The sequence below is a fragment of the Salvelinus alpinus genome, chromosome 8 (assembly GCF_045679555.1).
Source record: "Salvelinus alpinus chromosome 8, SLU_Salpinus.1, whole genome shotgun sequence".
In the NCBI taxonomy this organism is placed as follows: domain Eukaryota; kingdom Metazoa; phylum Chordata; class Actinopteri; order Salmoniformes; family Salmonidae; genus Salvelinus; species Salvelinus alpinus.
This window is the reverse complement of record NC_092093.1, coordinates 74,386,450-74,508,297: the sequence shown is the minus strand read 5'-3', so window position 1 is coordinate 74,508,297 and position 121,848 is coordinate 74,386,450. Positions and strand designations below refer to the sequence as shown.

Sequence of the window (121,848 nt, the reverse complement as noted above, 5' to 3'; positions counted from 1 at the left end):
ATACAGTATCTTCTTCTACAGTATAGACTGTATCCGACGCATCATTGACTGTATCGGATAGTCTACATTGTAAAAATTACATGAACGCTCGCATAGACATTAATAAGCAATAATCAACATGTTACTGATTTGAACAGGTTTAGGGTTAAACTAAATTGTGATAATCTGTGATAATGAACAGTTTATAATCAGTGTATATAATCAGTGTATATGTATATATATATATATATATATATATATATTATTTTTGCTAAATGTTAATTGGACTGTTAACTCCTCAACCAAATAAATAAAAAACGACTTATTTTATTTAATTTTTTATTTCTGAATTATTATATTGCTATTATTATAAAAACTACAGGTTATTATAAAACAATATATCTAACAAATCTGTTTAATCTATTTGCGTTTTTCCCAATTTATAAATACTTATTCTATGTTCATTGCTGTGCCGTAGGGTTGTCAGTAGTTGCCACAGACACCAAGTCAAAATTCGCTGTCATAAGAATTTATGAAAACAACAATTAGCTATGGTCTTAATTTAACGTCAGGGTTCGGCATGAGGTTAGCAGTGTGGTTAAGGTTAGGGTTAAAGTTAGGGTTAGGTTTAAAATTATACTTTAACTTTGACTTTCTGGCTGTGGTCACTAGTGACGACCCATATGTAGGCTATCTATTGGATTGAGGGTTAAACAATAGGCAATTTAATCATTCATTAATAAATCATTTTTGAAAACAACCAAAACTGGGCATAACAGTGTACAAAGAATGTTTCTTTCCTTCAAATAACTTTTCTCTTTCTTTCACATGATGATAAACAGAGTTTAAGAATACATCACACAATAGTAGTAGAATTCCTGGGCAGGTGCAAGTCAGTCCAGTCCATAGCAGCTGCTGTCTCCTAGTATCAGCTCTCAAGCCTCCTAGTTTGGCTCACTACAGTAGTAATACCTTCCTAACATTACCTTGCATGGGAGACACATTCTCTGGCCTGGCTCCTAGTGTCCTGGCTCAGACACGGCACCATAACACAATACACTGCAACCTGAGCTTCCTCCCCGTCCTCCTCCTGCTCTTCCTCCAGCGTAGAACACCTAGACAGGCATGAACAGGAGGAGGTAAACCTAGAGGGCTCCCCTGGCTGAGTGCTACTTTCTTCGTGCTTGGCTGTGTTGGGTTGACGAGCCTCCATACAACACTCCCTGAGTCGTGTTTCTCTCTCTCACTCCTTCCCACCCTTTCTCTTTCTTCCTTTCACTCTTTCCCTCTCATTTTATGTGCTCTTGTTCTTCAGGGTAGGCTGGGGCTGGTGATTTCTACAGCAAAACAGAGGCCTCTATATATAGACTGATTACATTTGGCAGACGGTGAGTGGCAACAGATGCTTGCAGCACAGATTAACTTTGCCTTCACTGTGTGCCGGGGAGAAACCTGGGATTCAGGGCCACTCTCTGTTTGCACTGTAAAATATTTAACTTTACTCAATTCACATCTAAAAGAGGAGAGAGAAAAAAACATGAGATGAAAAGTGTGTGCTTGTGTATGTGTGCGCATAAGGGAGACAACGATATTAGCTATTGGGAGGCACAAGGGACAGGGGACAGGGCTGTGAGTGCCGGGTGCCTATGGGTCCTGCTAGGGAGAATGCAGTCATTCATGCAGTACCAGTCAAAAGTTTGGACATACCTACTCAATCAAGGATTTTTCTTTATTTTTACTATTTTCTACATTGTAGAATAATAGTGAAGACATCACAACTACGAAATAACACATATAGAATCATGTAGTAACCAAAAAAGTGTTAAACAAATACAAATATATTTAATATTTGAGATTCTTCAGAGTAGCCACCATTGCCTTGATGACAGCTTTGCACACTCTTGGCATTCTCTCAACCAGAATGCATTTCAGTGAACAGGTGTATCTTGTTAAAAGTTCATTTGTGGAATTTCTTTCCTTCTTAATGCGTTTGAGCCAGTCAGTTGTGTTGTGACAAGGTAGGGGTGGTATACAGAAGATTGCCCTATTTGGTAAAATACCTAGTCCATTTTATGGCAAAAACAGCTCAAATACATTTCAAGAACATTAAAAGTTTCTTCAAGTGCAGTTGCAAAAACCATCAAGTGCTAAAATTAAATTGCCTAGTTAAATAAAGGTTAAAGGTTAAATAAAAAATATTAAAAACTGGCTCTCATGAGGACCGCCGCAGGAAAGGAAGACCCAGAGTTACCTCTGATGCAGAGGATAAGTTCATTAGATTTACCAGCCTCAGAAATTGCAGACCAAATAAATGCTTCACGGAGTTCAAGTAACAGACACATCTCAACATCAACTGTTCAGAGGAGACTGTGTGAATCAGGCCTTCATGGTCGAAGTGCTGCAAAGAAACCACTACTGAAGGACACCAATAAGAAGAAGAGACTTGCTTGGGCCAAGAAACGCGAGCAATGGACATTAGACCGGTGGAAATCTGTACTTTGGTCTGATGAGTTCAAATTGGAGATTTTTGGTTCCAACTGCCGTGTCTTTGTGAGACGCAGAGTAGGTGAACAGATGATGTCTGCATGCGTGGTTCCCACCATGAAGCATGGAGGAGGAGGTGTGATGGTATGGGAGTGCTTTCTGGTGACACTGTTAGTGATTTATTTAGAATTCTAGACAACTTAACCAGCATGACTACCACAGCATTCTGCAGCGATACGCCATCCCATCTGGTTTGCCACTTAGTTGGGAGACAACTATATTCGCTTCAGGGTAGGCTGGGGCTGGTGATTTCTGCAGCAAAACAGCAAAACAGCAAAACAGAGGCCTCTATATATAGACTGATTATATTATTTGATTTGCAACAGGACAATGACCCAACACAAAAAAGGAAGTAGTTTGTTGTTGTTATTTGACAATCTCTAATCATTCGTTATTCTGTCTTTCACAGCCCTTATGCTGGGATCATCTGTAAATGTAACTTTCCTTTATATTTTTTGAATACTTTCATGTCGTTGTTTAGCCGTTTATATAACTCACAGCTGAAGATATAAACATTTTCTATTCATCCAATGTCTGTCAAGTGTTTAGATGACGGGATGACGTCATCGCTGCTCCCATGTGCGATGTTGGTCCATATAAACCGGCCTGCCTCAAGGAGTTAATAGAGCGCAATGAGCCAAGTAAAAGCCTCACCGGCCAAACCCTCCCCTAACCCGGACGACGCTGGGCCAATTGTGCGCCGTCCTTTGGGACTCCCGGCCACGGGCGGTTGTGGCACAGCCAGAAATGAACCCGGGTCTGTAGTAACGCCTTAGACCGCTGTGCCACTCGAGAGGCCCTGTCTGTGTTATCTTATGTGACCTCTGTTAGCAGATTATTGGTAATGGCATAAGTTATAATTGGTTGTCTCTTGTTCTTGTCTGTATTTTCTAAAAGGTTACGTGGTGGAGAAATGTGGCTCCTACAAAAAAGAGGATCTGAAGACAGTTTAGTCAAAGCTGAACGAAGACAAGGCTTCAAATGGATTAAAAGTGTTGTAATTAAGGAATTTAAGAAATGTAATCAATGTTAATTAATTTAATAAAAAGAAAAATGCAATTAAGTTTGTATAAGATTATTTCTTGTTTGATGAACATGGAGGAATTGTTTAGGAATGTGGAGGTTTTAAGTAGTGGATACAAATATATTTGATTAGGGAATATGAAGTGTTCACCAGTAGACATACTGTTCGTCCTTATTTACCACCCATTACTACTTAAATTACTTCATAAATCACTACTGGTTTACTACACAGATGGCAGTAGTAATTCAATAGGGATTGAGTAGGCATACAGCAGTAACCTGTAGGCATTGTATAGTAATTCAATAGTGAATATGTAGGAATTGCTTAGGACTGTGTAGGTTTTAAGTAGTAGATACCCAAACGCTCAATAGTTCCTCAGTATTGTAGTGAATGATGCACTGATTTGAGTAGGAAATATGTAGTGTTCACCAGCAGACATACAGTGGCCTTTGGGAAAGTATTCAGACCCCTTGACTTTTTCCACATTTTGTTACGTTACAGCCCCTGGCTATTCGTAAATTAAAAAAACAAGTAAATGGTTTGTTTAATATAAGGAATTTGAAATTATTTATACTTTTACTTTTGATACTTAAGTATATTTTAAACCAAATACTTTTAGACAAGTAGAATTTGACTGGATGACTTTTACTTAAGTTATTTTCTATTAAGGTATTTTTACTTTTACTCAAGTATGGGTACTTTTTCCACCTCTGCCAGTAGGTTTGGTGTAGTAGTGATGAGTAGTAATTCAGTAGTACTTTGTCATGAGGGACTACCCCTGTTTAGTTTCCTCATTGATTTATGAGGTGTTCTTCCAAAACCCTGTTCACAGGATGGCCATTTAAATACATACTTTTGTAGATCAAGTGTCACACTAGTGGGGCCACAATCTCATAAAAAGGTTAGTGGGTCTGTATTAGGCTCATAATGAAATATTAGCCTCAAGTATGTCAGTTATTAGCATGCTGTATGAGTTATTGCAAGGTAACACAACTTTATTATTAGATAAGTTAGCTTGCTAATCAGACATAAATCACTTGTTTTAAGAGTAAACACATGCGCACTACACACACACACGGAACTCACACACGCATACGCATACGCACACGCGCACTCACACACGCACACCACACACTTGTTGTTATTCTTGACCTTTTCCCAAGGTCATCACCATACTCTTTTCCAACACACTGCTACAATTGTTCAGTTCCCATGAACTGCGACTTTTCTAAAGTCAAGGAAAACAGAGGCAGGTTTCTTCCAACCCCTGTGAAAACCCTCACCAAACCCTGCCATTGGTGGCTTATGCCTAGAAATGGCCTCCTTGCCTTTACAGACAAGTCAACTCCTTGAAACCAGAAGAAAAGGGATCCTCCAACACACGCACACACACATGCATGCCCGCACACACACACACACACACACACACACACACACACACACACACACACACACACACACACACACACACACACACACACACACACACACACACACACACACACACACACACACACACACACACAGCTTTATTTTCGTGAAATTCAGGACTTTTTGGGGAGTAAAAATGTTTTACCATTAAAAATCTAATTTTCCATAAACCCTAACCCTACCCCTTAACCCTACCTTAACCCTAACCCCAAAATCCCTAACCCTTTTAAACCTGCTATGCGTAACTATGTGTGTACACGTGTTTTTGGAGACCCCTCTGGCAAGAAAGCAGTATGTTTTCTAGATTTGAAGACGATTTCCCAGAATCCCCAGCTCTCATTGGTAGTCGAGGCTGGGATTGCGTTGCATCAACATCCACTTTGAGACACTGTGTTATCTAGTGGAAACCCAGTGTAGCCAATTTTGACTTTGTGGCTGTGGTAACTAATGACAACTCAACAGAGTGGTGAAATTTGAGACTGTGGTGCCGATGTGATCAAGGGGCCAGGTTTCCAGTTTGGATGCATGCTTTTGACTGCACGTACAGTATTGCGTCAGTACTGCAATTTAACTGAATCACGGCCGAGAGAGACAACTTCCATTAACGGCCCCATTGAGAAATCAAATAAGAAAATTCCTAATAAGACACTTTAGTCTTTGTGCACAAAACATCCAATGAATTATTCAAGTTATTGTCGCTAGGCTGACAATATTATTAACATTTTATATTCATGCTCTTAGGTTATGACACCAGCTAGCCAGGGGAAGTGCCAATTTTATCTTGATTATTGTCAAGTCATATGGTCAAGTGCTGCAAAGAAAGACCTAGTTAAGCTGCAGCTGGCCCAGAACAGAGCAGCGCGTATTGCTCTTCATTGTAATCAGAGGGATAATATTAATACTATGCATGTCGGACTGTCTTGGCTATGAGTTGAGGAAAGACTGACTGCGTCACTTCTTGCTTTTATAAGAAACTTTAATGTTTTGGACATTCTAAATTGTTTGCATAGTCAACTTACACACAGCACTGACACACACTTACCCCACCAACATGCCACCAGAGGTCTTTTCACAGTCCCCAGGTCCAGAACAAATTCAAGGAAATGTACAGTATTATACGGAGCTATGAGTGCATGGAACTCCCATCTTATGTAGTGCAAGTGAACAGCAAATTTGGGTTCAAAAACAAATAAAGCAACACCTCATGACACAACGCCTCTCCCCCATGTGACCTACTTATTGTGTGTATGTACTGACATGTATGTGTAACTGATAGATGCACACACACAATACAAGTTCATGTTTTTAGATGTATGTAGATTGTAAAGTATTGCCACGTTCGTCATAATAACTGGACCAAGACGCAGCGTGGTATGTTTCCATCCTTTTATTTGGAAAAATTTTGTTCTATAAGAGAAACTTATAGAACAAAAACAATAACGCGAATAAACAAAACGTGACGCTCAGCGTCGTGCTCGCAGGCAACTAGACAAGATCCCACAAAGCACAATGGGGAAATGGCTACCTAAATATGATCCCCAATCAGAGACAACGATAAACAGCTGCCTCTATTTGGGAACCATACCAGGCCAACATAAACATATAATTCCCCTAGATAAACCACCCTTAATCACACCCCGACCTAACCAACATAGAGAATAAACAGCTCTCTATGGTCAGGGCGTGACGAGTATTTTGTCTGTAATGTCTTTTCGTGATACAGTATCAGTCAAAAGTTTGTTTCTTTATTCTTTCTTAATTTGTACAATTTTCTACATTATAGAATAATAGTGAAGACATCAAAACTATTAAATAACACATATGGAATCATGTAGTAACCAACAAAGTGTTGATCATCCGTTCACCTGTGTCTCACAAAGACATGGTGGTTGGAACCAAAAATCTCACATTTGGACTCATCAGACCAAAGGACAGATTTTCACCGGCCTAATGTCCATTGCTCATGTTTCTTGGCCCAAGCAAGTCTTTTCTTCTTATTGGTGTCCTTTAGTAGTGGATTCTTGGCAGGAATTCGACCATGAATGCCTGATTCACGCAGTCTCCTCTGAACATTTGATGTTGAGATGTGTCTGTTATTTGAACTCGTCCTCTGCAGCAGAGGTAACTCTGGGTCTTCCTTTCCTGTGGCGGTCCTCATGAGAGCCAGTTCCATCATAGCGCTTGATGGTTTTTGCGACTGCACCTGAAGAAATGTTTTAAATTCTTGACATTTTCCAGATTGACTGACCTTCATGTCTTAAAGTAATGATGGACTGTCATTTCTCTTTGCTTATTTGAGCTGTTCTTGCCATAATATGGACTTGGTCTTTTACCAAATAGGGCTATCTTCTGTATACCACTCCTACCTTGTCACAACATAACTGATTGGCTCAAACGCATTAAGAAGGAAAGAAATTCCACAAATTTACTTTTAACAAGGCACACCTGTTAATTGAAATGCATTCCAGGTGACTACCTCATGAAGCTGGTTGAGAGAATGACAAGAGTGTGCAAAGCTGTCATCAAGGCAAAGGGTGGCTACTTTGAAGAATCTCAAATCTCAAATATATTTTTATTTGTTTAACACTTTTTTGGTTACTACATGATTCCATATGTGTTATGTCATTGTTGTGATGTCCTCACTATTATTCTACAATGTAGAAAATAGTTAAAATAAAGAAAAGCCCTTGAATTAGTAGGTATGTCCAAACTTTTGACTGGTACTGTATGTCGGACCCCAGTAAGACTAGCTATTTGTGTCAGCTAATGGGGATCCTAATAAATCAAATCTAAATCAAAAATCAAAAATACACAATGTCAGCCATATTGGATTTTCTATCTGGTCATGTCCCCGGAACCGGGATCGCGTTATACCTCACGAAACAGAGTATGCGAACTTGCCGTACATAGATTACAATGAAAACGATGGTCGGCCATCTTGGAGGCAGTCTCTAGTTCTTATTACTGTATACCTCAGTGGATGTGATTTGCAGGAACGCATGGAGGATGGTTGGAAATGTCAGCGAGTAGTGCGGACGAAGTGGAGGAAATGGAGAAAACGTTCGAGAAGCAGCAGCTGTGCTGGAATGTGATCAATACGGGAAACAGTTCTGATCATTTTTTATTTTATTATTTTTTATTTATTTTATTTAACCTTTATTTAACTAGGCAAGTCAGTTAATTAAGAACAAATTCTTATTTACAATGATGGCCTATCGAAAGGCAAAAGACCTACGGGGACAGGGGCTGGGATTAAAAATAAAAAAATATAAAAAATAACATATAAATATAGGACAAAACACACATCACGACAAGAGAGAACACAACACTACATAAAGAGAGACCTAAGACAACAATATAGCAAGGCAGCAACACATGACAACACAGAATGGTAGCAACACAACATGACAACAACATGGTAGCAACATTACTGGGCACAGACAACAGCACAAAGGGCAAGAAGGTAGAGACAACAATACATCACGCAAAGCAGCCACAACTGTCAGTAAGAGTGTCCATGATTGAGTCTTTAAATGAAGAGATTTGGATTTGATATGGAGCGGGAGGATGAGGGTCAAGGATCTGAATGGTCTGTAGTGAAAAGACATAGAAAGAAAAGAGATCATGATACTGAAAGCAGTGGACCGTCTATTAAAGAAAGCATGGAGAGGGCCAAGGTAAGAAGCAAGGGTAATAATGTGTCAGAGTGGAAAGTTGTGATGGTGTTTGATGAGACCACATGGCCTCATTTACACACTATACGATTAACCAATGCCGTAGAGAAAGAGATAGGTGAAGTCAATCTAGCCTGGTTCATTAGAAATGGTAGAATGCTAATATTTTGTGGTACTCAGACTCAGCAATGGAAGCCTGGTTGCAAATGGAAAAGCTTAATGGGTAGAAGGTTAAAAGCTGTGTCCATGGTGCTTATGCTAGGTTGAGGGGAGTCATCACTGGGGTCCCAATACCCAATATGTCCATAGATTACATTAAAGAAAATATGGAAGGAGTGTCGTGGAATTATTGTAATCAAAAGGAGAGACTTTTAGATTTCTTCAAAACAATCAAACTTTATAATTTAATTACTGCAGTAATGGAGCTTGTCAACGAACCCCCACTAGGTGATTCGTTGAGAGTCCAATGACAAAAGATACCATGGCCTTTTATAGCAGAGATACACACCCTTCAGTCTACATGACAAACAACAGATGTATAGATTGGGTCACAAGGTTAAGATTTCTATGAAAGCTACTTATAATTCACAGCAGACAGTATCTATAGTAAAAACTGTTCTCAATGTGTAGAGACCAGGGTCCGGCCCCGGAGTCATCTCTGTGGTGGATGGGGGCATGGGGGCATGCCCAGCCTGGTTCCTCCTGAAGTCCATAATCAGCTCCTTTATTTGGCTGACATTGCGGGAGAGGTTGTTAACCTGGTACTACACCGTTAGAGTGCCTAGGGAGGGCGTAGGTAATTAGACCTACTACTGTCGTGTCGTCAGCAAACTTGATGATGGAGTTGGAACTGTGTTAGGCCACGCAGTTATGGGTATACAGAGAATACAGGAAGGGACTGAGGACACACTCTTGTGGGTTCCCTGTTGAGGATCAGTGTGGAGGAGGTCATTTTGCTTACCTTCACCACCTGGGGGCAGCCCGTCAGGAAGTTCAGGACCCAGTGTAGCGAAGAGTTCAGTCCCAGGGCCGTGAGCTTTGTGGTGAGCTTAGAGGGCACTATGGTATTGAAGGCCGAGCTGCAGTCGATGAACAGCATCCTCACATATGCATTCCTTTTGTCCAGGTGGGTGAGGGCAGTGTGCAGTGCAATGGCGATTGCGTCATCTGTGGATCTGTCGGGGCGCTAGGCGAATTGGAGAGGAGTGACTGTGTCGGGGAGGGAGGAGTTGATGTGGTCTTGGACTAGCCTCTCGAAGCACTTCATGGTGGAAATGAGTGCTACGGGTTGGTAGTTAGTTAGTTCAGTTACTTTCCCTTTCTTGGGCACAGGGATGATAGTGGAGATCTATCTGAAGCAGGTGGGGATAACAGCCTGAGCTAGAGAGAGATTGAAAATGTTAGAAAACACAACAGCTAGCTGGTCTGCACATTGGGGTCATCCTGATAAGGTAGGAAAACAAGTACACACACGCTATAAAAGGAGACCACAAACAAAAAGCCATTGAAGACCCACCTAAAATCAGAACTGATCAGAATACCTCATCCCTTTTTAACCTTTCTCATGGAGGATGGGGAGGGTTAAAGCTACAGTCTACGATTCGTACATCACTTTATAAATTAATGACAAAGCCACTGATTCTTGAATATAACCAGTGGTGTAAAGTACTACTTTAGTGGGTCGGCAGGTAGCCTAGTGGTTAGAGTGTTGGCCTAGTAACCAAAAGTTGCAAGATCAAATCCCCAAGCTGACAAGGTAAAAATCTGTCATTCCGCCCCTGAACAAGGCCTTTAACCCACTGTTCCTAGACCGTCATTGAAAATAAGAATTTGTTCTTAACTGACCTGCTTAGTAGTTTTTTGTGGTGTCTGTACTTTACTTGACTATTTATATTTTTCACAACTTTTACTTTTACTTCACTACATTCCTAAAGAAAATAATGAACTTTTTATTCCATACATTTTCCCTGACACACAAATGACTCGTTACATGTCGTGTGCTTAGCAGGACAGGAAAATTGTCTAATTCACGCACTTATCAAGAGAACACATGGTCATCCCTACTGCCTCTGATCTGGCAGACTCACTAAACACAAATGTAAATGATGTCTAAGTGTTGGAGTGTACCCCTGGCTATCTGCACATTTTAAAACCAAGAAAATGGTGCCATCCGCTTTGCATAATAAGGAATTAGAAATTATTTATATTTTTACTTTTGGTAATTTACTTTATTTTACCAATTCCATTTATGTTTGATATTTAAGTATATTTAGAACCAAATACTTTTAGACTTTTACTCAAGTAGTAATTTACTGGGTGACTTTCACTTTTACTTTAGAAACTTTCTATTAATTACTTTTACTCAAGTATGACAATTGGGTACTTTTTCCACCACTGAATATAACAATACTTTTGTGGTGGATATGATGTCCACACTCTATAGTTTCAGTTTGATATTGACACATTTTGTTGTGCAACAAGATTTTGTTGGAATCGTGTTGCTTCCTCTTACTCTACCCTTTGTATCTTAATTACCCATGGTCAGAATTCCAGCTTTATATTCAGATACAATAACTGTGGAACCATATGTGCAAGGCATGGACCTATGAACCTGTAACCTCATAGCTGTCAAAAATAAATCAATAGTTTTTTTCCTCCTCACTATTTTCAGACCTATTTTAATTTTCTTTAGACTTCTTCTTCTAATCCTCCTCATCCTCCAAACATCTGGTTTGTGGTATCATCAGGGCTCTCTTGGGGCTGGGCAGCCTTTTCATCAATGGCCTTCTCATCAAAGATTGATGACATCTTCTCATTAACGGCCTTCTGTAGCGCTGAGTTAAACCTGTTGATGCAGTAGGTGTCCATGCCGGATGGATTCACGAAGATAACAGTCGTTACCCATGCCTTGAAATGTTTTGGAGAGTGCATAATAACTCCTCATCACTTTTCAACCCACGTTATCTTTTGTTGGTGTGTTTAATTTTCAAAAATATGTTTTGGGGGATGTTTTTAATGTTATAAACTAGTCTATGGGATTAGGCCTATTTTCAGGGCTGAAATAAATTAATGTATAATTAGACTAAATTAAAATGTTTCTCTGACTTTAAGCTATGCATTGGATTGCGCTCATTATAGAACATCTAGCACGCACATTTCTACAACCAAGTCCTACTGTAACGGTTTTCGTCGTCTGAAGAAGAGCAGTCGGACCAAAGCGCAGCGTGGTAAGTGTTCATGTTTTTTATTTACACTGAACACTAAACAAAATAACAAGAGAATAAATGAAACAGAAACAGGTGCAAAACACTAAACAGAAAAGAACTACCCACAAAAACCATGTGGGAAAAAGCTACCTAAGTATGGTTCCCAATCAGAGACAACGATAGACAGCTGTCCCTGATTGAGAACCATACCCGGCCAAAACAAAGAAATACAAAACATAGAAAAAAGAACATAGAATGCCCACCCAAATCACACCCTGACCAAACCAAAATAGAGACATAAAAAGCTCTCTACGGTCAGGGCGTGACACCTACACTTGTCCAATTGGCAATCATGTCAGTGAAAGTTCTGAAGCACTTTGAGAAAGACGATTCGAACCATCGAAGGCATTGACCAATTCAGAGGACAACAACCCAAATTATGAAGAGGAGACAAATATGAAGGAAAGAAAAAAGAATGAAAGAAAAAATAAGCATTTACATTGTCAGCTCACTTTCAGACGTTCTTCTAGCTCCAGTGCTGTGAAAACATACAGTTGAAGTCGGAAGTTTACATACACTTAGGTTGGAGTCATCATAACTCGTTTTTCAACCACTCCACACATTTCTTGTTCACAAACCTTAGTTTTGACAAGTCGGTTAGGACATCTACTTTCATGACACAAGTAATTTTTCCAAAAATTGTTTACAAACATATTATTTCACTTATAATTCACTGTATCACAATTCCAGTGGGTCAGAAGTTTACATACACTAAGTTTACTGTGCCTTTAAACAGCTTGGAAAATTCCATAAAAAGATGCCATGGCTTTAGAAACTTCTGATAGGCTAATTGACATAATTTGAGTCAATTGGAGGTGTACCTGTGAATGTATTTCAAGGCCTACCTTCAAACTCAGTGCCTCTTTGCTTGACATTATGGGAAAATCCGCTCAGCAAGGCTGCTCAGCCCCTGCTCCAAAACCGCCATAAAAAAGCCAGACTACGTTTTGCAACTGCACATGGGGACAAAGATCGTACTTTTTGGAGGAATGATGAAACAAAAATAGAACTGTTTGGCCATAACGACCATCGTTATGTTTGGAGGAAAAAGGGGGAGGCTTGCAAGCCGAAGAACACCATCCCAACCGTGAAGCACGGGGGTGGCAGCATCATGTTGTGGGGGTGCTTTGCTGCAGGAGGGACTGCTGCACTTCACAAAATAGATGGCATCATGAGGGTGGAAAATTATGTGGATATATTGAAGTAACATCTCAAGACATCAGTCAGGAAGTTAAAGCTTGCTCGCAAATGGGTCTTCCAAATGGACGATGACCCCAAGCATACTTCCAAAGTTGTGGCAAAATGGCTTAAGGACAACAAAGTCAAGGTATTGGAGTGGCCATCACAAAGCCCTGACCTCAATCCTATAGAAAATTTGTGGTCAGAACTGAAAAATCGTGTGCAAGCAAGGAGGCCTACAAACCTGACTCAGTTACACCAGCTCTGTCAGGAGGAATGGGCCACAATTCACCCAACTTACTGTGGGAAGCTTGTGGAAGGCTTCCCGACACGATTGACCGAAGTCAAAGGCAATGCTACCAAATACTTTAAAGGCAATGCTACCAAATACTAATTGAGTGTATGTAAAACTGGGAATGTGATGAAAGAAATAAAAGCTGAAATAAATCATTCTCTCTACTATTACTCTGACATTTCACATTCTTAAAATCAAGTGGTGATCCTAACTGACCTAAAACAGGGATTTTTACTTGGATTAAATTTCAGGAATTGTGAAAAACTGAGTTTAAATGTATTTGGCTAAGGTGTATGTAAACTGTTTCTGATTTTCTCTGCTTTTGCATATTTTTTGACACTGAATGTGTAACGATCTGGGTGTAGTGGGTGCAAAGTCAGGCGCAGGAAGCAGAGAGTTCAGTGGTAGTGCTAATTTAATGCACAAAACGGTGAACATAAACCACTCCACAAAACACAAGGCGCACACAAAACAAATGCCCCAAAACCGGGGACTGCAACAGTCCAGCAAAACCCACAAAACACGAAACACGTATACCTCAAACGTGCACCCTAGTTACACAAACAATCCCGCACAAATAGCAGGCGGGCCTGCTGGATAATATAGCTCAACTAATCAGCCTACACACAAAACAGGTGAAACCAATAAACAGAAAAGGGGAAAAAAGGATCAGTGGCAGCTAGTAGGCCGGTGACGACGACCGCCGAGCGCCACCCGAACAGGAAGGGGAGCCACCTTCATTAGGAATCGTGACAGAATGTTGTCAGATCTTCAATCAAAATGTAATTTAGAGACAGTAACCTGAGTGAACAAGTAACACACAATGTGGTTACTTATTTCATTTATTTTATAAACAAAGTTATGCAACACCCAATGTCCCTGTGTGAAAAAGTAATTGTCCTCTTACACTTAATAACCTTTAGCTGCAATGACTGCAACCAAACACTTCCTGTAGTTGTTGATCAGTCTCTCACATCGATGTGGAGGAATTTTGTCCCACTCTTCCATGCAAAACTGCTTTAATTCAGCAACATTTGTGGGGGTTCGAGCATGAACTGCTCGTTTCAGGTCCTGCCACAACATCTCAAATCGGGTTTAGGTCTGGACTTCTAAAACATGAAATGTGTTGCTTTTCAGCCACTCTGATGTAGACTTGATAGTGTGATTTGGATCATTGTCTTGCTGCATGACGCAGCTGCGATTCAGCTTCAGCTCACAGATGGATAGCCTGACATCCTCCTGAAGAATTCTCTGATACAGAGTGGAATTCATGGTTCCTTCAATGGCAAGTCTTCCTGGTCCTGAGGCAGCAAAGCATCCCACACCATCACACTACCACCACCGTGCTTGACCGTTAATACAATGTTCTTACTGCGGAATGCAGCGCTTGGTTTTGGCCAGACATAACAGGGCCCATGCCATCCAAAAAGTCGACTCAAATTTGCGAAAAAGCACCTGGATGATTGTCAAGACTACTGGAAGAATGTTCTATGGACAGAGTCAAATGTGGAACTTTTTGGACGACACGGGTCCCGTTATGTCTAGCATTAATCAAACACTGCATTCCACAGTAAGAACCTCATACAAATTGTCAAGCACGGTGGTGGTAGTGTGATGCTTTGGGGATGCTTTGCTGCAATCATTGTAGCTACAGGTGAAACATCAAGTTATTGAGTGTAAGAGGGCACCTCACACTTCCCCAATCTCTCTCACTCTCTAGTCATTGCATTTACTGTTGCCTACAACCAGAACAAGCAGCTGATCGGAGAGTGAGGCCTCATGCTGTGTTGCAAAGACTACCTGATCAGTATGAAGCGCTATGTGGGGGGCAAGATCAACCTCTGCCTTGGCGTAGACCCCCTCCATCCTGTGGTTCCCGGACTGGACACCATGGATGCTAACCTGGATGGCATTGTCCTGGTGGGGATGGCGCCGTCAGGCTTTGTGTTGGTGACTATAACTGCAATGCTTGCTGTTTGGGGTTTTAGGCTGGGTTTCTGTATAAACACTTTGTGACATCTGCTGATGTAAAAAGGGCATTATGAATACAGGTGATTGTTTGATTGTAAGTCGCTCTGGATAAGAGCGTCTTGAATGACTAAAATGTAAATGTGGGAGGCTTCACCCGAACACGCTAAGTGAGATACTCTGCATTTCTGATGTCCCTTTATTGGTTCCTGAAGAATAATACCGCTTAAGTCCCTCAGACCATTCTTACTCCCCTGAGAGCACTAGCCTTCCTGATCCTTTTCTCCCATAGCCAAGAGCTGTCAGAACAATATTAGCACTGTCTGTGTAAGTCTGGTTCTGACAGCATTTACTCTGATCCCTCTCTCCCTGCTATCAATCTGTCTCTCTCCCTCTCCGCTATCCATCGCTCTCCTTTTCCCTCTCCTCCCTCCCTCTCTACTTTCTCTCTCAGCCTCTCATTGCCCCCTCTTTCTTGCTCTCTGCTACCCCCTCTCTCCTATCTCTCTTTACTATCCCCCCTTTCCTTCCCTCTTACTGTCCGTTTGATCAGGGCTGTCAGAGGTGTCATGTCAGTTGAGGCGTGTCCAGGGGCACTAGCAGAGCCAGAGGGTTTGAAACTCCACTCAAATTAGACAGTCCAATAACTGATGGAATTAGACACACTCACTGACAGGGAGCTTGTGTAGAAGGTGTGTGTGTGTTTGCGGAGTATGCATGTGTGTGTTTAGGGGGAAACAAAATGGGAGCGAAAAGAGCCAGCCAAATTGTTCCTGTTGAATTAACATCATAGAAGTGTACAAAACATGAACACCTGTTTTTCCAAGACAGACTGACCAGTTGGACACAGTTGAAAGCTATGATCCCTTATTGATGTCACCTGTTAAATCCACTAAAATCAGTGTGGATGGGGTGGAGACAGATTAAAGAAGGATTTTTAAGCCTTGAGATATGGATTGTGTATGTGTGCCTTTCAGAGGGTGAAAGAGCAAGAAACAAAATATTAAAGTGCCTTTGAACAGGGTATGGTAGTAGGTGCCAGGCGCACCGGTTTGAGTGTATCAAGAATGGGTTTTTCACGCTCAACAGTTTCCTGTGTTTATCAAGAATGATCCACCACCCATAGGACATCCAGCCAACTTGACAACTGTGGGAAGCATTAGAGTCAACATGGGCCAGCATCCCTGTGGAACGCGTTTGACACCTTATAGTGTCTATTCCCCCGATGTTCTGAGGGCAACTCAATATTAGCAAGTTTTTCCTAATATTTTGTACACTCAGTGTATGTAGCAACAACGGGCCATTGAAGAGTACAAAGACGCTACAGAATGCATATTCGGACTGTCACTGCATATTTATAGCTGAGGTTATCATATCCTCATCTATGCTCCTAATGTCCCTAATGTTTTGTACACTCAGTGTATACCAACAACATCTTTTGATTAAGAGATGCAAGTATTTTAAGAGAGATCCCTACCAATGAAAAAGGAGCTTGTTTCATGTTTTGCACGACTGTTGCTTCTCAATACATTCCACTAATAATATGTGTATGTGGAAGGTCAGTCTGGTCATAAAGTTGTCTCCTGATGTAATACATGCATTTACAATTCAATACAACTGCTGCCCTGTAAGATAGATACCCCCATAATACGTTTAAAACATAACTTTTATTAAAAGGTTGCTATGTCGGCTGGCACATCAAAGATCTTATATGAAAAAATACATTCATTTATTACCCAATTGCAACTCCATAAAATACATATTTGCCATTCTTTCGAAAATTATCTACAAACAGATGATTCAAACATTCTACGGTCCAATTTTAGAGCTTTTTCATTATTTACATTTAATTGGTCTGCTAAGATCTCATGGCAGATGTCCAGTTTCACTGGCATGATTAGAGAATCTGTAAACAAGCATGTGGTTAGTGTGTGAGTGTGTGTCCTATCAGCTGCTCCATGTAAGCCTGAACCCAGAAGGCAGGACAGAGTACTGGGCGTTGAACACGACGTAGACGTGGTGTGAGGATGCTGTGAACGGAGCGATATTCGTCTCCTGTGAACGACAAGAAAGAAGGGAGGGCTAGAGGAGAATAACGGGGTACCACATACATAACCCTTGCCCTTATATGACAACAATCATTCATTCTATGTTATAATCTGTATATTAACTGTATAATAAACGCTATTGATAAATTGTACAAATGCCACATAATCCAGATATGCTCTTTTGTTCCTCAATAAAATGTTAATTATTTTTGTTTGCCTGCTGAAAAGCAAAGAAAAAAAAGGGGTCTATTTTTTAGTGCGAATCACCGTTCATTTTCTGAACTTAATTGTTTATTGGTTCATCGCACCAAAACAAGACCATTTGAGGTTGAGTACGATGATACCTACGTTCCCCACAATAAAATGGAAACAAATCAACAAAGTAAACTAAAGCCCAATATGAATTCCTATGTGACGTACCGCTCCACAGTAGGGGCCAATAGGAGGAGTGCTAGCATCTTTCCCGTCAAACAGCTTCAGGTAGTTGTTCTGGCAGTCTCCTGGGTCATCAATGCTGATCTGGGCGAAGGTGACAGTCACCACACGCCCATTAGGAGCCTTAATGCCCCACTCACAGTGGGTACCGTTGGCATAGGTGCCAGGGTAGTTAGGACTGGTCACAGAGCCGTGGTCTCCGTATAACCGCCCTCCACAACCTGGGGAGAAAACACACAGACACACACATGAAAATACACATACTGCACAGACACACACCTTCAATATAAAAGCGAGCAACTTCTCGGTTGATATCCCCTTATACAATTGTGTACTACAGATACACTGTTAGAACCTTTTGGTCCTTTTTTAATAAACCAAACAGCTATTTTGTCATTCAAATGGATAGATCTTGACCATTGTCTCGGTTGCATCATACGGTAAACTACAGAAGGAGGAGATGGTTTAGGACTAGGAATGTGTCTCTCTTGTCTTTCAGGATGGGGACACCCTACAGGGTTCAATCACTCACCCTCTGGAGAAGAGGTCCAGGTGATCTCAAAGCCGTCCTTGGCACCAGAGAAGTCACTCTTGAAGCGCATGTAAAGCTGGTTGGTGCCCGGGAATATAGGATTGGGAAGTGTGGACCCGCAGTACTTTCCTAACAGTGGGGCAGATTCTGTACTGCCATTCCGGACCTGAGGAACAGGGACGAGACGTTGCCTTTTATAAACATACAACACCAAGGAATGACTGACTGGGATACACAGAATTCATAAAGCAGCTAAATAATATTTTATGTGTCATCCAAATGCCATTAAAATGTAACATTCCAAGATATGAAAATGAGCATAAAAAACAAACTTAGAACAGACTGTCAGGAGAGAATTTCAACCAGGCCCTTGTATGGTATAAAATGGCCATGCATCAAGTAAAGTGGCAGACTGAGCCAGGGTGTCCTCAGACTGTCTGTGTCCTCACCTCTAGGTAATCATAACTACAGGTGGAGTGGGACTCCAGGTTGAAGCTGTTGAAGAACAGAGAGATGGAGTTGTTCTGGGGGGCCATGAGGATGATGGTACAGTCGACATCGTGGGGGTACATGTTAGGCCAGTCGGGGCTCTTCAGGTAGCCGTAGGCCTGCTCATAGGTCCTGCTGCAACCTGGAGGAGCACACAGGACAGACGAATAATCAGACAAGGGAGAAAACACCAGACAAATACATTCAAGATAAAGACATGGGACAAACACAGATGTTTAAAATAAGTCACTAGTAAAAGGAGAATTTGGTAAGAGGGAGCCTCTCCCTCTTAACGGTTGGAAGTCTGCCATCACCATACCTGCCACCTGATAGGTCAGACTCATTCCGTTGCCGGTGATGAAGGCGTCAGACTTGAAGACGATGTGCATGGTCCTCCCGTAGCTGTAGAAGTCTGGGATGTGGTCCGCAGCACAGAACTTGTGTGCCTGTCCGTAGTCTCCCTGTGAAACACACAATACAGAAAGATTAAGGGCATTAGAGTAAGTCTTTTTTGGAGACTCACAGAGTAAGTGAAGACAGACTTTCTAAAATAATATTCCCAGTCCTGACATGACAGCTTCACAAGGAGGTGCAAGTATGCCTGTCAGTACAGTAACGGTTATGGCTATTGTCACAGTTACGGTTAACAGTTTAAAAGAGCTGACATCTAGAGTAGTAGTATCCTACAAATGTAAGTATATAATACAATGTTTAATTGTAGGTGACTTTCAAGTGACCCAAGAACACTCTGTACAAATAAACACATAGAAAAGCAACAACAAAAAATTGGCTAGCCTGTCTCACCACAGGCCAGTCACTCATGTGCAGGAAGTTGGTGTTACAGCTCTGGCTGGGCTGCAGGTTGAACTGCTGTACGGCTACTTTAACGCTCTCCTGAGGAGGGGCATCCAGGACCCAGCGACACGAGATGAACGGGGGATAGGCGTTGGGGTACATAGGAGATGTTATGGTCTGGGCCGCATTTGTAGCATTCAGAGTGCCTCCACAGAGTCCTGGATAACGCACACACACACACACACACACACACACACACACACACACACACACACACACACACACACACACACACACACACACACACACACACACACACACACACACACACACACACACACACACACACGTCTTTTGAATCGCAATACCCACACGCCAATTAATATACAGTACCAGTTAAATGTTTGGACACACCTACTCATTCAAGGGTTTTTCTTTATTTTTACTAATTTCTACATTGTAGAATAATAGTGAAGACATCAGCACTATGAAATAACACATATGGAATCATGTAGTAACCAAAACAAGTGTTAAACAAATCAAAATATATTTTAGATCCTTCAAAGTATCGACCCTTTGCCTTGATGAAAGCTTTGTACACTTTTGGCATTCTCTCAACCAGCTTCATGAGGAATGCTTTTCCAACAGTCTTGAAGGAGTTCCCACATATGCTGAGCACTTGTTGGCTGCTTTTCCTTCACTCTGCGGTCCAACTCATCCAAAACCATCTCAATTGGGTTGAGGTTGGTGATTGTGGAGGCCAGGTCATCTGATGCAGCACTCCATCACTCTCCTCCTTGGTCAAATAGCCCTTACACAGCCTGGAGGTGTGTTTTGGGTCATTGTCCTGTTGAAAAACAAATGATAGTCCCACTAAGCGCAAACCAGAAGGGATGGCGTAGCGCTGCAGAATGCTGTGGTAGCCATGCTGTTTAAGTGTGCCTTGAATTCTAAATAAATCACAGTGTCACCAGCAAAGCACCCCGACACCATCACATCTCCATGCTTCACGGTGGGAACCACACATGCAGAGATCATCTGTTTACCTACTCTGCATCTCACAAAGACACAGCGATTGGAACCAAAAATCTCAAATTTGGACACATCAGACCAAAGGACAGATTTCCACCGTGATTGGCCCAAGCAACTCTCTTCTTCTTTTTGGTGACCTTTAGTAGTGGTTTCTTTGCAGCAATTCAACAATGAAGGCCAGATTCACGCAGTCTCCTCTGAACAGTTGATGTTGAGATGTGTCTGTTACTTGAATTCCGTGAAGCATTTATTTGGGTTGCAATCTGAGGTGCAGTTAACTCTAATGAACTTATCCTCTGCAGCAGAGGTAACTCTGGGTCTTCCTTTCCTGTGGCGATCCTCATGAGAGACAGTTTCAACATAGTGCTTGATGGTTTTTGTGACTGCACTTGAAGAAACTTTCAAAGTTCTTGAAATTTCCAGACTGACTGATCTTCATGTCTTAAAGTAATGATGGACTGTTGTTTCTCTTTGCTTATTTGAGCTGTTCTTGCCATAATAGGGACTTGGTCTTTTACCAAATAGGGCTATCTTCTGTATACCACCCCTACCTTGTCACAACACAACTGATTGGCTCAAACGCATTAAGGAAGGAAGGAAATTCCACAAATGAACTTTTAACAAGGCATATCTGTTAATTGAAATGCATTCCACCTCATGAAGCTGGTTGAGAGTTTTCAAAGAGTGTGAAAAGCTGTCATGAAGGCAAAGGGTGAATACTTGGAAGAATTTAACACGTTTTTGGTTACGACATGATTCCATATGTGATATTTCATAGTTTTGATGTCTTCACTATTATTCTAAATTGTAGAAAATAGTAACAAATAAAGAAAAACCCTGGAATGAGTAGGTTTGTCCAAACTTTTGACTGGTACTGTAAATATGTGTTCAATGTTTGTATTTATAATAGTGTGATGGATTAGCCAATGAGTGCAGGGCAGGTGAACTTTAATAGAAAGAAAGGGAGGGAATAGATCATAAGGGTGTCTTACTGTCCTGTGCCCTGTAGGTGGCGTTGAAGCCCCTGTAGCTGACAGAGCTGTCAGTGACGAAGTGTACAGTCAGGAAGTTACTAACAGACACAAAGGGTCCTGGGATTACATCACGTCCACAGTACGTCCCCACCAGAGGGAAGTTCATATTGTCTCCGTCAAAGATCTGATAGTGAAGGGTAGAAGGGGGAAGAAAGAAAGAAAGAAAGAAAGAAAGAAAGAAAGAAAGAGAGAGAGAGCAGATTAATGAGTGAAAGAACGAACAAACGAGAGAGCAAATAAACGAATGAGTGAACAAATGAATGGAAGGAATGCTAGATCTCCTAACCTTGACGTAGTCGTAATGGCAGGTAGATGTAGAAGCTCCCTCCAGTTCAAACGAGGAGAAGGTGAGGTTAATGACTTTGTTGATGGGCATGGTGATAGTCCACAGGCAGTCCATATTGTACTCATAGTTCCCATCACCGTTAGAGTCCGGAGAGCCAAACATGCCTATAGGTGTAGAGAGATAACCCCCACAACCTTGTGCCGGGCCTGGAGAGAGAGACAGGGGAGGAAGAGAAAAGTGGAAGAGGGTAGAGGAAGACATGAGTTATGATATACCGTGGGCTTTGGGAGTTCTCATGCAGGCTTCCATAAGTGAACAGCAGATAGCTCTAAATATCCATGAATTCTCAAAGAAGATTGCATGGCTGTTATTACACATGTATAGGCCTACATGATCAAACAAGGGTGGTACACATTCAAAACAGTACTTGTTGAGTATCCACCCATCAAGTGATATTTAATATCACATCAAGATATCACATGTCCCCATATACTCAGTTGTCCCTCCTGCTGTTGCTGCGCTGTATGCATCAAAACTAACTGAGGGACTGGATGTCTGAGCTCTGAGGGGGTACGCTGTGAACAGTGAACATAATGTGTTAAAACCTATAGAACTCCCAACATTCCCAGAGACAGAGGAGTGTTTGTGTGCGCCGTCATAAATCTTCCCCCTCTGCCCAGTCTGTTCTGCTGCTCACATCCCTCGGAGGGCCTTCTGCTCCATGGGAAACAGGGGCAACCACAGCTGGAGATTGATTTAAGTGTAACACAGAGTGGGGTGATTCACCATGGCTCTCTTCTATGACAATGATGGAATCTTGGATTCTTTCTCAGCCCTCTCTATACTTTATAGAGCCTTTTGTATCTAGACTATCAAACACTAATCAACTAGATTAAATGCATAAAAATAAATGGCAAAAGAGATTAAAAAAAAACATTCTCACATTCACGCCCTGTATTCACTAGCTTGATGCATGCATAATGCCTCTCTCTCTCTCTCTCTTTTGTCCTGGTCTGAGTACACTAATATGGCTGGCTGGCCCCCTGCCCATCGGATGGACAAAAGGCTGTTTATGCGCAGCGGGGCAGTCATTGGGAATGTACAGCCCCCCCACACCCCACATAGCGATTTAAGACATGTGGGTTAATATTGGAGAGAGTAGAACAACAATCCTGGCCTCTCACTTCTCTAGAGTGAGTGTAAAACAAACTATGTTAACTTAACGTCGACAGTAGCTTGAGGCCTGAATAAGTATAGGACAATGTAAGATATGTAACCATCTTTTATATAGATACAGTCCGTTGTTTTCAAATAGCCCATATAGTGTCTGGGACACTTAGATAAGAAAAATGTAACACCATCCACTGTTTTTTAATAGACCAATAGAGAAGCCAGGTGTAAGATGACCTACCCAGAGTCTCAATGTAGGTGGCCCGCCAGCCAATCCCAGACACGGATGAGTCGGTCGTGAAGGCGATAAACATCTGATTGGTTGTGGACTGGAGGTTGGGCGGGAGTTCCGTGCCACAGAACTGCCCCATTATAGGAGCCATGGCGTTGGGCCCGTCGTACACGATCACATAGTCATAGCGACAGGACGACGACGCCTCCAGATGGAAGGTGTTCCACCTGATTGGTGGATGGAGAGGCAGAGGGTTATGGGACATCTGAGGAGATGTGGGTGTCACTTAAAGCCTGACATGACTATCTGGAAAAGGTGTCAACCTGTTCATGTGGGTTTGTTTAAGCACTGTCAAGCACAGAAAGTCCCTTAGGAGGAAAGTAATTGTTTTGAGTTAGGAGGTGCCTGGTCCATAGAGGAAATCTTTCCTCATACACCGGGACACACACACACACTCTCTCTCTCTATCTCTATCTCTCTCTCTCTCTCTCTGTGTGGGGGTTATGGTGTGACACAAAGGCATTAACACCTGCAGGTGGAAACGGGGGACATGAGACAGTCTGTTCTCAGAATCAGAATGATCGTACTACACTACAGACATGAGGTACTTATTGTTAGCTCAGAATGCAGTCTGTATGTGCTTTAGACTAAGTCAACACTTCAACTTAAGCCTTGCATTTGCTCCCTGTTCTTATTTTTAATGATGATGGATCGTGTTGGTTTTCTGATCATTATTAGACCTTCTCTGGGTTAGTAGACAAAGCAGCATGTCCCTTGGACTCACTTGAGGTTGATGATCTTGTTTTCAGTGACCACGATGTGGTAGGTACAGTTCATGTTGTGGTGGTAGTTATCGATGCCAGCCGGGCTGCTGACCGTACCAGAAGTGCTGTTGAACACACCTCCACATGCTAACAGTAAAAAACACTGATTAATACCATTCTGACCATACCAGAAACACAAATCCCTTTATTAGTCTCCTTCCTCCCCCTTTTTTCTGCTACTTGATTTAAATATACTTGAATGAATCCTACTTAATTTAATTGTGTTTATTTTCAGACTGTATTTTGTTGTGTGTCTTGGCTCTGAGAGAAGAGCTGTTTTCATCATGAAGCATACAAAAAATAAAGAAATAAGGCTTTTTGTTTTTGACTACTCTGAGTTTTCAATGTGCAGCCAGTCACGCTTACCCTGCCACTCTAGACATGAATCATCTAAAAAGCTTGATGGAGAGTGGTGTCTCCCCCATTATAGAGGCTATAATGGCTGCCCTGTCTGAAGTGTGTGGGTGCCCGTCTGAGTCATTTAGCTACTGATGATAATACATATTTACTGTTCTGTCTGACAGGCTGCATGTCTGAATATTACAGAGGTCAGAGTTAAATCCTTATGAATTGAAGGGTGTGTGTGTGTGCGTGCCTGCGTGTGTGTGCGCGCGTGTGTGCATGCTTTCAGAAAAGTATTCATACCCCTTGACTTATTCCACATTTTGCTGTGTTACAGCCTGAATTCAAAATAGATAACAAAAAAAGAATTGCACCCATTTACCACAATACCCTGTAATGACAAAGTCAAAACATGTTTTTAGAAATGTTATACAATTTGTTGAAAATTAAAGTAGATTTAAGTCAAAACTGTAAATCAGCCACTCGGGAACATTCACGGTCTTCTTGGTAAGCAACTGCAGCGCAGATTTGCCCTTGTGTTTTAGGTTATTGTCCTGCTGAAAGGTGAACCCATCTCCCAGTGTCTGGGGGAAAGCAGACTGAACCAGATTTTCTTCTAGGATTTTGCCTGCGCTTAGCTCCATTACATAATTTTTTTTATCCTGAAAAACTCCCCAGTCCTTAATGTTTTAAAGCACACCCATAACATAGCCATCACCATGCTTGAAAATATGTAGAGTGCTACTCAGTAATGTGTTGTATTGGATTTGCCCCAAAACATAACACATGTATTCAGGATAAAAAGTGAATTGTCTCCCCACATTATTTGCCATATTACTTTAGCGCCTTGTTGCAAACAAGATGCATGTTTTGGAATATATATATTTATAAATCAATTATGTTAGTACTGTGGAGTAACTACAATGTTGTTGAGCCATCCTCAGTTTTATCCTATTATTAACTGTTTTAAAGTCGCAACTGGCCTCATGGTGAAATCCATGAGCGGTTTCCTTCCTCTCCGGCAACTGAGTTAGGAAGGACGCCTGTATCTTTGTAGTGACTGGATGTATTGATACACCATCCAAAAGAGAAATTCATAAGTGCACCCTGCTCAAAGGGATAGTCAATGTCTGCCTTTCATGTCATTTTTTATCCATCTACCAATAGGTGCCCTTCTTTGTGGTTGAATCAGTGTTTAAAATTCACTGCTCGACTGATGGACCTTACAGATAATTGTATGTGTGGGGTACAGAGATTTAAAAAAAAATCATGTTAAACACTATTATTGCACACAGAGTGAGTCCATGCTACTTATTATGTGACTTGTTAAATACATTTTTACTAGGGGACTTATTTAGGCTTGCCATAACAAAGAGGTTGAATCCTTATTGACTCAAGACATTTCAGCTTACATTATTTTATTAATTTGTAAAAAAATAAAAAAGATTTTAAAAAACATAATTCTGTTTTGACATTATGGGGTATTATTGTGTGTAGGCTAGTGACCAAAAAAATGCAATTTAATCCATTTTAAAGTCAGACTGTAACACAACAACATTTGGAAAAAGTAAAATGGGTGTGAATACTTTCTGAAGGCACTGTATGTGTGTGTGGGTCTATTGTGTGTATGTGTTGTCCCTGGCCTGGTATCCATCTGCTGTGGCCTTGTATCCAGAGCCCTCTCTCCTCACAAATCCCCTCTAATTGTTAGAAAGCGCAGCCTCTCTCCATTCCTCACATTCTCCACTGGGCTGAATGGAGCGCCAGAACAACGGCAGCATTCCCCTCTTAATGGTAAACAACCCCAGAACTATGAGGCCCAAAGCCCAAAACTCTGAGCCCAGAGGCTCAGACAGATCCAGTCAGGGCCAGAACGCACTAATACTCAATATGGTAATAGCTCCCCCTTGCCTTTTGTAGGCTAGGTGGACGTTTCACCACATTTGCTAACACAAATAAAATCTTCTCAGATCTTTTCAAGTGCATACAGCAAATGTGTCAAACTCCAGTCCTCTGAAGGTAGTTGGGAACTCTCCTCACCTTGTTGTCTAGGTCTAAATTGGAAATGAAAGGAAATAACAAAAACCAGCAGAGGCACGGCCAGGAATTGAGTTGGACACCTCTGGTAGATGGCTTAGGGTCCAAGGGTTGATTTAGAATTGGGCCTCAGACTTGAAACATGATACTCACGTATAGCTCTGTACTCAGCCAGGAAGCCGTTGTCGTTGATGATGGAGTCGGAGTAGAAGTTGACCAGCATGGGTCCCAGGGTGCTGAAGGGCCCAGGGATGGAGCTGCCACACACTGTGGCCATAGGGGTCCCCGTAGGGTGGGTACCACTGTACACCTTCACCCCATCAAACATACACGTGGAGTGGGCTAGGACAGGACACAAAGGACACAGGCTAGGACAACATGGGGGGAAAATAACTGTAAAAATAATCATAGTATTATGAATGTGATTTGAAGGTAGAATAAGCGACACGCATTTCGGAAGCAGCATATCGGGCTGACTTTCTCAACAGCAAAGAGCAAGAGACAAATCTCTTGTGCAGTTGTTGTTACACAGCTATCATGTTGCAGGAGAGCCAAGATGACCATTTAGATGGTCCTTCTTCTTACCTTCTACCTGGAAGGTGCGGAACTCCAGGATGACAACAGTCTGGGGTCCAACGTCTATGAGGTAACTACAGTCGGAGAATAAGGGGTAGTCGGCTGGGTAGTTGGGCGACACCACCCGGCCGGTGGGGGCAGTGAAGTTAGCCCCACACCCTGAGAGAAGACGCCAACAGAGAGAACTTTATAGTAGTTCAAATACACTGATATATTACGACTGTAAATGTGTACCTAACAGACACTAGTAGTACTCTACTCACGTGTGATGTAGTTGGCTGAGAAGCCTCTTCCTGGAGTCCCAGTGGACTGGAACCTAGTGGTGATGGTGTTGTAGGGAGCGATGATGGGGGCTGGGGCAGTGGTACCACAACCTGTAGCTAGCAGTCCATCAGCGGTCTCACTATCACCTGACCACACCTACAGGTAATACCACACAGATAGTAACAAACAGACGTTATGTTCAGTATGTACTGTACAGTAGGGAGTGATGATGTCGACTGGATCAGTGCTGTCACACCCTGCAGCTAGCAGAACACAGAACCAGTGGCGTACCACACACCCCTGCACAGAACAAGTATACAAAATAATTCCCACTCCTTGGGTTCAATATTTTAGTCATATGATGTCAGCGGAGCATCAACCTTGCAATACCAAAGGCTATTTTAATAGAGGGCGCAATCTTATCAAGCAAGTGTAGGAGATAGGAGGTTCAATAGTGTGTGTTCACCTTGATGTAGCTGCTCTGACACTGCCCGTTGGCATCAGGGATCTGGAAGTCAGAGTTGAAGTTCATCTCCAGGTGGCTACCCTCGGAGGCGATGATGGTCCAGGAACACTCGATGTTGGCAGGGAAGTTCTGGGGGTAGTTGGGAGACTTGATGACGCCAGTGTCAGCGTGTATCACTCCTCCACAGCCTGTAGGGATACAACAGTACATCATGTTTCACAACATATCACACAACTATCACAGAACAATCCCAAGACCAGGGCTGGGGTGAATTCCATATAAATTCAGTTAATCCAGAAAGTAAACTGAAATTCCAAGTCCAATTTCCATCCTTGCTTAACCCTTGCCAAGACGACATCCTGGTCACTCATCGGCCCATAGCCTACCTGAGGAGTCAGTTGACCAGGTGGCCACAAACCCTCCTCTGGACACTGAGTGATCGGCCAGGAAAACCACCACCAGCTTGTTGGACCCTGATTGGATGGTTCCCGGGGAGGTGGTTCCACAGTACTGGCCAATCACAGGAGACCCTGGGGAGCCCCCGTTGAAGATGGTGACAGAGTCCCAGCCACAGGTATTGTGAGGCTCCAGGTTGAAGTAGCTGAAGGTGAGCTGAGGGGGACAACAGGGGGTAAATGGAGGGGTGGTTTGAATGTTTTTTAAGGTAAATCTGTATGGTATGTGATGGCTGTTTGTGTTGCACAAGTTGAGTTTATATTATACCATCCAATTTATAGCACCAGCTCTGCATAAATACCATACACTACATCAATGTTACTATTAATGTCACTATTACCTAAGAAATTGACCATCCAGGTAAACAAATATAACAATCACACCATCTACCAGAAGACATTAGAGAAACGCATCACAAAACCTCTTCACTTCCCAATATGGCTAGCTAGCTAGTTCACATGCTGATTGATATTGGTCTTACAGTGTTAGCTATGTAGCTAAATTTAGCTACCAAACCACACACACAAGATTTAACCCAGCTCCAGGACGTGCTGCTGAGGGATTCTCTACTACTCACAGTGATGGTGTGGCCCTCAGGGGCCTCCAGTAACCAAGCACAGCGACTGGGGCTGGGGTAGAGGTTAGGGTAGGCAGGGCTGGAGATTACGCCTCCCTGTCCGGTCTGCCAACCACCACATTCTATAGGGAGGTAAGGAGACAGAGGTAGAGGTTAGGAGCTAGACACAATGGCTGAGTAAAAAGGTAAATGTTTGGGAAGGCAGGATTATACCTCCCCAGTCTACCAACCACCCCGCTATATAGGGAGATGGAGAGGTTATGAAGATTGTAATGCTACATTTCATATCTTGATGCCTTAGTGGAGCATTGATCTGTGTCTGATATCCCTCCGAATAAAACTAGTGGTGCTTGGACCACATGATGTTGAGTTTAGAGATATTGAGGAACTGTACGTGAGAGATGGGGCTAAGCTCACCTGAGAATAAGTACTTGGCCTTGAAGCCCAGGTCTCCTATAGCTTGGTTGGTCTGGAAGTGGACCCAGAGTTCAGGGGTGGACACCACCAGGGGAATCATAGGAGTGGTCTGGCCACAGAACTGGGCCAGCAGCTCCCCGCTAGAGTCACCTAGGAAAGGAAGATGCACAACATCCACACAGTTACACAGCCGGTTTCTGGGGATCAGTTACAGAAAGGTTAGGCACATAATCACTTGTCTTTATCACTTCGGGGAAATTTCCCAGACACAGATTACGATTAGTCCTGGAATAAAAAGCAAGCTCACTGCATCGCAGTGCTAGAGGAGTTACTACAGACCCGGATTCATTCCCGGGCTGTGCCACAACCGGCCGTGGCCGGGAGTCCCATAGGACGGCACACAATTGGCCCAGCGTCATCCGGGTTAGGGGAGGGTTTGGCAGGTGGGGCTTTACTTGGCTCATCGCGCTCTAGCGACTCCTTGTGGCGGGTCGGGTGCCTGCAGGCTGACCCCGGTTGCCAGTTGAACGGTGTTTCCTCCTACACATTGGTGCGGCTGGCTTCTAGGTTAAGCTGGTGGGTGTTAAGGAGTGCAGTTAGGTGGGTCATGTTTTGGAGGACGCATGACTCCACCTTCGCCTCTACCGAGCCCGTTGGGGAGTTGCAGCGATGAGACAAGATTGAAAATTGTGGAGAAAAAAAGGGGTAAAATTTAAATGCAAAAAATATATATATATATTTTTTCTACGGCTATGCTTAAATCTGTGTCTGTGAAACCACCCCAATGAGTAGTTACTTTGGATACGAACGTAAACATTCTTCGATTAGCAAAACGACACATCCAGCGTTGTGACTCACCGAGGCGGAACTCTATGTAGTCGGACTCGCAGGTCTGATGGTTCTCCAGGTGTAGGTCTTCTAGGATTACCACGATGGACGAGTTGATTTGTGTAGGGTTCTGGATCAGCCACTCACAGTTCAGGTTGTTGCTGTAGTTAGAGGCGAGGTAGCCCGGGGAGGTGAAGTTACCTCCAGCTGGGTCACTGAGGATGCCACCACACACTATGGAGAAGGACAGAGGTTTAGAACAAGAAAGCACTGAAGGGTATTTTAAATGTATGATATTTCACTTAAGAGCAGTTCTGATAATTCAAATCCAAATGTTAACATCCCTATGAGGATGGCAACACACTTTACACATTAAAGACATACTTTGCATAAAAAGTGTCTTTAAATGTCTTTGAAAGAGGTAAAAACTGCAATGGCCACCTTTATTATTAACCCTTATTAACCCTGAGAACACATGATCTTATACTAACATCCTGGGGAAAGTTGCTAGGAAAAGGAGAGTAAAGCTGTACTCACATGCATCTTCATTGGAGGAGTAGGTAGCTGTAAAGCCTCCATTGGAGACAGAGGAGTCGGTACGGAACACTACAGTCATGGTGTTGCCTGACGACTTAACCTGGTAGCCTGTTGGCACGGTGCCACACAACCGCTCGATATGAGGGGCGGTTACCGCCACGCCGTTTAACACCTGAGGGAGGAGAACCACGCCATCAGAACCAGTTAGAACCATTAGAACTGCATTAGAACCAATAAAGTCAAACTGGAAGCATGGAAAGAACCATGGATGTGACCTGGCTGATTATGTGCTAGAAGAATTGAGTAGAATTGAATCTTAGATGATATGACTACACAGCAAGTGGAAGCAAATGAGAAAATAAAACAACACACCGACTTAAATGATGAAAAAGTGAACCTAAAAGAAGAGAAGCTGAAAGATAAGTGGGACCCACATCCACATAGTCGGCGTAGCAGCTGCTGCTGCTGGTGCCCTCCAGCCGAAGGTCGTTGATGGTGAGAGTGACCCTCCTGCCCGGGACCACAGTGATCTCCCAACGACACGTACGGCTGTGAGGGTACAGGTTGGGATAGTTAGGGGACGAGATGGTCCCCGAGGGAGCGTTCAGCTCACCTCCACACACTGTAGGGGGACAGGACGGAAAGAATGAGAAAGAAAGAACGGGTTGTTAACATCAACACAGCTTATTAACTTTTACTGTCAGCTAGTCATTTTCACTGCTAATACCAATACTACACAAAGCTATGACACAAAAATCACACACACAGCTCATTTGGAAAGTTTTCAGACCTTCCCCTTTTCTACATTTTGATATGTTACAGCCTTATTCTAAAACTGATAAAATCTTGTTTTTCCTTATCAATCTACACACACTACCCCATAATGACAAAGCAAAAATAGGTTTTCAGAAACGTTTGCTAATTTATAAAAAAAGATAAAATAAGATACTTTATTTCAGACCCTTTGCTATGAGACACCTAAATTGAGCTCAGGTACATTCTGTTTCCGTTGATCATCCTTGAGATGTCTCTACAACTTGATTAGAGTCCACCTGTGGTCAATTCAATTGATTGACATGATTTGGAAAGGCACACACCGTTGACAGTGCATGTCAGAGCAAAAACCAAGCCATGAGGTCGACGGAATTGTACGTAGAGCTCCGAGACAGGATTGTGTCGAGGCACATATCTGGGGAAGGGTATAAAAACATTCTGCAGCATTGAAGGTCCACAAGAACACAGTGGCCTCCATCATTCTTAAATGGAAGACGTTTGGAACCACCAACACTCTTCCTAGAGCTAGCAGACCCAGCCAAACTGAGCAATCGGAGGAGAAGGGCCTTGGTCAGGGAGGTGACCAAGAACCCGATGGTCACTCTGACAGAGCTCTAGAGTTCCTCTGTGGAGATGGGAGAACCTTCCAGAAGGAAAACCATCTCTCAGCACTCCACCAATCAGGCCTTTATGGTAGAGCGGGCAGGCGGAAGCCACTCCTCAGTAAAAGGCACATGACAGCCCGCTTGGAGTTTGCCAAAAGGCATCTAAAGACTATCAGACCATGAGAAACAAGATTCTCTGGTCTGATGATTTCAAGATTGAACTCTTTGCCCTGAATGCCAAGCGTCACGTCTGGAGGAAACCTAGCACCATCCCTACGGTGAAGCATGTTGGTAGCAGCATCATGCTGTGTTTTTGTTTTCAGCGGCAGGGACTGGGAGACCAGTCGGGATCGAGGGAAAGATGAACGGAGCAAAGTACAGAGAGATCCTTTATGAAAACCTGCACCAGAGCACTCAGGACCTCAGCCTGGCTGAAGGTTCACCTTCCAAAAGGACAATGACCCTAAGCACACAGCCAAGACAACGCAGGAGTGGCTTTGGGACAAGTCTCTGAAGAATGTGAGAAACTCCCCAAATACAGGTGTGCCAAGCTTGTACCCAAGAAGACTCAAGGCTGTAATCGCTGCCAAAAGGTGCTTCAACAAAGTACTGAGTAAAGGGTCTGAATACTATGTGTGATATCAGTTTTTTTTATTTGTAATACATTTGCAAAAATTTCTAAAAATCAGTTTTTGCTTTGTCATTATGGGGTATTGTGTGTACATTTAAGAATAAGGCTGTAACGTTACCAAATTTGGAAAAAGTAAAGGGGTCTGAATACTTTCCGAATGCACTGTAATTGACTTGTACCTTCCACACTGCCCACAAAGGACAGAGTGAATCCTGGGGCGTTTCCACTGCTGTCGCTGACAAACTTGACATAAGCAAAGCTGTCTCCTGTTTCCACAGGGCTAGGTATGCTGTTCCCACAATGCTTTCCCAGGAAGCGCCCTGGAACAGGACATACCGGCAACACATTCCTCAACTTATATTTCATCACATTAGACAAAATGAATTACACAAATTGACAAACTGAATTAGACTTCTTAGAAAAGAGATATAACACCGCTGTCATTTTTAGGCAGAACATTTCTAGAAACATGTCAAGAATCCGTAAACATAGAACAGGTTACCTGAGGCATTGTACTCTCGTATCTCGACATAGTCACCGCTGCAGTCTACTGTGCTCTGCAGGCTGAAGTTGTTGAAGCTGATGGTGAGGTAGTGTCCTGTAGGGCCCTCCAGGTACCACGCACAGGATAAGCTGTCTGGGTAGTTCGCAGGGAAACCTGGGCTCTTGAGGTTAACACTCTGGCCCGTGTATGTGCCTCCACACGTGGCTGTGTTGGATTGAAAAGACAAAAAAAACTGAGATTGAGATCCGGGTCATTCCAAGTATCTCCTGCATCTTGTAGAAGAGGCAGCGAAATCCATCTGCGTTCTGAGATATGTTTGATACTGTAACATGCCCACTGAAAGGGTTCATGGTCTATGTAGGTGGTAAAGTGTATTTGAGTGAGTGTGTGAGCGTGTGCGAGACTGTACTAGGGAGTGTGGCGGAGTGGGTTGATTCTGTTCGAGTTACACACACTCACCGATGGAGTACTTGGCCTTGAAGCCCTTGTGTGTGATGCTGGAGTCTGTGCGGAAGCGCAGGTACATGGTGGAGCCAGTGGAATGCTCGGTAGAGGGCCTGGTGTTGCCACACAGTTTTGCGAGGGAGTTGGCATCAGAGGTGGCACCATCACGGACCTCAACGTAGTCATATAAACAGCTGATGACAAAACATTGGGGGTAAATCTCATGAAATTGTTTTCTTCAAAAAATGTAACAACAACAGAATGGTACAATATATAGCTCTTGGATCCATTCTATTGGAAACACTGTCATACTCTGTGCTCATATATAAGAAACATATGGCGTTCTGTACTCATATATAAGAAACATGACATAAGAACTTATAACAAGTACAAGTAAAAAGAAACATGATGAAGAATTACAACATGACGATGATATCAAATGGGACATTTTCATACTTGGACGTAGGCTCGATGTCGAAGTCATCGTCAAAGTCGATCTGGACAGACTCCCCGTTGGGCACGGTGATGACCCAGATACAGTCCATGTTCTGGGGGTAGTTCTGGGGGTAGTTGGGTGACGTGATATAGCCTGGAGGGTCTGAGTCACTTAACACAATGCTTCCTCCACAAGCTACAGGAGGAGAGGAAATACATGTGATAAGGAAAATCTAGAAATCAGAAAGTATTTTCTCACATACACTTTGACTTCTATGCTCTTAAGCCCAAAATACAGTGATGTCTCAATCATGTAAAAACATACATTACAGTGTTTCTATCTAAACCTTTGATTGTCTGTGTTATAAACATGTTATAACAATTTACTGTTATTACAGTCTCACCCTGGCTGTGGGCCTCAAAGATCAGTTTGAAGCCACTGCCCTCGTTGGTGGCGTCTGAGATGAATCGTATGTGGAGGTTGTTGTCTGTTGTCTGGGTGATGGAAGGGGGGCTGGTGCCACACAGACGACCCCCCAGAGAGGGGGCTGAGGCATCCGGACCGTTCCTCAACTAAGACAGACAGGCGGCGGGTTGAACACACACGCGCACACACACACACAGTAACAATCACAGTAACGCACGCACACACACAGAGGGGTAAGGGTCATGTTACAATCCATATCACTCCCTGGGTAAATTGAATCTGTCAGAGCAAATCACTCTTCCTTGCTATAACAAGGTGTAGTATATTATGTGTAGTGTAGTATATAACTGTGACTTTCAAAATTATTTAGGAGACTGGTTCATTCACTATATAAACTCAGCAAAAAAAGAAACGTCCTCTCACTGTCAACTGCGTTCATTTTCAGCAAACTTAGCGTAAATATTTGTATGAACATAAGATTCAACAACTGAGACATAAACTGAACAAGTTCCACAGACATGTGACTAACAGAAATGGAATAATGTGTCCCTGAACAAAGGGGGGGGGTTCAAAATCAAAAGTAACAGTCAGTATCTGGTGTGGCCACCAGCTGCATTAAGTACTGCAGTGCATCTCCTCCTCATGGACTGCACCAGATTTGCCAGTTCTTGCTGTGAGGTGTTACCCCACTTTTCCACCAAGGCACCTGCAAGTTCCCGGACATTTCTGTGGGGAATGGCCCTAGCCCTCACTCTCCGATCCAACAGGTCCCAGACGTGCTCAATGGGATTGAGATCCGGGCTCTTCGGCTGGCCATGGCAGAACACTGACATTCCTGTCTTGCAGGAAATCACACACAGAACGAGCAGTATGGCTGGTGGCATTGTCATGCTGGAGGGTCATGTCAGGATGAGCCTGCAGGAAGGGTACCACATGAGGGAGGAGGATGTCTTCCCTGTAATGCACAGCGTTGAGATTGCCTGCAATGACAACAAGCTCAGTCCGATGATGCTGTGACATACCGCCCCAGACCATGACGGACCCTCCACCTCCAAATCGATCCCGCTCCAGACTACAGGCCTCGGTGTAACACTCATTCTTTCGACGATAAACGCGAATCCGACCATCACCCCTGGTGAGACAAAACCACGACTCGTCAGTGAAGAGCACTTTTTGCCAGTCCTGTCTGGTTCAGCGACGGTGGGTTTGTGCCCATAGGCGACGTTGTTGCCGGTGATGTCTGGTGAGGACCTGCCTTACAACAGGTCTACAATCCCTCAGTCCAGCCTCTCTCAGCCTATTGCGGACAGTCTGAGTACTGATGGAGGGATTGTGCGTTCCTGGTGTAACTCGGGCAGTTGATGTTGTCATCCTGTACCTGTCCCGCAGGTGTGATGTCGGGCTGTACCGATCCTGTGCAGGTGTTGTTACACGTGGTCTGCCACTGTGAGGACGATCAGCTGTCTGTCCTGTCTCCCTGTAGCACTGTCTTAGGCGTCTCACTGTACGGACATTGCAATTTTTTGCCCTGGCCACATCTGCAGTCCTCATGCCTCCTTGCAGCATGCCTAAGGCACATTCACGAAGATGAGCAGGGACCCTGGGCATCGTTCTTTTGGTGTTTTTCGGAGTCAGTAGAAAGGCCTCTTTAGTGTCCTAAGTTTTCATAACTGTGACCTTAATTGCCTACCGTCTGTAAGCTGTTAGTGTCTTAACGACCGTTCCACAGGTGCATGTTCATTAATTGTTTATGGTTCATTGAACAAGCATGGGAAACAGTGTTTAAACCCTTTACAATGAAGATCTGTGAAGATATTTGGATTTTTACAAATTATCTTTTAAAGACAGGGTCCTGAAAAAGGGATGTTTATTTTTTTCCTTAGTTTATAATCAACCTGATCATGCTTCAAATAACTATTTGTCTAAGCAGCATCCATTGGTGATATACAACTATACAAGTTATATAAAATATTATAAACATGTCACAATGCATTTGATGTTAGTAAATATCTGAATACTTCCCAAATGCACTGTATCTCACCTCTAGGTAGTCTCCAGAGCTGCAGGCAGTGCCGAAGCCCTGGACCTGGAACGGGCTCTGGATGTTAACAGACACTCTGAAGCCTGGGGTCACCATCACGTGCCAGCTACAGTCCAGATTGGACGGGTAGTTCTCGGGGTACCACGGGGTGGAGATTACACCCCTGTCCACGTGCAGCAGACCACCACAACCTAGAAGGAGAATTAGAAAACAATAACTTCATTGTCACTTGTCAAAGAGATACTGAGAGTTTTCTTTTTCCTTTAGATAAATACAGTCAATGATATCAACCTCTATGAAATCAGAATGATCTGCATTGTCAAAGTCATAGAGAAACAGAATCCAGGAAGAATTAAAACCTATGATACAAACCAATATAAAATCAACAGCCTGGGATTTTAACCAATAAGACACGAGCAAGATTAAGAGAATGAGATGTGAACCGATGACACATTAGCAGGGTAAACGACATGACATGTCAACCAAGTTAGCAGGGTCAACAACCTCCAGTGATTGGATTGCTTCAGAGAAGGGTTGTGAGTGAGCTCACCCTTGGAGTAGGAAGCGTTGAAGCCCTTCCCGGAGACGCTGCTATCTGAGGTGAAGCGGAGGAACATGGAATCCCCTGTAGAGTGGATGGGACCAGGCAGCTCACGGCCACACACAGTGTTCAGCAGGGGGGACAGGTTGGTTTCACCTGGGGGAGGAGAACACACACTGGGGTAAACATTAGGAACACAAAGGAAAGGACATGCAGTGTTCACTGAGGAGACGTGTCCATTTGCTTAGCTAAAACATAAAACACACTGCACAGTGTTGTGGTAGTGACATACTGTCTCCCAGACACTAGAAAGTAAACCTCAGTGTTTTACGCTTCACACAAAGCTGATTAACCAGTAGTCTAGTATAAAGGTGTTACTAAACCATGGTCATGTTCAGTTTGCACAAAACAGAAGAACACACAGTGAAACAAACAGGCACTATCTGAGAAATACTAGATTTTTTGCTACAGTGTGGTCTAATGAACAGGATCCAGGCCTCTCTCTCACTCACCATCCCTGATGACCAGGCTGTCGAAGTAGCAGGTGGAGTAGTCCTCCATGTCCAGAGACAGCAGGTTGAACTCCACAATAGAGTTAGGGGAACGAATGACCCAGGTACACTCCAGGTTAGCGTCATAGCTGTCTGGCCAGCCGGGGGAGAAGAGGAACCTGGGGCTGGCGCCTGGCATCAGAGCCCCCCCACAGGCACCTACATACAGAGAGAGAGAGAGATAGAAATCAGTATAGTAACACACATGGATGGGTGCACGGACAGGTGCACAAACACCCACTGGCTTAAACACACACCTGGTGCTATGGTGGGCAGGGGTCCAGAGCTCTGTATGGCTGACCATTCAATGAGGAAGCCTCTTCCCCCCACCACAGTGTCCGACTGGAACTCTAGAGTCACGGTGCTGCCAGAGCTACTGACCGAGGCGGGCAGGGATAGACCGCAGAACTTCCCCAGGGAGTAGGCGTGGATGTTGGGCCCGTCAAATATCTGACCACACACAGAGAGAGAGGTTAGAAGTTATGAACAAGACTGGGCAAATGGTTTATGGTTCCCGATATGATGTTCTTATATAACATTCGTATTATATTATTCATGTTCACAGTGAGTTTTTCAAGGATGATAGTGATCTAACATTTCCTAATATCAAAACGAAGATGACTTTTAGGGACTTTGAATTCTACGGAAGGAAGAGGTTGTCATTTCAAAAGGATCAGTCGCCTCGACGACGCACACCTTAAGCTGGTCATAGTAGCAGTCGTACAGGTCCTCGATGTCCATGTCTAGGAAGTGGATCTGTATGTAGTCGTCTCCGGGTACAGTGATGGTCCAGCGGTAGTCTGCGTTGTTGGGGTATGTCCGGGGGTACAGTGGAGACGCTATCTGTCCTGACGTACCTGTGATGTCATTCCCATACACTGGAGAAGGAGAGACCACATGTCCTGTGTTTAGCATACCGAGTATGGCTGGACGCATCTAAAGCTAAAGTACTGTATCTTGTCATTGAAAGCGTTTGTGCATCAGTAGAAGAAGATAGATCACCGACAGAGATGTGATGCTGGGCATGGAGTCAACAGAACGGATAAGCATCTGAAGAGATGCATTGTGTCATCGAGAGAGTGGGTTGTACAGTAAGACACTACGGCCCTCAGCAGAACACACGCATGCACGCGCCCACAAAAACCCAACACACACTCACAGTGGGAGAAGGTAGCTCTGAATCCAGCTCCGCTGAGAGAGGAGTCTGAGCGGAACTTGACCCACAGGATGTGGCCAATCAGAGACGTGTAGTTGGAGGGGAGGGAGACCCCACAGAACCGACCAACCAGAGCGCCTGTAGAGTTTCCCTCCCGGATCTCCAGGTAATCGTTGTTACAGTCAGAACTCTGCTGCAGCTGGAACATACTGGCACAGGAGAGGTAAATAATAACTTTTAGCTTAGTCATTGATGTGTAACGACCTATGTAATAACACTGTTATAACCACTGCATTTTGAACTTATTCCAGGGTGAAAGAACATATTATTTAATGATCTTCCCTGAGGCAATGTCTTACAGTATAATAAATATTCAGAATACGTAGAAGATGCAATATGGAGGCATTTGATCATGTAATAACCCATGTAATAACCCGTGTAATAACCCGTGCAATAAGTATAGGAGACTCACATGAAGGAGAGCTGGAGGCGGTTGCCGGGGGAGCTGGTGATGGTCCAGACACACTCCACGTTGGGAGGGTAGGCATCAGGGTAGTTAGGACTGTTAAAGGCCCCTGTCTCCATGAGCAAGTCCCCTCCACAGCCTAGGAGAGGAAGACGGGGTTAGGATTAGTGAGAGGAGGGTTAGAGTTAGTCGCTGTCAGAACTGATCACTTACAGATGATATGGAGATTTCCAAAAAGATAGGCAATAGGCAGCAGTAGACATGTGGAATCAAACCCAATTTCTGAAGGTACTTTAAGACCTTATGTGACACAACCATTGGGTCCCACTAATAGATTTAGCATTACTTGAGGTGGAGCCAGTGTAGGTTGCTCTGAAGCCCTTCATGGCGACAGAGGAGTCAGAGACAAAGTTGACGACCAGGGCGTTGCTGAACGATGTGACTGGGTGAGGGATCTCAGTGCCACAGTAACGACCTGAGGGGAAAATAAATATCACCACAACTAACATGGAAAACATCATCTATCATTGTGTTGGAGTAGTAATCAGTAATACTTCGGCACAGTATTTTTTCATGTTAAAGGCCATGTGCTGCAACAATGACATTACCCTTCACACTCGTGGGAATTTGCTTATATGAGCATGTTACGGTACAGCCACAGCGTACCAATGTAGGAGGTGATCAGTGCTCAAATCGGCCATTTTCAACCGTATACGGTTACGAGTGTAAAGGGTTACACAGTCTCTGTTATATCCCGTTCTTGTTTATATTCTTCTATAGTATGTAGCCTCAGAGGACCAGTATCCACTGTGTAGCACTGATCTGTATTATTTTATATTATTTATTTTCTGTAACATGACCTTACCAATGACTGGTGCCATGTAGTTATCTCCATCTAGGATCTCCACAGCGTCGTGGGAACAGTTGGAGTTGAGACTCTCCAGCTCAAAGTCCGTAAACGACAGGGTCACATGGTTGACTGTGCATTGGGTAGAGTGTGGAAAGAGAAAACAAGACACAGCATCACTTCAGTTTGTTACCGATAACTATCAATTACATTGCAATATAAAAACAAAGTATCATTGGTTAATACAAATACCAAAGCTGGCAGGCCATTGAAATGAATGGGAGTTGTAGTGCAGTGGATAGAGTGGTGTGTATCTGTGATGTGATTGGCTAACTCACATGGCAACTGAGCCTTGATGATCCAGCTGCAGTTCTGATTGGCTGGGTAAACAGCAGGGTACCGTGGCGATGCGATGGCCCCACCCACGTCATCTGTCAAGAAGGTGGCTCCACAAGCTGAGAGAAATAAAAGTTTCTTACCAATAAGAATCCAAACCAAAATCTACACTTTTATAACAAAATGTGTTTTATAAACATTTGTTTTTCAATGTTGGAACAGACTTCGTCCACATAAATATTTTTTTATAATAAACCAGAATGTGTTCAATGTCTCAATAATGGCTAAGAGAGGTAAAGTATATGTATCAATATTTGTATCTATTGCCGTGCGAGCTGTGCTGATGACCCACCCTCGGAGAAGGTGGCGGCAAAGCCCCGGTGGTTGAGGCTGGCATCAGATCTGAACCGCACAAAAATGGTGTTCTGGGTGGAGGTGATGGGGGCGGGCCGTGTCTGACCACACACTTGACCCAGCAGCGGAGCAGATATACTGGGTCCATCATAGATCTACACACACACGGAACGTAAAGATGAGAAGTTGATATTCAGAATGGAAAATATGGAATACTTTCTGTTTCCTGTAGTTCGTGTCTCACAATGAAGTGAAAAAATGACATATGATCGGTCATTCACCAGCTCTTTATTTTTATTTTTAAAATGTTATTTAACTAGGCAAGTCAGTTAAGAACCAATTCTTATTTACAATGACGGCCTAGGAACAGTGGGTTAACTGCCTTGTTCAGGGGCAGAACAACAGATTTTTACCTTGTCAGCTCGGGGATTCGATCTAGCAACCTTTCGGTTACTGCCCAACGCTCTAACCACTAGGCTACCTGCCTGACTCATACAGGGGCTTTTCAAAGGATAACTATTCTGTTGGCTACCTCAACGCAGTATTTCATAGCAGCTGTATCTTACACACTGAATGCTCTTTCGCATAGACTGAATGTTACTTGTTTCCCTGAACAGAATCTGTAGCACTAGCTTTTGTCACGGACCACTAGGGCACTTGACCAGTGGGACATCAGGGTGTTAGCATTCACATAATTTCAGTGGTACTGTCTGCCCTTCACTGTGTTAACAATTGGCCCTGGAAGATGACAAGAAGACGGCCAAACCACAGAGAGACAAAGAGCTCTGCTCTGTTCGCGTTTTGTCTCTCTGTGATGGGGGGGATGGGAGGATGGTAACAAAGGCCACTTAGAACGGCAGAGGCAGTGGGAGGGACAGATTGGAAACTGCCCTCAGAACAGCGGTTGATATTTCAATAGAATGTCTCAGTGTTCAGATGCCAAGTTTCTTTCAGAGGACCTTGACATCTGTTAGTGTGGACTTGCCAATACCGTGACATTGAGAGAGATAGTGGCATAAAGACACGAGAACCACAACCACATTCCTCATTTCCTCCTCATCCCAGGAGTAATAATACCATACACACGTTATCATTCAGAAAGTAAGTCACTCACAGCTACATGGTCCCACTGGCACGTGGAGTGGAGCTCTATGTCCAGGTCAGTGAAGTTGAAGAGGACCCGGTGGCCTACATCCACTGAGATGGTCCAGGAACAGTCCACCATGTTGGGGTAGTTGGCGGGGTAGTTGGGGGAGTGGATCTCTCCACTGGGGGCCTTGATCGGACCTCCACATCCTGGGGAGGAAGAGAGGAGGGGGGGGGGATGAAGCGGGATTTAGTGAAAACCTGTGTATTTGTGTGTATGTGCAGTACAGTATGTGTCTACAGCCCACTGTCACCCACCTCCCTGGACCTCGACCCAGCTGGCATTGAACCCTCGGCCACTGACGTAGGGGTCAGACTTGAAGCGGACTGTGACCATGTTCCCTGTGCTGGAGACCTGGAGGGGGCTGGAGGTGGTGGTGCAGAGCTGGGCCAGCCTCGGGGCTGAAAGGTCAGGGCCTCCGTATACCTGTGGAAAGACAGGGGTTAGAGATGAAGGGTTAGAGGTTGGGGTTAAGAGGTATGGAAGATAGTTAAATGGTGGTGGTGGACAGAGAGCTGACAGGTCTGGACCTAGTGAAATGCTTGTGTTCCAAGCTCCAACAGCGCAGTAATATCTAACAATACACACTAATCTAAAAGTAAAATTCTGGAATGAAGAATTATTGAAATATTAGCAGGAGCAATGTGCTAATGTTATGGGATGTATAGATATTATAGACAGTATGTCGATATAATATGTAGTATATCTGAAGAATACTTGGATAGAACAGTATATATACAGCAAAAGTTGAACTATAAATATATATATATATATGAAATAGGTAAAACAGTATGTAAACATTAAAGTGACCAGTGTTCCATTCAATACGTGTAGATGAAGGGGAGGAGACAGATTAAAGAGGGATTTTAATTTTGCCTTTGTAAGGGGTATGGTTGTAGGTGCCAGGCGCCCCGGTTTGAGTGTGTCAAGAACTGCAACACTGCTGGGTTTTTCACGCTCAACAGTTTCCTGTGTGTATCAAGAATGGTCCAGCACCCATAAGACATCCAGCCAATTTGACACAACTGTGGAAAGCATTGGAGTCAACATGGGCCAGCATCCCTGTGGAACGCTTTCGACACCTTGTAGATTCCATGCCCCGACGAATTAAGGCTTTTCTGTGGGCAAAAGGGGATGCAACACAATGTTAGGAAGTTGTTCCTAATGTTTTGTACACTCAGTGTACATACAACCTAATGTAGCAACAACGGGCCATTGAAGGGAACAAAGACCCTACAGAATGCATATTCGGACTGTCACTGCATATTTAGAGCTGAGGTTATCACTTAACTATGTTGATATCCTTATCTATGCTCATTTGTCTGGTTTAAAAATAGGACATATGGGAATCAAATTAGCTAATTGTCAGACCATCCTTTAAATGTGTTGCTGGACTACAGACGGTTTCCTCAACAACAAACATCTTTGGTCAGTTACAGGACAGGAAGAAGCAGCTGATAACCACATGATGATGAAGTGACATTTGTGGGACGTTAGGTTGTGGCACCAGCCTTTGGGATTGTGGGTAGTTTGGCAGTGGTCGGGGCTAGTCCAGCATTGGAGGCAGTTGGACCAGATAAAGGCCAGCTAGCTAGCTCCCTAAGCTGTGATTTCCAGGTCATTTCTGCCCCACTGGCTCCATTCACTGTTCTGTCTAGTGGAAGTCAGCATTCCACTGGCATGAGCTACTCTGCGCTAGGCCCTCTGGGTACAGCTAGCACAGGAGGGAGCACAACACAACTCTGGCATACACCACGCAGAATCAAACACACACTCCCTAAGACCCACACCAACACACACATTGACACACCACACACATTACCTCCAGTACGTCATAGTTGCAGTCAGGGTGGTACTCCACATCAAACTCATAGATGGTAATGGTGATGCTGCTTCCTGTGGCAGTCTGAATGTACCAGAAACACTCTCTGTTGTCGGGGTATCTGTTGGGGTATCCTGGGCTGTTGAAGGAACCCGTGGGACCAGACAGCTCCCCACCACAACCTGTAGGGGGCCACACTGAGTCAGTGAGACTGATGGAGACAAGGGGTGGGTCCCACTAATCTCTCCTTTAACCTGAAGTGTATACTTGCTCACCACTTCCCACATATCTAAAAGCATTGGATTGTTGAAGCTATGGGCCAGTTGGCGTTTCCACCATATTTGCTATACCAGTCCTTTCAAATCATTGAAGGGAAGTGAACAAGTGCAAGATGGGAGGAAAGAGGTAATTGGGACACAGTGATAGAAAAGATGAAAGAGATGCTGGTTAGTGTTGGTCACAGAGACTAATCATGACAAAAATCCACCTGTCATTAAGGTGTGTAATTTCAGTGTTTATACAGTTTATACAGTTGAACTGTATAAACACATACAGTGTTTATACAGTTGATTACCAACTAAACAGATCCTGTCCATACTGTATGAGGTGTTACCATACTACACCAATGTAATTATACAGAACAATTGACCTCTGGTAGGGGGCAACAAACTAGATCATCGACATGTTCCTGCAAAAGTCATGCTGCTGTCACAATATTAAACATGAACAAGATTAACCATGATGATAACAACGCAACATTAACCAAACAGATGCATATTCCCCAAAACCTTGACTGCCAGAGCATGTCCTATTTTTCCATAAAGACACATGGACCTCACTAAACACTTCACACGGATGTGTGTATACAGGGCTTGGAAGATCCTAGTGGGCTCAACATAGGAGGCTAACGACGTTGGGAGTCCAGGTAAAGAATGAGGGGTGTTGCAGCTCTGTTGGTGTTATTGTGTGGCGGTCGGACTGGGGCAGAGATAGAGGGCATATTCACAGAGAATGAGATCAGTTCTGAGATACATGTGGAGGGAGAGAGGGCAGAAAGTCAGGAAGCTAATAGTCAAATTCTAGGAGACTCAGGGAGAAGCTGCCAGCCTGACATTTTTTACTGGTAAAGATAGAAGGAACGGAGGCCAGGCTGAAAGCTACTGAGGAGGAGCTAAGCAGCTAGGAGTCTACAGTGCATGTCCTACAGACTGAGATCAAAATAGACTATTTAACCTGTTAGACATGTTATTTTTTTCTTTAAAAAATAAATTATGGATTCAAAATTGGCTGATTCATAAACTGAGCTCACCTTAACTCTCTGCTGTCTTGTCAATTATTGTTAAGGTCTGTCATTTCTCAAACGATGGCCCTTAAAACACTTCTACTTACAATACAATAGCTCAAGCATTGGAGTTGAGTGCCAGCGTGAGGCAGGTGGAGCCTAGTTGAGTCTGAAAGGGTGCTAAAGCTTACATCCCAACTGAGCACCACAGTGGTTGAGCTCAGGGACTTGAAGGCCAGACTGACAGGGGCTGAGTCTACAGTGGCTACCCTATAGACAGTGAATGAAGATAATACGAAGTTCATAGATTTACACTACGCCCTTTCAATAATCTGTCTTGAGAGCTTTTCATTCTGAAAGCTTGCTAATCATATTTCTCCAGGTCTTACATCCCAACTGGGCATCACAGTGGCTGAGCTCAGGGACATGGAGAGCCAGGTGGGGGAGCTGAAGCAGAATGCAGGTAACATTGTTACCTGCATTCTACAATCTCATTTACAGAGTCGGTGGTCATGACAGTTATTTTATCTAAAGATTGTGAGTATCATTTCCATTCCAAATCGTACAGTATTATCCTGAGCATACGGTATACACAAGCTGTCAAATTATGATTTAGGAATGTTATTAATTATCTGTATATTATCAATATGTTCATTAATTTCATCAAATAATTTTAATGTTGAATGGGTAAGCCTAACTTCCTTTCCCAATGTTTGGATGAAATATGCTAATACTGTAACTGTTCACTATAGTTTGTTACAGCATTTAACACGAGTGATAATATCACTCAAGTTCAAACACTCTGCATGTACCCTGGCCAAACCAAAGGCGGCATTCTTAGCTGGACGAGGTGTCGGGTACTTAGGACACCACCCTGATCTACAGCAAGATCTTCACCAACAACGGTGACGCTTACAGCCCAAATACAGGTAATATTCACATAGTGATGAATGAAGACAACTGCATTATGGTCTATTGCATTACTTGTCTACATTAATCTCCATCACTTCACATAATATCATATCTACAATGCAGGCCGATCTTTTACGTTGCTGATGAAAAATGGTCAATTACTTGTAGGGAAACAGAGCTGGCGACTGGCCTAGTGTATCTAATGGGATCACTGTGCAGTTGGAGGAAGGGAATGAGATCTATGTTCGTCTATGGGAATCTAGATGGGTCTATGACGATCAAGATCATTTCAGCAACATCAATGGCATCCTGCTATTCACTCAGTAAATCTCAGTGTTGTGGAATATAAATAAAAGCAGGGGACCGAATGGCTAGTGAACAATTTGTAAAAATGATACTGTATGTACACTGTATGTGTTGCAAATGTGAATGCAAATGTCCGTAATTGTGCAATGAAGAGCACAAACAACAAATCTGTAAACGACTGCGAGCTAATTACAACTCCTTCAATATTAACCAAATTGGAGTGTAATACTTGATGAAAAATCAACAGGAATGTTGGCCTCTAAACTTTGTGGCATCTCTCATCTTCCATAAGCCTCTTACAGCTTTCCAGGTAGTCTTGATCTAACTTTTCCTTTGGTGAAAAACATGACTAAGAACAATAGGGGGGGTATTTTCCCAGACTAGCTCTGTGATGCAAATCATTGAATATCCCTGAAACATGGATTACTTTAAATTAGGTTGCCAAAGTACCAATCCAACACTTTGGTAAATAAGGATGCAGCTGGAGCAGTGAGAAAAAAGGATGAAATTGAACAAAATTAGGAATGTATTTTATGACAAATGCATATTCTTCCACAAGCAGTCACATTTGACAATTTCTCTTGCCAATTCCCTCCATTCAGTCTTATACTAAATCATTCAACACAGAGCACTTTGGCTGTACTTTAGGCCTATTTACAATGAATCGTCCAGTAACACTGGGTGTTTGGGCCAGGCCCTTTCCTATGTGGGAGTGAGGGCAGGGGGAGTTCCCAGAGTTGTTTGGGAAAAAAGTGAAAAGTAGGAACAGATGACATCATAATGGAACACAGCAGTAAGAGGAAGGGGGGGGGGGCGTGGTATTTGTAGTCCCTCTCTGATCTAGCTAGTAAAACGTGATATTCATACTAACAGTCAGACCTGGTTTTAAATACTATTCGAAATATTTGCTCTAGCTTACCTGCAGTGACAGATGGGCGTGTTTTGCTGGTCAAAAGTACTGCACTATGAAGGGAATAAGGTGCCATTTTGGACACAGCCAGTTTGTTGTGTAAGGTTATTATGGTTCTATTACTTATAGTCGTATTGTGATTGTGTTGTGGTACAAGAGTTAGGTGTGGTTGTGTTTGTGGTCTCACCGTTCTGGTACCAGAGCATCTGGAAGCCCGTCATGGCAATTGAGGAGTCAGTGTGGAACACCATATGAAGGGAGGAGCTAGTGGTGGTGTTAGCCGGAGGGGGCGTGTTCCCACAGTACGAGCCAATCAGAGGGGCTTGATCGTTGGGACCATTGTACAGCTGGGGGAAATATCAAGACAGGTTAGGAACTGTTAGCTATTCTGAGAAAACTGAATAAATATTAGAATAATGCTACAAATACAAGCAATACACATATTTGGCTAGCTTCACGGGACTTCAGAGCTACAGGAAATGTATATAAATTCACATATTTACTAATAACCTGAAAAATGGCTTCCTATTGAAAACATGTTGTATTAGTATAGGGTGAGGTGGTGACAATGCAACAATAAGCTCCATTGTCTTGGCATAGTGTATTCTTATGTAACAGACCAGAACAGAGAGAGGGGAGGAGAGAGAAGATGAGATGAATGAATCCTGACATATTCTGAGGCCTGAAAGGGAGGTGGAAACTGGGGGGAGGGTCTAATCTAAGAAGGTCAGTGCCTTCAGAAAGTATTCACACTCCATGAATTTCTCCACATTTTGTTGTGTTACAGCCTGAATTTAAAATGGATTAAATAGAGATTTTGTGTCACTCACTTACAAACAATGCCCCTAATGTCAGTGGAATTATTCATTAAAAATGAAAAACAAAATATTCAACCCCTTTGTTATTGCAAGCCTAAATACGTTCAGCAGTAAAAAAAGTTCTTAACAAGTCACATAATAAGTTGCATGGACTCACTCTGTGTGCAATAATCAAATCAAAGTGTATTTGTCACGTGCGCCGAATACAAGTAGACCTTACAGTGAAATGCTTACTTACAGGCCAGGCCCTAACCAACAGTGCAATTTTTAAGTAAAAAATAGGTATTAGGTGAACAATAGATAAGTAAGGAATTAAAAAACAACAGTAAAAAGACAGTGAATAGTAACAGTAGCGAGGCTATATACAGTAGCGAGGCTATATACAGGCACCGGTTAGTCGGGCTAATTGAGGTAGTATGTACATGTAGGTATGGTTAAAGTGACTATGCATATATGATAAATAGAGAGTAGCAGTAGCGTAAAAGAGGGGTTGGCGGGTGGTGGGTGGCGGGTGGCGGGACACAATGCAGATAGTCCGGGTAGCCAACGTGCGGGGGCACCGGCAGTCGGGCTAATTGAGGTAGTAATGATGTACTGGGCCATACGCACCACCCTCTCAAGTGCCTTGAGGTCGGAGGCCTAGCAGTTTCCGTACCAGGCAGTGATGCAACCAGTCACGATGCTCTCGATGTTGCAGCTGTAGAACCTTTTGAGGATCTGAGGACCCATGCCAAATCTTTTTAGTTTCCTGAAGGGGAATAAGTTTTGTCGTGCCCTCTTTACGACTGTCTTGGTGTGTTTGGACCATTCTAGTTTGTTGGCGATGTGGACACAAAGGAACTTGAAGCTCTCAACCTGCTCCACTACAGCCCTGTCGATGAGAATTGGGGCGTGCTCAGTCCTCCTTTTCCTGTAGTCCACAATCATCTCCTTAGTCTTGGTTACGTTGAGGGATAGGTTGTTATTCTGGCACCACCCGGCCAGGTCTCTGACCTCCTCCCTATAGGCTGTCTCGTCGTTGTCGGTGATCAGGCCTACCACTGTTGTGTCGTCTGCAAACTTAATGATGGTGTTGGAGTAGTACCTGGCCAAGCAGTCGTGTAATAGTGTATAATAGAGTATAATAATACGTGTTTAACATTCTTTTTTAATGACTACCTCATCTCTATAACCCGAACATACAGTTATTTGTAAGGTCTCTCAGTCGAGCGATACATTTCAAACACAGATTCAACCACAAAGACCAGGGAGGTTTTCCTACAGCTCGCAAAGGGCACCTCCTGGTAGATGGGTAAAAGCAGACACTGAATATCCCTTTGAGCATGGTGAAGTTATTCATTACACTTTGGATGGTGTATCAATACCCCCAGTCACTACAAAGATACAGGCGTCCTTCCTAACTCAGTTGCCAGAGAGGAAGGAAAGCGCTCAGGGATTTCACCATGAGGCCAATGGTAACTTTAAAACAGTTACAGAGTTTAATGGTTGTGGTAGGAGAAAACTGGACAATAACCTAAAACACAAGGCCAAACATACACTGGAGTTTCTTACCAAGACGACATTGAATGTTCCTGAGTGGCCTAGTTGCAGTTTGACTTAAATCTATGGAAACAATTGAAAATGTTTGTCTAGCAATGATCAACAACCAACATGACAAAGCTTGAAGAACTGAGACAGATGTCTCAAGTTTTGAGGGAGCGTGCAACTGGCACACTGACTGCAAAAATGTTCACCAAAGCTGTTGCCAGAGAATTGAATGTTCCTTTCTCAGCCATAAGCCACCTCCAATGTCATTTTAGAGAATTTGGCAGTACGTCCGACAGGCCTCACAACTGCAGACCACGTGTATGGTGACGTGTGGGTGAGCGATTTGTTGATGTCAACGTTGTGAAAATGATTGGATCGATGTGTGCGACAGCATGTTCCAGTTCCCGCCAATATCCAGCAACTTCGCACAGCGATTGAAGAGTGGGACAACATTCCACAGGTCACAATCAACAGCCTGATTAACTCTATGCGAAGGAGATGTGTTCTGTGACTACTATGCGCCTAAAAACTCACCAAATTCACTGAGAATACATTACATAGGATGAAGAAACAATACTCCGAGCCGCAGCTCCATACTACTTGTCAGACATCCTCTTTCTTGTGCTTTTTGAGGTGAAACGAGCCAATAGCTATCACAGACTCCGGACTTGTGGTTAGAATTGAAGAGGCAGTCCATAAGCGCAGACAAAGGATATCAAGGATCTGGAAAGATTCTGTATGGAGGAATGTTCTAAGATCCCTCCCAATGTATTCTCCAATCTCATATTTTTTTAAATAAAAAGGCTCATTGTCATAATCCTCGCAATTGGTGATTTGCAACAAGGTTATTGTTCCCTCAGTTACAATCAACATTATTTGAGAGCACAATGTCATGACAATCTTCATGAGACATTTCTGTTTTGTACACTGAAAATTATGAAATGTTTGGCATTCCTTTTGACCAGGGCCCATAGGGGTGTCATTTGGGCCACACAGTGCACTATGAGTTAAATACTTAGACTGGCACCATAAAGTTGCAGGTCTGTGGAATAGAGTATAGGCAACAAAAACAGTGGTGAGGTCAGCCTAGCCAAATAGAGGGGCAGCAGGAGGAGGTGAATTACCAGTCTCCAGGAAATCTAGACCCACACAGAGTCTATTTAACTACAGGAGCCCATGATGTCATCCATGTGTGCTGGGGTTGTCATGGTGACCAGGGGGCCAGTTGAAAACAGAACTATTTTGTTTCCACAAAGACATTTATTTCCAGTGAGTGAGTTAGATGAAGAGCCATAGAACTCACTTGTATTATTTAAGCCATGAAAGGCCAGCCTTGTAGCATGTTCTAAGAAATTAGGTCTTCCTTGAAAATCATGTCAAAAGGAACCCCTGAAGAAAACCTGTGAGAACTTGTGCAGATCACAGGAAACTGTCTATCAACTACTTTCCATGCAGGCTTCAACCACATTCTATGTCAGCTCAGTCGAGGACACTAGTAACTATCGTACAGAGGAGAGAGAGCTGAAATCCAACTTCTCACTAAGAAATACATTTAAAAAATTGCATCAAAACTCACACTCACACTCAGGTAATGTCAAAAGTGTTGATGCATGTAGTGAGAACCAGTCACTGTGTACACTATCTCCAGAGTATAAGCAGAGTCAGAGGTCCATCTGTCTCCTGCTCCCTGTCCATGTGGTGAGTCAGTAGAGCACAGCAGAGGAAACTGATACTTCCTCCCAGAATTGAATAGGCCAACCCATCACTGCACTGAGGCTAGGTAACACGGTCACCACTGATAAGTCCGTGATAATCGAAAACTTCAACAAACATTTCTCAATGGCTGGCCATGCCTTCCTCCTGGCGACTCCAACCTTGGCCAACAGCCCCGCTCCTCCCGCTGCTACTCGCCCAAGCCTCCCCAGCTTCTCATTTACCCATATCCAGATAGCAGATGTTCTGAAAGAGCTGGAAAACCTGGACCCATACAAATCAGCTGGGCTTGACAATCTGGACCCCCTATTTCTGAAACTGTCCGCCGCCATTGTCGCACCCCCTATTACCAGCCCGTTCAACCTCTCCTTCGTATCATCTGAGATCCCCAAGGATTGGAAAGCTGCCGCGGTCATCCCCCTCTTCAAAGGGGGAGACACCCTGGACCCAAACTGTTACAGACCTATATCCATCCTGCCCTGCCTATCTAAGGTCTTCGAAAGCCAAGTCAACAAACAGATCACTGACCATCTCGAATCCCACCGTACCTTCTCCGCTGTGCAATCCGGTTTCCGAGCCGGTCACGGGTGCACCTCAGCCACGCTCAAGGTACTAAACGATATCATAACCGCCATCGATAAAAGACATTACTGTGCAGCCGTCTTCATCGACCTGGCCAAGGCTTTCGACTCTGTCAATCACCATATTCTTATCGGCAGACTCAGTAGCCTCGGTTTTTCTAATGACTGCCTTGCCTGGTTCACCAACTACTTTGCAGACAGAATTCAGTGTGTCAAATCGGAGGGCATGTTGTCCGGTCCTCTGGCAGTCTCTATGGGGGTACCACAGGGTTCAATTCTCGGGCCGACTCTCTTCTCTGTATACATCAATGATGTTGCTCTTGCTGTGGGCGATTCCCTGATCCACCTCTACGCAGACGACACCATTCTATATACTTCCGGCCCTTCCTTGGACACTGTGCTATCTAACCTCCAAACGAGCTTCAATGCCATACAACACTCCTTCCGTGGCCTCCAACTGCTCTTAAACGCTAGTAAAACCAAATGCATGCTTTTCAACCGTTCGCTGCCTGCACCCGCACGCCCGACTAGCATCACCACCCTGGACGGTTCTGACCTAGAATATGTGGACATCTATAAGTACCTAGGTGTCTGGCTAGACTGCAAACTCTCCTTCCAGACTCATATCAAACATCTCCAATCCAAAATCAAATCAAGAATCGGCTTTCTATTCCGCAACAAAGCCTCCTTCACTCACGCCGCCAAACTTACCCTAGTAAAACTGACTATCCTACCGATCCTCGACTTCGGCGATGTCATCTACAAAATAGCTTCCAATACTCTACTCAGCAAACTGGATGCAGTTTATCACAGTGCCATTCGTTTTGTTACTAAAGCACCTTATACGACCCACCACTGCGACCTGTATGCCCTAGTCGGCTGGCCCTCGCTACATGTTCGTCGTCAGACCCACTGGCTCCAGGTCATCTACAAGGCTATGCTAGGTAAAGTGCCGCCTTATCTCAGTTCACTGGTCACGATGGCTACACCCACCCGCAGCACGCGCTCCAGCAGGTGTATCTCACTGATCATCCCTAAAGCCAAAACCTAATTTGGACGCCTTTCCTTCCAGTTCTCTGCTGCCTGCGACTGGAACGAATTGCAAAAATCTCTGAAGTTGGAGACTTTTATCTCCCTCAACAACTTTAAAAATCTGCTATCCGAGCAGCTAACCGATCGCTGCAGCTGTACATAGTCCATCTGTAAACTACCCACCCAATTTACCTACCTCACCCCCCATACTGCTTTTATTTATTTACTTTTCTGCTCTTTTGCACACCAGTATCTCTTCTTGCACATAATCATCTGATGATTTATCACTCCAGTGTTAATCTGCTAAATTGTAATTATTCGATTTATTGCCTACCTCATGCCGTTTGCACACATTGTATATAGATTCTCTTTTTTTTCTACCATGTTATTGACTTGTTTATTGTTTACTCCATGTGTAACTCTGTGTTGTCTGTTCACACTGCTATGCTTTATCTTGGCCAGGTCGCAGTTGCAAATGAGAACTTGTTCTCAACTAGCCTACCTGGTTAAATAAAGGTGAAAAAAAAAAAAAAAAAAAAAAAAACCCATGACTACTAACACGCAACACTAATCACATGAAGGGGGTTCTGACCTGACGATGCCTTTCCTGGAGTGGTCATCTGGGAGAACAGAAAACTCAGGCCAGGTCAACAGGGATCAGTTTCTCAGTTTCAACCTCTATCATTTAGATCCATTCAGTTTCCAAATGTTATGATGGTACTCTGATTAAAGTTCATTAAACCACACTAGCATCACATTATCTTGCACTGTTTCCCAAAGGGCGCCACCCACCTTGACGTAGTCAAAACTACAGACGCTGGTCCCCTCCAGGTCAAAGGTCATGAAGGTGTAGTTGATGGTGTTGCCCATGGAGGCCTGGATGGTCCAGCTACACAGGGAGTTGTGGGGGTAGGTGTTGGGGTAGTTCAGAGACTCTATCTGCCCACGCGCCTGGTTGGCGATCAGCACACCTTGACAGTCTAAGGAAGACAGAGAGTGAGTCAATTTAGCAGTATTCAATTTACTAGATTTCATGGTGATATATTTGCTTGTTACCTAAATATATTACAATATTAAATGGGAAATGAACTAAATGCACATTGTGTTTTTGGACAGAAAATGTCAAGCTTAAGCATGAGAGCCAACAAAAAGGCAGACATTGTACTTTTCAACTGAGAGTCAAACTGAAACAGATTTTTCCAGGAATAACTAAATAAAGTTTCAGAGCAGAGCTGACCTCTCTGTATAAACCTAAGTGACAATTAGTGTTCAAGGGACAGAATGAGAACATGAGTCCAGGGCCAAATTGCAAAGCGGTGTTACAGAAACAAAACAAGATAGAGTTCACTAAGAGTGACCTTTTGTCCATTCAGCATGACTTCCAGAAAGCCCATTTGACAAGACTGACAATAAGAACAAAAGCCAGTCCCCACTCTGACATTCTTTTGTAGTGCGAGTACCTCTGGCAACTCAGTCTCCTCACCTCTCGAACCTCAAGAGTGCGTTCCCTAACCCCATTTCCATGGAAACCAAACAAAAGGCACCCTGGGATACCACTGTAAGCCACTTAGGCATGGTACGGCATGAACTGCAGTAAGGTTCACTGTATCTCAAGATTCAAACGTAACTATGTCAAAGTAAACGTGTACAAATTGGATAACAAGAAAGTAAAATGGAACCTACAAAATGATAACAAAATCAACATGAGCGTACCAGCTCAAGCAGCAAACAGAGATGGCTGAATGTCTTTGGAAAGCCAGATGGCTTATAATCACCCAACAGCTCCATTAGGACACATTGACACATCATTTACATGGAGTGGCTACTGGGGAGGTATATTTGTGTAAAGCTAGACTCGTGTGTGTGTGTGTGTGTGTGTGTGATAGATGCTCACTGGTTGTATACATGGCCACGAAGCCTCCAGCTGCGACGACACTGTCTGTGCGTAGTTTCACATAGAGCTCACTCCTACTGGAGTTGATTGGGGCAGGCAACTGAGACCCACACAGGTTGGCCAGCTGTGGAGCATTAGTGCTGTTCCCATCGTACACCTACGGACAGACGGGCGGACAGATGGGCAGGCAGGCAGGCAGACAGACATTTTGTTAGATATCGAAAGGGGCAAGGGATATGCTTTTCTTTCAGCAACGTCATGAACACATATTGTCTCTCGTGTTCAATTTCAGTTTGTACTGACTGACTGTTATGTGGGTGTGATAACCTTGAACAGTGCTCTGTACTCACGGCCAGGTAGTCATATGTACAGCCGGTGCTGGACTCCAGATCGAAGTCACCAAAGCTGAGAGTGATCAGGCTCCCAGCGCCGGCCTTGATCAGCCAGTAGCACTCAGCGTTAGTGTGGTAGGGTAGGGGGTAGTTAGGAGAGGAGAACCCTCCTGAACTGGTGGTCAGAGTACCTCCACAGCCTAGGTTGGGAAAGGGCAGGAACAAAAGGAGAGGAATAGGAGGAGAGAGGTACAAACAGAGGGATGGAGTTAAGATTCTGAGTAGTTAAAGTATAGTACATTTTATGGTATGTATCACAATACCTGTTGAAGATGATGCTAATGAAATAGACATTTCTCCCACACACCCACCTGTCTGCGTGCCATCCCAGTGTGCCCTGAAGCCAGGGAAGGTGACAGAGGAGTCAGAACGGAACATGAGCCACAGGCGGTTGCTATGTGACACCATCATTGGAGGCCTCTGGTTGGAGCAGAACTTGCCAATCAGAGGAGAGGTTTCATAACCGCCATCTCTGTGGGACAGAGAGAACCGTGGGAGATACAAATAGTGGCATTTAAGTTGCTGGCTATATTAACAGCTTTCGTCTCGTCACGCTTGCTGACATAGTTCTCATTTGATTCTAATCACATTATTGTACATTGGTTTCACAGTCACTCACTTTGGCCTGGGTTTTCTTGCCTGGCTAGCTACTAATTACACCAAAATGACTGCTCAAGTGAAATTGAATCATACAACTGACAAACATCCTCCTGTAACAGCTGAATAAGATCAGACTCATTATGACTGGGTGCTCACCTGATCTCTACATAGTCGAAAGCACAGTTGGGTGGTGAGCCCTCCATATTAAAGTCAGTGAAGTTGAGCATGATCTGCATGTTGACCCCAACAATGATCTTAAAGATACACTGGCGGTTGGTGGGGTAGTTACTGGGAAAGTTAGGAGAGCTGAGTTCTCCTGTAGGGGAGGTGAACGTTTCACTACAGTCTGGGGAAGACATGAGAGGAATATGATTTAGTGAATATGAGGGGAAAGAGATGGGGTTAACATAAGGGTAGTCTTGCAGTACCAGACCTCAACACCAAATTCTCCTTCGACTGGAGTTGAGGAATAAGGGGGGAATGTTGTGTGCAGTAATTTACAGTACCATTCAAGCAAGAGGCAAAGCATTGGTCGAACTCGGATATAATCTTCTACTTTACTACTGCCATCTTTTCTGTTTGTTTTCTTGCTTTGTTTCGGTTATTTTGTTACAAAAGGTTTGAACCCCCTCTAACCCTGATATCTCATCTACTTTATGGGAAGTTATTGTCAATTTTTCTGTTAATTTGAATTCTTGATGTTGTTGAGGGTAACAGTACTCGTAGTGGCGGTGATTTCCTCTTCTTAAACCTCATATATCACACATTTTATGTGACTTTTTCTGTGAATGAATGCGTTGTTGGGTGGGGGGTTGTAAATGGAAATAGCGGTTGCCAAGGGTAACCGTAATGTTTCTTGTTGCTGAGGGTAACCGTACCGGTGGTGGCATCGATGGAGACATAGTTGGCAGAGAAGCCTTCGGTTGCTAGGCTGATGTCGGAGACAAAGAGGACAGTCATCAGGTTGTCTGTGCTGGTCAGAGAGGGAGGGACAGACCGACCGCAGTACCTGGAAAGAGATAGGCCAGATACGGGGGGGAAAAACTGTCATTCTTTCCCAAACAATAAACCTGATCACTCACCAACAGAAGTTAACTGAAGTTTGAGTTGACGTCGAGTTGGAGTAAATTATCACGAGAGTGAATCACTTCTAGAGTGCATATTCACTTTGAATCTTGCCAATGTTCACACACATTAAAATTATTTAGGGTAATCACCATATTGCCACAGGTTCTTAAAACACCTTGACATGGGTTTGTTTGCGTGTACTGTACTCTACCTGCCAAGCTTGGTCCCAGTCGCCACAGTGCCATTGTCATACACCTCCACGTAGTCATAGTTACAGCTGATGTGGTACTCCATGTTGAAGGAGGTGAAGGACAGGCGGATGAGGTTGCCTGGGGCGACAGAGATGTACCAGGTGCAGTTGGCTCCATGGGGGTAGTTGTTGGGATGGCCAGGGCTGGTGAGGGAGCCCGATGGGGCATTAAGAGTAGCGCCACAACCTGGCATCGTGGTATCAAACAGGGAAACAGGCTCAACATTACTATTCTTTTTACACCTCATTCATAGTCAACACAATTCATATTTTTTGAAATATTATACAGAGACAAAGGATTTGTCCCAGGACACATAGGCTCACAGATACCACTCACTGACAACACATACACACTACTAGATACTTGAGCTTTAAGTTAAGGCAGAATAAACTACATATCTCATGAGTGCCAGGGGCTTACCCTCCATAGCAGAGTCGTAGGCTGCGGTGAAGCCGTGGTTGGAGACAGACGAGTCAGTCTTGAAGCGGATGTACATGGACCTCTGGGTGGACTGGAGCATGGCTGGCATGGTGTTGCCACAGTATGTACCAATCAGAGGAGAGCTCACCGTGGAGCCGTCCCTTACCTGGGGGGGGGGGGGGGAGAGAAAGAAAGAGCGAAAGAAAGAGAGCGAGGAAGAAAGAGAGTGAGAGAGACAGAGACAGAAAGGAGAGAGAGAGAGAAAGAAATAGAGAGAAAGGAGAGAAAGAAAGAGAGAAAGAAAGTGAGAGAGAGAGAACGAAAGGAGAGAGAGCGAGAGAGAGAAAGATAGAAAGAAAGAAAGAGAGCGAGAGAGAGAGAGAAAGAAATAAAGAAAGAACATTTTGCATGAGGGTCTGCTATTCAAATTGATGGAAAGTGGTGTTGGGGATTAAACATAGGACATTATAAAATACATGTATACAAACAACAAGTGTGCGGTTAAAACTGGCAAATCAACACACACATTTCTTTCCACAGGGCCTTAGGGTGAGACAGGGATGCAGCTTAAGCCCCACTCTCTTCAGCATATATACTGACTAGTACAAGGGTTCTAGAACAGTCTGCAGCACCCTGCCACATCCTACTAGAATTTGAAGTAAAATGTCTACTGTTTGCTGATTATCAGGTGCTTCTGTCCCCAACCAAGGAGGGTCTACAGCAGCACCTAGATCTTCTGCACAGATTCTGTCAGACCTGGGCCCTGAGAGTAAATCTCAGTAAGACAAAAATAATGGTGTTCCAAAAAAGGTCCAGTTTCCAGGACCACAAAAAACAAATCCCATCTAGACACCGTTGCCCTAGAGCACGCAAAAAACGATACATATCTCATCCTAAACATTGGCGCCACAAGTAACTTCCACAAAGCTGTGAAGGATCTAAGAGACAAGGCAAGAAAGGCCTTCTATGCCATCAAAAGGAACATAACATTTGACATACCAATTAGGATCTGGCAAAAAATACTTGAATCAGTTATGGAACCCATTGCCCTTTATGGTTGTGAGGTCTAGGGTCCTCTCTCAAATCAAGAATTCACAAAATGGGACAAACACCAAACTGAGACTGCATGCAGAATTCTGAAAAAATATCCTCCGTGTACAACGTAAAACACCAAATAACGCATGCAGAGGAGAATTAGACCGATACCCACTATTTATCAAAATACAGAAAAGAGCTGTTAAATTCTACAACCACCTAAAAAGAAGCGATTCTCAACCCTTCCATAACAAAGCCATCACCTACAGAGAAATAAACCTGGAGAAGAGTCCCCTTAACAAGCTGGTCCTGGGGCTCTGTTCACAAACACAAACAGACCCCACAGAGCCCCAGGACAACAACACAATTAGACCCAACCAAATCATGAGAATAATTACTTGACACACTGGAAAGAATTTACAAAAAAACCCTGAGCAAACTAGAATGCTATTTGGCCCTACAGTGGCAGAATTCCTGACTACTGTGACTGACCCAAAATTAAGGAAATATTTACTATGTACATACTCAGTGAGCATAGCCTTGCTATTGAGAAAGGCCACTGAAGGCAGACCTGGCTGTCAAAAGAAGACAGGCTATGTGCACACTGCCCACAAAATGAGGTGGAAACTGAGCTGCACTTCCTAACCTCCGGCCAACTGTATGACCATATTAGAGACATATATTTCCCTCAGATTACACAGACCCAAGATTTGTGACCTGTTGCCACAGACCAGTTACACGTGGTCTGCCACTGTGAGGACGATCAGCTGTCCGTCCTGTCTCCCTGTAGCGCTGTCTTAGGCGTATCACAGTATGGACATTGCAATTTATTGCTCTGGACCACATCTGCAGTCCTCATGCCTCCTTGCAGCATACCTAAGGCACGTTCATGCAGATGAGCAGGGACCCTGGGCATCGTTCTTTTGGTGTTTTTCAGAGTCAGTAGAAAGGCCTCTTTAGTGTCCTAGGTTTTCATAACTGTGACCTTAATTGCCTACCGTCTGTAAGCTGTTAGTGTCTTAACGACCGTTCCACAGGTGCACGTTCATTAATTGTTTATGGTTCATTGAACAAGCATGGGAAACAGTGTTTAAACCCTTTACAATGAAGATCTGTGAAGTTATTTGGGTTTTTACAAATTATCTTTGAAAGACAGGGTCCTGAAAAAGGGATGTTTCTTTTTTGCTGAGTTTATGTTTCCCATAAACTAAAACCAAAAAAGCCCCTTAAATTGAAATTGAGAGACAGAAAGAAAGAAAGAAAGAGAGAGAGAGAGGTGACGCTTATATCAGGTCACCTCGTCTCTTTAGAAGTGTTTGTGTATGTAATGACAACAATAGTAAATATATATATGTACATTTTGATTTAACACTTTTTTGGTTACTACATGATTCCATATGTGTTATTTCATAGTTTTAATGTCTTCACTATTATTCTACAATGTAGAAAATAATAAAAATAAAGAAAAACCCTGGAATGAGTAGGTGTCCAAACTTTTGACTGGTACTGTATATTCATTGGCAATGTTTGACAATCAGAGGCAGAATTCAAGAATGAAAGGCTGGAGGGAATTTTGAATACCTCAACAAAGTCATATACACAGGAGCCACTCTCGATGTCGAAGGTGAGGAAGTTGAGGGTGACAACATAGCCCTGTGGTTGGTTGATGACCCACTCACACTCCTTGTTGTGGGGGTAGGCATCAGGGTGGTAGGGGGACCGGATCTGACCCGTACCAGAGAAGGTGCCACCACAGCCTGGGAAAGAGAGAACTCCATTGAGACAATTCTAGATGGCTATGCACAAACTAATTGGAAAAGGAGGTCAAGTTAATTCATTCTAATGGACTGCAAACCAGTTGCCAGATGATGAAAATTAACTGTAAGGACCTGTAAGAGAGCCTGCTAAATGACAAAACTGTTCTTTTGGCTGAGATCACCATACACGACTGTTACACTTCACATACTGTATATGCAAATACGGAGCGAAGAGAACCAGCATTGGGAATCACACTGGATATTTATCCCAGGCCTTGACACTAAGTAGTCCAGTCTGACAGGCCATTTCCAGGTGCAGAAGATGGAGTGGAGGGTGGGCCATTAAAGGGCACACACACACACACACACACACACACACACACACACACACACACACACACACACACACACACACACACACACACACACACACACTATTCACGGTGAGCGTCAAGAGTGTGTTTAATCACCAGAGAATGCCAATGCCGCAGGTAGACTTAAGGTTCAATAAGAGAGGTAGAGAACATTGAAGAGAACACCACTATGTCAATAACTCAATTTCGTTGATATAACCTCAGTCTCTCGAGCAGCTGTTAAATAACATACATGCCAGGCATACAGACATATGAGATGGCCACACACACACACACAAAACTGCATGGTGGGGGAGGGGGCAGAAGAAGCTGAATACACAACCCTTTTTATCCTTCACATAAAACCCTCACACTTTTAATAAGCTCTGCGAGGCAGCTGTGCTGAAATGTGATTACTACAGAGGTAGAGATCGGGGAGACGTGAGATTTTAACTGCTTAGAGACCTAGTGAGAAGCACTATATGGATGCAGTACATTATCAGTACCCCTATATGTCACCGGGTCATGATTTTTTGGCATATCTGAAGAGCTTGTGGTTTGTCACTGTTGGAGTTTGCCAGTGACAAGACGGTGAAGAGATAGTGTTTTGCCACTGGTGTGGTTAGACAGCGCTTGTGTTTCTCACCGACTTCGTATGTGGCCCTGAACCCGGCCCGGGTGATTGATCCGTCAGACTTGAAGCGGATCCAGAGAGCATTGGAGGAGGACAGGATGGGTGCAGGGATGGCATCGCCACAGTACTTCCCAATCAGAGGGCCTGTCTCTGTGGGACCATCACGGACCTGGGAAACACAACCAGGAGAGTCAAACACGAACAATGTTACGAGGACACAGAGATACAGGTAAACACATCATAGCTAATCCCCCTCCCAGAGACAAAGCACCTTGACACCACCAACAATCTCAATCACAAACACACACATGCACGCACACAGTTTTGTATTGCTATCCTTGTGGGGACCAAAGAATTTATTCCCATCCAAAATATTTTTTCCTTAACCCCAAACCCTTAACCTAACCTAACCATAACCCTAACCTTACCCCCCAAACTCCTAACCCTAAAACTATACCTAACTGTAATGCCTAACCCAAACCTTAATTCTAATCCTAAACCTAACATTTTTCATTGTGGGGACTGGGAAATTGTCCCCAAATGTCTGAATTTCTTTGTTTTACTATCCCTGTGAGGACTTCTGGTACCCACAAGGATAGTTAAACAAAAACACACACACTACTGTACCTCCACATAGTCAAACACACAACCGCTGTGGGACTCCAAGTCCACATGGGTGAAGTTGAGCGAGACAATCTCATTAGCCGGCAGGCGGATGATGTAGACACACTGGCGGTTGTGGGCGTAGTTATTGGGCCAGTTGGGGGAGATGATGATGCCCTCGCTCTCTGTAAAGGTTCCTCCACAACCAGGGTCAGCTAGAACAGAGAGAGCCGGACACATGACCTTCAGTTCTAGAGGGAGATCCTTTAGAATAGCCTAGTCCCAGATCACTTTGGGATGGTTAGCCGACTCCTATGGTCATTTATGGAACGACCATAGGAATGAGCAAAACAGCACAAAGATCTGGGACCAAGAAAAGCTGCATACGACATTGCAAAACATGGAGAATCCTTGTAATAATCCTATCCTTATCAAAGGTCAGTTGTTAACAGTAGTTGATATGACAGATCTCTTACATGGAGAGGTGGTGTATGTGATGTGGAAGCCACGGTCAGAGTTAGAGAAGTCCGAGTGGAACCTTATCCATGCTGCAGGTCCCGTGGTCTGGATTGGGGCGGGAGACACATTGTGGCAGTACTTATCTAGAACCGGATCTTCTGGGAGGAGACCATCCCGAATCTAGAACACAGAACACAGAACCAAGGGCAGACAACCGTTACAGTAACAGACCTAGAACTTTCACAGTTGCGGATGAAAATGAAAAATCTTAATATTCACATAATGTGTGGGGCTATAAATATATATACATATATATTCCATAGCTGAAGGGACATGCTGCCATGGTGCCTGCCTCACCTCCAGGTAGTCATAGTTACAGTCAGGGTGGTTTTCCAGGCTGAGGGTTCCGAAGGCAAAGGTGATGAGCAGGCCGGGGGCCACGTCAACCGTCCAATAGCAGTCGCGGTTGGGAGGGTAGTTGCCGGGATAACCAGGTGAGTTGATGTTACCGTAGGGTTCGGTCAACTCCCCGCCACATACTGGAGGTGGAACAAACAGGTACATATTGCAGTGAGGAGAGGACTGCACATGTGTAACACCTGACTAAGCTATTTCAGGTAGATTGCAAATAATACATTTTGTCTAGGTCTCTTGCTAACACAGACACACACAGGCCCAAGCACACACAAGCACAGGCACACACCTGGTGTCTGTGAGGTCCAGGCCACAGTGAAGCCGCCTGCGTTGACGGAATGGTCAGAGCGGAACCAAAAGTACAATGCATTGTGGGAGCTGAAGAGCTCTGCGGGGGAGCTGGTACCGCAGTACTTCCCTAACTGATAGGCCGAGGCGCTCTCGCCATCGTGGATCTGAAGGAAGTCGAAGTTGCAGTTGGCACTGTTCTCCAGCTCAAAGTGAGGGAAGGTGATCCGCAGAATCTGGGAAGAAATGAACACCACAGTATTAACACAGCATTAAAGAACTGTTCCACTCCTCTTGTACTCACTCATCTTCTATAGCTACTTGGCGTGCACAATGAAAAGAACAAGTGTTCTAAATGTCACAAAAATGCTTATTCCATGGGATACTGCATTACTACTGATGTAACAGCATGGAAGAGCATATGCCAAACTCTTTGTTAGACTGTGAGTCCAGTCTTGTCATGTGTAGTCTGGTCCAGGACCTGCTGCGTGTAAGTGACTGTGTGGCATTAGATTACACCGACCTTGTTGGCGTCTGTTCTGATGACCCAGGCACAGCTGACCTGGTGGTCATACTGGTCACTACCAGGGGTATTGGGGTAGCTGAATGTACCAGCCGGGCCAGTCAGGTAGCCTCCACACACTGACAACACACACACACACACACACAGGTAAGTGAAGCACACAGTACATACACTGTACATACACAGCAAAACTCCCTGAAATAAGTCACTTTCTCTTTATCATTCCATAAAGACACAGATATACATGCAAAGCAGTGACGGCACGAGCACATGCACATGCACACACACCTTGCTGTGCGGTCTGGCAGGTTGGCCCTGTCCACTGGTCAGTGCAGGTACAGGTGAATCCATTGAGTCCATCGTTGCAGGTACCTCCGTTCTGACATGGGTTGCTGGCACACTCATTGACATTCTGGTCACAGTTCACCCCTCCCCAGCCAGGACTACAGGTACACAGATACCCTGTGGAAGTAGGCTGGGGGGGGGGGGGGGGGGGGGATACAGCAAAAATGTTACCAAAACCCAATTATAAACTGGGTTTGTTCAAGCCCTGAATGCTGATTGACTGTCAGCTGTAGTATATCAGTCCGTATACCACGTGTACGACAAAACATGTATTTTTACTGGTCTAACTAGGTTGGTACCCAGTTTATAATAGCAATAAGGCACCTTGGGTGTTTGTGGTATATGGCCAATTTACCACGGCTAAGGGCTGTATCCAGGCACTCCGCATTGTGTCGTGCTTAAGAACAGCCCTTAGCTGTGGTATATTGGCCACATACCACACCCCCTCATGCCTTACTGCTTAAATAATATACTGTATAGATGAAAACTGGACAAATCATAGGTTAAGGAGTAAAATCCTGGTCCTGAGAAACTGTGAAGCTGCTAGAGTCCCATGTAACCCACGCTCACCACACACTGTCCGTTGACACATGGATTGTTGGTCTGACAGATATTGCTGCTCTGGGTGCATCCTGTTGGGCCGTAGCCATTTCCTGTGTAGTCTGGGGGACAGGTGCACACTGGGAGGGTGGAGCCTGGAAGCACAGAGACATGGTCAGGATACTTGATTAACTCACTCATCATAACATTAAAAGACAGAGGTGCATTTACTGGACTGGGTATAAAGATGAGGGAGAATGGATACAGCACGAACAAGGACAATTTGTTAGGGAGATTTGGTTTATTTCTCTAACTACCATGCAACAAAAGTATACTACATTTCCTCCCATAGGTGAATAGGTCATTGATCTCTGGTGTCTCTGGTCTCTCAGCACTCACAGCCTCTACTCATGAGATAGCATCATAATCTAGTCTCCTGGCTGTAACAGTCATTATAGTGGATGTCAGCCATCCGGAGGTGAGAGAGAGCAGAGCTGTCAACGCCTGCTATAATGGCCCTGTCTTATCCTCACGGCCAGTGGTCATTAGGTGCCGTAAAGGTAGGTGTGTGTGTACACGTTTACCTGGAGTGGAAGAGCAGGTAGCAAGGGGGTAGCAGCCTCCATTGTTATTGGCACAGATGTTAGCCTGAGTGCAGGTTCTCCCATCTCCTTCATAGCCTGGATACAGATCAATCAATTAACCAATCAATCCACCAATGAACCAGTGGGTCTATACAGCAGTCAAAAAGCAACATTTTGAATTATAAAAAAGGGCCATAAAATACTGTTGAGCACAATGTCTAATTATGAGAGACAGACAGGGACAGACAGAGGAGAGGTCGACAAAGTGAGATTGAAAAAGAGAGAGACAGAAACTGAGCCAGAGGGGTAGAGAGTATACACACAGAGATCTCTGAATGGGGCTAGCGCGGAACACACTACATAGTCAGGCATCTGCTTTTCATCAGAGCTATATTACTGAAAACTACCAGGAGTCAGCTAGCATCCACCTGCCAGCTGGCATCCGCCGTAACCACGGACAGGAAAACAAGGACAGCTTTCTTCTGTGGTACTCCAAATCCACCAGCTCAGCTTTGACTTTCAAACCAAGGGTTGTGTAAGGACACTCTTACAGTAACCTGACCAAGACCATGTTGGTCTAAATGTTGTGTGTGTGTCACCAAGAGATCAGTTGTAGCAACAGAGAACCTTTTCTAACTCCTAGAGAAATACCAGAAAACAGTACAGAGAGGAAGGTAAAGAAAGTAGAGGATCCAGAAGAGATTCCTCCAGATACAGATATGGGTACCTGGAGGACAGGTTCCACAGTGGAAGGAGCCCATGGTATTGAGACACTGGACCATAGGAGTAGTGGAGCATCCTCCGTTATTAGTGGAACACTCATTCACATCCAGACAGCTGTAGCCGTTGCCCTGCCATCCTGGGGGAATGCACAACAAACAGTGCTAAGGACATTTACTGTAATACAGGAAATCATTGTTTATTACACAGTTAGGCATAGGCATATTATTCAAGGTTACATTCACATTTAGTTTACAGATGCATTGTTTATGGTAATGATATACAAGCAAGCATAACATTTATTCTTTACTGATGCACACACACACACATTATGCACAATAAGCATCACAAAGATCCACACATCTTCACACACAGAACAGCCTGTGTTCCTCTGTAGAGTTCAGTTAATCGCGATGGGGCTGTTCCCAGAGTAAAGAAATAGGACCCAGATCCCTTAATGTCAGAGTATCACCTGAGAGGGGCAGTCCTGCAAGGAGCTAAGGACAGCCGTTTCCAAATGATATTCAATAACGCTCACGAATCGCAAATCTTGTGCTTTCTTGTACTTTCCCAAGTTGAAACCCAGGAAATACAGTAAAGTACAGATTTGCTGGAGCAATGTCTTTGTCTTAAGAAGTACTCTTGTATAACTGAATTTGAGAGCACTTCGACTCAAGATCAAAACATGCTATTTTGGAAGACGGAAGAAGCATCCATCTGGCAACCACATGGAGGTAACCAACTATGTCAGCCATTTTGGGTCAGCAAACATCAGTTTCCTCAGACCTAATGCACAATACCATTGATGATAAGGAAACTGAGCGGCTCTCACCAGCAGGACAGGAGCCACAGTAGAAGGAGCCCTGGGTGTTGTAACAGGTCACAGGGGGGTTGGTGGAGCAAGGCTTCTGGGCAAGGCTACACTCATCCACGTCTGAGATACAGGCCGGGTTGCCGGCTGGGGCCATCCAACCATCATCACAAACACACTTAAACTTGGGCTGGAAGGAAATAACACAACATGGCATGGCCTGGATTAATGTCAACTCCCATGAATAGAATATGTACAGAATGTGTACCGAGCACATTTACATGCACTAGTAGTGAATCACTGATGTGATATGACCTGCGTCATAGAAATACAGTCATTCTAGAGTCATTCTATTTCCATGATGTTCATGGCCTACTGAGCCGAGACTCAATAAGATTAGCAAAGGGCCTTTAAAAAAAAAGAGGATGAAGGCATCTCTGCCTATAAATAATTTAATTGATTCGATATTCAAGGGATAAATGGTTATAGCTACTCCCATGTAAGACCACTGGCACTGTACTACTGGTAATGGATTGGTCCCTACTACTCTAATGCAGGTCTCAGATCTATCATCACTATGAAAAATAAGTGTTTCATTGCTCTAGTCTACTCTAATAAAATTAAATAAACATTAAGGCTATGGTAGCTAGCAGTGCTAAATCTAATCTAGTAATTGCTTTCTTCACAGGGCATTTATCACATTAAACTAATTGTTTGAAGCCAAGGGACCAGGGTGAAGACGTTGGCTGAAATAAATGACCTTGTCTAGACAGTCTTCATTAATTAAATGAAAGTATCTTTGGCTAGTTAAACAGGGCAGGCTACAGCTAAGAAAAAAATTCGGACAGTTCTGTTTTTATACAGATGAGATCCATGAAATCAAATAGGAGACCACCACTGTTGAATGATGATTGACAGTTACCACGTTCGGTGTGATTCTGTCTGCGTCGATGCATGTCCCATGGACACACAGGTCCTGAGCAGCACCCTGACAGTCGTCATAGCGGGTCGTACACAGGGTACCAGACCACTCTGGTGAACAGGCGCAACTGGAAGAGAAATACAACAAGACAGATTCAGTGTGTGTGTGTGTGTGTGTGTGTGTGTGTGTGTGTGTGTGTGTGTGTGTGTGTGTGTGTGTGTGTGTGTGTGTGTGTGTGTGTGTGGCCTCACGTAAAGGATCCAGGGGTGTTGATACAAGTGGCTCCATTCTGACATCCCTGAGAGGTCCCGACAAAGATCTGGCACTCATTCACATCCACAGCACAGATGGAACCCTGCAGACACACAAAACACAATTTAAACAGGAATAACACATATATGCAGCTTTGCGCACACTCCCTCTCTCTCACTCTGTGTCAACTCCAGTGTCCACTTACCCCCCAGTTGCTGGGGCACATGCAGTGAAAAGAGTCCAGCAGGTCTAGACAGGTGGCTCCATTCTGACAGGGATTACTGGTACATGTCTTTCTCTGGACCGTCTTGGAGAGGCAGGGAGAGAAAGAAGGAGAGGATAGAGGCAGAGGAAGGGTGAGAGGAAGAGGGTAAGGGGTTTGGAGTTAGGGAAATTATTATTTGTTATAATAAGAGTAAGATTCATCATACTCAATATGTAACATGTAAGAAGTAGGCCCTACTGTACTTACCTGTTCTAGTGCTGTCACTTTAGTTTCAAGTGATGACACCTTTGTGTTGAGCGTATTGAGTTGGTTAGTGACATCAGGGGACGTTCCACCTCCATTTTGTTTTATAATGTTAATGTCAGCTTCGTTTGTTTTGATCTGAAATTATATGAAGTAAGAAGTAAAGAAGACTTGGTATGGAAGTTGATGTAAAATGTTTCTTCACCATTATTAAATTAATGTTTCTAAAGAGTAATAACCATGCTACAATAAAAGTAGATATTAATACATTTTGATCTTTGGTCAAATGCTGGTTGAATTGCAGAGTCTGCTCTTTCTAAGTTGTTAATGATTCATAGTATCATGTGAAAACACTCGCTTATAGAGATGTTGAGAGACAGAACAAAGTCCTGAACAGATGGAATATTTTGAAGAATTTGCTTTTTGGGCATATTTTCCTAAAGATATTTATGTGAACAAGATAAGTGGATAAGAAAACTAAATCACTTCCCAATGTTCCAATTACCATATCCATGGTGATATCCACCACTTGATCTGATATGATTTCTACAACTTTAGCTGGAAAAAAACAGTAACAAAGATGGATGCCTTTCGAAAAGACGGTACAAAACATGAAAACATTTCTACAAATTGTCTGTCAATGTGAATATGTTTATTCATTTAAGACTTTCTCTCGCGTGTGTGTGTACCTGACTCATCAGCTGAGTGAGGTCCTCATTTCCCACTTTGACACTGCCTGACCCTGAGGTCTGGAAGCGGATCTCTTTGTTATGGGTGGAGAAGACCAGGTGACCGTTCTCTGATACCATGCGTGGCCTAGGAGGACCAGATATTTATTTCAAATTATTCATTTACATGTGAACAGATTTAATGTATCAACATTTTAATTGTATATACACAACACGTACCACTATACAGAAGATATCATATAGCATGTAGGTTAGGTACTAAACGCTGTTAATTTATATTTTTGTGATTTCGATGACAAATGAGCTCATTCTCCAATAGCAATAGATTAAATTCACCCTTTGGAGGTGATGCTTGGTTGAGCTTTGAAGATCAGAGTTGCTTGACTGAAGCGAAAATATTTGCAGATAACTACATTTTTACCCGTTGCAATAATGTAAAGTTTATGTAACAAATTCAATCACTTTAAATAATTATTACATTACACAACTGCTTTTAGCAGACACTGCATTCTTTCAAATTAACAAAAAAAAACTATAACCACAATTCCAACAACCACTGGCCATCACTAAAATCCTCTTTCATCACCAAACTCACTGGTCATTACTGATGTCCCTCTTGCTGCGAGGTCCTTGGGCGGCGTGCTCCCCTTGGTCACACTGTAGTCCAACCAGGAAGAGGAGGCCGAAGAGCAACCAGGAGAGCTGCTGTATCCGAGCCATGCTGAGAGAGTCTGGTCCCTGGACACCCGCTCTTCAGACACTATACTGCCGTACAGACCTGATGTAACACTCTAATGCCTCTAGAAAGGGACAGGGGAGGACAGGGGTGCACTTTGTCCCCACTGGTCTTCTTCTGGAAGCAGGCAATGGCAGCCACATAGAACCATAAAACACCCAAACCTACCCAACGATGAAAGGGGGAGGGGGGGGGGCATTTTAAACACAATTACATACCGGTTATGTCCTTTTATTGGGTGATTGACACGAGCCATCACATGATTTAAGAGATGAATAACCAGAGGTTAGGGATCGGCTGGAGTGAACGTTAGTTAGCTAACAGTAACACATGCAGGGACCTGGCTGTTTGAAGCCTCTTCCTTAGTGTATGGTTCAAATGAGTGTACGGTCCAAAGGAGATGAGGAGCTTCTCTCATCTATGAAAGATTAAAGGTTTTTGAACTTCCTTGATAAACGAGGAAGGCTCAAATCATATTCATAATTACTGCCAAAAAGAAGATCCATCACAATACATACAAGTTGAGAAAATCAGAACAAAATAATGTAACAAAAAACATTTTATTTAATTCAGTTAGCAAAGGCATCTGCAAAGGTTGATTCCATGATTCCAATCTATGTCGTGTAGTACATAATTTACACAGCTTGGTCAATAAATACAGAATGTAACTTGTCCCTCTGGATCAACTGTGGACTGTAGGACAGACAGACTGTGGCTACATTATCTCAGTTATCAAACATAGACTGGAAAACAGTATTTTTCCCAAGGCAGATAGAATTTTTGGTTAGGATACCATGAGTTGTATACACCTGGTTAGGATACCAAGAGTTCTATGAGCCGGGCGACCACATGAACGTTCAGGCTATTCCCCAGGACTCGGTACTGCTGCTTGGTGGAAATGTTCTTTGGGATAGCTGCAAAAAAAAAAAAAATCATTACATCACATATTATCCTTTGAACAAGACTAAACAGATCCTGATTTCCAGGTGTTTTCCCAGTATTGTCAAGAGACTAAACAGTATTATGGGAATATCCATACCTCATTAAAATCCTTAAGAGAGTCTATTGACACTTGTCTAAGTAACATAATGAAAAAACCACCATCAAAATCTGTCAGTTTAAGCTAAAGATATTTGTTTATTATTTGTTTTTGAATGGGCTGCGTCTCAATCCACCAAATCCGCCTATGTCGATCTTCCGCATTTGTGGTGGAAGGTGGCCGAGCTACAGCTGTGTTTGTCAGACCATGAGACATCTCGAAAATCGTTTTTCTCACGAGAACGTCTGTAGCGTCCGAATGGTATGTCCTATAAAAGGCCAAACCTTTGTAGGCCAGGGGTGACTCTCTCCGTTTTGCTCTACGACCCCCACGTGTGATTGGGACTCGTCTGAAGGTAACACATACAAACTAATGGAAGAAGTTTTGAGCCAACAAAAATAAGGGGTTAAATACAGTGCATTCGGAAAGTATTAAGACCCCTTCAATTTTTCCACATTTTGTTACGTTACAGCCTTATTCTGTTTTACCTCAATCTACATACAATACCTCAAAATGACAAAGCAAAAACAGATTGTAGAAATGTTTGTACATTTACTACGCTTAAAAACAGAATTACCTTATTTACATAAGTACTCAGACCCTTTGCTATGAGACTCTAAATTGAGCTCAGGTGCATCCATTTCCATTGATCATCCTTGAGATGTTTCTACAACTTGGAGTCCAAAACATTTCTGCAGCATTGAAGGTCCCCAAGAACACAGGTGTCCAAGACCCTGATGGTTACTCTGACAGAGCTCCAGAGTTCCTCTGTTGAGATGGGAGAACCTTCCAGAAGGACAACCATCTCTGCAGCACTACACCAATCAGGCCTTTATGGTAGAGTGGCCAGACGGAAGCCACTCCTCAGTAAAAGGCACATGACAGCCCACTTGGAGTTTGCCAAAAGGCACCTAAATGACTCTCAGACCATGAGAAACAAGATTGAACTCTTTGGCCTGAGTGCCAAGCATCATGTCTGGAGGAAACCTGGCTCCATCCCTACGGTGGTGGAGCCATCATGCTGTGGGGATGTTTTTCAGCGGCAGGGACTGGGCGACTAGACCTGATCGAAGGAAAGTAACAAAGTACAAAGAGGTCCTTGATAAAAAACCTGCTCCAGAGCGCTTAGGACCTCAGATTTGGGGTGGGGGGGTTCACCTTCCAACAGGACAATGACCCTAAGCAACAGGAAAATGATCCTAAGCACACAGCCAAGACAATGCAGGAGTGGCTTTGGGACAAGTCTAGGAATGTCCTTGAGAGGCCCAGCCAGAGCCCAGACTTAAACCCGATCGAACATCTCTAGACAGACTTGAAAATAGCTGTGCATCGAGCGCAAAGGTGCTTCAACAAAGTACTGAATAAAGGGTCTGAATACTTACAGTAGCAGTCAAAAGTTTGGACACACCTATTCATTCCAGGGTTCTCTTTATTTTTACTATTTTCTACATTGTAGAATAATAGTGAAGACATCAACACCATGAACACATATGGAATCATGTAGTAACCCCAAAAAAGTGTTAAACAAATCAAAATATATTTTAGATTTTTCAAAGTAGCCACCCTTTGCCTTGATGAAAGCTTTGTACACTTTTGGCATTCTCTCAACCAGCTTCATGAGGAATGCTTTTCCAACAGTCTTGAAGGAGTTCCCACATATGCTGAGCACTTGATGGCTTCTTTTCCTTCACTCTGCGGTCCAACTCATCCCAAACCATCCCAATTGGGTTGAGGTCGGGTGACTGTGGAGGCCATGTCATCTGATGCAGCACTCCATCACTCTCCTTCTTGGTCAAATAGCCCTAACACAGCCTGGAGGTGTGTTGGGTCATTGTCCTGTTGAAAAACAAACGATAGTCCCACTAAGCACAAACCAGATGGGGGGGCGTATCAGTGCAGAATGCTGTGGTAGCCATGCTGGTTAAGTGTGCCTATAATTCTAAATAAATCACTGACAGTGTCACCAGCAAAGCACCTCCACACCATCACACTTCCTCCTCTATGCTTCACGGTGGGAACCACGCATGCTGAGATCACCTGTTCAGCTACTCTGCATCTCACAAAGATACGGTGGTTGGAACCAAAAATCTCCAATTTGTACTCATCAGACCAAAGGACAGATTTCCACTGGTCTAATGTCCATTGCTCATGTTTCTTGGCCCAAGTAAGTCTCTTCTTCTTACTGGTGTCCTTTAGTAGTGGTTTCTTTGCAGCAATTCAACTATGAAGGCCTGATTCACACGGTCTCCTCAGAACAGTTGATGTTGAGATGTGTCTGTTACTTGAACTCTGTGAAGCATTTATTTGTGGTGCAATCTGAGGTGCAGAACTTATCCTCTGCAGCAGAGGTAACTCTGGGTCTTCCTTTCCTGTGGCGGTCCTCAGAGCCAGTTTCATCATAGCACTTGATGGTTTTTGCAACTGTACTTTTGACACAAATTTGACTGACCATGTCTTAAAGTAATGATGGACTGTCGTTTCTCTTTGCCTATTTGAGCTGTTCTTGCTATAATATGGACTTGGTCTTTTGCCAAATAGGGATATCTTCTGAATACCACCCCTACCTTGTCACAACACAACTGATTGGCTCAAACACGTTAAGGAAAGAAATACAACAAATTAACAAGGCACACCTGTTAATTTAAATGCATTCCAGGTGACTACCTCATGAAGCTGGTTGAGAGAATTCCAAGAGAGTGCAAAGCTGTCATCAATGCAAAGGATGGCTACTTTGAAGAATCTCAAATACATAAAATAGATTTAGATTTGTTTAACAGTTTTGGTTACTACATGATTACATGGGTTTTATATTTCATAGTTGTGTTGTCTTCACTATTATTCTACAATGTAGAAAATAGTAAAAAATAAAGAAAAACCCTGGAATGAGTAGGTGTCCAAACTTTTGACTGGTACTGCATGTAAATGTTATATATTTCCGGTTATTAATTTTTAATACATTTGCAAACATTTAGCAAAAACAGGTTTTGGCTTTGTCATTATGGGGTATTGTGAGTAGATTGAGGGGGGGGGGGGGGGGGGGGGGAATTTAATCAATTTTAGAATAATGCTTTAACGTAACAAATGTGGAAAAGTCAAGGGGTCGGAATACTTTCCAAATGCACTGTATGTGTACAAATTAAATTGTATATTTCCTGAGCCTTCTTATATCTCCTAGGTATAGGACAGACACTTCAAAACCTTATTCCTTATGACTTATTTTTCGACTGTCATTTTCTTTGCCATTTATGAATGTCTTAGTCGATGCGTTTCTATAGTAGTAAAGGCCAAATTCTATATCTTAACCCAAACAAACATATCTATATATATTTTTTTATACCTAAAGGGGTCCAACAATTAAATGATCCATGATATGACCACCTTAAAACAACTCCATATGTTAGCTTAGTATTAAGATCCCTTCTTTTGTCATCCCATTAGCCCTCAGGCCCTTACTCTCTGGTCTCTCTCATCGTGTTACCTTGGCCTGCTTCCTATGACCTCTACTCTCTAATTATATCACCCACCCAGAAAGCTCCTTACGCTAAAACCTTTGCACAGAAAAACACAGCAGCTAACTAGGCTTAGCACTCACCGTAACTAACCTGGTTACATGGAGCAAACTACCAAGTGCATAAGACTAGGCATTAGCTGTGACGACAATAAACTAATTAACTACTGTAGGCTAGTTTTAATTTCATCGCTTTGTGTAAGGTCCTCACATGGCCTACAGTATAAGGCCTATGATTTACGGAGTTTTGTACTGCATTTGATTGGACATATTCTTGATTAACTAACTAATCAAATAGAGGTCTTATGTTTTTGGCTAATGGGTGGGTATGACTCACTGAAGTGCTTGGGGAAGCCCATGAGGTTGGCTATCTCTCTGGGGGAGAAGTAGCGGAGCTTCAACCTGGACAGCTGCTGCAGTTTCTCCTCGTCAGACAGACGCTCCGGAGATTTAAATGCTGCTTCCATCTGAGGGGAAACGCAAAACAAAGAATAAATCTGTCAGGGCAGAGCTCACCCTGTTCTCCTAGGCACATGCAACACTCTGCTCGCTTCTGCTTCCTGTCACGTTAAATGTACACATTGAGACAGGTAATGGAGCAGCTAGGCAGGTCTAAGACCTACTAGACATTGCGAGGGTGGACGTATCCATAAGCTGGCTAAGTGATCTTGTAGAAGACACGTGTGGCTCGTGTAAGGTTGTAAGGTCAAAAACCTACATCTGTTTCCATACAGGACTGAAGCACAGAGCCTGTTCCCTCAACGTAGTGTCCATAGCTGTGGAAAAATAGGGGACACAAAATCAGCAAATACTAAAGTTTACACAAGAACGATACCAACACATGGAAAACATGTAGGGTAAAATGCATGTTATACCAGGCTAGATTAGGTGAGAGAGTATGATGTAAAGCTGTGCTACTCTACACTGTTATTCTGCCACTGAAATCCTTCGGCGGGCCGCCTAAGTGCAAACAGTGTGAAATAAATATATCCAGTGCCTTCGGAAAGTATTCAGACCCCTTGACTTTTTCCACATTTTGTTAGGTTACAGCCTTATTCTAAAATGTATGAAATTGTTTTCCCCCCCCTCAATCTAAATAAAATCTGCACACAATACCCCATAATAAAAAAGCAAAAACTGTTTTTGACATTTTTGTTAATTTATTCAAAATTAAAAACGGAAATATGACATTTACATAAGTTTTCAGACCGTTTACTCAGTACTTTGTTGAAGCACCTTTGGCAGCGATTACAGCCTCGATTCTTCTTGGGTATGACGCTACAAGCTTGGCACACCTGTATTTGGGAAGTTTCTCCCATTCTTCTCTGCAGATCCTCTCAAGCTCTGTCAGGTACAGTATGATGAGGAGTGTTGCTGCACAGCTATTTTCAGGTCTCTCCAGAGATGTTCGATCGGTTTAAAAAAATCTTTTTCGCTTTGTCATTAAGTGGTATTGTGTGTAGATTGCTGAGGATATGTATTTATTTAATACATTTCACAATAAGGCTGTAACGTAACAAAATGTGGAAAAACGCAAAGGGTCTGAATACTTTCCGAAGGCACTGTATATATATTTTTAAAAATTAAATATTATTAGAATAATGGGGATGGAAAAACGCTTTCAGTGTAAATTTAAAATGACTAAAACCAGATATGAAGTATATAGAAGATAATGGACCTGTATATTTTTTAAAAATAATATAATCTTTGAAAACTAACAATTACCTAAATAAAAGCTAGACAGTCAGGGAGAATTGAAAATTCCCATTTCCCAGAAATGAATTTAGCAGTATAGATTTTGTTATGTTTGAGCAAATGTACACAGCATTAGCCATGGCAAAATGCATAGAACTGCAGGAAATTAGCTTTAGCGGTAGACTCAGCGAAATGACATTGCCACAAGCAGCACTGCAGATATTGAGATGAGTGAGATTTATGTGTACGGGTTCGCTTCACACTTACAGAGTGGGAGCCACGAGACCAAAACCGGAGAAGTTGAGCCTCGCACAACGCTCTTTGTTGTTGCGGAAATTGACCCACTATGCTGTTTACTTTCTACATCTACGTCATATCACTAAGTCTACCTTTAAAACTGCAACATTTTCTCTCAGCTCCATAGCAGACTATGTCGAATTGCAGGAAATTCCTTTAAAGCTGTAAAAATGTCTCTCAGCTCTATTGAGAAATGTTTTGAAATGCAGGAAATTAAGCTTAAAAATTCCTAAACGTCACTACAACGCCAAGATGGGGGCCTCTAAAACGTTCTCTGAAATTCAGCTGCACCGACAGGCTTGCCCCCGCCCACCACTTAAAGCCCTTTTTGATCCAGGAAAAAAACCCTACTGCGTCTATGCTTCAGTGCAGCTTGATGCCATACCCTTTGGTGAAGCAGACAGATCTCCTGCAGGTGGGCCTGACTATATCCATGAGCAGAGCGTAGCGCAGCAAGGTCTTCGGGGGAAGGAGGTACTGCTCCATCTCCCTTTCTCCCTGGTCCTCCAGGTAGACCCTGATCTGTCTGAGGGACTGGTCTCTGTTCTGACTGCTCTTCCTCTCAGCATCCTGAGCCCGCTCCAGCTTGTACAGGATACCACCTTCATCTTCCTTGTGATCTTCCTCTTGGTAGGTGGTTGTAGTGGGACTAGGTGAGATTGGAGAACTGGGCTCAAATAAGACCTTGTCTGCGGGGTGCGGAAAACCTTCCTGGATCTGGTCATGGGAGGAAATAAGTTTACCTCACATTGTTTACTTGGTTGTGACAAAGACATAAAACCAGGATGTTGTCTACAAAATGTATATGAAGACAATGTTGCCCACAAAGTGTATGGAGCTACTGTCTTTCAGGAATGCAAAGTAGACATCATTACATGTAGTTAGGTACATCCTATCCAAAACATAATACAGATTGATGTTAAGGTGACCGGGCCCCACCTCTGAAGTGGTGTGGAAGGAGAAAGATCCTGGTGGTGCTTTGGCAATCAAGAAATACCGGAGTCTGGAATTGGGCATCCCCAGCTGTGAACAGAGATAGACAGAATGAAGATGTGTAAGCTCACTATGCTGCTCATCATTTTAGTGTAAGCAAATGTAAAGAAAGGTGACGTCTTACACATGTAGGAGAAACCATGAGCTCCTGATAGTTGAATCCACATTCCTTTAGCGTTTTCACCAAAGAGTCTCTAGGCAGAGTAGAAAAACTATTCAGACATCACTCTTGGCATACCTTTTGCCATCTCACAGACAATGTAAGATCATATTTTTTTTACAAGACTGTAGTAAATGCACTGTACATGACAGTTGAAAAGTAAAGGGGCTTTAGAGAAATTATGTGGTAACCAAAATCGAAAAAAATTGCATTTAGCTGAAACATGTATAGGCCTACAGGACTTAGTAGAGAAGTGGGCTCTCTGGTGCTCAGAGAAAGTTTTGTACACTGATCTGATCCACAGCGACAGAGAAAGGCTAAACACACAGCCTGTCCCGGGACCCCATTGGCCACCAACAGGGTAACCGTGGCGACCTTCCAGATAAATAATTTTCTCTAGACGGGGACTCCCGTCTCCATGGTTACCTGGCGGAGGACGTCTCAAAGCCTTTCACGTTCTCCAGCAGAATGAAGCGTGGCAACTTGATGAGCCTACAGGGAAAGATGAGGGTCAAACCACACAGCATGTATTTATTCATTAAAAAAAATTGACATAATTCAGAGAGGTGAATTCATATTGATGCTAATATTATTACACTCTGAATGTGCAATATGCAACAGGATATTATTACATCAGTCTATCTATGAACAGAATGTAATGAGTAAGAAAAGGACATGGTCACGATGGTGTCGAACAATGGTTTCAGTGACCAGAAACTGAATCAATGACTCCAGAAATAGCTACTAGCTAGGCAACAAAGAGGGGAAACTGAGTAACTACAGTGGAGGAAAAGAATGAATGAACTTCAATCCTATGGCTAGAAATAGTACAAAACAGAGTAGGCCTATTAGCTACCTATAAAACAAACAAGGCCTTGGAGAGAGAGACCAAGTGGGAAGATGAATAGGGAGTGTAAATGTATGTGTCTAACCTTGGTAGAAGGTCCAGGATGTAGAGAAAGCTCTTGGTTCTGGGGTCAGATATGTCACCTTGTAACCCAATCCTACAGAGAGGAAGACGATTGCAGTGTCCCTTCATCAACACATCTATGAACTAACGGAGATTATCTGTAAATGCTAACACCAGATCATAGGCACATGTGTACACACACACACACACAGGCACATACCTAGTGAAAGGTTGGCATGGAGGGCTCATCAAGATCATATCAAACGCCAATTTGTTGAAATCATCCAATGTCATTCCCTGAAACCAAACAAAAATACTTTGATTGAAGCTACACAAAATGACAGATAAAAATAAATAAAAAATTGATAAACAGCATTTCATCTTCTACTCAAAGCTGTGATTGTGCTATGGAATTATGACTGATTGACAGCTTTCTATGTAAGCCATAGCTACTGTATATAAGACTGTGATTATGAAAGCAACTATATATATATATATATATATATATATATATTACACACAGTTGAAGTCGGAAGTTTACATACACCTTAGCCAAATGCATTTAAACTCAGTTTTTCACAATTCCTGACATTTAATCCTAGTAAAAATTCCCTGTCTTAGGTCAGTTAGGATCACCACTTGATTTTAAGAATGTGAAATGTCAGAATAATAGAGAAAATTATTTATTTCATCACATTCCCAGTGGGTCAGAAGTTTACATACACTCAATTAGTATTTGGTAGCATTGCCTTTAAATTGTTTTACTTGGGTCAAACGTTTTGGGTAGCCTTCAAAAACCTTCCCACAATAAGTTGGGTGAAATTTGGCCCATTCCTCCTGACAGAGCTGGTGTAACTGAGTCAGGTTTGTAGGCCTCCTTGCTCGCACACACTTTTTCAGTTCTGCCCACAAATTTTCTATAGGGTTGAGGTCAGGGCTTTGTGATGGCCACTCCAATACCTTGACTTTGTTGCAAGTATGCTTGGGGTCATTGTCCATTTGGAAGACCCATTTGCGACCAAGCTTTACCAACTGATGTCTTGAGATGTTGCTTCAATATATCCACATAATTTTCCCTCCTCATGATGCTATCTATTTTGTGAAGTGCACCAGTCCCTCCTGCAGCAAAGCACCCCCACAACATCCCCCCGTGCTTCACGGTTGGGATGGTGTTCTTCGGCTTGCAAGCCTCCCCCTTTTTTCTCCAAACACAACGATGGTCATTATGGCCAAAAAGTTATATTTTTGTTTCATCAGACAAGAGGACCTTTCTCCAAAAATTACGATCTTTGTCCCCATGTGCAGTTGCAAACTGTAGTCTTGCTTTTTTATGCCGGTTTTGGAGCAGTGGCTTCTTCCTTGCTGAGCGGCCTTTCAGGTTATGTCGATATAGGACTCGTTTTACTGTGGATATAGATACTTTTGTACCTGTTTCCTCCAGCATATTCACAAGGTCCTTTGCTGTTGTTCTGGGATTGATTTGCACTTTTCGCACACAAGTAAGTTCATATCTAGGAGACAGAAGGCGTCTCCTTCCTGAGCGGTATGACGGCTGCGTGGTCCCATGGTGTTTATACTTGCGTACTATTGTTTGTACCGATGAGCGTGGTGCCTTCAGGCATTTGGAAATTGCTCCCAAGGATGAACCAGACTTGTGGAGGTCTACAATTTCTTTGAGGACTTGACTGATTTCTTTAGATTTCCCCATGATATCAAACAAAGAGGCACTGAGTTTGAAGGTAGACCTTGAAATACATCCACAGGTACACCTACAATTGACTCAAATGATGTCAATTAGCCTATCAGAAGCTTCTAAAGCCATGACATAATTTTCTGGAATTTTCAAAGCTGATTAAAGGCAGAGTCAACTTAGTGTATGTAAACTTCTGACCCACTGGAATTGTGATACAGTAAATTATAAGTGAAATAATCTGTCTGTAAACAATTGTTGGAAAAATTACTTGTGTCATGCATGGCTTGCCAAAACTACAGTTTGTTAACAAGAAGTTTGTGGAATGGTTGAAAAACGAGTTTTAATGACTCCAACCTAAGTGTATGTAAACTTCCGACTTCAACTGAATGTATGTATGTATAAAACATTAAGAACACCATCCTAATATTGAGTTGCACCCCCCTTTTACCCTCAGAACACCCTCAATTCATCAGGACATGGACTCTATAAGGCGTTGAAAGCTTTCCACAGGGATGCCGGCCCATGTTGACTCACAGTTGTATCAAGTTGGCTGGATGTCCTTTGGATGGTGGTCAGTCTATGTCATGAAACCTACCCAGTGTAAGTCTATGTGTAACCATTAACTCTCAGTGGTATGCCCATAACATTCATCTCTATTTTTACAACCAATAAAAGATTTGGTAACATCATACTAAAAACCTGCAGGTATAGTGCTGTTTAATGTGTTATAAGCATGCAGGCTTATGAGCCTTTCTATTGTCATCAGGTAAGGTTATGTCCCTTGATTTAAGACACTACAACAACATCATTTCCATTTATTTCTGGGCAATTCTATGGAAAGGGAAGCAGGCCTAGTCACTTTAAAAGCATGCATGCCAAACAGGAAACATTGATTAACAAACCATACAACTCTATGCAAAATGACTGGGCCTACTTTGAAACTGTACACAGTAAATGCAGATGCAAAGTTTGGTAACAGAATTACGGTAAAATCTCCTTAAATGTTATTCTGTTACCAAACTTTGTATCTGCACATTTATTCCTGTAAATCCAGGCTGTATCACAACTGGCCGTGATTGGGAGTCCTATAGGACGGAGCACAGTTGGCCCAGTGTCGTCCGGGTTTGGCAGTCATTGTAAATAAGAATTTGTTCTTAACTGACTTGCCTAGTTAAATAAAAAGGTGTGTGTGTGTGTGTGTGTGTGTGTGTGTGTGTGTGTGTGTGTGTGTGTGTGTGTGTGTGTGTGTGTGTGTGTGTGTGTGTGTGTGTATATAAATACACACACACACACACACACACACACACATACACTCAAAAGTTTGGGGTCACTTAGAAATGTCATTGTTTTTGGAGAAAAAAAAGCTATTTTTTTGTCCATTAAAATAACATAAAATTGATCAGAAATACAGTGTCGACATTAGTCATTTACAACATTAACATTGTAGCTGGAAACTGATGGTTTTTAATAGAATATCTACATAGGCGTACAGAGGCCAATTATCAGCAACCATCACTCCTGTGTTCCAATGGCACGTTGTGTGAGCTAATCCAAGTTTATCATTTTAAAAGGCTAATTGATCATTAGAAAACCCTTTTGCAATTATGTTAGCACAGCTGAAAACTGTTGTCCTGATTAAAGAAGCAATAAAACTGGCCTTCTTTAGACCAGTTGAGTACCCGCAAAAGACCAGTCTCAACGTCAACAGTGAAGAGGCGTCTCCAGGATGCTGGCCTTCTAGGCAGAGTTGCAAAGAAAAGGTAATATCTCAGGCTGGCCAATAATCTTTTCTTTTTAAGATGGGCAAAAGAACACAGACACTGGACAGAGGAACTCTGCCTAGAAGGCCAGCATCCCGGAGTCGCCTCTTCACCGTTGACGTTGAGACTGGTGTTTTGCGGGTAGTATTTAATGAATCTGACAGTTTAGGACTTGTGAGGCGTCTGTTTCTCAAACTAGACACTCTAATGTTCTTGTCCTCTTACTCAGTTGTGCACCGGGGCCTCTCACTCCTCTTTCTATTCTGGTTAGAGAGTTTCTTTCAAAAACAAGGACATTTCTAAGTGACCCCAAACTTTTGAACGGTAGTGTATATAAAAAAATAAATACACTAAATAAATAAATAAAAATTTGTTTTGGTAAAATGTGTTAAAAATAGTAATTGTGCATAGAGTTCTATGGTTTGTTAAACTTTAAAATCAATGTTTTTTGTTTGGTATATATTTTAAAGTGAAAAACAAAAACAAAGTCTCAGCATAATTCCGTTACCATGGAATTGCCCTTCTGCTTTCACTGAAACTCTGGGCTAATTTGAAGAGTGACCCATAGACCTATAAAAGCATGAATATTCTATCCTGTCAGGAACACAGTGCAAGTTGTGCATCATGTCTGACTGGATGCTGACAGAGCAGACAACCTTTACCCCTCACTTAGCCTGCTCCTCAGTTACTAAATTACCTCAAACAGCCTATTAAAAACACAAGTCATGGGATTATGTGGTGAAAAGATAAACAAATACATCCTAGACTATGCAACACTAAAGGAGTAGGCCCTATCTCTCAATGGGTCATCCACCAAGTCAGTGCCTTTTGAGAAATTTTGAAAACTTTGGATTTCACATAGTTTTTACATTCTGTCATAAAGAGCACAATTTAATAAAAAAAACATGTTTTCCCATCTCAAGAGGTTAAATAAAGAATGACTATAGTAAGTGCCAAATAAAGTAATAAGGTTGACGATTTCCTCAAATCAGCCATAAATCCCCTTGTGACAGGGGGAATGGAAGGTTGGGCAGGAAGTGGCAATTGAATGCAAGCTTCACAAAGAAATGTAATTGTTAAAACATTTCTAGCCTGTATCTATGCGCAACATGGTTGAAGTGTAATGCTTGACCTGCTGAGTTTTCCAGTACAAAACAGCAAACACCAAAAAGAATAGAACCAGCTCACCTGCTTTTACACTATGATTCGAGTATTAAATGATCAATGTTTCTTTATCATTTTATTTTTTCAAGGAATAGTTTCCATAGTAAAAAGAGAGTTCAGTTCACGTAACAGGGTTGGCCTTAAAATTAGGGACAGAAGTAAATTAATCAGTAGGCTAACCACATGAAATAGGCTAAATATGAATCTTCATAAATGACTGTCAAAACATCAAAATAACCACAGCTTTACAATGATGTTGAAAACATGGAGAAATGTTAGGGTTAAGTGGGTTCAAATCTTCCTAGTAGTAACAGAGGGTGCACAGAGGGACATGTCAAAATGCGGAATTTTGACACTTTAGTAAATCTATATTTATATTAACAATCTGATTGAATTATGGTCTAGATTAAAAAGGGCACTTCATTTAATATAACATGCTTTTAAAATGCAATATTTGTGCACAATTTCTAGTTAAAATATAAAATGGACACAAAAGGCATTCATTTTGTGGTATGCCCCCACAATTAATAAAGCATATTTATCCAAATTAACAATATTGTGTCAATAACAGCTACTCTTGTATAAGGACTAGACTAATTGACAAGAATTCCATGTTGGTTTCTACTATCCAGGTCAACGATCACTTAAACTCATCTAAGAATAGTAACACTGAAATTACTGAATTATCTACACGTGTCAGCAAAGTGCTTCCTTTTGAAACGAAGACAAAATTTAGAAGGTTAAAGCTTAAAAGAAATTTTCCGGAACTTTGGCGACTACTAAGTATTTTTTTAAACCTCCCGCTTTGGGCTGGATGTGTCAATGTGTAGTTCATAATTTATGAGCAGAATTACTGTCTTGCCTTAATTAGCCACATAAACCCTAGTTTGAAAGTGACTACTTTTCTGGAAGCTGTGCCATTTTCCCTACATTTTGTCTGGGCTAATTTGAAGAGAGTGACACATAGACCTATAACTGCTTGACTATTCTATATTATTAGGAAGACAGTGCAAGTTGTGCATTATGACTGACTGGATGCTGACAGAGCAGACAACCCTACATTTTCCCCCATGTGGGCCAGCCCCCTAGCGATTCAAATTCTAGCCAATGAACATCAGTCCCTCACCATTTGAGTGACCGCTAGCAAGATGCACACAGCAGAGCGAGCGAGAGAGAGTATTGATGAGGTGCACATATGTGAAGTAGTACACAATATTCAGGGACCACTTTTGGCTCGTGAGGCTACTTTCAGAACTATTGGCTAAAAAGTATACAAATGTACCGGATAATCTCTTTAACCTAAAATCGCTGGTTGTTTGAGAGACTTTAGTAAGACTTTTCATATCCTTTAATTTTAGTCTTGGTACTTTGAATGTCTGAATGTCTCTCAAAGTACATGTGTATGTGACTTAACATGAGCTGACAATTTCAGTTAAATTGTTTATTTCCTTTGGTTAAGTATTCCCCTGAAGTGTAGCCTGTTGGTTGAGAATGCAGTATGGCAACTCTTGTGAACCCAGGACCTCATTGACAGGTCTAAGAGTGCTCACCTCTATGGTCTTGGGAAGTAAAGGAGTGTTGGGGAAGTTGTGTTTGTAGATCTCATTGGCTGTGGTGTTCACATCCACTGCAGCTACCACCTTTGCTGCCACACCACTCTCTGCACAGAGAAAGAAATAGGAGTGTAAATCAACATGAAACTGACTTGTCTAGTTAAATAAAGGTTAAATAAAAAAAATAAAAAAAAAAAGATGGGACAGCTAACTTACAACAGTAGGCACTAAGGTCTAGTGGTTTGCTGATGAGTTTGGTAATCTAACGATCAACAGGTATTGTCCCATAGACTTTATGAATACCGACAGTGACACCTGTTGAAAGCCGAAGCATGACAGGCTGCGTCAACCTTCGGATTCCAAATTAACGTCACCGCCTGAGCAAAGTGTACACTCGTTCACTTCCTTTCACTGAATTGAAAGGGAATGACTGGTTTAAGAAATATGGTAGAAATTCCCGCTAGCCATGTTTCCACTAACGAAGTAAACTCCACAGTTGAAACTTCTTTCACCGTGGAGTGGAGTTTAGTCCACTATGCCTCCTCCAATCCAATGCTTTAAGATTTGTGGGGAGTAGTGAACACTTCAAGAAAAATTTGCTTTATTGGAATTAAAAAGGGTTAGTTGGCTGGACAGGTGCTATTAACCTTGGTAAATTGAGCATGAGCGAAAGTTGGGGTAAATTAACGAGATTTACTAGGCGAGAAGCTAACTACAAATCAATTTCCAGTCATCTTTGCAAACAATAACTTAGTATTTGCTCTCCAATTAAGAACAAGGTAACGCTAGCTAGCTATCAACAGTAAGAAAACCATCTACTTGCTACCGTTAGCGGACGCGGCTAGCCACTTTATAGCATGCTTGGACACAAAAAGACAGTCAGACTCACAAGTGACTAGCTACATATTTCACATAACGTTACCTGTTAATGCATAATGCATTCCTCCGATCCCGCTGTACAATTCTAGTACTCTGAGGTTTTCCATGTTTGGTCCCTAGTTGAGCTATCTAGGTTTGACAGCATACACATTGTAAACAAGATAACGCATTACTGGTGCGTTTCCGATCAGAGTAGAGTACTAAAAGAAAGGTTCCGGATATTAAAGTTCCGCAGGCGCACTTAAATGCGTACTATGGAATTTGCATAGACATTATCTGTAAAGACTGTGTAAATAGTTAGGCTGTTAATTATACTAGGCGACATGTGGTTTATAAATATGTAATACACTGTAATGTCATTAGTTAAAAATGTGTGATTTTCTATTATATTCTGTTCTATTGTGTTTTATTATAATTAAGTACATTATATCCTAAAACCTGCCTGAAATACTTTTCTACCTTACTAAAATAGACACATGCTATATCAGGAAACGGTCAGCTTTAATAGTTTTCATGTCAAGAGGGAATGTTGCAATATAAAACCTAAACTTTTTCCCCCAACACAAAGAAATGAAGATGAGATGCAGGCTATAGTGTGTGTGCACTTATAAAACCCTCCAGAGGGAAGGGTCAAGTCTATGAGGTAAATATTCACATTCCCATAGCAACAGATACAAAATGGGGTGGGGGAAGGGGGAGTCAACTTTGATCTGAATAATGAGTGCCATTCAGTTCTTTATCAACCTTAACTCTCATGTTGGACACATGTTGGTGGGTAGCCAATGATACATATAACATGTAGAATAAAAGCCAAATCGCATAGTTGCATAAATTATTTATTTAGGCTGCATAATTCTCTATTCTTGGCAATCCCATGCAAATGTAATTTTTATTATGGGCCCTGTAATGAATAAGTTAAGGATGTGACCAATATCAGTTTTTGAAAGAAATGTTGTACCAGAAGATACAATATCCATAAAAGGATGCGTAAAAGGATGTCACGACGGCACACCTTTACATGCGAAGTCTCCTATAGGCTCTATTTAAAACAACAAGGTCCATCAGTAAACACTTTTTGTGTCTCTGTGGATGTGTCCTGGCTTTTGCCAAATGGCAACTGGGAAAAAACAACCCCGAACAAAAGGGTCTGCCGGACAATAGAAGAATGGGCCAATGCCCTCAGCGCGCATACCAGTGTTTTCACAGGCTCCGGGCTTCGTCAATCACACCCACATGTGATTTGCATAAAGGAGTGGACTATAAAATCCGACATTGGTCTACTGCAGAGTTCTCGCTGGGGTAGTACTGTTCGGAGGTTTCATCACACACTGAAGTGGAAGTCCAGTTTGAGAGAAGGCATTTACACAGCTTTTTTTAAGAAAGAAGAAACCTTAGGGACCAAAGGATTACAATATGAACCGGACAACCAACAGGCAAACCACCTCTTCATCCTCTTACAAGAGGATGTTCGGCGGCGAAGGACGGCCTGGTGTCGGGATGGCTCGGTCCACCTTGTCTAGCCGCCAGTACTCGAGCCCGGTGCGCTCCTCTCGGATGTCCTACAGCGTCTCCTCCGCTCCGCCGAGCATCTACGCCTCCAAGAATGTCCGACTTCGCAGCAGCGCCCCGATGCCCCGGCTCTCATCGGACACCGTGGACTTCGCCCTGTCCGATGCCATCAACTCGGAGTTCAAAGCCAACCGGACCAACGAGAAGGCGGAGATGCAGCACCTCAATGACAGGTTCGCCAGCTACATCGACAAAGTGCGCTTTCTGGAGCAGCAAAACAAGATCCTGTTAGCGGAGCTGGAGCAGATAAAGGGCAAAGGCGCGTCCCGTATCGGGGATCTGTACGAGGATGAGATGAGGGATCTGCGGAGGCAGGTGGACCAGCTCACCAATGAGAAAGCCCATGTCGAAGTGGACCGGGACAACCTGGGAGAGGACATCGAGAGGCTCAGAGAGAAGTAGGCAACGAATGAATTAAATTTTCTAAATGCCCCCCCCCCCATCTCTGAAGCACTATGAACTATTAATGCACTACACGTCCCTTTTTAGTTTTTGTTCCACCAGACCTTTGTTAGAATACATTCATTAATTCCCCAAAAATGTTTCTCTTGGCAACGGCCCATGCATTCTTTGGTTCTTTGTAAAGCCATTAGCCCACAGCCCCAGAACTACACGCAGATTAAGGGCTTTTAAGCGCTTTTCACTGTCATAGCTTTAGCTGTTTTGTTCAAGGCCTGGATGCAGTTTTGCACGGAACATATTATGCAATCACGAAATACTTAAATGAGCTCATTCTTCCAATGGCAACTTTCCATTGGACTATTTTAGCTGTTTTTAAAGAAAGGGGAACAATTTTCCTTTCTTGCACTTCCAATAATCACATATGGCAAAAAATGCATATAAAAACGTTGTAGCCGATTGCAAAGAGTAAGTTATTGGTGAAAGTAACCTCAGATAAAAGACTCAAGATGTTATGGTGATATTAGTCGAACTCAAGAGTAGCTCTACAGCCTTCCATACTCCAGGACTTCCTCACCAAATGTGGGTGTGGCAATTGAAATGCATTATATAATACTCTCCAATGCTATTCTCAGGCTCCAAGATGAGATGATCCAGAAAGAGGAAGCAGAGCACAACCTGCAGAGCTTCAGACAGGTATGGTAGAAAGTCCCATTCACAGTATCCCTGCATTCTATTCATTCTTCATCTAAAAAAAAATGTAAAAACAACAAACATTATCTTTATACATGTGTGACGCCATATTTTATTTTCCACAGTAAACTACATAGCCCTGTTCATTTCATACTGAGTACTTGTGATTGTTTTTTCCTACTAAAGCATGTCTTTTGAAATGTGAAGATAAACTTCATGCCTGATGAAGTTGCTTTGCGTGGTAGCGTAGGTCCCATGTAGAGATGTTTCACCTCCAGTGACAATCTCTCGTGGAACAGCCAGCCATGTTGTGTGTGTTGCAACCAACTCCATTTGACCAAGTAATTTTGACACGAGTGTGTATGTATGTAATTGTAAGATGCAGGGCTCCATTGCAAACGAGACATTGGTCTCAGTGGCACGCCCTGGTAAAATAAAAACGTTTTTGCTGTTCACTCATGGAGGGAAATATGTGCAGTTTATAATAGAATGATTGTGCCTTTCCACTGATGCTGGCTACTCAAGTGTTACTCTAGACATTTTAGAAGGTATTTGGGGGATTTAGATCAAATCTCCATTGGTTTTCATTCATTTGGTGGCATTGCAGTGAGGAGCAGCTTTGTTACTGAGGACCTTGGTGGTTATTGATCCTCTCTTTCACCTCAGTGGCCTCCCCATTCAGAATGCAGTCCCATTCAAATGAGCAATACAACTTTGTTGCAGAGAACATGAAATCAAGTGGAGCTCCCTGATAACATATACACAACCTAATCCCTATTCTTAGAATTATGTATACACCTCATCCTTATCAAGATGCCATTTTCTAGCCTACATTGCTTTTTTTATCCCTTTGTTCTCCCCTTGGGGAATTGCCAGTGTAACACTTAGCGGGGTGAGGTTGTCAAATATAATGTTACAAGAACCCAGCTGTTGAAACGGCTGTCAGAACCGAACAGAGGAAGGTCCACAGCAGCTCTCCTCCATCCAGGCCCGGTCTGGTCCGGGCCAGCCACCGTGTCACTGTCTGTTTTAAACACAGAGCTCAATGGACAGCTTTGTCCCAGTTGGAAATTATGGCAGGAAAGCTGATTCTCCAATGCCATTGTTTCTGTTGTTGATGAGGCGATGGAGAGGTGGGTTAAATGACAAAGCAAGCTGTTGTCTGGGTGGGCGGTACCAGTGGCGGGGAGGAGGGGTGGGTGAGCGGCACTGACTGACCTCAGCACACTGGTCGGCCGGCAGGCAGCAGACAAACAGACAGTGTTTGTTCAAGTACATCTGGCGCTGGCAACAAGGGCTCTCCGGATCCGGGCCAGAGGGTGACAGAGCGGAAACTAGAGGCCAGCAATCTGTATGTGTCCAGCAGTAAGGCACTTATGCTGGAAAGACTTAGAAATTGAGCTTTATTGACATGAGGCTGATTTTTTTAATTTTTTTTAATTTAAAAAATATATTTTATCTGATTCCTGACTGATTATTTTCCCCCAGTAACTACGCTGCTTGTTCACTTATTCTTCATTAGGGATTTTAAATACAGGAAATGACAGCTTCTGTGTGATTTAATGACATGGTGTTGCTGGGAGTTTGGCTCAAGATGTTCAGCACTGACAGGCCTTCAAGATGTGAAAAATATGGGTTTAATACAATGCATTATACAGAAGTTACCTGAGACATAGTAAGGAGACCATGTCTCTGGATTTGGAAAATTGATTAAAAGGTATTTTATATAATATATTAATTTCCAAAATGCTATATACACACTTCACATTTTTGTTTTTTCATCAAAAATGATTGCTTCATGTGTGCAAGAAAATAAAAATTATATATTTAATAGATTTTAGGTGTATGAAAATATACATTTTTTTGTTGCAAAATGCTATATAGCCATTGTTTACCTGACATGGAATGTTTGTATCCTGTACTTTTGACTCTGGTTGTCACACCTAGCGATTGATCTTAAGATGAATGCACTTAGTGTAAATCTCTTTGGATAAGACCACCTGCTAAATGACATGACTTTATTGAATTATAACAAATTGTCATGTGTATAATTTGTACATTTCTTTATTAAAAATCTAGTTATTTGTTACATTTGACTGAACTTGTCTTTGCGAGTGAGGTGGATATAGCATTTTGATATGACATGAAACCCTCAAGTGATTTCAAACAAATACATGGCATTGAACAACCCCATCTCATGATTTAGATAAACATTTTTTTCACTATCTAATTATTTAAAGAGCAAATGCTAATTTACCAACATTTGTGAAAATGTGTAGCTTTTTGGCATGATACTCTTCATATGCCATTTAGACTCTTACCCAAACATTTTATGTACCACTATTTTCTGCAATGCCACTGTATGGGATCTAGAATGTGATGTAGAACTTTGTGCTAAATGTTTCCTGTGTGTAGGATGTGGACAATGCCTCCCTTGCTCGTCTGGACCTGGAGAGGAAGGTGGAGTCTCTTCAGGAGGAAATCCTCTTCCTCAGGAAACTGCATGACGAGGTGAGACTGAGGTTAACACCTGCCCCTCCAACCTTACCTGACACCCACACCTGTCCCAATGGATAGTTAGTGTTTATTAGGACGCTGAATGACCAGGTCATCTGATGTCTGTTGGGACAGGTGAGAGGTGTCAGGTGACCATGGTGTTGTCACTTAACAGTCTGTCCATCTAACCTTACACCCCCACCTGTGCCAAGTTCGGACAGTCTGTGTCCGGCCACCTCCGCCATCACCAAGGCTTAAGAGGATCATGGTATTGGCCTGGCCAGCAGGGTCATTGCCATGGTGATTACACACTCAGCGGATCGGAAGTCTGAGAATTACTGTCTAGAGGATAAATGCATGGCAGGTGGAGCAAAGACTTAGATCAAGGAGGAAAACCCCCCGCACAGGAAGTTCAACAGCAAAATCAATTTGAAAAATCCCTTTTGAAGGGGTTTGGCTGAATATGTTGGTTTACATCAAGTTACCCAACAACCCATCTACATTGAGTATACTGTAACAAACACCTGTGACCACGGTACATTATTGGACGTTAGCCAGTGAGGTAACCTTCTGATCTAAGATCAGTATTGTAACCGTCCCCCTCCTTTATCCATTCTGTAGGAGGTTGCTGAGCTGCAGGCACAGATCCAGGATCAGCATATCCAGATCGATATGGATGTGGCCAAGCCTGATTTGACGGCTGCCCTAAGGGACGTGCGTGTGCAGTACGAGACCTTGGCCAGCAGGAACCTCCAGGAGTCTGAAGACTGGTACAAGTCCAAGGTCAGTACCCCCTCACTCACATTATGGCTGTGTCCCAAATAGCTTTGGTCAAAAGTAGTGCACTGAATGGGGGTGCTATTTGGGATGCATCTGTGTCCCCTCACACTGTATGTCCTCTACCTGTCGTTCAATCCCTCACACTGTCTGTCCTCTACCTGTCGTTCAATCCCTCACACTGTCTGTCCTCTACCTGTCGTTCAATCCCTCACACTGTCTGTCCTCTACCTGTCGTTCAATCCCTCACACTGTCTGTCCTCTACCTGTCGTTCAATCCCTCACACTGTCTGTCCTCTACCTGTCGTTCAATCCCTCACACTGTCTGTCCTCTACCTGTCGTTCAATCCCTCACACTGTCTGTCCTCTACCTGTCGTTCAATCCCTCACACTGTCTGTCCTCTACCTGTCGTTCAATCCCTCACACTGGCTTCGTGTCTCTTTGGCCCCGTCTGTCACTAATCACAATGAAAGTTTATACTTTGAGAGGACGTAGTAGGCTAGTCTCTTGCTATGGAGCTGAACAACATCAGGCTTTTAAATCTTTGAAGATTGATTGCAAATGCTCTTTAGTTAACTGTTTTACGAATCCAAAGCTGTCCTACCATGACAAAGCACAGTAGCAGTTCTGGTGTGCAGTTGCAGCAGTGATCGCTCTAGGGATGACAGAGTAGAAATGTCTAACAGGGCTATTCCTTGTAGGATTAGCTTTTCAGTCTCCTAACAGGCCAGATGGTGCTGTAGGGCTCAGTGGATTGAGTGGACAGCTGACCACTCATTGAGTCAATGACAATGGTCTGGGTGAGTGCAGGGTGCATTGCTCTAAAGCATATTGATCTTCTCAATGGAAAACTAAATGGAAACATTTGAGGACAATGCATATTGGATAAAAGGTAATACAAAGTGGTTTCTCTAATGCTGTAAAAGTGTTTTCAGAGAGCGAGAGACAAATTGCCTGTTTCACGTTAAGGCTAAACGTCTGGGTTTACAGCCAGGGTGAGAGGCTGAGCGTTCAGCTTTTAATCTCAGGGTTCAGGAGTAGAGCAGAGTTCTCACACAAGTCCCTCTCTCTTGCTCACGCTCACCTTCTGTCTATATCCCCTTGCCTCAGACTCCCACACATCAATTAAGGCTAATTAAAAAGCCTTTTAATCTTTAATGAAAACTAACAAGGCCTCTCTGCCCGCTCTCTTTCGCTCTCCCATCTATCTTTATCTCTCCCCATCCCCCTCAGTTTGCTGACCTGTCGGAGGCTGCGAATCGTAACACCGATGCCATCCGGCAGGCCAAGCAGGAGGCTAACGAGTACAGGCGTCAGGTACAGGCCCTAACCTGTGAGGTGGACTCTCTCAAAGGAACTGTAAGTACTTCCGGTGCAACCACTATCCCTGTTCACTTCCTCTATTGACTGACTTATTCCTTTCAGCTCCTAGTGGAGCAAAGGGCCTCGCTAGTGAGTGTCCAGCAAACCCTACATCTCACTCCAGAGGAAATGTAGTGTACTACTAGAGTGAGGAGAACTGGCAGAACATCTCCTGTGCTGAGTCAGATGAAATGCAACTTTAATGAAATGAGTGGTTGAATGCAAAAAAAATAGACTAGCAAAACCACCTCGGCTGACTGAGTGCATTCTGGTGTCCTCCCAAGACTTGATTTTAACAACCCAGATGCAATACAATGTTAACGGAATTTCTGGAAGTGTCCTTGCAGAGAATTTTGAAATGTACTACAGTGTAGCATCTCTTTACCTCAGACAATGGCCTGTCTTGTTGGAGCTAGTCCCTTCCTGACTCTACTATATATTTACTTAGACTCCTACAGCCACATCTCAGGGAAACTTATATATGAGAGCATAGCGTAATTTAACCTGAGACAATCAGTCATCTCTTATCAACCTATGATGTGTAGAATGAGTCCATGGAGCGTCAGATGAGGGAGCTGGAGGAGAGCTTTGGCTGCGAGGCTAATAACTTCCAAGACACCATCTCTCGCCTGGAGGACGACATCAGGAACATGAAGGATGAGATGGCCCGTCACCTCAGAGAGTACCAGGACCTTCTCAACGTCAAGATGGCCCTGGACATAGAGATCGCCACCTACAGGAAGCTGCTGGAGGGAGAAGAGAGCAGGTGAGGTCATGATGATGGACAGAGATGCCTACCAAGCTGCTGGCGGGAGAGGGGAGCAGGTGACATAAGCAGAGAAAGTAGAAAGAGGGCAGAGAATGAGGGAGTAGAGATAATGAGGGGGGAAAGGGGGAGGTGTGTGTGTGTATATAGGGAAATATATTTGCCTGTGTTGGTGTTTGTCCACAATACGTGTATTTCGGAGTTTATTATGGTGGCTTATACAAGAGACAGATGAGTCAAGACTGAAACAAACAGGTTTTATCTTGTGTTCTCCTCTGGACTAGATAAGCGTATTAAACGGGCCTGTAAGGAAGATTAGTGTTTCTGTGGTTTGCATGCCAGTTTCTCATCTTCAGACGTCTAGCTGTGTCTAATGCGCTTTTCCTTCTCTCCTACCCCCTCTGTCTTTTTATCCCTCCTAGAATCACCACTCCCATGCCCAACTTCTCATCATTTAACTTGAGAGGTAGGTTCCCTTTAAAGCTTTAGAACAGAGCACTACCTCCTGTGGAAATGTGTTACTCATGAGGATATACTTAACACTAGCTTGACAACTTCACCAGAGAACCAGCAGCACTATCCTCGTATAACCTCCGAGTGATGCAGCTGAGCCTTTGCATTATTGATAGATGGGACTCAGAAAGTCCTTCTCAAAGAGAAATTATGTAATGGAATGTGACCGCTTATATGGCGACAAAGGTGTATGCAATAATTAAATTCAGTTACTGATTTGACAAGAACGGTTAATCATATGGTGTTGTATCGAGTGGAACATTTTAATATCATTTTATCCAAGTTGCGCTCTATTCAATATTTCGTCGTCTTGCAGAATCCATGCTGGAGGCAAGACCAATGATTGACAACCTGTCAAAGAAGGTTGTGATCAAGACCATTGAAACTAGAGATGGTCATGTAAGTACTAGACATTACATCAGTGAAGGCTGAGTTTGAAGTCTGTCCGTTCGACTTTAATGTTAGACATAAGTCCACTGAGGCCTGACACTAAGACATCATAAAGGCACATACATTCTTATGACAAGTTATAATGCATTATACCTGTAAGCTGCAAGTAAAGTGTTGCCGTACTCACTATAACCCTCCCCCTCATCAGGTGATCAATGAGTCCACCCAGAACCATGATGACTTGGAGTGAACATCACATAGCATGTCTATTGAGAAGAGAAAATAGTTAGCAGCAGCATACTGGGGGGGGGTGTAAAACACTGTCGGGGATGAGGAGAAAGCAAAATGGGATATTTCTGTTTGTGAGTAAAACTAAACAAACAGCTTTGAAAGTGCCTTTTTGACACGTTGGGGTACTTGCTGATCTGGTAGGGTTGTTGCTAGGTAGGATAGACACTGTTTAGAGGAGATGAAACCAGCTTTACTGAATGTTTCTGTTTGACCACAGACACCGGGCAAGTCTCAAATGACACATTTTTTTCTATGTTATAGTGCTCTACTTTTTATAGGGCTCTAGTGAAAAGTAGTGCACTAAGGGAATAGGGTGTCATTTGATGCAACCACACTGAGTCTAGTTTACACTTGAGCTGTTAGACTTAGACCATAGCAACACTTTGAGCAATGGCTGTTTTTTTCTATTCTAATTTACCAAAATCATGGAAAGGATTGAAGCACTGTTTCATGTACACAAACAAGACCAACACCAAACTGTCAACGCTTCTGTAAGTCAATAAAGCTTTGAGGAAAATAAAATGTATTCTGAGGTGTCTTTTTTCTTTGAGTTTAATGGCCAAAGTACTCATACTTAGTGTTGATTAATTCCTTCTCCCTGTAAATTCTGTTTAATTCAAATTCCAGGTCAGTCTCAATTCCTATGTTAGGTAAATTCCAATAATTAATTTCCCAAGTCAATATTATCAATGACAATTCCTCAAATTCAATTCCCTCAGGCTTTCAAGCTGATCATGTCAGTGTTCAGACAGCCTAGCTACACTGGAAATTTAGATAAAAGTTAAAGATTTAAAACAAATCCTGCAGTCAATATTTGATATTAATGGCATTAATTCCATCATGGGAAATGTAGAAATATGGTATTCCAAAGATTAAATGTTTTTTCAATTCCAATTCAGTCTAATTTCAATTCCATAACTTGAATTAAACAAATTCTACACTTCATGAGTGCATTCAAGAATTGGGGTAAATTCCAATTCAACACTGCTAGTATGCTATGTTTATTGATATATTTATCTACTATAAAGTTCAAACTTGGACTTAAACACTATCATGAAACCTCAGAGCTCTCTACACAATTGTCCTCTTGGTAATTATCAAGTCCACATCTGTTTCCTCTGCCTATCTCCTGGCCCTCTACAGTGGAGGAAGTGACAGAGCATTATCAAAAAGTGACAGCGTAATGTCAGGTCCTGCTAACTCGCACTAAGGCAACCTCCCAAACCCTCCTCTCTCTACAACCCCAGACAACCGCATGAGCGAGCTAAATCCAGCTTGGTAGAGTCGTCATTCTACCTTGAGTTCTCATGCATTTGGTAGGTAATGTAATGGTCACGAGGAATTCACTATACATTAAGTGCAAGATGCAGCTTAGCAATAAGGTGGGGGAAATGAGCACAAAACCATGGTCTCTACTCTCTACTAGGATGCTAACAAACATTGAACCTCTTTCAAGCTCATGTTTCTAATTTCCTCACTCTAACCCTTGTCCCTTCGCACCAATCACAAGAAAGCTGGATCAAGAGCTCAGTCCCTTGATAGTCCCTCTGACCTCTATTTGGGGGTAACATTCCTGTGAGTATTCTGGGACCGAGACAACCAAATACCCAAAAGGGTGCTGTTTCGGGTCAGTGGGTTAGATCTGTTTTCAGACTGCTTCATTCCCCCTGGTGATGCTGTCTTGGTATCAGGGCATTTAGAGAGCTAATTTAAGCCCTATTCTCTACATAGCCTGGACATAAGTCCACATACTCCTGCTGTGTGGCAGAGAGTAAATGAGTAGTTCATAAATTGTGTTGGAGACCAGGTCTGTGCCCCAAATGGCAAGCTATGCCTTTAACCAAGGCCTATATGGCTCTTGTCAAAAAGTAGTGCAGATAGGAACTACAGATTGTAGACTGAGTAGATTTCCTGTCTTTGACTACCTCCTAGTGGAAAACGCTGTGTAAAAGCACACTCGCACCTAAGTCATTCATATTCATCCCTCTAAACATGTTAGCGCTGCTCACATAATCCATGCATCCACACACTTTATTCTATGGTCATTTTTGTAGTAGCCTCCCACTGGGCACAGACGTTAGTTCGTCTAGTTTTGATTTACGTGAATTCAAGGTGAAATCAACAAAACATTTCACCATGTCATTGGATTTAGGTTCAAATGTGTGTAGAAAAAATATTCAATGCCCTTCGGTTGACTTTTTGCAAATCCAATCACTTTTCCATGTTGATTCAACGTCATCACATGTATTCTTTTGGGCTTAAATGACGTGGAAACACATTGATTCAACCAGTTTTTACTTGTGGTCGGGAAAGGCATAAAGGCACATTCCTGTTGCCAGTACGTCTCCGCACATTATCATACTGTTGCATATTTATCAACCGATAGTTTTTATACGGTGAAACGGTAAGTTTATTGTAGCCTATAACTTTTAAAAGAGAATTGTTTGTTGCCACTGGACATCCACAAATTAATACATACCATACGAAATGTAATATATCATACGAAATGTAAGTTTACTATGTTACGTCTACCGCTGAGTCCAGATTAGCCATTGAACTCACTTAACTGCAGTCAGAGATGGAAGAGGAAATGAAACAGCCCACTCGTAATTGTTTTTCTGGTTCAGATATAGGCAATGACCTAAGCAGACCGGACCCAGGTGCTATCGCATTGGTCCTAAAATGGGAGAGCCATGCCTTAAGCAGACCGGAACTGTGACAATTTTTTTCAACGGTAAACGGCCTGACTAAGACAATTTATCCACCATCTTTGCCGTAGTCTTCTTTCCAAATAAGAAGTGACAAACCTGAGGTGGGAATGGGAAAGTTCATTTTGCATGGCCCGGTGCCTCGGTTGGTCTGGATTTAACCTGACATAGCTAATGTTCCAGATGGAAACCACTTCAGAGAGCAAGCTAGTAAACGTGGCCCCATCTTAACTTATCTAAGCCCTGTCTAAACCGGGGAGGGGTGGGTGTTCTACTAAGTTACATGGAATTGTATTGTCCTTTTGCATGTTTGAAGTCTCGTCAGAGGTTGTAGCGTATGCGTCCATGTCCAGTTCCATGTAAGCGGTAGCTCTAGCCTTTAGCCCAGTGCTGATATTGCCTGTAATCCATGGTTTTTGGTTTGGATACGTTCTTATAGTAACTGTGGGGATGACATCGTCTATGCATTTATTGATGAAGCCTGTGACTGTCATGGTAAAGTCCTCAATGCTATCAGATGAATCGCAGAACATATGCCAGTCTGTACTAGCAAAACAGTCTTGTAGCCTTGTGACGTCCTTATCCAACCACTTCAGTATTGGGCGCATCACTGGTACCTCCTATTTGAGGTTTTGTTTGTAAACAGGAAGCAGAATAGAGTCATGGTCAGGTATGCAGAAGGGAGGATGAGGGAGGGTACTTTTCTGCACTTCTGTAGGTAGAATAAAAGTGGCCTAGTGTTTTAGCGCACCTATTGCAGGAGACATGTTGGTAGAGATGAGGTAGGACAGTTTCAAGTCTCTCTGCGTTAAATTCTCCGTCCACCAAAAACTGTCTCTGGGTGAGCGGTTTCTTGTTTGTTTATGGACTCATACAGTTAGTTGAGTGCCAGAGTGGTGTTGACCTGGGGAGGGATGTAGACAGCCATGATAAATATTGATGAGAACTCTCTTGGTAGATAAAAGGGTTTGCAGCTTATCATGAGGTATTCTTTATCCGTTGAACAAAAACTTGACATTTCCTTCACACTTGAAGCAGCACACCACTTGTTATTTATGAAAAAACACACTCCACCTCCTTTCGACTTCTTCACAGCCGCTGTACAATCCTGCCGCTGCATGGAGAATCCACTGAGAACTGCGTACACAGGGTCATCATCCAGCCACGTTTCAGTAAGACATATAATATTGCAGCTTTTCAAGTCTCTGATAGGAGACACATGAAATAAGCTCATCCATCTTATTCTTGAGTGACTGGACTAACAGAATGGAGGGAAGCGCTGTTCGGTTTTCTATTCGCCTCAATTTCACCAGGACTCCACCTTGTGTCCTGTGCTTATGCCTGTGGAGTTTTGGTAGCCAATGGAACAAAGGAATAGGGTCTGGTATGGACAGTGGAACAGCTGAGTTGAAGTTGAAGTCGTATTTGAAGTCGAAATCGAGGTTAGTAATTGTCGATCTGATGTCCAGTAGTGCTTGGCAGTCATATGTGGTAATAGTATGAACTTTCAGTACAAAAAAAGTAAAGATATACACAATAAAATCGACTACATAGCAAAGTTGATTTGGAACTCTTCTTTGTCGGCGCCATCTTGATCTTGCATATTGTTTCCTATGAACTCTGGTGTCTGTGTCCACTCACTTCATAAACTAACATGGTATCAGAAGTGCTTAACAACCACCGTGCGCGCAACTCAGAGACTCAGAAGAAGTAGTCGGGCTTATTATGTCATGTTTCAAACAAAAGAGTAAATGTGAGAACATGTTTTTCCAGCATTTTTTTGTAGCTAATGTTCTCAACTAACTAGCCAGCAAGCTAGCTAGCTGCATTAAGAACAGTGCTATCTAACAAGTGGCAGAACCTAGCTAGCTAAAAATCACATCGGAACCACAGCAAGATTGCAGAACCAGCACCGGGTATCATCCAAAATGCAGAACGTGCAAGCTAACATGAATGAGTTGGCAAAACAAACATTATTCCAAATATCTCCCCCATCTGAATTCAACCTCACTCACCCAGAAGAATGGTCACAGTGGTTCACTCGCTTCCCATGTTTCAGACAGGCATCTGGCCTGGACAAGTAGCTGCGAGACAGGCAAGTGCACACGCCGCTATATTCAATGGTTGCCGAGGCTATAGTACGCTCCAGAAATCTGACCGATGACAAGCTAATGATTTATGACACTGTCACAGCAGTTCTTAACAGCCATTTTGTACCCGAATGGAATGTGATTTTTGAAAGAGACAGATTTAATAAACACAGTCAGGAAGGTGGGGAATCAGTGGACAAGTTTATCATTGCTTTGCATGAGCTCAGTGAACATTGTGATTATGGACAATTACGTGATGATCTAATAAGGGACAGATTAGTGGTAGGTCTTTGTGACAGAATCCGAAATCCTATCAGAACAAATGCAGATGGATTCAGCCGTTACCTTAGAGAAAGCAAAAACCATGGCCCATCAAAAAAATATAATAAAGAAACAACAATCCTTACTCAGTGATGACTGCGAGCAAAGACAAATGGTAGAGGCCATAGCAAACACAAAGTCGCCTTTCCAACACTCTGGGAGACCAAGATACACAAACACTGCTAGTGAACCAAACAGGACTACACAGAGAAGTGACTCACAGTGGAAAAACACAAATCAAGAGACCAAACCATGTTGATGGTGTGGAAAGGGCCCCCATAACAGGCGAGTTTGCCCAGCCAGAGAAGTTATCTGCAGAAATTTTAAAAAGATCACTAAACTGCAGTGTCAGAACTCCTAGAGGAAGAGGAGTCTGAAATTACATTTCTTGGCTCTATCGGGACGGATACTGACCAGCCATGGGTAAATACACTCAGTCTGTGTAATCAACAGGTCAAAATCAAAATTGACACTGGCGCAGATGTCATTCCAGAGACCTTATACCAACAGCTGAGCCATTTACTTTATGTTCGTATTCATATCTTTTATTATTTGTTATTGTTGTTACATCGTAGAGAAGGAATCTGCAAGTAAGCATTTCATTGGACAATGTATTCCATGCCAATCCCGTACATATGACTAATAAAACTTGAAACTTGACCAAAGACCCAGTGCAGCACAAGTCATTCTGGGCCCCAGTCAAATAGCTCAATGTGAGAGGAATATTTCAGGCCACACTTATACATGGGGAACACTCATCTCAACAAGTTACCTATGTGATTTGTGGCCTTTGCACTCCAGTACTGGGCCGCCCCGGTGTCACTAAACTTGGACTGGTCACAAGGACTGAACATCTACAACTGCACAGTGTCATCAGATCTGGAACAAGAGATAAAATAAAAATGTGGAAGGCGATTTACCACTCCAGGAGATTGGTGGCACGCAAATTGGGGAGAACAGGCCTGTGGTATTAACTGGAGCAGAATAGGTGGAATGGTAACAAATATATCAAACACATGGTTTCCAGGTGCTCGATGCCATTCCATTTGCTCCGTTCCGGCCATTATTATGAGCCGTTCTCCCCTCAGCAGCCTCCTGTGAATACCACATCAAACTCAAACGTGAAGCTGGGGGTCATTTACGATGTGCAGGGGGTCATTTACGATGTCCACGCCCAGACAAATGGCTCTCCCCCTCCTGACAAAGGTCAAAAAGGAACTTGGCGGCATGGTGGGGTAAGACGTCATCACAAGAATGGAAGAAGCAACGGAATAGTCTGCTTGAATGGTGGTAGTCCTCAAACCTGATGGAAATGTGCGAATCTGTGTGGACGCCAAGATCTTTTCCAAGCTCGACACACAGTTAAGGTTCTGGTAAATCCTTTTGTCAAAAGACTCTGCAAAACTCACCACATTCATCACCCCCTTTGGCCGATAATACTTTTGGAGGCTCCCATTTGGATTCTTGTTGGCCTCAGAACATTTCTAGCACAGAATGTCAGAACTGCTGCATGGCCTTGAAGGAGTCGTCTGCCTGGTGTACGGGTATGGTTGCAAAATTCCAGGAACGTTCAATAATTCCCTGGTTTTCGAAAAATCCTGATTGGAGGATTTCAGATTTTCTGCTCATTCCCTTCTGATTCCGGGTACTTCCAACTGCGATTTTGGGAAAACCAGGGAATTTATTGAAAGTTCCCGGAATTTTGCAACCCTATGTACGGGGCAACTCAGGACGAACACAACAACCGACTGTTTTCTGTTCTCCAGCTCCTTGAACAGGGAGAACTGATGCTGAATGCAAAATGTGAGTTCTCCAAACAAAAAGTGAAATTCCTGGGCCAGATCATCAATGGGAGTGACGTTCGAGCTGACCCAGCCAAGGTCACAGCAGTTTCCAGTACCAACAAATGTGAGCGAGGTACGGAGATTCATGGGCAATAGTCAACCACCTGGGGAAATACATTGCTCAAATAAAATAAAATGTTATTCGTCACATGCTCCGAATACAGCACGTGTAGACATTACCGTGAAATGCTTACTTACAAGCCCTTTCCCGACAATGCAGAGTTTAAAAACAAGAAAATGTTCAATTAAAAATAGAAAATAGTAACACAATAAATAACAATAACGAGGCTATATACAGTGGGGCAAAAAAGTATTTAGTCAGCCACCAATTGTGCAAGTTCTCCCACTTAAAAAGATGAGAGAGGCCTGTAATTTTCATCATAGGTACACTTCAACTATGACAGACAAAATGAGAAAAAAAATCCAGAAAATCACATTGTAGGATTTTTTATGAATTTATTTGCAAATTATGGTGGAAAAAAAGTATTTGGTCACCTACAAACAAGCAAGATTTCTGGCTCTCACAGACCTGTAACTTCTTCTTTAAGAGGCTTCTCTGTCCTCCACTCGTTACCTGTATTAATGGCACCTGTTTGAACTTGTTATCAGTATAAAAGACACCTGTCCACAACCTCAAACAGTCACACTCCAAACTCCACTATGGCCAAGACCAAAGAGCTGTCAAAGGACAACAGAAACAAAATTGTAGACCTGCACCAGGCTGGGAAGACTGAATCTGCAATAGGTAAGCAGCTCGGTTTGAAGAAATCAACTGTGGGAGCAATTATTAGGAAATGGAAGACATACAAGACCACTGAAAATCTCCCTCGATCTGGGGCTCCACGCAAGATCTCACCCCGTGGGGTCAAAATGATCACAAGAACGGTGAGCAAAAATCCCAGATCCACACGGGGGGACCTAGTGAATGACCTGCAGAGAGCTGGGACCAAAGTAACAAAGCCTACCATCAGTAACACACTACGCCGCCAGGGACTCAAATCCTGCAGTGCCAGACGTGTCCCCCTGCTTAAGCCAGTACATGTCCAGGCCCGTCTGAAGTTTGCTAGAGAGCATTTGGATGATCCAGAAGAAGATTGGGAGAATGTCATATGGTCAGATGAAACCAAAATATAACTTTTTGGTAAAAACTCAACTCGTCGTGTTTGGAGGACAAAGAATGCTGAGTTGCATCCAAAGAACACCATACCTACTGTGAAGCATGGGGGTGGAAACATCATGCTTTAGGGCTGTTTTTCTGCAAAGGGACCAGGACGACTGATCCGTGTAAAGGAAAGAATGAATGGGGCCATGTATCGTGAGATTTTGAGTGAAAACCTCCTTCCATCAGCAAGGGCATTGAAGATGAAACGTGGCTGGGTCTTTCAGCATGACAATGATCCCAAACACACTGCCCGGGCAACGAAGGAGTGGCTTCGTAAGAAGCATTTCAAGGTCCTGGAGTGGCCTAGCCAGTCTCCAGATCTCAACCCCATAGAAAATCTTTGGAGGGAGTTGAAAGTCCGTGTTGCCCAGCAACAGCCCCAAAACATCACTGCTCTAGAGGAGATCTGCATGGAGGAATGGGCCAAAATACCAGCAACAGTGTGTGAAAACCTTGTGAAGACTTACAGAAAACGTTTGACCTCTGTCATTGCCAACAAAGGGTATATAACAAAGTATTGAGATAAACTTTTGTTATTGACCAAATACTTATTTTCCACCATAATTTGCAAATAAATTCATTAAAAATCCTATAATGTGATTTTCTGGATTTTTTCCCCTCATTTTGTCTGTCATAGTTGAAAATTACAGGCCTCTCATCTTTTTAAGTGGGAGAACTTGCACAATTGGTGGCTGACTAAATACTTTTTTGCCCCACTGTAAAATGAGTACTGGTACCTATTCAATGTGCATGGTGTAGGAGGTATTTTGAGGTAAGTACAGTATGTACATGTAGGTAGGGGTTAAAGGGACTAGGCAATCTGGATAGATCATATACAGAGTAGTAGTGCTTGTGTGTGTGTGTGTGTGTGTGTGTGTGTGTGTGTGTGTGTGTGTGTGTGTGTTGGAGTGTCATTGTAAGTATGTTTGAGTGTGTGGATAGAGTCCAGTAGATTCCAGTGAGTTTGAATAGTCAGTTTCAGAGAGTCAAAAAATGTAAATGCAGAAGTCCAGGTAGCCATTTGATTAACTGTTCAGCAGTCTTATGGCTTGGGGTAGAAGCTGTTCAAGTGCTTTTTGGTCCCAGGCTTGGTGCATTGGTATCACTTGCCGTGCAGTAGCAGAGTGAATAGTCTATGGCTTGGGTGGCTAGGGTCTTTGACAGTTTTCCGGGCATTCCTCTGACACCGCCTGGTATAGAGGTCCTGGATGGCAGTGAACTTGATGATGGTGTTGGAGTTGTGCATGGCCAAACAGTCATTGGTAAACAGGGGGTACAGGATGGGATGAAGCACACACTCCTGGGGGGCCCACGTTCAAAAGCTAGGGGCTGACCTTATTCACCTTAACAACTCCTCCTAACTCTTTATCTTTGACTCTTTCTTTAGATTCAGGGAGGTGGCAAAAAGGACCTCAACGACATCTAGCACAGTGGTGGAGAGGATGAAGTTATGATGTGCTCATAACCGGGTCACTCTTATAATAACTCTTACAATGGCCCCCAGTTTTCCTCAAAGACTTTCAAAATGTTTACAGATACCTGGGGATTCACACACACAACATCAAGCCCGCTGTTCCCCCAAAGCAAAGGTGCATGCTTACTTAAATCCTCAAACCCCTACCTGGTGCTCATAGAGTATAGACCAACAACCTCTCCAATGGACCGAGCCCAGCAGAGTTGTTGCAAGGCAGGAACCTGCATATGACCATTCCATTTGGAAAGTTTAATTTCAAAACACTATTTATCCATTCTCAGAAATATTGGCAAATTAGCTTTTACTGTTTAAAGAACTTATGAAGCAGATTTGGGTCTTTTTTTCCAATATCTAATCATGGCATGGGGTTGTTCAATGACAGACATTTGTTTGAAAGCGATCCCTTTATGGTTTCATTTCAGAGACAAACAATCATGTTTTTTTGCAAAATAACATTTTATTTCTCGCATACACGTGTTTAGCAGATATTATCGCGGGTGTAGCAAAATGCTTGTGTTTCTAGCTCCAACAGTGCAGTAATATCTAACCATACACACAAACTAAAAGTAAAGAAGGGAATTAAGGAATATGTAAATATTAGGATGAGCAAAGTCAGAGTGGCAAAGACTAAAATACAGTAGAATAGAATGCAGTATATACACCCCCATTCAAAAGATTGGGGTCACATATAAATGTCCTTGTTTTTTAAAGAAAATCAATTTTTTTGTCCATTAAAATGACATCAAATTGATCGGAAATAGAGTGTAGACATTGTTAATGTTGTAAATGACTATTGTAGCTGGAAATGGCAGTTTTTTTAAATGGAATATCTACAGTGAAAGTTTACATATACTTAGGTTGGAGTCATTAAAAGTCGTTTTTCAACCACTCCACCAATTTCTTGTTAACAAACTATAGTTTTGGGAAGTCGGATAGGACATCTACTTTGTGCATGACACAAGTAACTTTTCCAACAATTGTTTCCTGTCACGCCCTGACCTTAGTATTCTATGTTTTCTGTATTCTTTTTGTGTGTTTTGTATTGTCTAGGGTTTTTGTAGTGCAGGGTTGAGTAACCGGGTGGAAGCCGGCTAGTGATGGCTATTTAACAGTCTGATGGCCTTGAGATAGAAGCTGTTTTTCAGTCTCTCCGTCCAAGATTTTATGCACTAGATTGACCTCACCTTCTGTATGATAGTGGGGTGAACAGGCAGTGGCTCGGGTGGTTGTTGTCCTTGATGATCTTTTTGGCCTTCCTGTGACATCGGGTGCTGTAGGTTTCCTGGAGGGCAGGTAGTTTCTCGGTCTCAATTTAGGTGGTCTCGAACACAACACTGTAGTTGACTCCAGGGTGGCCAGATATTTCTGAGTTTACAGACAAAGACAGACAATCTAAGCTCAACCAAAAGAAATACTCCGACAGCCGAGATTGCGCAAAGGCCCTCAGCTCTCTATGCATAGGAGCTACAGTATGGATACAGGACATCCGGGACAAAGGCATAGTGCAAGGACATGCAGACACACCCCACTCCATCCTACTAAACACTCATGGCCAGACAGACAGGAGAAACCGCTGACACCTCACACTGGCCCAACCAGAAAATGCGCCACCACAGCACCTATGACTCGAGCTCCAAGGAGCCTCCCCCAGCTCAGACAGAGCCCTCCATTACCTCTCCACAACGTTCTCCCTCTCGACGGTACTCTGTGAGGACTAGGTTGTCACCCACTTACCGTAAAGACTTTACAGCTCCATAGTTCACACCAAACACATTGAATGGGGACAGAATAAAGCCCCAGGTGTATGGAGAAGATTTGCAGGTAGTAGGTACCATGTGCTCTCTTGAAAAGAAAATAAGAAAAAAAGTGACTGGATCTCTACATGTTGTTTACATGTTAGTTGTGGCATTTATTGAAATGCTAGTTCAAAGAACTGTTACAGTTGTTGACGATTTGATGTTAGACAATGCAGTTCTGTGTTTTCTGTTATTCTTTAAGGAAGGGAGATGTAGGAGTAGTTACATGTCCCCCTCCATAAGGGGGCGCAAGGTGACCGAGTTAATAAATACTGTGTTGAAGCCAGATAAAGTCATTCATTTTTCCTACTAACTCTGGTGTCAGTGTCCCTTCGCTTCATTACTTAACAATTCCATTGGTAGTAAGATGATATGTCCACCCACTTGGAGCATCGGGCCATGAAAAACAAAATTTGCTCATTCTAAGGACAATAGGCTATGCAAGCATGTATGTATGCATCGTTTTCCTGGAAGTAGGCTTTTTATTTATTTTTTAATGTTTTACTTTTGTAGGCTTTTTGAATTGTATTCAATGGGCAAAAACGTAGCGCAAAGGTTTTCAGCACAATCAGTTCATAAAAGGCATCTGGCAAAAGTAAATTCATCCACAAACACAAATATAATTGTATATCTTAAATAACCAAATTTGAGTGAATTTAATGATATAATCAGCAGGCCAATTCAAAAGATTAGGGGACATGATACGGAAGTAAAGCAGAAGAGGTGGTTACTCTCACATGGTACTGTACATTCCACATTCAATACAACTCAAAACTCGCAAACTCCAAATTTCTGACTTGGAAACTCGTTGAAAGACGAGCACAGATTTTCCCACTTGAAAAGTATCAGAATCAACCAATAGTAAGCTCTACACGAACAACATAAGCAAATTTAAACTTAGAGTTTCCGAGTTGTCTTGAAAGCACCAATAGAATTGGGCTCAACTATGAGGGCTAGGTTGATGTCATGTCAACCTTGTAGAAGGCTTCACGGGGTTCAAACTAATTCCTCGTTCACTGGAAACTCTGACCCTATCAGAAACTCGGAACCTCAGAGTTAAAATGGACATACGTTATTTGTTCAGAGCTTCCTATTAGTTGATTCTGATACTATCCATTTGGGAAACTCTGGATATTCTTTCTACAACGAGTTACAAAGTCAGACATTTCTGAGTTTCCTAGTTCCGACTAGCACGTGAATGCGGCATTAGTATGGCTAGAATTCCCAGAACTCCACATATTTTGTGATGACCACTGCCTTAGTTTCAATCCTTTCAAGCCTCCTATTGCTGGGCCAACCTTATAATAGCACTCAGTAGGCCTAATTACAGTTCAAGGTATTTTATCACAGCTAGAATTATCCTTGATAGCCTGCCTCTTAAAATTACTAGTATAGCCTATGCAATCTTAATTGAGGGGGAGCATTGCTGAAGCAAGGAATACCAAACTGGCAACATTATGACATTGTTCTTCAAAAGTTCAGAAGTTGCAACCTTTTTATATCATCCTTCATCCACAATAATAACATAACAATTGCATTTATTTACTTGGATCACTGGGAATAACAAAATAAAATACATTCACCTAATTTACTAATGTCTATAATCACGTTTCCATCCACAGTCATCCCTTATAAAAAATAAATCACTACAGCTGTGATGGAAACAGGAAGTTTCGGTACAGTTTTATAAATGCTGACACATAATTTGTTCTTTTGACATGGTTGGATCTTTTTGTGTCTGTAAGATTAATTATGTGAGAAATGGCAGTGGAAATGCCTTTATGCGCAAATATTGATATAATAACCATCATATCGAAGTAAACTTGGAGTGAAGTGATGACATGTTGTGAGGTCCTCCCACTACGACTCGGGAAAGCATGCAGTTTATTAGGCTACACATGAAATAAGTCATGATGAACTTCACAGGGTGGTGGAAGTGTATGGTGCTGAGCTTGATGCTGCTTTCCAATAAATATCGAGGGTCTTATTTTGGTTACTTGATGATCAATTCTTGGCTGCCATTTGACAAATAAAAATAATATTGCTCTTATCCATAATAATCTCATCATGTACTCATAGTAGTTTGCGCGCGTAGTTTGGAGGCAAAAAAAAATCCACTGTGTTGCAGACGGCTATAGCGGTCTGCTAATTAAATGTATTTTTATTTTTTTCCACATTTTTCAGCGGGTGCTGCGGCACCCTTACTGCCCGTGGCTATACTGTAGGTAGCCAATCTGTTGGCTAGAGCGCATGTGCCAAGACTAGTCTGGGCACATTTGCTATATAACGCAATTTTTGGGGGACGAAACCACCAGTAGAGTTGAAAATGCGATGGAAACCCATTTAACTTGTATTTTTTATTCGGTAGACTTACATGGTGATTTAACTGCAAAAGTTATTTTTATGCCACTACGTCATCATGTACTGACTTGTATCCACAACAGGTTAATTTGATGGAAACAAATCTCTGATGGGAAAGGTTTTATAGGTTTCATCCAGATTTTTTAATATTCGCATGAAATTCTGTCGCCAATTTGATGGAAACGTGACTATAAAGTGAATAATTGAACGTGTGGAGCTTTTAACCGAACTTGAACGATTCTGGTTGCGTCAGTTCCTTCCCCTAGGAGTTTTATGTGGAAAACCGATGGAGAACTTTAGTCTTTAGGCTATAGACTAGACTACATTAATTGACTGTTGCAAGAGAAGCCTTTAAAAACAACTAGTCAGTCAACAGAACAGTCTGTCTGACTAAAACTCAGTTAGTTTGGTCTCATGAGTTGGACAGGAAGTTTTGGCATGACAATTTTCAAGTCGACGAAGTGAAAAGTAAATAGCCTCGGGAGACTTCGAAAGTTTTAGAAAAATAGGCGGTAGACTTATTAGGCTAGATTGCTGAAACAAGTTTATAAAGTTAACACTGCTGCCATGGGCTCCGTTACCTCGGCGTTGACAAAAACAAGCAACACCATCGTGCAGGTGTCTTCACCAGTAGAGCCCGAGCGAAGCCAGTCCGTCCGGAGCGGAAGCAAGCGGAGAAGTCTCCGATCAACCATGCCCCAGTGTCAGAGAAGTGGACAGAGCACGCGGAGGTCGCTGTCCGAGGTGCTGAACGCACAGGACAGTAGAGGAGCCGCGAGAGTTGAAGAGACCGTGTCGGAGACTTTTGGAGGTAAGCTAAAAAAACATTCAGCACGCGTTTATGCATAATGAATAAGAATCGGATGTCTTGTCTCTCTGTAATGTTGTCTTTTGGTATATGAGTATTGTATTATTCATACCTGTTTTTGTTGTCAAATCCTGCCCTTCTTGTCACTATGAAATATGCATTTTCCCAGAAAAAAGACCATGCTACTTTCTTTTTTGGATGAAAAGGAAGGATGTCTACTAAATTCTGTCTGTGTTACCACCACTCTAACTAAGCACATTACATTAATTAACACATCCATTCTGAGAAAAGGCAATAATCAATGGTGTGAACCGCACAGATTAGTCCAGGTTCAGCGCTTTTTGAGTCTAATTTCTGATTGAGATTTTAATATTGGACAACGAAAATATGCTAACAAGCTTAAACTAAAGTGTTATATGTGTATGCTATGTAAAAAAAAAAAAAACTCCTGGTTGTTTTGCTGCAGTTGTAGTTAAGTAATTGTGGAAACTGTGTAGTCCTGCCCAATCAACCTGACAACTCTAGCAATTGATAGAACCCACAAGCTATCTGCAATATTAATGCTGATCTACAAAATAAAAGCAATTATGGGGCAAAATTCCACAGACTCTTATTCTCCTTTTCATGGAATGTTTTTAACAACAGATCTAGCGTCCTGCTGCCTCCCAAGACAAACACCAAAATATCCTCTATCTGTCCCCCATGATGTTCTCACCAAGGTTACGTTAATGCTTCCCTTGGAACCTCAGTGGGGAGAGTGGGGCCTTGTGGTGTGGTGCTGTGTGCCTGTATTCGCTCAAGTCTCTCCTGTAGGCTACAGTCCTCAGATCATACTGTATTCACAGTATGGGGCTGTTGTCATATTAGAGATGAAGTATTGTGTTGATAATTGTATAACGATTGATAGATGATACTGTATATGAACAGTGAAAACAGGGAGTATGCTTCCAAATACTGTAGGACAATTATCCCAAAAATCATGCTCTTTTCTGGGTATTGCACAGTATAGTCAGCTGAACAATTGCAGGAAGTGGATGTTTAAGCCCAGTGGGGTTGATAGATTGTAGAGGATTGTAATTACACAGCATTTCATCAGCATCTGGTTAGTTGTTCCACACTCAATCTTATGGTCAAACCAGAGGGCCTGAATAAGACAAACACTGCTCTAGCTGTCCTATTTGGCCCCATGGAGCTGGTTGGTGGTCATTTTGTAAAACTGCTGCCTTAGAGTGTAATCGGTTTAATCTGCAATGGTGCAATAGCTGGACATCTTTATTGAGACATATCCTGGCTTTTTGTAAAAGTTGTGTGGTCTCACCATAAAGGGATTTTGCTAAAATGGCTTACCCCTGCTGGACATTCCTATGGGGTTTTAGCTAGAGTGACGTGTACAGAGCAGGTTTCCTGTCACAAGTTTCTCATAAGTAAATAATATCATATTTCATAGAATTTTATTCAGTAGACGTCATGGAACACTTATAAATATTTTTAGAGTGTCAAAGGTAACTTTTTATTTAATACATCACTTCGAAAGGGAAAATATCAACATTTTACTGCAATTTCTGATATTTTTTCATAATTGTTATGATCATAAAGGACAACACAAAGGTCATATGGTTTTGGTTGTTGGTTGAATGTGTTCCCCAAACATTTTAAGCAATTATGGAGCCATGTAGACCCAACAAAGGGGAAGTCATTACCCAAAACGTCAACATAGTTAAAAGCATTTTTACCATTGGCCTGTAGGGGGCACTACAGGTCGAGCCAGGGCTTTGCTTAAATGGCACTCTATCGGCTTTTGCTCAGCATGAAAAATGATACAAGTGTGCCAATTTTCAACTTCTATACCAAATCAAACTATTTTAAAGCTTATCTACTGGACTATGATCTGATCCCAGCTGTGCAAGGCCTGAGCATTTACCCATGAGCCTGTGCACTGAGGAGCCATTATCATAAACAGGAAATTGTAATGTGTTGAAATTACATGTATTACTCCAATAGCAGTTTGATGACTGCAAATTAGATTGTCACAAACCCACTTGTTTACATCCTAATCCTGGCTGAATGGAGGGGCGTTTCATGTGTAATGGGGTGAAAAGTCACATACTGTGTAGTAGGAACATGGCAGTTTAGCCAGCAGGAGAGTGGCTTCAGACTAGTCACATAGTGATATAATACTGTATATCACTCTACATCAGCATATGGCCATGGTGCGTAATCTAACATACAGTAATGAATGTTACAATAATACTGTATACAGTTGAAGTCGGAAGTTTACACACACTTTAGCCAAATACATTTAAACTCAGTTTTTCACAATTCCTGACATTTGATCCTAGTAAAAATTCCCTGTCTTAGGTCAGTTATGATCATCACTTTATTTTAAGAATGTGAAATGTCAGAATAATAGTAGAGAGAATTATTTATTTCAGATTTTGTTTCTTTCATCACATTCCCAGTGGGTCAGAAGTTTACACGCACTCAATTACTATTTGGTAGCATTGCCTTTAAATTGTTTAATATGGAAAAAATGTTTCGGATAGCCTTCCACAAGCTTCCCACAATAAGTTGGGTGAATTTTGGCCCATTCCTCCTGACAGAGCTGGTGTAACTGAGTCAGGTTTGTAGGCCGCCTTGCTCGCACACGCTTTTTCAGTTCTGCCCACACATTTTCTATAGGATTGAGGTCAGGGTTTTGTGATGGCCACTCCAATACCTTGACTTCGTTGTCCTTAAGCCATTTTGCCACAACTTTGGAAGTATGCTTGGGGTCATTGTCCATTTGGAAGACCCATTTGCGACCAATCTTTAACTTCCTGACTGATGTCTTGAGATGTTGCTTCAATATATCCAAATAATTTTCCTGCGTCATGATGCCATCTATTTTGTGAAGTGCACCAGTCCCTCCTGCAGCAAAGCACCCCCACAACATGATGCTGCCACCCCCGTGCTTCACGGTTGGGATGGTGTTCTTCGGCTTGCAAGCCTCCCCCTTTTTCCTCCAAACATAGCGATGGTCATTATGGCCAAACAGTTCTATTTTTGTTTCATCAGACCAGAGGACATTTCTCCAAAAAGTACAATCTTTGTCCCCATGTGCAGTTGCAAACCGTAGTCTGGCTTTTTAATGGCTGTTTTGGAGCAGTGGCTTCTTCCTTGCTGAGCGGCCTTTCAGGTTATGTCAATATAGGACTCCTTTTACTGTGGATATAGATACCTTTGTACCTGTTTCCTCCAGCATCTTTACAAGGTCCTTTGCTGTTGTTTTGGGATTGATTTGCACTTGTCGCACTAAAGTACATTCATTTCTAGGAGAAAGAACGCGTCTCCTTCCTGAGCGGTATGACGGCTGTGTGGTCCCATGGTGTTTATACTTGCGTACTATTGTTTGTACAGATGAACGTGGTACCTTCAGGCGTTTGGAAATTGCTCCCAAGGATGATCCAGACTTGTGGAGGTCTACAAATGTTTTTCTGAGGTCTTGGCTGATTTCCCCATGATGTCAAGCGAAGAGGCACTGAGTTTGAAAGTAGGCTTTGAAATACATCCACAGGTACACCTCCAATTGACTCAAATGATGTCAATTAGCCTATCAGAAGCTTCTAAAGCCATGACATCATTATTTTCTGGAATTTTCCAAAGTGTTTAAAGGCACAGTCAACTTAGTGTATGTAAACTTCTGACCCACTGGAATTGTGATACAGTGAATTATAAGGGAAATAATATGTATAAAAACGATTACTTGTGTCATGCACAAAGTAGATTTCCTAACAGACTTTCCAAAACTATAGTTTGTCAACAAGAAGTTTGTGGATTGGTTGAAAAATGAGTTTTCATAACTCCAACTTAAGTGTATGTAAACTTCTGACTTCAACTGTATATGAATTGCAAATAATACCAAGATATGGTATCGCCGCAACACGATATTATAGGAAAACATCATCTTGGCATATTTTTGCTAAAAGGTCACAGTAGCTGACATTTTTCTCAATACATTACAGTCAATGGGAAAAGATGTGTCACATGGATGACGTTTTTCTCATTTATCTCATGTCTCTCTACCTCCATTTTATATCTTCTATCTCCCTCCCCTTATTCCCTCCCATCCTCTCTGTCACGTTCGTCATAAGGAATGGACCAAGGCGCAGCGTGCGTAGAGTTCCACATATTTTAATATATAGAAACTCACCATACAAAACAAACTAGCACAAATGAAACGTGATGTTTTGGACTACTCACAGGCAGCTACACAATCACAAGATCTCACAAAGCACAAAGGGGAAATGGCTGCCTAAATATGATCCCCAATCAGAGACAACGATAAACAGCTGCCTCTGATAGGGAACCATAACAGGCCAACATCGACATATAAACGCCTAGATGACCCACCCTAAATCACACCCCGCCTTAACCAACATAGAGAATTAAAGCTCTCTATGGTCAGGGTGTGACAGTACCCCCCCCCCCCCCAAAGGTGCGGACTCCGGCCGCAAAACCTGACTCAATAGGGGAGGGTCCGGTGCGGGGCGAAGTACCCACTCCACTCGTGGACACGTCATCGGAGGAATCGGACCGTGGCTCGTCGCCGGAAGAACCGGACCGTGGGTCGTCGCCAGAGGAACCGGACCGTGAATCATCGCCGGACGCTCCGGACCGTGGATTGTCGCCGGGAGCTCCGGGCCGTGGATCGTCGCCGGAGGAACCGGACCGGGAATCGTCGCCAAATACTCCGGACTGTGGATTGTCGCCGAGGGCTCCGGGCCGTGGATCGTCGCCGGAGGAACCGGACCGTGGATCGTCCCCGGGGACTCCGGACCGTAGATCGTCGCCAGAGGCTCTGGACTGGGAACCCTTGCAGGAGGCCCTGGACTGGGAACCCCCGCTGGAGGCTCCGGACCGCAGACCGTCGCTGGAGGTTCCGGACTGTGGACCGTCGTTGGAGGTTCCGGACTGTGAAACATCGCCGGAAGCTCTGGACTGGGAACTGTCGCCGGAAGCTCTGGACTGTGAAGGCACACTGGAGGCCTGATGCGTAGGACCGGTACAGGTGGCAGAGGGCTGATGACACGCACCTCAGGGCGAGTGCGAGGCGGAGGCACAGAACGTACTGGACTCTGGAGGCGCACTGGAGACCTGATGAGTGGGACTGGTACAGGTAGCACCGGGCTGATGACACGCACCTCAGGGCGAGTGCGGGGAGGAGGCACAGGACGCACTGGACTGTGGAGGCGCACTGGAGGTCTAGAGCACAGAGCTGGCACAACCCGTCCTGGCTGGATGCTCACTCCAGCCCGGCAAGTGCGGGAAGCTGGCACAGAACGCACTGGGCTGTGAAGACGCACTCGGGATACAGCGCGTAAAGCCGGCGCATGATATTCTGGTCCGAGGAGGCGTACTGGAGACCAGGAGCACTGAGCTGGCACAACCCGTCCTGGCTGGATGCTCATTTTCACACGGCAAGTGCGGAGAGCTGACACCGAGCGCACCGGGCTGTGAATGCGTACTGGAGACACAGTGCGTATCACCGCATAACATGGTGCCTGAACGGTCACACACTCCTTAAAGCGAGTGCGGGGAGTTGGCTGTGGTCTGAAACCTGGCTCCGCCAACCACCCCGTGTGCCCCCCCAAAAAACATTTATTGGGCTGCCTCTCGTGCTTGCGTCTTGGTTGCGAACCCCGGAGTCGTCGTTGATCCTCCTTCGCTGCCTCCGTCTGCTTCCCCGGTCGGCGTTCATATCTCTCCAATACCTCCTCCCAAGTCCAGGCTATTCTCTCCTCAACCTCCTCTATAGACCAGGATGCCATCTTCTCCCTAGCACGCTGCTTGGTCCAGTTGAGGTGGTGGGATCTTCTGTCACGTTCGTCATAAGGAATGGACCAAGGCGCAGCGTGCGTAGAGTTCCACATATTTTAATAAATAGAAACTCACCAAACAAAACAAACTAGCACAAACGAAACGTGACGTTCTGGACTACTCACAGGCAGCTACACAAACACAAGATCCCACAAAGCACGAAGGGGAAATGGCTGCCTAAATATGATCCCCAATCAGAGACAATGATAAACAGCTGCATCTGATTGGGAACCATAACAGGCCTACATCGACATATAAGCGCCTAGATGACCCACCCTAAATCACACCCCGACCTAACCAACATAGAGAATAAAAGCTCTCTATGATCAGGGCGTGACACTCTCCCTTCTCTCACCCTATCTGTCTCTCTGTTCCCTCTCTCCCCCTCCCTCACTCTCCCTCTTCTTTTTCTTTCTCTCTCCCTCCTCCCTCCTCCCTCCCCCCTCTATTATCTCTCCCTCTCCCATCCTCTCATCTTTCTCTCGCACTGTCCCTTGTCTCGCTCCCTCCTCGCTCTCCCCAACCCACTTTCACCATCTCCCTCTTTCTCTCCCCCCTTTTTCACTCCCTTCCTCACTCTCCCACTTTTCTTTCACTCATTCCCCATCATTTTCTCTCCCTCTTTTCCCTGCCTCCCCCTCCTCTCATCTCTCTCCCCCTCTCCCTCCTCTCTCTCCTTCCTCTCTCCTTCCTCTCTCCCACAGACAGGCCGACAGACAGACAGGAACAGACACACAAACAGACTGGCAGGCAGGCAGTTAGGAAGTCAGACAGACAGACAAGTAAGCAGGCAAGCAGGCAAGCAGGCACTTAGACAGACAGACAGACAGGCAGATACAGAGAGCTTCAAGTTTCAAGTCAATCTAAAGAAATATATTAATTCAATAATTCATAACAAGGCTCTTAATTTCTAGAACTGCAAGACCATTGTGTACCAATGGAGGTTGATTGACTTCAAATTTCATATGCCATATCCCCCAAATTGTACAAATATGTACAATTTGGGAAGATTAAACCTTTTTAACCCTTCGACCCTATGACCCCGCTATTAAGTCACTTCCTGTAATTGCAGGAAGCTGAAATTCTGTGTCCTGGGGACACTCTTTAATGATGCCCTGAGTTTCAGACAGTGCAGGAAGAGAATGAAGGACCATGTTGAGGATTAATTAGGAAGCTGAACCTCAACACAGAGCATCGCTATAAGGCCACGATTGGTTGTGGGCAAGGACGGTTAGCTAGCTCAATCGCAGTCAACAGGGGCGTCATGGTTATGTGAGAACTGTAGGTAATGTTTTTCTATAGAAGAAAAGCCTTGTTCTCTGTGGGACCAAATTTTCATTGTGAAGAGTACATTTCACATGGTCAGATGTAGGTTTGCGTTCATCGGGAGCGTCTGTTGAATGATCCCATGCGTGAGTTTTGTCAACCGTTCTGCCAATGTCACTCAAAAGCACAATAACTCTAGCTTAGGCTTCAAGTGGGGACTACTTTTCTGCCACCTAGTGGTGGGAGGGGGGAATTAATTAAGGTTAGGGCTAGGTCTGGGGTTGAGGCCCTAACCCCATGTCCATTCCCAGCTCAACCCTAACTCTAACCCTAAACCTATATCTAGCTTCAAGTCCACATCCCGGCTCAACCTTCAAACTATCCTCAACCCTAACCCTAACCCTAACCCTAGTTTCATATCAACTCCCGGCTCAACCCTAACTGTAACGCTGACCCTAACCCTAACCTTAACCCTCGCTTCGTCTCCACATCTTGGCTCAACCCTTCTGCCGATGTCACTCAAAAGCACATTAAGTGTAGGTCAGGCTTCAAGTGAGGCCTACCTATCATGTAGTGGGGGGGAGGGGCAAAATCATGAATTGTTAATTGGATTAAGGTCAGGGTTATGTCTAGGGTTGAAGCCCTAACCCAAAACCTAGCTTCACGGCCAGTCCTAGCTCATCCCTAACCGTAATCCTAACCCTAACCCCAACTCTAGCTTCATGTCCATATCCTGGTTTAACCCTAATCCTAGCCTCAACCCTAACCCTATCTTATCAACCTTATATCAACTCCCGGCTCAACCCTTGCTTCATCTCCACATCTTGGCTCAACCCTTGCTTCATCTCCACATCTTGGCTCAACCCTAACCTCATTGACTGTAATGTGTTGAGAAAAACGTCAACCCTGTGACACTTGACTGCAGTGTTTTGAGAAAAATGACAGCTTCTGTGACATTTGACCTTTTTGCAAAAATGTGCCAGGATGACATTTTCAGGCTGATAATGGGCTGATCACCATTAATATGATGTTGCATTTTAGACCATGGCCTGTATTGACAAAGCATGTCAGCGTAGCAATGCTGATCTAGGATCGTTTATTCATTATGATTTAAAATACAACTTCAGTTTCCAACAATTTGGTTAGAATGCTGTTCGTGGTTGAAGCAAAAGCTGATTCTCTCATTCCACATGATTGAGATCCTGTTTTGGATAACATCTGTGCCCCATGGCATTGTATGCCAAGAGGAGGAGAGGGTGTGTGTGACAGGGCAAGCCTTATCTGAAAGACCCCCCTGGACTTGCAGACACATATAAATATTCACATCTGAGCTCAGTTCTATCAGAGCGTAATCTGTTCAAGTATCTGCCAATGTGTGGTAGTCTTATCCATGAGATGGTACTTTGTTTTTGTGGTCATAGCTCATGCGGTTACTTCAGTGCCTTCCTTTTGAGAGGAAAGACCGCTGTCTAGTGGTGTATAAGGTGAACTGCAGGACAACGTTTTTCTTTCATGTAGGGGAGTGGGGTAAGATCATAATTTCATGGAGTCTTTGAAGGAAGAAACCACATTGAAAAAAAAAGAAAAGAGGTTTCAAGATGTTTGTATCTAAACCAAAGTAGATAATTTAAAGATTGTTCTATACATTAGTTGGGGTCTTTATAAGCTTCGATATGAGGTCCTAAACCTAGCATGAAAGGCGGGTAGAAGCGTTGGGCCTGTAACTGAAAGGTTGCTGGATCGAATCCCCGAGCTGACAAGGTCAAAATCTGCTGTTCTGCCCTGAGCAAGGCAGTTAACCCACTGTTCCCCGGGCGCCGTCGACGTCGATTAAGGCAGCCCTCCGCACCTCTCTGATTCAGAGGGGTTGGGTTAAATGCGGAAGACACATTTTAGTTGAATGCATTGAGTTGTACAACTGACTAGGTATCCCCCTTCCCATCCTTGTAGCTGTTTGGGCTGAATAATGAAAATGTTTGCCTTGGGGTAAGTTGAGCCAATGGCCATGTAGTAAGTTGACCCAATGGTTGAGTCAATGGCAACTTGAGCAAATGTAAGTGTTTTCTTCCCATGCGTAATGCAAGGCATTATCACTGGGATATAAAGTAACAACAGGGCCTGGCCTATGTTAAAAGTGTTTAAAAAAGTAAAAAAGTATTTGTTAGGGATTAAACCTGTGTTTTAATGATGCTTAAATTAATTAAAAAACAAAACAGCAGCTGTGATTGTGTTTGGGAAATAAAGACAGACATGGTTTTAAAAAGATAGTGGTAATATTTAATTCAGTACAGAAATGTATAGGCGGCTTAATTTACCCCGTTCCACAGCTCAACTTACCCCATACCCTGGGTAACCTGTGCCAAGAGACAACTTTATTTTGGACAAACTACGTTTTCAAAACTGTAATGTTTACGTGAATTCTGATTATTTCCCGGGATAGACAACACCCTGAAATATATGTAGATACATTTGTTAGAAATAATATTATATTTCCCTTGACAGAGTGATGCTGAAGGTACAAAATGGCTCAACTTACCCCACTCTCCCCTACTGTTACAGCAGTGTAGTTCTCTTGTTGAGTGATCAACTTGTCAATCGCTCTACTATGTCATGGGCTATTCCTTATTACCCTCACCATATTTCAGGCTGTCATGATTGGCATGATTCTAAGACTGCACAGCATGTGGTTGGTGGCTGCTCATACAATCACACTACCATTATGCAATCTTTTGCATGCCCTTGTGTGTGTGTGCGTGCCTGAACCTGCTTTCACAAGGTCAGAGCCTTTAGCAGTAGAAGTGGAACGCTGGCATGTCTTCTCTCTCGCCCACTAAGCCAGCCCAGTGGCAATGAATGGTGGACGAGAGGAGACTGACTGTAAGGGTTGAGTTAATTGCTACGGTCAACAGAGCTACCTCAAGGCCATTAGTATGCTAACTCAGGAACAATAACAACATATACAGTATATCCCCTAGTCAAGTCTGTTCCATCCACACTGTGGAGGGGACATCGGTCATTGGTTAGAGGTTAAAGGTGAGGGTCAGGCCAATGCTCTGGGCATCTGGTAGGGGAAAGCATTGTGATGCTGAGTGTACTGCTCCACACTCTAGTGTATTCTCTGTCAAACTCCGCCTGGCTACATAACCACTGTGAAATTCAATATTTAAACATAAATTACTGTGCGGTAGGTATTACTCTTGAGATGAAAATTAACCGTAGATGGAAAAAATTATTCAGTATTGCAAATGCAGACGGAAAATATTTGAATATTCAAGGAAAGATCATGCAATTCAACCTTTTGAAAAAGCCCCTGGTAGTGACATTGACAAGAGACGTCACTATGAATGTAGTACTGCTCTCTGGTGACCGAAGCCCAAATCACAGGGAGAAGGAGAGAGAGTCCGAGAAAGAGAGAGAGGAAAGAGAGGGATATATAAACATACATATATACTGTATATATATATATATATATATATGGAATCATGTAGTAACTAAAAAAGTAAAACATCTAAATATATTTTATATTGAAGATTCTTCAAAGTATCAACCCTTTGCCTTGATGACACCTTTGCACACTCTTGGCATTCTCTCAACCAGCTTCATGAGGTAGTCACCTGGAATCCATTTAAATTAACAGGTTTGCCTTGTTAAAAGTTCATTTGTGGAATTTATTTTCTTCTTAATGCGTTTGAGACAATCAGTTGTGTTGTGACAATGTAGGTGTGGTATACAGAATATAGCCCTATTTGGTAAAAGACCAAGTCCATATTATGGCAAGAACAGCTCAAATAAGCAAAGAGAAGTAAATCATTAATTTAAGACGTGAAGGTCAGTCAATGCGGAAAATTTCAAGAACTTTGAAAGTTTCTTCAAGTGCAGTCGCAAAAACCATCAAGCGCTATGATGAAACTGGCTCTCATGAGGACCGCCACAGTAGAGGAAGACCCAGAGTTACTTCTGCTGCAGAGGATAAGTTCATTAGAGTTAACTACACTTTAGATTGCAGCCCAAATAAATGCTTCACAGAGTTCAAGTAAGAGACACATCTCAACATCAACAGTTCAGAGGAGACTTTGTGAAAAGCCTTCATCGTCCAATTGCTGCAAAGAAACAACTACTAAAGGACACCAATAATAAGAAGAGACTTGCTTGAGCCAAGTAACACCAGCAATGGATATTAGACTGGTGGAAATCTGTCGTTGGTCTGATGAGTGCAAATTTGAAATATTTGGTTCCAGCAGCCGTGTCTTTGTGAGTCGCAGAGTAGGTGAGCGGATGATCTCCGCATGTGTGGTTCCAACCATGAAGCATGGAGGAGGAAATGTGATGGTGTGGGTGTGCTTTGCTGGTGACACTGTGATTTATTTAGAATTCAAGGCACACTTAACCAGCATGGCTACCACAGCATTCTGCAGCGATACGCCATCCCATCTGGTTTGCGCTTAGCGGGACAGTATCATTTGTTTTTCAACAGGACAATGACCCAACATACCTCCAGTCTGTGTGAGGGCTATTTGATCAAGAAGGAGAGTGACGGAGGGCTGCATCAGATGACCTGGCCTCCACAATCACCTAACCTCAACCCAATTGGGATGGTTTGAGATTAATTGGACTGCAAAGAGAAGGGAAAAAAAGCCAACATGTGCTCAGCATATGTGGAAACTCCATCAAGACTGTTGGAAAATAATTCCTTAATGAAGCTGGTGGGGAGAATGCCTATATTGTGCAAAGCAGTCATCAAGGCAAGGGGTGGCTATTTTGAAGAATCTCAAATATAAAATATGTTTTGATTTGTTTAACACTTTTTTGGTTACTACATGATTCCATATGTGATTTTTCACAGTTTTGATGTCTTCACTATCATTATACCCTGTAGAAAATATTTTTTTTTAAATGAAAAAATACACCTTAGCCAAATACATTTAAACTCAGTTTTTCACAATTCCTGACATTTAATCCTAGTAGAAATTCCCTGTCTTAGGTCAGTTAGGATCACCACTTTATTTTAAGAATGTGAAATTCTGATTGATTTATTTAAGTTTTTATTTCTTTCATCACATTCCCAGTGGGTCAGAAGTTTACACGCACTCAATTACTATTTGGTAGCATTGCTTATAAATTGTTTAACTTGGTTCAAACATTTCAAGTAGCCTTCCACAAGCTTCCCACAATAAGTTGAGTGAATTTTGGCCCATTCCTCCTGACAGAGCTGGTGTAATTGAGTCAGTTTTGTAGGCCTCCTTGCTCGCACACGCTTTTTCAGTTCTGCCCACAAATTTTCTATAGGATTGAGGTCAGGGCTTTGTGATGGCCACTCCAATACCTTGACTTTGTTGTCCTTAAGCCATTTTGCCACAACTTTGGAAGAATGCTTGGGGTCATTGTCCATTTGGAAGACCCATTTGCGAGCAAGCTTTAACTTCCTGACTGATGTCTTGAGATCTTGCTTCAATATATCCAAATAATTTTCCTCCCTCATGATGCCATCTGTTTTGTGAAGTGCACCATTTCCTCCTGCAGCAAAGCACCCCCACAACATGATGCTGCCACCCCCGTGCTTCACGTTTGAGATGGTGTTCTTCAGCTTGCAAGCCT

The 121,848-nt window shown here is 43.0% G+C and overlaps 3 protein-coding genes across 3 annotated transcripts; 1 reads left to right on the top strand and 2 right to left on the bottom strand.

The window, feature by feature from the left end:
• Positions 1–17,008: 17,008 nt before the first annotated feature.
• Positions 17,009–70,069, bottom strand: cubn (cubilin (intrinsic factor-cobalamin receptor)). Its single transcript, XM_071415069.1, has 66 exons — positions 69,519–70,069; positions 68,924–69,050; positions 68,238–68,372; positions 67,971–68,072; positions 67,765–67,868; positions 67,514–67,640; positions 66,613–66,781; positions 65,788–65,919; positions 65,061–65,156; positions 64,507–64,631; positions 63,880–64,066; positions 63,592–63,710; positions 63,070–63,304; positions 62,724–62,905; positions 62,384–62,546; positions 61,932–62,122; positions 61,317–61,473; positions 60,142–60,317; positions 57,526–57,691; positions 57,066–57,291; positions 56,665–56,795; positions 55,943–56,132; positions 55,498–55,658; positions 55,145–55,326; positions 54,795–54,951; positions 53,693–53,880; positions 47,417–47,576; positions 43,820–44,001; positions 42,255–42,423; positions 41,965–42,146; positions 40,849–41,005; positions 40,499–40,615; positions 40,179–40,292; positions 39,660–39,788; positions 39,320–39,452; positions 38,851–39,056; positions 38,388–38,569; positions 37,949–38,141; positions 37,653–37,850; positions 37,150–37,296; positions 36,600–36,790; positions 34,536–34,704; positions 34,153–34,327; positions 33,712–33,890; positions 33,250–33,456; positions 32,927–33,067; positions 31,172–31,359; positions 30,738–30,909; positions 30,231–30,434; positions 29,373–29,522; positions 28,956–29,077; positions 28,309–28,534; positions 27,923–28,110; positions 27,456–27,612; positions 27,202–27,351; positions 26,770–26,958; positions 24,198–24,324; positions 23,423–23,640; positions 22,012–22,217; positions 21,684–21,849; positions 19,669–19,877; positions 19,184–19,325; positions 18,825–19,006; positions 18,376–18,541; positions 17,829–18,064; positions 17,009–17,415 (listed from the first exon to the last, which is right to left on the bottom strand). Exons 1-66 carry the CDS (start codon positions 69,641–69,643, stop codon positions 17,308–17,310), a joined length of 10,890 nt encoding a protein of 3,629 aa, XP_071271170.1. The 5' UTR covers positions 69,644–70,069; the 3' UTR covers positions 17,009–17,307.
• A 131-nt stretch (positions 70,070–70,200) lies between these two features.
• trdmt1 (tRNA aspartic acid methyltransferase 1) lies at positions 70,201–85,522 on the bottom strand. Its single transcript, XM_071415071.1, has 11 exons — positions 85,354–85,522; positions 84,429–84,538; positions 78,482–78,558; positions 78,284–78,355; positions 77,778–77,843; positions 77,316–77,385; positions 77,138–77,221; positions 76,584–76,915; positions 74,925–74,982; positions 74,544–74,673; positions 70,201–70,573 (listed from the first exon to the last, which is right to left on the bottom strand). The coding sequence occupies exons 1-11, from the start codon at positions 85,415–85,417 to the stop codon at positions 70,473–70,475; spliced, it is 1,164 nt and encodes a 387-aa protein (XP_071271172.1). The 5' UTR covers positions 85,418–85,522; the 3' UTR covers positions 70,201–70,472.
• A 1,062-nt stretch (positions 85,523–86,584) lies between these two features.
• vim (vimentin) lies at positions 86,585–95,089 on the top strand. The gene is made up of 9 exons (XM_071415068.1): positions 86,585–87,277; positions 87,914–87,974; positions 90,387–90,482; positions 91,089–91,250; positions 92,479–92,604; positions 93,153–93,373; positions 93,796–93,839; positions 94,203–94,285; positions 94,485–95,089. Exons 1-9 carry the CDS (start codon positions 86,724–86,726, stop codon positions 94,524–94,526), a joined length of 1,389 nt encoding a protein of 462 aa, XP_071271169.1. The 5' UTR covers positions 86,585–86,723; the 3' UTR covers positions 94,527–95,089.
• Positions 95,090–121,848: the final 26,759 nt, after the last annotated feature.

What these genes read in the sequence shown, in the direction of transcription:
- cubn (XM_071415069.1), bottom strand. Translation starts at nt 69,643, where the DNA reads ATGGCTCGGATACAGCAGCTCTCCTGGTTGCTCTTCGGCCTCCTCTTC. An exon ending in CTACATAGAGTTCCGCCTCG is followed by an intron (nt 29,523 to 30,230) that starts GTGAGTCACAAC and finishes TTCCTTTCCTAG; the next exon opens with GTGACTCTAGCGGGGAGCTG. An exon ending in CTGGACCTCTTCTCCAGAGG is followed by an intron (nt 18,065 to 18,375) that starts GTGAGTGATTGA and finishes TTTTCTCCCCAG; the next exon opens with GTTGTGGAGGGCGGTTATAC.
- trdmt1 (XM_071415071.1), bottom strand. Translation starts at nt 85,417, where the DNA reads ATGGAAAACCTCAGAGTACTAGAATTGTACAGCGGGATCGGAGGAATG. An exon ending in TTTGAGACGTCCTCCGCCAG is followed by an intron (nt 77,386 to 77,777) that starts GTAACCATGGAG and finishes TACTCTGCCTAG; the next exon opens with AGACTCTTTGGTGAAAACGC. An exon ending in CCTTCCACACCACTTCAGAG is followed by an intron (nt 76,916 to 77,137) that starts GTGGGGCCCGGT and finishes TCCCATGACCAG; the next exon opens with ATCCAGGAAGGTTTTCCGCA.
- vim (XM_071415068.1), top strand. Translation starts at nt 86,724, where the DNA reads ATGAACCGGACAACCAACAGGCAAACCACCTCTTCATCCTCTTACAAG. An exon ending in AAGACTGGTACAAGTCCAAG is followed by an intron (nt 91,251 to 92,478) that starts GTCAGTACCCCC and finishes CATCCCCCTCAG; the next exon opens with TTTGCTGACCTGTCGGAGGC. An exon ending in CTGGAGGGAGAAGAGAGCAG is followed by an intron (nt 93,374 to 93,795) that starts GTGAGGTCATGA and finishes TATCCCTCCTAG; the next exon opens with AATCACCACTCCCATGCCCA.